This window comes from Marmota monax, unplaced genomic scaffold, assembly GCF_021218885.2.
Source record: "Marmota monax isolate L192 unplaced genomic scaffold, Marmota_monax_Labrador192_F-V1.1 WCK01_AAM20220418_F8-fsc00029, whole genome shotgun sequence".
Lineage (NCBI taxonomy): Eukaryota > Metazoa > Chordata > Mammalia > Rodentia > Sciuridae > Marmota > Marmota monax.
The window spans coordinates 11,199,798-11,340,127 of record NW_026693024.1 but is presented as its reverse complement, the minus strand read 5'-3'; the positions used below and the strand labels follow the sequence as shown (position 1 = coordinate 11,340,127).

General features: G+C 42.2%; 1 protein-coding gene, 1 long non-coding RNA gene and 2 pseudogenes across 4 annotated transcripts in view; all 4 read right to left on the bottom strand.

The window, feature by feature from the left end:
• Positions 1–29,666: 29,666 nt before the first annotated feature.
• LOC124098564 (N-acetyllactosaminide beta-1,6-N-acetylglucosaminyl-transferase) lies at positions 29,667–114,739 on the bottom strand. 3 transcript variants are annotated; one of them, XM_046453417.2, is made up of 3 exons: positions 113,350–114,739; positions 36,665–36,757; positions 29,667–31,969 (listed from the first exon to the last, which is right to left on the bottom strand). In XM_046453417.2, the coding sequence occupies exons 1-3, from the start codon at positions 114,269–114,271 to the stop codon at positions 31,779–31,781; spliced, it is 1,206 nt and encodes a 401-aa protein (XP_046309373.1). In that variant the 5' UTR covers positions 114,272–114,739; the 3' UTR covers positions 29,667–31,778. The 3 variants fall into 3 exon arrangements, with proteins under 3 accessions (XP_046309373.1, XP_046309375.1, XP_046309374.1); XM_046453419.2 differs by lacking the exon at positions 113,350–114,739 and adding an exon at positions 90,340–94,235; XM_046453418.2 differs by lacking the exon at positions 113,350–114,739 and adding an exon at positions 64,232–67,589.
• A 6,878-nt stretch (positions 114,740–121,617) lies between these two features.
• LOC124098638 (14-3-3 protein theta-like) lies at positions 121,618–122,339 on the bottom strand (annotated as a pseudogene).
• Positions 122,340–127,013: 4,674 nt separating this feature from the next.
• Positions 127,014–127,679, bottom strand: LOC124098541 (N-acetyllactosaminide beta-1,6-N-acetylglucosaminyl-transferase-like; annotated as a pseudogene).
• An 11,380-nt stretch (positions 127,680–139,059) lies between these two features.
• LOC124098505 (uncharacterized) overlaps positions 139,060–140,330 on the bottom strand; it is a 16,442-nt gene continuing 15,171 nt past the window's right edge. Inside the window, exon 3 of the long non-coding RNA XR_006853587.2 lies at positions 139,060–139,236. This is a non-coding gene — a long non-coding RNA (uncharacterized LOC124098505). The remainder of the gene's footprint in view (positions 139,237–140,330) is intronic.

The window sequence follows — 140,330 nt, the reverse complement described above, 5'->3', positions numbered from 1 at the left end:
CTGAATCCAGAATGGAAGGCCTGCTGGTCTGCGCCTGGGCTGAAGGCACTCCCTCTCCCCGGGGCAGGGCTTCTCAACCTCAGTCCTGTTGCCACTTTGTCCTGGACACTTCTCTGCTAGGGGGACTGCCTTGTGCATTGTCCTGCCCTCTACCACTAGATGCCTGCAGCACCCTTGCACCCCACTTGGGACAACACAGATGTCTCTGGATATTGTCAAATGTCTCCAGAAACAAAATTGCCCTGATTTAGAACCACTAGGAAAGGGCAATGTTTTTCCAATTGTGAGGTCTGTCAGAGTCACCTGTAAGGCTTTTTTAGATTCAAATTCTTGTATACTATCCCCAGTCTGCTTCAGTAGGTCTAGGGTGGAACTCTGTGTTAGTTAGCTTCTCATTGCTGCGACAAACACCTGAACAAAATGGAGGAGGAAAAGTGTTCTTGGCTCATGGTTTCAGTCTATTGTTGGCTGGCTCCATTGTTCTGGGCTAGAGGACATCAAGGCAGAAGAAAGCTCAGCTCAGAGAGGTAGGAGAGGGAGGGGCTGGGGACAAAGTATACCCTTCCAGGGTACAGCCCCAGTGACCTACTTCCTCCAACTAGGTCCTACCTCCAACATCTACCACTTCAAAATAATTATCCAAGTTATTGATCCACCAAATGGATTAATCCACTGATGAGGTTAGAGTCTCAGGATCCAATCAATCATTTCCTAAAAGCCCTGGCTCTGAACATTGCTATACTGGGGACCAAGCCTTCAACACGAGTCTTTAGGGATACTTCAAACCATATCAGTCCTGAAAATTTTGAATTCTCTAAGAAGTTGCTAGGTAAAACTTCTGGTGGTGGTACAGATACCACCTCTAAAAGCTACCAGCTCAGGAACTTTCCTAACCACTTCAGTTTAGTTCTGCCTGGAACCAAGGGTAAAGAATTCCTCTCACTCCCCTCCCAGCACAAGGGCCCTGATTTGTTTAGGCACCCACTCCCCCTCTCCAGCTGTGTGTTTTAGGGACCAGCACCAGGTCCATCTCCAGGCAGTGGCTCTTGCAAAGTCTGAGCCATGGGTAGTGATCCTGTTCCTCTTATAAGACCTTTGTTTAGGTGGAAACAGGATAAAACCTGCCATGAGCTCTGAGGACAAATTTTCCTCATTTTTAAAAAGGAAAAACAAGAGGCAGCTTCTATCTCTTTCTGAGCATCAGATTTAGATGTGATAACTGGCCCAGCTGCAGCCATCTTATAACCATTAGGGTACAACCTGAAGGTAGTGCTGGTATACTTAGGACGGTGATGACATCTATGTTCATAATAATGGCCTTGTGCTGTTGATTAGCCAACCCTAGTGTCTCTCTGCTTGGAACTTGTTGTGTATAATTTACAGATATTCCTTGACTTCCAGTGGAGATTGTGCCACCACAAATCCTGTCCATTAAAAAAGAAAAACTAAGTCAGAAATGTATTTAACACAATGACCCTATTGAACATCATAGCTTAGCCTATCCTACCTTAGACATTCTCAGAACACTTGGCTTATAGCAGGGTAAAATTGTCTATCACAAAGCCCATTTTATAATAGTCCAATAGTTGTGTATACACACAGATGGACATTTTGAAGATATGATGGGAAGCTGTGTTAGCTTTTCATTGCTCTGACTGATTTCATCTGACCAGAGCAACTTAAAAGAGGAAATGTTTATTTTGGGCTCATGGTTTCAGAGGTTCAGTGCATGGTTGGCCAGCTCCATTGCTGTGGGCCTGAGTAAGGCAGAGCATCATGGCAGAAGGGCATGGGGAGGAAAGTTGCTCAGCCCATGGCAGCTGGGAAGCCAGATGTGCAGGATCCAAGGGCAAGATCTAATCCCTGAGGGCACACCCCAGTGACTTGCTCCCACCTGTCTACAGTAACCTCCTGGAAATCCATTCAAATTACTAGTCCATCTAAAGAAAATATGGCATATATACACAATGAAGTGTTATTCAGTCATAAAGAATGGAATTATGTCATCTGCAGGAAAATGGATGGAACTTGAGAGCATTATGTTAAGTGAAATAAGTCAAACAGAAGGTTAAGGGCCATGTTTTCTTTTATATATAAAACAGAGGGAAAAAAGGAAAAGAAAGGTGAAGGGAGTAGCTCATGAAAATCTAAGGCAGATCAGTTTTAGAGTAAAGAAAAGGGACAGGGGAGTGAGGGAGTAGGGAAAGGGAGGTACCGGGGAACCAATATTGATCAAATTATATGGTTATATTATGTGCATATATAAATATGTAACAATGAATTGCACTACTATGTATAATTTAGATACACCAATAAAAATATGAGAAAAATGATTAACCCATCAAATGGATTAATCCTCTGATGATATTATAGCTCACACAATTACATCACTTCACCTTGGAACATTCCTGAATTCCTTAACACAGGAACTTTTTAGAGAAAAATCTCATATCCAAACCATAACAGAGGCTAAAACACAACATCCAAAAAATGCTGGCAACATAGTTCGCTTTAAAATATCGGTGTTTACCTTCACGATTACGTGGCTGGCTGGGAGCTGTTGCTTGATGCCACTGCCCAGCATCACAAGAGAGGATCGTACCGAATTCCAAGTCCAGTTCTACTGAATGGGTATTGCTTTCACGCCACTGTAAAAGTCCAGTTAACTTGAACTGTTGTAAGTTGGGGCTGTCTGTATCTTCTCTTTAAGACACTCTGAATTTTTGTTATTTGTAGCAAAAGTATCCTAATGGATACAGATAAAATGTGTAAAGAATTTGATGTCCTTAAGTCCAAAAGACCTTCATCAGTATGGACAGAGCGTGTTGTCTAACATGGCAGCTACTAACCACGTGGGCTGTTGTTGAAACTTTTTAAGTTTAAAATGAAAAATCTAACGTATGATATGTCAAGGTCATTGTACTGTCATGTGTAACTAATTAAAACAAAAATAAAATGAGAAATCTGCTCCCTCATTTACACTTGCCACATTTCAGTATTTTAATAGCCATATATTTGACCAAATTAGGCAGCACAGATTGTAGAATATTTCTTTCACAGGCCAGTGTCATACAATAAAAACTGTGCCCTTAGGAGGAGAACAGTTAGGTTCATTTCTCAACCTTTATTTAGACTTTTCCCCTAATTATCCCCTCCCTCCACGAAATGTTCATTGCATAGATACATCTACTCTATGTCCTTTATACATTAGAATGAGCCAGAATTTTTTTTTATCTCATCCCCTCTAGAGCCATTTGTCACCTCCATGGGGTGCTATTGTCACCTGTTGAGAATGCATGGGTCAGCATCATGGCCATAAATAAGTTCAAACAAGGCTTTTAGGTCACCATGAAGAATATGGATCTTACTAACACTATCTGGTCTTTGTATCTTTATTTAGTTATTTAGTTAGTTAGTTATAGGTGGACACAATGTCTTTATTTTACTTTATGTGGTGCTGAGGATCAAACCCAGTGCCTCATGCATGCTAGGCGAGCGCTCTACCTCTGAGCCACAACCCCAGCCCTATACCTTTATTTTTATTTTTATTTATTTACTTATTTTTCTTGAGACAGGGTCACACTGTGTTGCCCAGTCTGGTCTCAAACTCCCAGGCTCAAGCAATCCTCCTACCTCAGCCTCCCATGGAACTGGAATTATGCACTGTATCTAGCCTAGACCTTTGTTCTTGAAGTTCAAAGTTCCGAAACAATGAGGATGTATTTTTATTAATATTAAAGAAAAAATCACACACACACACACACAAAAAAAAAAAAACACGGATATACCAAGAACTAGGTAATGGTTTATGCTTGTTCTGTTCCCCTAAGTATTAATTAATTAATTAATTAATGGTGCTGAGAATTGAACCCCAGAGTACTCTATCAATGAGCTACCTCCCCAGTCCTTTTATTTTTTATTTGAGACAGGGTCTTGCTAAATTGTCAAAAGACTGGCCTTGAACTTGTGATGCTCCTGCCTCAGCATCCCAACTTGCTGAAATCCCAGGTGTGTGCACTGTGCCTGGTCTAATTAGGTTTTGATAACATCTAATGGGAGACCTAAACTCTCTTGCTGAAATTCTCTTTGGCCTACCCAAAAAAGAAAAGTGTTCTTATTATAGATTGTTACGTTAGTGACCCCAAATGAATCACTTCTAAGTGGCTATGCCACTGTCACATTAATGCCGGGCTTGACAAGGAGGTTTGTTTTAACCAATGGGCCATCAGCAAATGTGACACAAGCAGAGGGTTGATAAACTCTTTCACACTGGAGTTTGCTCTTTTGCAATACTTTGCCATCACATAAGGAAGCCCCCTTGCCGCAGTCCGGCTGCAGCAAACTAGCCGGTGGGGGGGGGGGGGGGTGACGAACCACTTGTGTACATTGATACAGCAGGAGAGGGAGCCATTTATTGTAGGACAACAGAGGTATTTATACATTCCACACAGTTTATCTAATTAACATAAACTAGATACAGCAGTCAACCAATAAGGAATCTCCACACTTAATGGCATTAACATAAACTAGATACAGCAGTCAACCAATAAGGAATCTCCACACTTAATGGCTCACTGGAGTTACTTCACAAACCACTCCCTCTGGCAAAATGCCAGGCACCATCCAGACTTGTTTACAGACCTTAACATTAACCACTCCCTCTGGCAAAATGCCAGGCGCCATCCAGACTTGTTTACAGACTCTAACACCCCCTTAAAGCTGAAGTAGGAGAGGCCAGATAGAGGAGAACTGAGGTGACAGCCACCATCACTTATAGTCATGTGAATGAGGAACTCAGCAACTGCGGGGGACCAGAAAATACCCCAAAGATGCCTTTTTGGCCAAAGGGTTATTTTGAGATGATTATTTTGTGAAACAGCAGATACAGAAGCAGTTCTAAAAACAGAGGATACCTGTTATTCTCTGTCTTCTGTCGACTGAGAATAAGATCAACCTAGTTGACAACAAAGAAAATTGCATTTCTCCAGGGCTAATTGGTTTGTTATTGGGAAAACACTGATTTGAGCAGTATTAAAAATGTGCTTCATTCTAAAAAATGACCATCTATCTCCCAAATGAAGAAGTAAGTGAATTACGACTCCAACAGAGAACTCGTAGAATGTAGCCTTTGAATCACCTCTTTAAATGCCCACTGTTCCTGCCGATGTGCAGAATCACAGCCTCTGGGACAGGAGTCCCTTGTGTTTCTCCCTTGCTAGCAAAGCATAGACCTTCTTTTTTCCTTTATATCAAAAAGAAAAAAAAAAAGAGGGAAAAGAGAAAATGTGCTTCAAGGTTGTACAAAATGTGACCGCATTTATAGGTTTAAACTGCACAGGGATGGGGGTGGGGTGGTAATTATATCATTTGTTAATGAAGAATCATGATTAGTGCTGGCAGAAGTTAAGCTGTCTTGTAGAGAAGGGATTGGGTAGGGTCTCCGTCTCTGAGTAGTTTGGGAGAAGGGATCCATGGTCGAACAGGTTAGCAGAAGTTAACAACCTCTCAAAGGTCAACTCATCCAGGCATGTCTGCAGCCCAGTATATAGCTGTAGATATATCTGAGATCTGACTAATAATGGCCTCTGAACTCCATTTTATTTATTTATTTATTTATTGGGGTGGGGGTTGCTGGGGATTGAACTCAGGGGCACTCAACCACTGAGCCACATCCCCAACTGTATTTTGTATTTTATTTAGAGACAGGGTCTCACTGAGTTGCCTAGCGCCTTGCTTTTGCTGAGACTGGCTTTGAACTTGCAAGCTGCTGGGATGACAGGTATGTGCCACCGCACCCAGCTTGATTTATTTTATTTTTTTAACATGGTACAACTATAAAGAAAACCTACATGTATAAGGGTGTCTTCATTTCTGAACCAGAAATAGAAGGATAGAAAGAGTCTCTCTTTCCAGTGGAGAAGGCACCTCAATCTGCACGATGAACCTTAACTGTGTTGGCTGTTCCTCTGGTTACCTCCCCATAACCTGTTATCCTCTCACCCTTCTTCCTTTGAAGTAAAGATGATATTGAAGACTGAATTCTGAGCCCTTGAGACGTATTCATTTTTCTCTAGGTATCGCCTATGCATGTATACACAAGGCATACATGTTTTCTCTTGTTAATCTATTATTCCAGGGAGGACCACCTACGAACTACGAAGGATAGAGGAAAAAAGTTATCTTTGCTGCTTTTCATAACTGTCAAATGACTCTAGCCTAGAGTGATCCCAGGGGACCAAGGGTGGAGGTGCCTGGGGAAGCCCAGCTCTCGTTGCTGATCTTATTTAACAAATCTTCAAAAAGTTTCCACTATGATTTGGCAATGAAACGAAAAGGATCCCCAAACTAATCAGTGGGGCAAAAATTTGAATTTAATGAAGCAAATCTTTGTTGTTAGAGAAATGACCATTTTTCTTGCATAAATGCTAAAAGAAACAACCCATTTACACACATTTACATCAATATTGTGTGTAAGTAAAAAAAAAAAAGGTGATTTTTTAAAAATATATCTAAGGCTGGGGTTGTGGCTCAGTGGTAGAGCGCTTGCTTAGATTGTTTAATTAGTTTATTAATTTGCAAAGCTTTGTATTAGTGATTCAAAAAATTATGGGTCTTAGTGGCATTTTGAATTCCATAAAATACAGTGTCCGGATCTTTAAGAAATATTTTATCACCTAATGTGGCTTAATGAGAATGAATAGTGAGAAGTTGACAAGTAATGGGCTTGCGTCTAAAGATTTAGGCAAATTTGTAATTTAATCTTGGTTTGTCAGGACAACATGTCACATGACATGCAGAACTTGGTGACACTTGATTATATATATAAAATTTTAACTGATACATAAAAACAAAAACTATACATATTTATGGGGTACCATGTGGTGTTTTGACGCAAGTACATGTTGTATAATGTTAATGTTGTATAAGGTTAAACATATCTACCTCCTCAAACATCTGTCATTTTTTTATGATCAAAATGTTCAAGATCCTTCTAGCATTCTGAGATATACAGCACACAGTTGTTATCTGCAGTCACCCTTCCATGCAATCCCATGCCAGAGCTTCTTACTCCTATGGAACTGTAGTTTAACCCCCTTTGATCAAGATGATCTGGATTTAGAAAAAGATAAGGCATTTACTCAGTGAAGAATAAGTGAAAGCATCATCATAATTCATATGTTTATTTATTAATTCACTTATTTTTGGCACTGGGGAGATTGAACCCAGGGGTACTTTACCCACTGAGCTACATCCCAGTCTTTTTTATATTTTTTTAATTTTGAGACAGGGCCTTGCTAAGTTGCTGAGGCTAGCCTTGAACTTGGAATCCTCCTGCTTCAATCTCCCAAGTTGTTGCGATTACAGGTGTGTGCCACCATGCCTGGCTCTAAACTCATAAGTTAAAGGGTTCCTGTTCTGTTTCTGGAGAAGTTCACATCACTTCTGATAACCTTCTGTTTCTATTGCTCCTATGAAGTGATAAACATCCAGCTTAAGCATGAAGTTATTCTTTCTTCCCTCCTTTACCAAGTGGGATCAGAGTAATTTAGGAGATAGGGATCAGAGATAACTTAGAGATGCTGGATTGTGAGGCCAAGAAAGCTCTAATGGCTTGATATGTCCAGTTGCTGACGAGCCATGTTTTGTTTTGTTTTTTTTTTAAGAATTTTCTGCATTAGCAATGATGAGGACAAAATATCTAATGTGAACAGAGAGGCTCCCTTTCAAGACAGCAACCAGACGGTTGTAAACTGAGTATAAGAAGCAAGATTACAGCCCACTGAAACAAATTTCAGCTGTAAAAAGGGCCAGGTGCCCCATGATTCTTGAAAACAGAGATGTTAACAAAAGCACAGATGCTCACAGGATGTTAACATTGTTACAACTATCAGGGCTTAGAGCAGATAATGAGAGGAGAGATCTCTGACCAACCACAATATTATCAGCTACTGATTGTTATGGCCCTACCAGGAGCCACCTCTTAAGTCCTTCTGCTGAAAATTAACAGAGAATCACCTAATTGATGGTGATAAACTCCCATTTGGCCTGTTTTGTGGAGCAGGGTGGGTTATAGGTTATCAACTATGGATGCTATTGTTCTGTTCACGGATCTCTCCTCCATGTGGATGATGATCCAGGACCAACAGATGTTTCTGTGTATGAGCAGAGAGATAAGGAAATAAAAGTCAACCTTAGATTCAACATGATCAATAACCTCTGCCTGGAAAAAGTGTTGATTTCTGGTGCTGATGTTTTGCTATATTAAGAAAGAGAAAATCATTGAACCAATAGAATAGGGTCCCCAGGCTCTGATGAAGTAGGATTGTGTGGAACAGTCATCAACAAACCCTTGCTTCTGGTTGGATAACCTTTGGGGAGATGGAGATGAGCAAGATTAAGTTCTTATTTGTAATGAAAGAAGAATGGGGGTATGCTGAGGACTGACCACCCCCATTCTCCCCCTCCCCTGGTGGGAATTCTGTTTGTTTTATGATGATTTGAGACCTAATGATATGCCTCAGTTTCCCCTGAATGAACTACAATTTGAGTGTCACCAGCAGATGCCCAAAGCCAGCAGGAATCCTATCATTATCAAGATGGGATCTGTTTTAAAGACAAAGACAGGCACCTAGAGAGAGAGTGGCTAGAGTATCTATTTCCTTGGCTCACTGTACTTCCAATGGTAGGTTTCTGCCTCAAGTATCTACATATTGCAGAGTGGACACTTGATTTTATCTGCTTGGGCTTCTTATTGCTTTTCTAGGAAATGATTTTTTTTCACACAAATCTGGTGATTCTGGAGGCCATCTTGACTGACCCTTCCTCTCTGGTCATAGTTGATAATGGGTCTAGGTAGGTGGTATGCTCCAATCCAGCTTAAGCCAACCACATCGGCTCCTAGATTGATAGGTATCAGTCTGTTTGGGCTGCAGTAACAAACATACGCTAAAGTGGGTGGCTTATAAACATCAGAAATGTTTTACTCTCAGTTCTGAAGGCTGGGGAGTCCAAGATCAACCCACCAGAAGATTCAGTGTTGGTTGAGTGCCCACTTCATCATAGATGGAGCCTTCTCATTGAGTCCTCATATAGTGGTAAGGGCTCGAATCCCATTCACAAAGACTCTACATGATTGACATAATCACTTCCCAAAGATTCATGCTCTGAATATTACCTATGGAGTTAGGGTTTCAATTTATGAATTTTTGAACACAAATATTCAGATGATAGTAGTGGGGTGATCATGGGACCTAAACTGAACCGATCGGTTCATCCTTGGAAGCTTTTGAAGTGGAATTGAAGAGATCAGCTCTTCTCTGGTGGTGAAGCTGGGGAAGATGAGTCCATTGTTGCTGTTACCACATAAAATTGACTTTCAGAGAGAAGCAGATAGCAATGCTAGCATGTGGGAATCATGTGGTTTGTTCTTTAGCTTTTCATTTTCTGCACCTCCATTCTTTGGGAAATCATGAATCTGCAATATAGTTTCTTTGTTGGTTCAACTTCCCTCCCTGAAACACAAAGTATCCTGATTAAAACGAATCCTGAATTTGGCCATTCCAAGTGGGAGGTTAGAAACACTTGGTAGGGCTGGGGTTGTGGCTCAGTGTTAGAGCGCTTGCCTAGTATGTGTGAGGCACTGGGTTCAATTCTCAGCACTGCATGTAAACAAATAAATGAAATAAAGGTCAATCAACAACTAATTAAAAAAAAGAAAGAAACACTTGGTGATATTTCCTCCATCTTTGCTCCTTTAGTTAACTCAGTGCAATGCCACACACTCATCTGTCTGGATGATTCCATCCATGCCCACTCCGGTCTAGTCTGCATTCTATTGGAGGAGTTCACATTTATTTTTGCAGCATAGACTTTTCTTTTGAGCTCTACACTAAGTTCATTTTACTACGGACATGAAAAGTCAACTTGGGTGCCCATAGATATTCCAATATTTGCATGTTGTAGTGGATTGCTCCTAAGTTTACCTATGTCAACAAATGTCATATCCTGTCCAGCAAACTGTAAGTGCTTGGAGACTCCAAGACCCTTAACAGGGAGGGGTTTGCAACTGGAAGAGAAGAGATAGGCAACTTTAAGAATTTATTGCTTTTTACTGTAGGGTAAACTTTGAGATTTGACTATGGGGAGAGGTAGAGATAGGCACTGTAGGGCAAAGTACCTGCCCATGTAATGAAGGTTGGGTTCAGGCAGGGTAATGGAGGCTGTGGCTACTCAGTTGTAAGTCCTGGAGCAGAACATTTTGCATTAGTTATGTTATTTATTTACTTATTTTTGGTACTGGGGATTGAACTCAGGGGCACCTGACCACTGAGTCACATCCACTTGACCACTGAGTCACATCTCAAGCCCATTTTTGTATTTTATTTAGATTCAGGGTCTCCCTGAGTTGCTTAGCACCTCACCATTGCTGAGGCTGGCTTTGAACTTGTGATCCTCCTGTCTCACCCTACCAAGCTGCTGGAATTATAGGTATACACCACCATGCCCAGCTTGTTATTTAAATTTTTTATGATGGTAAGAGCCATGTAATAAAAAATTAACCATTTAATCATTTTTAAATATTCATTTCAGTGGTATGAAGTACTCTCATGTGTTCTATAGTCATCATCTCCATCCAGCTCCAGAACTCTTCATCTTCCCAGTTGGAAACTCTGTATCCATTAAATACTAAGTTCTCATTCCCCCACTCCTCCCAGGCCCTAGCAGCCACCATTTTCTTTCTTTCTCCATGGATTTTGCTATTCTGGACATGTCATGCAAATAAAATCATACAGTATGTGACCTTTTATATCTGACATATTTTATTTCACATAACATGATGTTTTCGAGGTTTATCCATGTTGTAAGCATGTGTCCATTTGGCTTATCTAGTTGTCTGCTGGACACTTAGGTTGCTTCCAACTTTGGGTGATTACGAATAATGCTGCCAAGAATACAGCAGTTTTAAAAACAAAACAGCCTCTGAGTGTTGCAGTCCATTTGCAGGGACTCTTTTATAAGCAGCCCTGAGCCCTAAGCAACAGAGCTCTTAGGCATCAGTTCTCAAGTCACAAAGACACCACAGTGCCAACTGGTCACCCGGGAGGGGAGGACACATGCCATCTTGGAAACCAGTTCCACCGACTCATTTCTTTCTGATGGCCAATTCTTCTACTAATGAGTTAGACTGATTTTCACACAGCTTTCAAAATTCAGAGGGTTTGGTTAAACCTCTCTTGCAGATTAATAAGGCTTTTGGCTCTATCCTGCATGAATGTTCATTCAATGATTCTTGGTACAACCCATAGTCTATGTATAAAGTCATACAGAAAAGAAATGATTCATTTATAGTAACACATATAAATTTCAGAATCTACTTTTCCCACATTCTGTTCAAGAATTTGGTAATAATCAGAGAAGGGGACCCAGTCTAATCATATTTTTTTTAAAAGCAGAAGAAAAACCCAGTATAGCCAAAGCAATTCTAAGCCAAAAACCAACACTGGAAGACATCACAATGCCTAATTCCTGATTATACGACTGAGCAATAGTACACAAACTGGCATAAAAACAGACACATAGACCAATGGAACAGACATTGTTCAGAATACAGAATACAGAAACAAACCCACACAGATATAGTCATCTGATCCCTGCAAAGGGCACCAGAACCATATGTTGGGGGGAAAGACAGGCTTTTTAACAATTAGTGCTGGGAAAATTGGTTATTCATATGTAGAAGAATAAAACTAAATGCATATATCTCACACCTGGCACAAAGATCAACTCTAAATGGATCAAAGACTTAGAAATTATACCAGAAACTTTGTAACGGGTGGAGGAAATCACAGGGTCAACCCTCCAACATACAGTCAGAGGAAACACCTTCTTCAATAGAACTAGAATTCTGGAAATAATACCAATAATTAATAAATGGCATGGCATGAAATTAAAAACTTCTGCACAGCAAAGGAAACATTTAAGACTGTGAAGAGAGAATCTCCACAATAGGAGAAAATCTTTGCTAACTACTCTTCTAACAGAAAACTAATATTCAGAATATATAAAGAACTAAAAAAAAAAAAAAACAAAAAAACTTAACACTCCCCCAAAACTAATAACCCAGATAATAAATGGACAAATGAACTAAACAAACATTACTCAAAGAAGAAATATGGGTGACCAACAAACATGAAAAAAATTTCAACATAGTTAGCAGTTAGAAGAATGCAAATAAAAACCACCCTGAGATTTTATCCAGTTAGAATGGCAGCCATTAAGAATACAAATAAGAGTAAATGCTGGAGAGGGTGGAGAGAAAAGGAAAACTTTTACGTTCTTGGTGACATTGTAAATTAGAACAAATGCTATGGAAATCAATATGGAGGTCCCTCAAAAGACTAGGAATAGAACCAAGGTATGACCTAGCTATACCATGCCTCATCTTCTAAAGAATTAAAGTCAGCACACTCTGGCAGTATTGTGTACCCATGTTTATAGTGCACAGTTCACAATAGCCAAGTTATGGAACCAATGAGGTATCCATTAATGAATGAATGAAAAAGAAAATGTGATACACACACACACACACACACACACAATGGTGTCAGCCACAAAGAAAAATAAAATCATGCCTTTTGCTGGTAAATAGAATCAACTGGAGAACATCATGCTAAGTGAAATAAGCCAGACTCAGAAAGTCAAGAGTTGCATCTTTTCTCTTATATGCAGAAGGTAGAAAAAGGGGGGGAGGATGGGGGAGGTGGGGGAGGGGAATCTCATGAAAATTGAAGGGAGACAGTGAAGTGGAGAGAAGGGACCATAGGGATGGAGGTGGGGAGGGAGAGGGGAGACACTGGGGAATAAAGTTGACCAAGTTAACACTGTTATATTGTGTGCTTGTACAAATATATAACAGCAGGTCCCATTTTTGTATATGATTATAAGGCACCAATAAAAAAAAATACAGAAAAACAACAACCAAGTATGCAGCAGACTCCAGAAAGCTAGAAATGACAAGGACACTGATACTTCCTAGATCCTCTAATTAGAAACACAGTCCTGCCAATGCCTTGACTGTAGCCCAGTGAGACCCAGGTCAGACTTCTGACCTCTACAATTGTAAAATGATAAATTTGTGTTGAGTGATTTTATTACAATAGCCACATGAAATTAATACACACCCTGGAATATGAGAACATTTTAGTATGCTTTGTTCAGTCTTCACGTAGGGTGGCTTCGTGGACTGAGGGGTGGGGATCTGTCTTTATGGTTGAGGTGCAGATGGTCCCTAACTGAATCTCCACATTCTGATGAGCAGAACATGCTTCTTTCAGGCAGAAGGATCTTGTAACCTGTCCTTGAAGCCTTGATATAGGTTGTGACGCTGTAGTTGTTGCCACCAAAGTTGTTAACTGGATGCTGTTGCTGAAACTCAAGGCCACATTGAGGGCCCCAGAACTTAATACTGCCATTTGCTACCACCCACAGAGGGGAAAACCCATTTAAGGGTTGGAAAGTTCTAAAAGATAAAAATGTGGTCTATATAGGGTTGAAACATGCCTAGAGCTGACCATTGCTGTGGTCCCTGCATCATGGCTTGGAGAGTTCCTTTCCAGATGGTAAGATCCTAGGACCTCAAATGTGAATGACACAGAAGATCTATCAAAGATATTTAGAAAATCATTATCAAGAGTTGAAGAAAAATTGAATCTTTTAATTGAAAGTGCCCACTGAATGCCAAGCAGAATAATTTTTTTTTAAACTCATACATTGGATACTTTGTGAAATTTCATGTCTTCAAAGTCAAAGAGAAAATTGCAAGTTTCCAAAGATAAGAACAGATTGCCTAGAAAGTAGAAAAAGCTCAGTGGTAACGAATTTCTTATCAGTGACACTTGGTACTAAAAGTGATCAAAGCAAAGTTCCAAGGGAAATTATCCTCCCACCCCCTGTACTGATGATTGAACCCAGGGATGCTTAAGCACTGAGCCACATCCCTACCCCTTTTTATGGTTTTATATTTTATTTTGAGACAGGGTCTTGCTAAATTGCTTAGGGCCTCACTAAGTTGCTGAGGCTGGCTTTGACTTGAGAATCTCCTGCCTCAGCCTCCCCAGTTGCTGGGATGACAGGCATGTGCCACTCAAGGGAAACTGTCTTTTCTTTTTTTTAAAATATTTTCTAGTTGTTGACGTACCTTTATTTTTCATTTATTTATATGTGATGCTGAGGATTGAACCCGGTGCCTCACACATGCTAGGCAAGTGCTCTGCCACTGAGTCACAACCCCAGCCCCCAGGGAAACTATCTTAATTTCCGATTTATCTACCCAGCTAATCTGTCACTGAAGAATGAAAATGAATGGAAGAATATAAATAGTTTGCACTGCTTTCAGAACATTTATTAAATAATCATTCGAGGACATGCCCCAAGCATATAAAAATATTAATCTAAGAAAGAGATAAATTAAATATAGAAGAAAATAACAAGCAGAGAAATAAGGAAAACTCATAGTTAAGTCTAAGTAGTTATTGGAGGATTGCTTTGGAGCTTATGGCAATTATGAAGAAAATTCCCCTAAAAGTGGAGACAAAGATTGACACAAAGATTGGATAAGTATGGCCTATCTTTTCCTCGTGCCTTAATTTCTACACATGACAGAAAAGATCTTTCTGATTCCTATGGCTTCTTTTTCCTCTATGGAACTGGCTACAATTTATTTTTAATGTTGAGTCTAAGATAATGGGCATCCTTATTATTGACTTTAAAATGCTTCTGAAGCTGAGTGTGGTGGCGCACACCTATGATCTGAGCAGCCCGGGAGGCTGAGACAGGAGGATTGTGAGTTCAAAGCCAGCCTCAGCAAAAGTGAGGCGCTAAGCAACTCAGTGAGACCCTGTCTCTAAATAAAATACAAAATAGGGCTGGGGATGTGGCTCAGTGGTTGAGTGCCCCTGAGTTCAATGCCTGGTACCTGCTGAGAGCCATAGCCAAGTAGGAAGGACGCATGGCATTTTTGATTGAAAGGTGACCCTGCTCAGGGATTAGGGTGGCTCTAGGTTTAGGGTGGATCCTGCTGGGAATAGGGCGTATCCTGCTGCCTCAGGCGCCCGCTCCTTGAGTTCCCATTGAGTTCTCGTGGGGTTCTGAGAGTATTGGTACGCAGAGCCCTTTGGAGGGAGTGTATATTTTCCCAGAACGTGCGTGTAGAGTGCCGGTGAGAGTTCCGGAATAAAGAGTTGCTGTTGGAATCTACAAGTTTTTGTGGTGGCTCGATTATTTTGTGCCCAGACAGACTGCGGCAGGTACCCACCCCACCCCCCAAAAAAAAAACCTTCAGAAATTTCACTCTTAAGAAAAATTTTTTACCATAGATTTTTAGTGAGGAGTTATAAATTTGGCTTATCCATACCAAGTGGCTGGGGATCCTTTTGCTCGATATGTATAATAATCACAAATAGGCAGAGTGTGTCTCCCTTAATGCTAGCAGCTCTGAGCTTTGAAGGCCCGTGGCTCCCAGCTCCTAGTGTTAGGGGCTCTCCCCTTGTTCTTCTGGCAGCCAGAGCCAGCAGCTCCCAGAAGCTCTCTGGAACCCTTTCAGCAGCAGAGCCAGCAGCTAGGGACAGCTCTCCATTGCTCTTCATCTGCCACTCTGTGACTGATAGCCACCCTCAGTGTTACCAGCCCTGGCTGCTGGCTGCTTTCAGTGCCTGCAACCTTTAGTGTTGCCAGCTCTTACTGCAACCAGTTCAGCTTGCTTTAGTGGAGTTTGAAGCCATGAACAGGCCAAGCAATACCATCCCAAAGACGTTTTATTAGGACTTTTTCTGCACCATAAAGGGAAGAAATACACGGACTGAACCAATGAGGATAAGAGGAAGTCTGTTTATATAGGGTACCTGCAGACCCTCTGTTTAGTCACGGGGAGGCAGGGGCTCCTTGTGTACTCAAGTGGGACACTTGAAGCAGCATCAGAGGGATGAAGTCATTGGGGTGCATCCATGACTGAAGCCACTGCAGCCATGAGTGGCTACGAGGCATTCGGGCAGCCATGGCTGTCAAAGAGGGAAGAGAGAACATGAAAAAGTACCTTTTGGGGAGAATCAGGCCCTTTTCTTCTGTCTCAGATTCAAACCAGGTCCATGGACATTCTTAGGGCCAGCCAGGCACCCAGATCTCATCCATGTCAAAAATGGGGGAACTTGTTATGCGTCTGGGAATGTTGCCTCACCTTGGAGAAATCTACTTGCCTAACTCTTTCTGATATTTATAGAAATAATATCCAGATCCTGTTTCTTCCCACAGGCACCATGGTTTGGTCTTTGCTGCTTTGGAAGCCTTTTTGCATACTTTGTGGTTTAAAGGTTCAATGCCTTCTTGTTTCATCCAAGTTAGAGTTTCTAGTTCTCATTCTCCTGGTGGTTCTTGGATGCTCTCCATGAAAGAAGATTGTTAGCTTTTCTCAATGATCCTAGTATCAATTTGCAAGTGTAAGAACAAAGAATATCCAAGGATATTTTGAGCATAATAACTGAAATGATATTGCTTTGAGAGAGTTTTCTCTCATGTGATGTACACGGCGTGAGTGATAAAAATCACTAGTTCGTTTTCCCTCTTGGTTAATCTGTACTTTGTTCACAGGATTCTGTCCCAGCCATGAGTTCGTAAGTGTTGACAATAGAAATTGTATTTTCTCCCCTTCACAGGCTTGATAAGGAAAATGAAATCAGGAAGAGATGGATGTCACAAGAAAAATCCCAGGGAGCTAAAAATGTGTAAAACAAGAGCAGTCAGGCAAGCTGCAGGAAGAGAAGTGGTTGGGTTGAATTGTTTGTTGTTCTCTTGGGGCGACGGGCAGATTTGGCAGATGATTGTAAGAGTTTCCTTCAGCATGATACATCCTTACTTTAGAAATGTCAAGTTATCTTCAAAATGGAAAATTTTACTGTGCCATCATGAGATGGGGCCAAAAATAACTGCTGCAAGTCAGATAACCTGCTTGGAGTGTTCACTCCACTATGTGTTAGATGGTGACAGGGTCTGCATCTCTCAGAGGAAAAATCACAATAGGCTTCAGGTCATGGAACTGTTGTGATAAATGGAGATGATCCATATAAAACACCTGGCCCATTCTGAGAACTGAATCAGTGTGAATACTGAGGTTTTTATAGGGATCCAAGCAATCATCTCAGGTCCCTTTAATCTAGCAACGGTCCCCTGAAACAACTCTTTTGTATACATCCAGCTGATGCTAAGTAACTGATTGCTCTCTGAACATGAACGTGAATTCTGGGGGAGTCATGTGGCCCTTGCTGTCACCACAAACATGACTCGAAGGCCTAGTGAGCATTATCACTTGACTCTGAAGTATGGATTGTAAAATTTTTTTCTTATAAATAAGATTACTAGCAAAAAACTAAATTTAATATGTTAAAATATTTAAATGTAACTTAATACACTAATAAAGAAGTTCTGGGAAAAATGCTACTTATTAGTAGTATTATTTAAATATTTACTGTGGCCTTCAATGGAATAAGTTCATTCAGGAATAAATATTAATGTAACCATGTATAAAGAATTTAGGGCACTGAATGAGACTTAGTGTCTTCAGCCCAGGAAAGTCAGAGAAATGAACCTCTGTCTTTCGACAATTCTTTTTATTTTAAGCCTATTCAAATAGCTCCCAAGTGGAACCTTCTCTGGCTAGGGAAGTGTGGTGTGAATAGAGGGAAAGGTTCTAATTCAAGATTTACTCCCAGATTAGAAACTAATGGGAAGGTGGGAGTCAATGGAGAAGAAGAATTGAAGGATGCTTCAAAAGTTCTGCTAGAACAAAGACGAGGAGGCACAGGAAGTCGAGTAGTCTGGGAGTGAGTGGGTGGATTCTCTCAGGGGTGTTTCAACAGGCAGTTAAAAGAAGTGTCCTCTGTCTGTTAGGTCACTATGTATTGATCATAACATACCTAAAAGTGAGACAGCCAGTCTTCCTGTGCACCTTCATGGTGCATTATGATCCCCTGTACCATGAAGCCCTCAGCACCTCCCAGAAAGTCCCCTGCCCTCCAGGCTAACTGAACCCTAACCGGATCAAGCTTTTTCATCACATTTCACGTCTGCAGGAAACGATAGAGAAACAAATTAAAAACCAAACAAGAAAGTAAATCAGTCAAATCTGAAATGTGGGATGGTCTACAAGATAAAAGATCTGTTCCAGAAGACCAGAAGTCTCGAGGAGATTTAAGAAATATTTATGAACAAATATGAAACATGTTCCGATCCTTATTTTGACAAACCAATTGTTCTTTTAGACAATTAGAGAAATTTGAATTGAGTATTCATTTATATTAAAAGAATATTAATTTCATCCAGGTGACAATGACATTATGTCTGATAAGAAATGTCCTATTTTTTTTTCTTTTGAGGTGTACAGTGGAGTGTTACAGGGGTGAAATAAAACAATAGATGGCACTTTCTGTGAAGTATTCCAGTTAAAAATATAGTGGAGGGAGGTAAGTGTAACAAGGATAGCACTTTATAGATGATTGTGAGATTGACTGATAGAATTATGGGAATTCATTATTCTTTACTATTACAGTATTAAAATGCTATAATCTGGAGTATAGTTACCAACAAATAAGGTAAAGAAATTAACCTCATACTTGGAAATTAGACTAATTTACCATTTCTTTGCACATTATAGAATTGAATAGATAGAATATGCAAAAGACTCTACTAAAAAGCTGTTAAATAGATAAGAACTTAGTAATTTGGCTAAGTTGAAAAATGATATTAAAAATTAACAAATTTTATCATTTTTGTTCATTTCAAAAGTATACATTTTATAATTTTTATTTATAATTTTATATGTAAAATAATCAGAAGAACATCATGGAAGGTATTTTCCTATTTACAATAACTTCAAAAATGAAAAAAGTTTCAAAATCTCTTTATTATAGAAAATTTCAGGGGCTGGGGTCGTGGCTCAATGGTAGAGCACTTGCCTCACATGTGTGAGGCACTGGGTTCAATTCTCAGCACCACATACAAATAAATAAAATAAAGGTCCATCAACAACTAAAAATATTTTTTAAAAAAATAAAATTTCAGACATAAAAATTAGAACAATAATTCACCCTCAAATACTCGTCAAACTGGTGGTGCACACATCTGTAATCTCAGTGGTTCAGGAGGCGGAGGCAAGAGGATCATGAGTTCAAAGCCAACTTCAGCAACTTAGCAAGGCCTTCCTTACCTAAGTAAATCAGCTAAACACTGTCTCCAAATAAAATATTTAAGAAAGGGTTGGGGATGTGACTCAGGGGTAAAGTACCCTTGGGTTTCAATCCCTGGTACAAAAAAAAACAAAACAAAACACAAAAAACTATCAACCAGTAAAAACAATGATAAAGAGAGAACTAATAATGATTCACCTCCCTAGCCACCTTCAGATTATTTTGAAGCAAATGTGTGACATCACAATATTTTAATTCTTAAATATCTCTATATGTATTTTATTTATACATTATTATTATTATTTTAGAGTTTTAACCCAGGGGTAGGGTTTTAACTCTACCTCTGAGCTACATCTGCAACCCTGTTTTTTATTTTAAGACAATATCTTGCTAAGCTGCCCAGGCTGACCTTGAACTTGCAGTCTTCTTACCTCAGCTTCCTGAGCCACTGGGCGCCTCTGAGCCTGTCTCTCCATGTATTTTTAAAAAATAGAAAACAGTGGGTTGGAGAACCAGGAGAGGACATCTACATTTTGCCGCAGTCTGGCTGGGCACAAATCAGAGCCACTCAGGCAGGAACAAACTTTATTTCTGAACTCCACCAGCACACTCCCCGGGAACTCTCCGGAACGCCACCCACGCGGCTCCTCCAGGAACACACCACCCACCAACCAGAACTCCCACCACCGGAACTTCACCAACCAACGCGAACTCTTCAGGAATCCCCGCAAGAGCTCAACCGGAACTCAACGGGAACTCCGCCAGAACTCAAAAGTCATCATCTTAATGGCTCCTGGCGTCACCTCTCAACCACTACTTCTGGCAAAAATGCCATGCGTCATCCCGACTCGGCTGTGGCCCTCAACAACATTTTGTGGCTAGGAGGGTATATTTTGGCAGAGAATATGAAGAGGAGACTCTATTTCTTAATGAGAGAACTTTGCTTTTCTCTGATATGTTGAAGAGCTGGTAAACTGTCTTAAGTGATACTCCTTCCCTTCAATATGCCTTTCTTAGCTTTATATATGTTGAAAGAAATAATATCATTTGAGGAACACGTGTCAAGCAGGAACCTTGGCATAGGTTTGGTTTCAATGGTTTTAAGGCTTAATTAATGAAATGCCTTGATCAGCCTTCCAAACATTTTTATATATGAATACAACAGACTAAGGAGCTGGGTCTCCTGGTATACTCACATGCCTGGTACTTATCAAACAAAGCTATCATCAATGACTTGGGAAAGATGGAAAGAGGTAATATAAAATCTTCATGTGATTAGCCAGGGGTCTGACACGTGCTAACAAGAAAGGGTTGGGGCTGTGGCTCAGTGGTAAAGTATCCTTGGGTTTCAATCCCTGGTAAAAAAAAAAAAAAAAAAAAAAAAAACAACTATCAACCAGTGAAAACAATGATAAAGAGAGAACTAATAATGATTCACCTCCCTGGTTTTTCAGCACCTTAAGCACCAATAAATTTCAGTCAACAATAAAGTGAGTGTTCCAACTTAAAAAAAAAAATAGAAAATAGTGGGGCCTAGTGATCCAGGTGCTTGGAAGTCTAAGGCAAGGGGATTGCGAGTTCCAGACTAGAGAGACTCTGTCACAGAATAAAATAAAAAGAGTTAGGGATGTAGCTCAGTGGAAGAGAACTTCCCTAGCATGCTTGTGCCCTGGGTTCAACCCCCAGTCCTGAAAAAGAAAGACAAATAATAAATAGACGAAAGGTGGATTTTAAAAGAGAGATTCTGTTGATCCTGTGGGATATTATAAATGTTAACGATTAATTTAAAACTGTGGTATTAATAGGAGGGAAGTTTGTGGGTTGTGGGTACAGGATTAAAAACCTAATTCTTAACAGGACATTACTGCTTATTTATTATTTGAGAAAGGGTCTCACTGTGCTTCCCAGGCTGGCCTCAAATTCCTGGGCTCCAACAATCCTCCTTCCTCAGCCTCCTTAGCAGCTGGCATTTACAGGAGTGTTCCACTGTGCCCAACTAGGATGTTGCTTTTTCACATTCAAATTTCATATACGAAAAGAGGCAGAATGAACATATTGCTCAGATGGAATTCATCAATGGGAGAAACAGCTAAAATACAATAGGGCCTTTGTTGACTGACACTACATGTGGAGAGAGCAAGGTTAGTGGTAAAGTACCCTTGGGTTTCAATCCCTGGTACCAAAAAAAAGTTCTTTATTCTTTACTCTAAGAACTCTTCTAATAATACTTGATTTCAAAATCATCATTACATATCACCTTGATTTAAAAATAAAAATTAACAAGCAAAAAGGGAATGAAAAAGGAAATCACCCTTGCCTGGAATCTTCTTAAGTGTAATCCCTAAGTGTTCATCTGGACTGTAGGTATCTTGGGACCACTGGAGTAACTCATGGCTATCTTATTAAAAAGAGCTAAATGGACACATTTCCTGGTAGGGACAACCAAAGTCCATCTTGAGTTGATACAGTGGCAGGCTCTTCTTTCTAGGTTTCTTTAGGATACAAGAAGTATGTTCTGGTTCTATGAGCATTTTTTTTTATCCTTTTTCCAGATTTACGAACAGACACTGGATGAGGATTGATGTTTTTTCCATTCAATGTTTTCAAATTCCAAACTGTCTCCCTGTGGGTTTTCAGGAAGCATCCTGACTAGGAGTGTTAATGACAAACCTCCGCTGAACGCCTGACTCTAGAAGATCTCTCATGATGTCCGGGTCTTCCTGGATTTCGGATGTGCCCCCACGAGTCATAGACTCAGATTCCAAGGATGTAAAGGCATTTGAGAAGCAGTTCACTAATTCCCTCAGAGCAGTTTCAAGTGTGGCCACCGTCTTTGTGCCTAGAGTAGATATTTTGAGGAATGTCAATACCTTGGAAGAGCTGTTTGAACCCACTAAAATCTTCACTGATGGGTATTACATGTGTCAAAGATTGCCCCTCCTGACAAAGAAGTAGTGATGCCCAATAGGAAAAGCAAGGATCTATCCCAAACATTGTGGCTAAAGCACTTGACAACATTTGTACTGCCTTCCCGTCTACAGCTATCACACGGGCTTGTCGTAGGGAAACATCTTCCTTTCCATGCCTACACCGGCCTTTGGACTGCCTGATGTTTGGTTGCTATATTGGCAGAAGAGACATTTTGCACAGGGACCTACAATCTACAATATTTGTACAATATTGTGACTATGATTATAATTTGAGCCATAACGATACAAAGGTGACCATCTCTACAACTTCATTTTTGATACCTTGGGATGGGGATAGAGTGATGTCATCCTTTGTTGGGAGTTTTGTTTTGTTTTTTTAAGTTTCTAAAACACTTCACCTCTCTGGAAGTCTCTAGACTGGGCCACTCTATCCGCTGCACTCACTTAACCAGATTCAGTTTGCCTATTTCTCTCCTGCATTTTGGTTGCAGGCCACTGCTGATGGAACGGTGTTTTGTGATACTTCCAACTTGATGGCTACGTTCTGATCTCATTTGGGGTTACTGTTACCAAGGTCACGCAGGGCCACACGCTCCCCTTTCTGTCTCATCTGACTCTAACTGGGGAAAGGATGAGGCTCATTTTCTGTTCCTATATGTCATAGCTGTGTCTGGTTACGCATACCCCTCCTGTTTGGCTAGGTCTCCCTGAGTCTGCCTCTCTGGCTACACTCCAGCGATTTCCCATCAGACTTGTCATTTTCAGCCCTTTATGTGGGACGCTCCTTCCAGAAATCTGTCCTTTCAGGTGGGAGTACTCTATTAGGTGGGGCTTGGTCTTAGTGGTTTTTATCTAAAGTGCTCAGCCCGGTCCTGACACATCTAGGCACTCTGCAGGTTCTTCTAGTGATTAATTGAATAGGGTGACTCATTCCCCTCATTTATTTACTTTTGAAGGATCCCTGGCAAACTCGGGTGGCAACATCTCCCCACAACCACCTGGGGTTTTTTTAAAGACAGAATCTCCCTGTAAACTTGCAGATTATAGAGAATTGAGGACTAAATTGTAAAACGTGTTCTATTACTCATATGTATTAATGATTTTGATTATCAATACTTTTGAAACTTTGCCTTCACAGGTAGATGTGTATATCCTCATATAAATTTTCTAGATGGTCAAAATGCATGTCTTTACAAACCAACTCTCTTTTTTAAATTGTTGGCAGTTTTTCTAAAAAGTAGTATGTTTTCTCTGCCTTCTCCAATAAGCTATACACTAAAGATAAAAATGCTTTTTGATGACCCTCTGAATCACATAAGGAATTATATTATTTTACCATAATTTTTTAGAAATTTGGCTCACACTATTCATCCTTCCATCTATAGCCACTTTTATTTTCCTGTCTCTTGATCCTTCCATAATATCGATGACAACAACAAAAATTGTGAGTTATTTCTAGGAGCCAGGCCCTGTGTCCTATACCAAGTGCATGCACACACACACACACACACCTGTGAGCATGCACAGATGGAATTTCTTGACTCTGGCACGTGTGGCCCAAAATATTCTGTAAATGGACTTTGGATGGGGGAGCTATTGCTACACGTGAGTACTGCCTTTTACAAGTTTCAACCTGAGTTTAAACACCAAGTCTTGACCCCCAGAAATCTTGATCCCTCAGAGGTGTCGTTTTAAATCTTCTCTCTGGCAGATTTCCTAATAGCGCCTTGAGGAGACTCCACAATTGCCAAGACATCATCTTTGCATCCCCTATAAAGCTCTAGTCTCGTGCCAATGTAATGCCTCCTTCTCCTGCCACTGACCGGGACCCTGGATGGGGGGAAGGGCTGGGTGGCGGGATGCAGGCTCGAATGGTTCCTTCTTTCAGCTCAGCCTCCCTCACTCTGAGCACCCCTGCCTTCTCTCCTCCCGTGGCAGCTGCTGGCGGTCTGCATGTCTTCACCTGGCTCACACTCTTCCACATGTGTGGGTAGTTCTCTGGCCAGGCTGCAAGCCCTCTTGGGCAAAATTAGGGCAGGATCAATCAAGTTCTGTTTCCTTCTGTTGTGTTCCTCGGAGCCAGAGGCGATCTCACGTGTCATTGTCACACCAAACAGCGGCTGATTCTCTTCCTCCACTTTGCCACCTCTCTCTGCCTGCTCACCTGGATGAGGTGCTCAGCCATAAATTCACTCCTTGAGCAAAGATCTAACCATAGGAGCAGATGCCAGTCCTTGTGCAAATGCTTTCAACTTTTCAAGATACCCTTGGCCCTCTCACTTGGCTGGGGGTGGTGAGTGGGTGAAAGTGACAGCCATCACTGTCTCATAGTTGCTAAATCACATCTATGATGAGGCTTTCCACCCTGTGCAGGCTTCGACTTATATTAGGGACGAAGAAACATATAGAACAGGGACCTACAGTCTCCAGCCATAGGTGATGGATAAAGTTTTGTTAGAACACAGCCATACTGAGCATAGTGGCCTGTAATCCCAGCTACTTGGGAGGCTGAGGTAGGACAATTGCAAGTTCAAGGTCAGCCTGGGCAATTTAGTGAGACCTTGTCTCAATAAAAAAATAAAAAGAGCCAGGGACCTATATACAGATTGAACTCAGTAGGTTCAATGCACGGTACCGCAAAATAAAACCCCAAAACAGCAGCCATGTTTACTCTCTGTCTTTGGTTCTAAAAGGAGGGATGAGTAATTGTAACAGAAATCATGTGACCCACAAAGCCTTCAATATTTACCCTCTGGCCATACACAGAAAAATTTTGCTGACCCTTGGGTTAGAGAATCATGGTTGATTTAATTAGGCTAATTTTGTGTTATATATTTGGTCTGTTGGCATCTAGAGCAGCAGCTTGGTTCAAGTCAATGTCCTCTTAAAATTTTTATTTAACAATGTGTCTATCTATGCATGTGTGTGTCCATATATATGTTTATGTGTGTACACATACACATATATTTGCCCATGGATTCTTATTTTGGTCATTGGATTGCAATCTGTTGCTGTATGTATGTATGTATGTATGTATTTATTTATTTATTTTTAACAGGGATTGACCCTGGGGCACTCAACCACTGAGTCACATCCCCAGCCCTATTTTGTATTTTATTTGGAGACAAAGTCTCACTGAGTTGCTTAGTGCCTCACCATTGCTGAATCTGGCTTTTGAACTCGTTATCCTCCTGTCTCAGCCTCCCGAGCCACTGGGATTACAGGTGTGTGCCACCACGCCTGGCCTCATTATTTATTTTGGTGCTCAAAGTGTCCTAGGTTGAGCCACTAGGAGCCCCTTATGGTGATTCCTGATCCTTTAAATTCAAAGGAATGTATCACTTGTCAATTAGCATCACTTTTTTAGCACTTCCCTCTTTCCTGTGCAACAGGATGTTCCAGGCCCATCTCATGCCTGCCCTGCCCAAGCTTCCCAACCAGTTTTTTTCTCCAAGGAGCCCTTGACAGGCTGAATTTTTATCAAGGTCAAAAAGCACATTGGTGAAGGCAAGTCCTGATGCCCAGCCACAGTCTATGTGATCATTTGCAGATGACAAAACTGCAATCTCAATGTCTCACCTGCAGACCCGCCTTCCCGGACAGCCTCGTCTGAAGCCCTAACCCGCTGCGTCTATTCTCCTGTGTCGCCACACGCTGCTTTCTTTTCTCCACAGCATTTAAACACTGTCTAAAATTATCTTCATTGGAATATTTTGTAATTTTTTTTCTCACTCCAACTAGAATATAAAGAACCTGCCAATCTTTTTTTTTTCTTTCTTTTTTAAGTTAATGGTGACTAGGAGACATCACATTTGACTTGCTTCAGATATAGAACCAGATGTGGAACCAGTCATAATCTTTCACATTCTTTTGTTAGAAAATAAAATACAAAATGTTCTTGAAAATTTACAAAGACACATTTTTAATAAGTTCTATGAAGACAAGTCTGCTGATTTTCAACAATTACCTCAATGCCCGGCAGGTAGAAAGTGCTTACATAATTGTGTTTATGGGGCAGGCTATATGGGCAATGACCAAACAGACTCCATTTTGCCCTGAGACTCCACGTCATGTAAGAAATGCTTCTCCCATGGAAAGCCCTGCCTCTGTACCCATCAGCAATTTCTTAGCAGAGCATGTTTTGGCAACACAAAATGGTAATTCTTATATAGTGTAAAAGTGTTCTCTCTTTGGCTCCCATTTTTCTTGGACTATGTACCCTGTCAGAGATTTATTGTCCTTAGTAACCATTATCTAACTTGTACTCAACTAAGGACATTTTGGCCCAATCCCTTTTCTCTTGTGATTTTTGATCTCATGACATTTGTTTATGGTATTGAATCATAGCAACAGCCACTTATGCTTTAATATGGGTTTGGACTATAAAAGGTGTACTCAAACCCTGGGAGGAGGTTGAAGGGTGTAGACTTGCAACCTGTCCCTTGGCCCACCAGCTGGTGGATCCAGACTGCCAACTGGTGAATAAAGATTCCATCTCCTGCTTTAAGTTCGACTCAGTGATTTATTGCAATCTCACCCTAACACAAGTAATCAAAAATAAACACAGAGATTAATACAGGTGGGAGTCAAATATTCCTAAGAAAGCTTTCAGTCATAAAATAATGCTGAGAAAAACCTGACCCCTTTGTCACGTGCATAATGAGTATCCACTGTTACCATGGGAGGGACTCCAGTCAGCCTTAATACCTACTATAAACCTAGAACTTGACCCTGGCACAGTTAAATATGTAAAAGATGGAATGAAATCTTCCTGTTCAAAAATCCTTTGCAAACACAGCAGTGTGTCTTTATTCTTATTTTTATTTGTAGAAGTTTTAAAAAGACATTTCCTCATTTTCACCATCCTTTAAAAAAGCTTCTCTATCACATATCAGGGTAGGGAAATTTCCATGCATGGCAATCACTGTAATATCAGTGTTTTAGTTAATTTCCTACATTTCAAATATTTCTCTATTGCGTATTTAAGTCATTCTGTTGCTTTCTGTAGCTGTTACCCCTAAAGAATCTTGTGTTGTTACTCTGGTTATTCTTTAAACTATTCCTCTTCTGTTGGGTTATCTTTGATAAACAACACTGGCAAGTCTAATTTAAATGCTTTCTGCAGGGTTATCTGTAAAGCCATGGTGTGAATGCTAATCATGGCCTTACCTCACCTCACCTGCTCAGAGGTATGTCATGAAAGGCGTTTGAGCACCAGAGTTTAAGTGTGTAGAAGTGGCGGTAATCCGTGCTTTTCCTCCTCCCTTGCAGTGAACCATTACATCTACTCAATAAGAAATGAATCTGAATCCAGGGTTTATAACCACTGATCTATGAGACCACAGGTCACATTTTAACCTCTGAATACCTGCTATTTTCTTCTTCACCACTTTCTCGTGAGCTTGCTTGGAGGTTCTAGCAGGGGACCACAGCTATTCATTCACGCTTGACAGAAGAACATTCATTTTTATGGTGAGCCCAGATTCAGGAGGCATGCACACAGAGCCATTAGGGAGGAAGGGGACACCTACCTATCCAGCCAAATCAGCCAAAATCAACACTGGTGATCCCTGGGGTGACAGATGTCACAGCCAGACAGCCCTCACATCTCTCACCGCTCTCAGTGATGTGACTATGGAAGCTCTTCTCTTTTATTCTTCTCAATCATTTCCAGAGTCTGAAATAGAGATGTATAGAATTTCCCTTTTTGAAAGTCAGTCTGTTTGGGCTGCTGTAACAAAAATACCCAAAACTTGGGTGGCTTCTAAATATCAGAAATTTATCTCTCATGGTTCTAGAGGCAGGGAAGATGTCAGCCAGCTTGACATCTGGTGAGACCACTTCATGGTTCATAGATGGCACCCTCTTGCTCTCATGGTGAAGGGGTGAGGGACTTGCTCATAAGGGCACCAGTCTCTATCACGTCTTAATGGTCCCACCTGCCAATACCATCACATTGATGACTAAGTTTCGACTCATGAATTTGGGGAGTACTCTCAAAATTGTCAAGGTCATCAAGAACAAGGAAAGTTTAAGAAACAGTCACAGCCAAGAGGAGCCTGTTGGAGAAGGATGACTAAATCTAGTGTGTTATCCTGGGTGGGATCTGGGATAGGAGAAGAGCATGAAATAAAAAGTAAGGGAATCTGAAGTATAAAGTTGAATGGTGTTGTATCGACATTGGCTCATTCACTTCGACAAGTGTACCACACTAATGTAAGATGTTAATAATGGGGGGACAGAATATGGAGTACCTGGGAACTCTGTACTTTCATTTTCTAAATTTATTCTAAGCTAAATAGTTTATTTTTAAAAGGTCTAAACTAGTAGGTCGGGAAAGGATATAATTTCTATTATGTACCCATATAATCAACTTATTTTGAAAAAAGTATGTGTGTTTTTCCATTTTCTGTAAACACATTCACATAAGTGCTGTCTACCTTCAGGAATGTGCTGTGTAATGCAGAAGCCATGAATCACATGTGTCTGTTTAAATCAAGTAAAGCTAAATAAGGTTAAAAATAACATTTCTCTGCCATATGGAGAAATACTAACACACTTCAAGTGCTCAGTAGCTCCTGTGCATGCTGGCTACCCTACTGGAAAGCACAGATATAAAGAATTTTTGTCACCATAGACATTCTTACTGACAGCACTGTTGGAGATGCATGCATATTTAGTGTGTATGTCACTGCAGTTTGCAAAAGCTGTACCTAACATACATCAGAGTGATTACCCCTAGGGAGGATAGTTCACTTTTTATTTATATTATCCCATATTATTTCACTTATATTCTATATTTTGTATTAGTTTCAATTTATGAGCATCTATTCTCATTACTTTGTGGTCTGAGATGTTTTTCATTTTAGCTTTAAGATATTTTTCATTTAAACAATGGTATGTAAGATGCCTTCACGAGGTTACTTTCCATGTGTCCATCAGAAGTGATATTTATTTAGCAAACTTACAGCTGAAGTGCTGCTCAAAAACTTTAGCATTTGATAAGTAAATCGGATAATATCAGCACAAAATTTTTTCCTAAATTATGTCTTGAGTTTCAAAAAATGAATTCACAGCGCAAGCAAATGATAACTTATTCTTGCCTCAAATTTTTAAATAATTGTGCCTAATTGAAATAAAGTTGATCTTCCATTTTGCTTTCTCCTCTATCATTTCCAATTACTCTCCCAACACCCTGCAAAGGGAAAGTTTAATTATCTGGCCAGTGGACTCTCTCTCTCTCAGCTTCCTGATCACCAGGTGAGCTGCTTCCCTTTGCTGAACTCTCCCGCCATGATGTTCAGCCTTACCTCCAGTCTTGAGGAATGGAGCCAGCCTTCTATGGACGAAGACCTCTAAAACCATGAGCCCTCAAATAAACCTTCCTGCTTTCCAGTTGTTCTGGTTGGGTCCTTTAGTCACAGCAGCGAGAAAGCTGACTAAAGCAATGTTCTTATCGGATTTCAAGCAACCACCAAATAAACATACACAATATCCCCAAAGGTGTAAAACAATATATTAATTTATTTCCAAGAAAAAAACCAGAACATTATCAAAAACAAACATGGCTACAGTAGTTTCAGGGCTTCTCGATGGGCTAGCAGAAATCTACTAGCTCGAACACTCCACTCCACTCTTCCAAGATTATTGAAGCTATAGGAGAGATGACCAGCAAGGGACGTGTAAACATCTTCTATTCCAGAAAAACATCTCATTCTATATGAGTAAGATCCAGTGTAAAACAGTTCTTCTTCTCAGGTGTTTCACTTAACTAACAAGTTGAAAAGAGACCATTTTTAGACTTCACTCTCGACCCTGGATGTGTTTCCTACCCTTCGACCCTTTACTGCCCAATACAGTTCCTTTTTTTTTTTTCAGTAACAGGAAAAATAAAGTTTTATCATAGTCATTCCCTTTAAATATGATTAACATTCAATAGGAACAATTATAGAAAAAAAATAAAATTGTGTTAATTAAATCTATCATCTGTTGTAGTCATTGTTTTCATTAGAATAAATAAATATTTAGGAATTCAGTGGATTAGAGGAATACTAGAGTAGACTTCACATCTTTCTGAGGTGCCAGAACTTTTTCTCAATATTAACACTGAGATCATGCTTAAAATCTACCTTCTCTGGTATAGTAAATATGGCTTCATTTCATTTTATTTCATCTTCTCTCAATATGCCAGCTCAGGAAATGAAGACCGGTAAGAGAATCCCAATTTTCAGACAAAGAATGTGCTTACTAATGCTGATTAACCCAAGCCTCAGTTACTTCATCTGCAAAATGGGGGTGGCTCAGGCTGCCCTCATGAGACTCCCATGAGGGTAGATGAAAGGAGACATATTGAGGAGCCAGCAGAATGCTTAGAACTCTACTCGCTTCAGATTCTGTATCCTCCTCCTCTCTTTCAAATGATCTCTAATTTAACCCTCATTTTGTGATTACTGATTTCCTTGGCCTGATTCCACAATAGTTAACTGCGCCTAGGGATGTGTTCAATACAACACTTTGTAAGCTTCTCCAGACCAGGCTTTTCATTATTAACGTTATTCCCAAGGTTTTAAGAACCTTCCATCTTCATTTTCTTCTTGTCTCAGCATGGGTCTAAAGTATCATAAATGCTCAAGAACTATTCCTTGAATGCAGGCTGAATGAATGGGTGAGGAATAAATGACACTCAGTCACCCACAATTAAAAGCCTTTAAAAATCAAGGCACTCCCGTCAACACCAAGCAGTGTACAGCCACTCAGAGAATAGCACAGTGTAGTTAAAAGCCTTGCAGAATTTGGTGTCTGTTTTGCAAGTAGGATAATTTGGGGGGAAGGGAGCCACAGAAGAAGTAATTCATTCTGAGGTATTTCCAACTTGAGACAAGACTCATGTAACAGCACCTCTAGGAATGCCTTCATTCTTGTGAGGACTTTTCAGTGTTCTCAGTGAAAAACATGCAAGAAAGATCAAAGAATGTTCTGGCATAAGATGGAGAAACATTATGTGCCCGCAAGGTCCTTTCCCTGAAGCAGAGGACGGTGACTCCTATCTTAAAGCACATCCTCTGTCTCGTTAATGGCTTTACACCATATACAGAACTTCAGACATGGGTAAACTGAAAATGTTAGTGTGGAAACTCATGAACAAGATCTATTTTTGTTTAGAACAAATTGTTGTGTTACCCAGAAAGCTGTCTCTGGGCCCATGTGTGGTTATGCACAGAGTAAAGACCATTAAGATGTTATAGAGGATTCCTTTTTTTTAAAAGAAACTGAATTCTTTTTTTTGTCCTAAATAGGATTATCTACCATCCTACTTTCTATTAGAATATATTTATATTATGAGTATCTGGTGCAAAGATCTGATGGTATTTAAATTTGTCATTGATTGTAGGAATAGTCCAACCCAGAGGTGAGCAACAAGAAGCTGCCAAACCAGCCAAAGGGCTGGGATCGCTCTGCCCAGCCATCCTGTCGTGTGTTTCACAGTGTCCAGTGGATATTTTAAGCATAATTATGTGGCCAGGTCCTGAAGCCATGACTGTGGTCCTGAAACCATCTCTTGCAAAGAAGGGCTCTTCTGTCCAACTGCAATTCCCCTGCAGACGTGAGCTGCTGATCAAAAATACCAGCTGGGCTGTATGGCGGTTTCACTCTGATTGAGGGTTCTTTCTCGAAGCTTCAGTTCTAGGCATTCCACGGTAAGGGGATACTTATGGAGCTCAAACTTGTTAGCAAACAGGCTTTGCGAATTCATCAGCCACTTTAAGTCTCCGTTGCCATAGATACAAATGCCATGTACGTAGTGGCCTGCAAAGGACAGAACAGAAAACACAGTCAAAACATGCTTGTTCTCAAAAGTCAAGGGCAGAAAGGTAGAATGGACTGCCAAGGAGGTAACACTGCCCCAAGTGTTAGGAGGTACAAAGAAGTGTGACTGGATAGTCCCAGCCTAGGAGGGGCTTAAACTCCCCTTAGGAGGTCAAGAGCTACAATTATGCATTTGACAAAGATGAGAATTAAATAGCACAAGGAAATGGCATAGTAAGTGTCCCGAGGTATGCGATATGTTGGAGAATGAGAGTTGTGGGTGAGAAGTTCTGGAAGGGTACAGATGGCAGAGGCCGTTAGGGGTTATGTTGGCTAAATCTCTTCCCTGGGACTGAGGCTCTGGTCTAGCTTTTCCAAGTGCCGACTTTCACACTTCTCCTTAGATGGGTAATAAGCCTCAGAATGAAATGTCAGCACTGAACTTCTTTTTCTGTTTTTTTAAGGTACTGGCGATGACACCCAGGGCTTCGTGCATGCTAGGAAAGTGCTCTCCCACTGAGCCACAGCCCCATCCTTTTTTGTTGTTGTTAAGTTTTGAGACCGCTTCTCACAAGCTGCCATTCTGGCCTTGAATTTGCAATCCTCCTGCCTCAGCCTCCCGAGTTGCTGGGATTATAGGCGTGTACCACTGTGTTATCTAGTGCTGAACTTCTTAATCTCCTCTCTACTAACCTCCTCTTTAAGTCTTCCCCTTCGGAGTCCACAGTAATTCAGAATCCCAGGGAGGGGTGAGAGTGGGGTTCTTCCCCTCTCTCTCATGTCCCACACCCCATCTATCAGCAATTATACACACTCAACCTTAAAAATATTAGTAGAATTTGACCACTCCTCACCACCTCCGTGGCCAGCACCCTGGGACTCCACCATCTTCCTATCTGACTCATACCATTGCCCTGTTAGTACAGTCTCATCCCAACAGCCAGTGAGGTTGTTTTAAAATACAAGTGGAACTCGTCTCCTCTACTCAAGACCCTGACAATGGCATTTCAGACTCAGACTCTGGCCACACTTGGCCTTGTTGACTCAAATCTCCCCACTCCGACCTCTGCCTATTCACTTCGGCCACACTGGCTTCCTTGCCAGTCCCAAGCACACAGGTGAGCTCTCTGAGAATCTCCACTTTCTCTTCCTCCCATCCACCCTTCACCAGATATCCTTAGAGCTCTCTCCAGGACACCCTCAGGACCCTGCTTCAAAGCCACCTTCTCAATGAGGTCTCCCTAGACCGCCATTCCTTCTTCCCTGATGTTATGGTTTGGATGTGAGGTGTCCCCTAAAAGCTCACGTGTGAGGCAATGCAAGAAGCTTTAGAGACTAAATGATTGGGTTATGACAGCCTTAACCCAATGAGTGAATTGATCACCTGATGGAATTAACTGAGTGGTAAGAAGGCAGGTGAGATGTGGCTGGAGGAGGTAGGTATTGGAGGCATGGCTTTGGGGTATGTAGTTTTATCGGCAAGTAGAGCTGTCTCTCTCTCTCTGCTTTCTGATCATCTGTGAGCTGCTTCCCTCCGCCACACTCTTCCACCATGATGTCCTGCCTCACCTTGAACCCCAAGATATGGAGCCTATTGTCTATGGACTGAGATCTCTGAAGCTGTGAGCCCCCAAATAAATTTTCCTCCTCTACAATTGTGCTGGTCAGGTCTTTTAGCCACAGTGGCAAAAAAGCTGACTAAAACACCTGATTTGTTTTCTTTGGCATTTGTCACCAACTGATACATATGTATCAGTGCCAAGAAGGAAAATGATATTTTGCTTATTGACTTGCATCCCAGACTACACTGTAACCTCCGGAAGAGCCCGGACTTCATAGCAGTAAGCTCACTTCTACATCCTCTGCATCTGGAAGAGTGCCTGGCAAATCTTAGGCATTAAATTAGTAGTTGTGGAATGAAAGCATGGAGAAGGGTGGATGGGGAGAACTGGGCAGCATCGAGGGTAGAGGGTAGCTTGGGGCAGACTGGAGGAAAGGCCTCTGGAAAAATTGTAGAGGTGGGAGTTTTCTGCTAGAACATGAAATTTTGCTAGGAATGGGTTAGAGACAAGAATGGTTGGAAGTTGGAGCTATTTCCAGAGGCTCTGCTTGGCACATAATGGAACATGTGTTGGCCCAATGATGAAGAAGAAAGGGTTTGCCTTCTTATCCCATAAGCATGAATAATCCTTGAAGATTTTTGAACAGAAGAAACACATGATAAAACTGATTATACAAGATGAAATCTGCAGCATTTTGCAGGATACATTAGAAACCAAGTTAACATAAATTAGATGGACAAGGAGAAAAGGATTATAATACTGAGTCACTACATTACATGCAATGTTCTACCTCCTTTGGATTCTGCCCTTTTTTTCTTCTATATATAGTGGTTTGGAGGACAATTATTATGCCTGTAACCATAAAAGGTTTCCGACGTTCATTGGCATAATGGGTACCAAAAGAAGAAGAATCAAAGATTTGTCTGAGAGGGAACTGTGCTACCCAGACTTGCACATTGAGGTAGGTTCCTGGCTAGAGCCATGTTTTAGTCGGTTTTGCATTGCTATGACCAAAATACCCGACAAGAACAACTTGGAGGAGGGAAAGTTTATTGGGGGCTCCTGGTTTCAGAGGTCTAGTCCATAACCACAGACTCCACTGCTCTGCACCCAAGGTGAGGCAGTACATCATGGGGGAAGGGCCTGGGATAGGGAAGCTGCTCATCTCCTGTTAGCAAGAAAGCAGGGGTCGGGGAAAGGCTGTGGGGAAGGACAACCTTTCCAGAGCATGTCCCCAGTGACCCGCCTCTTCTAGCCACAACTCATCTGCCTACATCTCCCTCTGTTGGCCTTGTTAAGACAGACTGGTTAGGTTACAGCTCTCACAACCATTTCACCTCAAAAAATTCCTGCATCGATACAGGAGCTTTTGGGGAACACCTCATATCCAAACCATAACAGGCCAACTCTGAAGGTCCCCTCTGTCATGTGATCTGTAAGAATCCCTACAAAAATGTAAGCCCAACTAGGTTACACCTTCTGTACTATGATAGGCCCTGGACATCAGTAATGGCAAGGAGACTCCAGGTGACTCTGCTTATGGCTTGGGAGCTTGTGTGTGGGCAGGAAAGGCTAGAGCTGGAAGGTGATGATGCCTTCTACATCATCTGGTGTGGACGGTGAAGTCCTCTTGTGTAACAGCTGGGGAAACAGACAGAGGATGCCTGCAGGGGTCCAGGAGGGAGGGAGAGAGACAGTGGTTAATGGAAAGATCTGGAGAAGATTACATGTTGCAAATATTGGGAACCTGACTGGGGCTTGGGGTCCGTTTTCTAAAGAAAACTCAGGAGATCAAAGAGCAAAATGACCTTCTCCCCATCTTCCTCCTTCCAACGGGGAGAACAGGCCATGATAATGCAGGCAGGTGGAGTCTTCTACCCTCTGGGGAACACATGGGCTGATGAAGGGAAAGATGTGAATATGCCTTTGAATAGATGGAAATGCCTATATAAGGACACGAGAAGCCTGCTGTTCAAAGCAGAGGGGGACTGTCGAGAAAGAGGTTGGGTGTAATGTAGAAGAGATGCAATAACTGAAGGCTTTCACCTGTAACAGGTGTAGCTAAGATGGACTGATGAAGGGAGCCCAGACTAAATGGAAGAGTGGACGCAAAGCCTGGTCACCCCAGGGAGAAAAGGCTGACCTCCATGTTCTCATTCATTCCCTTGATCACTCACTTGCCAAAGAAAGATTTATTGCACGGTGTGAAAGGGCTGAATCTGTGCTCTTCCCAATTCTTGTGTTGAACCCTGTCGCCCAGCACCTCAGAGTGGAAACAGGATCTTTCAAGAGGCAATTAAGTTAGAATAAGGTCATGAGGGTAGGGCCTTATCTAATCTGATGGGGTCCTTTTAAGACATTAGGACCCAGGCGCACACACAGTGAAAAGAACACGTGAGCACATAAGAAGATGCTCATTTACACGGCAAAGGCAGAGCCTCTGAAAGGACCAACCCTGCTGATGCCTCACTGTTGGATTTCCAGCCTCCAGAACTTTGAGAAAATTAACATCTGCTGCTTCCACCTCCCACTCTGTGCTCCTTAGGCATGACAGCTGCAGCAGACACCTGCCCACCAGGTGTCAGGCACTATCCCGAATGGAATGAACCCCAGGGTGGATAAAAATCCTTCTCCATAAGATTCTATAGACAACATAGGGTTTCTAGTCCTTTTCCATTTGAAGGGGAACCCTCTCTCTTTAGTGTCACCTGCCACTGTGAGCTCTCCAAACCAGGTGGGAGACAGGCTGATTGAGGGATGGGGGTGCAGCTCGCCTTTGATGAGAACATGACCTCACTTCTCCTAAAAATCTGCACTCCCAAAGGAACAGCAAGAGGAGCAAGCAGTAAGGGGCTGGAACTTGCTCACTTTCTAAAGAAGCCAGCATTGCTATCATTTGGAAACTACATCTCCATCTCCGCAGGTGTTTGGGAGCTGGGGAATGTCTGCGAGATATTTCAACTGATTTTCAAGAGACTGTGACTCAAAGCCCCTGGCTTCTCTGTAGGAACTTGCAGGTTGGTCTAAACGTACGGGCAGCTAGCTCTCTCTGCACGAGAACTCTTGTGCTCACAGCCGCCTCATGCCAACAGCAACAAGCACTGTGGCCCAAAGCAGGGGACAGATGCCTCACCGTGGCAGCCTCCGTGTTTATCTTCCATGTCAATCCACTTCACAGCTCTGAGGTTACCGGTCCACGAGGCGTTAGGCATAGAACCAGGAACCCCTGCAGTGTGGATAGAGAAGAACAGAGATGAGAAGCAGGAGACCAGGGCATCGATTTCATCCACTAAGCATCCAGACAGTGCTTATTCTCTTTCAGTGTATTATCTTTCACGTTTCCCATGGATTGAGGTGCACCGATCCACTTGCCTTGTTAACTTCTAGTTGATCTTTTGATCAAACTTAGTTGCTGACCCCTTGTCTAATTAGTATTATATCTAATTCCATTGATGAGCAACTCCAATTCTAATCAACATACCAATATCAACTCACTCATTAGATATTAGATATTAGCCTAATAACTAAGTCTTTGAAATGTGAAGAGCTTCAAAAACTAAAAGAGGTGGAGGTGAAGTGTCTCAGGTTTCCATCTTTCTGAGCCAGGGTCGCTCCACCTCTGTACCATGGACACTTTGGGCTAAATCATCCTTTGTGGGGTAGGGCTATTCTATGCATGTAAGGCACTTGGCAGCATCCCATAATACTCTCCTCGCAATTGTGACAATAAAAAAAAATGTCTGCAGACATTGTCACTTGCCCTGTGGGGGAGCAGGATTTCCCAATTTGAGAAATACAAGGTTAAGCCATCTTGAATACTCTTCTTCATATCCATAAATTTTGGATAGGTTACAGATTAAAGGGTTCATTATACCATATAGAGAATTTATGCCCAAAGATAATAATACAAAAGTAATTACTGGAAAAGGAGAACTGTATCTAGAAATCAATATGAATGCAATCCAGAGAGGAACACCCTGCCTCATAAGAGCAGCAACATTTTCCACCTGAGAGTGATATGATCAGAACATAATTTTTTTTTTTTTGTACTGGGGATTGAACCCAAGGGCACTTAACTGCGGAGCCACCTCCTGCCTCAGCTTCCCGAGATGCTGTGATTACAGATGTGTGCCACTACGCCCATCTCAGAACATAATTTTGATGTAATGGTACTATTCGAATATCAGTCCCCAAATCGCAACAATTCCTCTCTTAGAAGATGCTTCTTAAATATCAATAAGACATTCTAGGGTAGGCAGAATAATGTCCCCATTCCCCCCAAACTCAGACATACAGACAAAAATGTCCACATCTGAACCCCTGGAACCTTGAGAATATGTTCTGTTGCATGGCAAAGGGGAAGGAGGATTGCTAAGGAGCTGATCTTGTCCCTGGGGGACCGTCCTGAATTTTCTGAGTGGGTCTGATGTCCTGGAAAGGGTTGGCAGCACTGGTAGAGGCAGAAGAGTTGGTGAGAATGGTGCCCTGTGGGTGGGCGGGACTAGTGTGTGGATTGAGGGTGGGGAAGGGGCCACCAGGAGTGTGGGCTGCTTCTAGGAACTGGACAAGCAAGGAAGCAGATGGTACCCACACCCAACCGAGAGGAATGTGACCCAGCCCACGCCGTGACTCAGTCCACAGAGATCAGACTACTGACCTCAGAACTCTATATTGTTGAAACTGCCAAGTTGGTGGTAAATTGTTGTTGGAGTAGAAAGCTAGTTCACATGCTAATGAGAAAAAAAATTTACTGAAGACAATGCTTATTATTTAATAAGAAAATTAATTGGACAAGAAAATACTCCAAAAGAGATTTAATGGGGTTGGGCATTTCGAATAACTTTTCCTCTTTAAAAACATTAATAAAAACACGTGCATTTTCAGAGGAAAAACAGCTCTGTTCTTTTGCCCTGTGGTCACATGATAATCATAGGATGACCTAAATCTAGAATTGTACCCAAGACTCCTAACTAGAATCAAATTTTGCCGGAGTCTTCCCTGTAAACAGCATGAATCCTTAACCGTAATTCTCTATATAACAAGGTTTTTTTTTTTTGGTTTTGGTTTACTTGTTGTTGCCCCAACTTGAAAGTATTTAAGAAAAGCATTGAAGTATTCAATAAAAACACTTTATTAGGTAACATTCCTTCCGATTGCTTTAACTTGCATTTTAATACTTCAAATATTATTTTAGTGCTTGCCTATCCAAAGAGAAGCTTCCTTGTTTTTTAATTACACTAAAAAATTTTTAGATTAAAATTTGCCTTGGTTGAGTTGGAGGTTAAGGACAGGAGTCTGATAAGCAAAGAAAGAATTTGGTTTATTTTACTAACGTCAACAAGACTAGGACGTGGGCAATGTTTACAAGTCTATTTAGTTTGAATAACAACATCAGAAATGTGTGAATAAAACATTCCCAAGACAAAATGTCTCTTAACCTTTGGCTACATTTTTGAAAAGGCATTTTTCCTTCCTCTTTCATTCTCATTAATATTGATCCTCCCAAAAGGGATCGCCCTGAAACACATGCCATTATTCAAGAGATAAGATTGTGACATGTATAATTAATGATCCACTGCCTTTCAAACAAACATACACACCTATTAACTTCCTGTTAATGAAATCCCAAGCTTCAATTGCTCAGAAATGTCTATGTTTAAATATTAGCCACGTTTGTGTATAAAAATATTGCATTTATTAAAGTGAAAGGGGAGGGAGGGGCGGGGATGGCGGGAAGTGCAGAGCCCTTGTTCGAGTGTGATGTTTAGACTGGGGAGCACAGGTGTCACCTAAGGCTGATGCAGAATCTTGGGCGCCAGAACCAGCATCTTTACAAGATCCCCAGAGGATTCTGGGCATGACCTAGCATAAGAAACCACAAGTGACAGTAAAGAGGACACTGTGTGACTTGAGGAACGACAGCACACTTGACTTATTTTCTCTTCTTGAAATCCTTTCTTCGGCTCTCAAGTTTCTAAGTTGGTCTCTTACCTGCTTTCCTATCTCACCCAAAATCTGCTCTTATGATCCGATCTGCTACCTTTATAACCTTTGGTTAATTTAACTAACGTGGACTGAATTCTGGGAATATATACATTTTTACAAAATGTTTTTGCAGTGCTGGGGATGGGGCGGAGGCCTTGCCCGTGCTAGGCAAGTGCTCTCCCACTGAGCTACACCCTATTCCCTACTCTTAATAGACCTTTAAAGTCACTTTCTGGAAGACGTCTATTATGTCCATCTATTATGGAGAAAAGCTGTGTGGTCCGAGGAAAGCCAGTCCTCCTCGGGCCTTTGATGTCACAGAGCACTTGGCCACCAGGAACGAAGGAGTGCCCACTCCCAATTCAAGGGCTGCCTCAATCAACCCAGAGGTGAGAACAACTTAGCTTGTGTGTGGCTCCAGCAAGCCCGGTTTCTGCCTGGGTTTCCCCAAAGGCCACAGTAACTTGGGGTATGGTCAAGTTCTACTTCTTAAGGTTGGTAAAGTACTTCTTCTACCTTCCCAGCAAGGGACAACTCATTTCAGTCTGCCCCAAAGCAGTTGCCTAGGAGGCCATTCATCATCCACTCTCCACATCTGTCCTGCTAGCCCAGTGGTAAAGCACTCTCCTGGCATGCACCTGGCCTTGGGTTTGATCCCCAGCAGCACAGGATGGAAATAAACAAATAAGTAAATGAAGATTTCTGGTGACAGCTCAATTTGAATATTTTATAGACATCATTTGGTTATTACTTTGAGGCGATAATGGCAAGTCAAACACTGAATAGCCCAAATAATGGCAAGTCAAACATTGAATGCCCACTCTTTGGTTAAGCAATTTAATTTGGTGTGGGTTAAAAGATACATGGAGACCCCCCAAAGCTCCAATTCTATCCTTTGTGCCAACATCTAGTTACTCCCTCTACTCCCTAATAGGCTCTGCTAAACCCAACTAGGCTTTCTTTTTTTTTCCCTCCAAGATTGACAGGCCGAACCCCCTGATGACATAGACACTGGCCTCAAGATTAAGGAATTCTGTTCTCATCCTAGTTTACAATTAACTAGCTGAGGTATCGTGGGGCATCTTTTAGCATCCCTGAGAACCACCTCTCCAATGAAGCAGATAGGATTAGATCAGTGGGTTTTTTTTTTTTTTTCTGCAACCCACAGCAGGGAAAAATTACATCATCTGTCTCTCCTACACACACACACACACACACATAAAACAAACAGAAGTTTCACAAGAGAATACTTAGGATTATGACATGCAATGTGCTTATTTATTTTGCTGTCTAGTCTCCTTTCATTTTTTAAAATACTGGTTCACAAACTACCAAAGTAATTTCTGTCTATTGTAATGACAAAATTACTACTTGAAAAATTCTGGATCTGATTCTATTATTATTGTTAACCGTTACGATTACTACTACTCTTGTTTGTCAGGAGTCTAGGAGGGTCATTATGGGGTGCGTTGAGGGGTGTACCCTTGACTCAGAAGTACCCCAAAGAAAGGCCTATTTTTTTGTGTCATTTCTAGGATGGGGCAAAAAGAAGACACTCAATATTATCAGAGAAAATATTTCAAGCTACAAAATTCAATTCTCTCATTTGCTCTGCATAGGCATATGTAAACAGAACATTTGAGATAAAGTTTGTAGAGTAACTAGGAATGTTTTTCTTGAGGTTCAGCCTTTATTGGTCAAATAACTGTATTTGTTAAATAAATGAAAATGATTCTTTGAAATGCAAGCTTTATTTACATTGACCGGGCTCCTCAGTGTTCTCAGGTGGTGGGGAGATCTGTGTGTGGTGTCCAGTTCCAGCAAATGCTTATGATTTCCGGCCAGAGATGTACTTTTGCACTTATTAAATAAACAAGGAATTTTGTTATTAAATGCTGAATAGTCAGCGCTGAGGAGACTGTATCAAAAGGAGTTTCTCACCGTTTAATGGTGGTGCTGGAAATTGGGACAATCCTGGAAAATCAGTAACATATTAGCAACATATAGGAAAAGCCACTATAATTGCCATTCCCTTTGGTCCTTTATACTAACATCTTCAAAATAAAGGAAATAATTATTTTTTGGCAGTGGGGGTTACTGGGAATTGAACCCAGGGGCACTGAACCACTGAGCTACATCCTCAGCCTTTTTTGTTTTTTATTTTGAGACAGGGTTTCTCTAAGTTGCTGAAACTGGCTTTTGAACTCACAATCCTCCTGCCTCAGCCTCCCAAGCTGCTGGGATTACAGGTGTGCACCACCGCGCCCGGCAAGGAAATAATTTTTTCTTTTTCCTGTAGTGCTGGGGATTGAACCCAGGGCCTTATGCATGCAAGACAAGCACTCTACCAACTGAGCTATATCCCCAGCCCAAGGAAATAATTTTTGAAATGCAGAAATCTGTATATAAAGCTGTTAACTCTGACATTATTATACATAACTAACAGCACTGGCCCTGAAGTCAGATAGACAGGATTCCTAATCTGTCTTTGCTCTTAGCAGTTGTATAACTTTGAACAACTACTGAACTCCTTGAAGACATGGTGTAATCATTTTTAATTATCCCTTGTATTCTTGGGTGGTCAGCTCCAGGACCCTCATCTTTCATCTCTTTGGTACCAAAATCTAAGGCTGCTCAAGTCCCTTATATAAAATGGTGGAGAATTTGCATATAAACTTTGAGCTCTGTCAGGATCCTTTAAATCATCTTCAGATGATTTATAATATCTAATGGAACGTAAATGCTGTGTCAGTAGCTGTCGTGTGCTGTTTAGGGAATAATGACAAGAAAAAAAGTGTTCAGTGCAGATGCATTATTTTTTCCCAATATTTTTGATCTGCATTTGGCTGAATTTGCAGGTACAGAACCAATAGATATGGAGAACTGACTCTATTAAACAAGATAATACATGTGTTATGCTTAGCAATGAACTGCTCAGTAAATGGTTGAAAACAATCTCCCTATTAGAATCATGGAAGACCATGTCTCTGTGGAGAAACTGTGTTTGTGTCTAAAGCAGATTTCTCAGCCTTGGCAATATTGACAGTTAGGACAAGTAATTCTTTGTTGTGGGGGGATGTCCTGTATGGTCTAGGATATTTAGCAGCATCCCTGGCCTCTAACTAGCAGAAGACCTTTAACCCCAGTGTGTCAATCAAAAATCTCTGCACATGTTGCCAAACATACCCTGAGGGGCAAGGTAACTTCTAGTTAAGAATAAGTGATCTAAAGTTAAAAAAAATATATTAAATTGTACACTATCAAGACACCACACACAAATACTTGCATATGAAATGCAAGCGTAGGAAATGCCAATTTTTCCCTATATTTATAGAACTTTCTTGAACACTGTATTGCTTTTATGTTTTCATAAAAAAAATTTTTTTGACAAACATCTGAGCCATATTTGTTTCATTGACTTAATAAATGTGTTTGTGAATGTGCCAAAGGCTGATTCAACAAAAGAAAAAACATACTAAATGTTCATGACTGATTATCTTCATCAATAAAAAACTTGAGCATTAATAACAGGAAAATGTAGTGTAAAATAACTTATAGCCGGTTTTTCTCATTACTAATTAGGATTATTTTTAGAAATAAAAAGATGCATATTTTTCATCTACTACCATTTCATGAATCACTTAGGATTTTTAACCCTTGAGGTCCTGTCCTGTTTAATGTGATGTTTTCTTGAGTCTTGTAGTTTCCAGATGGAGGCCTAGCGTCCTTAATATGACGTCTCTGCCTGTATCTCTGATAACTACCAACAAATTGACATTCCCTTAGTTGGAAAAGGAAAAGATGAAGTTGAAAAAGGAAGGAAACCCCAGGATTTTAGAATTGGAGCAATTTTAGTAAATTTCTAATGTGTTCCCCTTTGTACATGTACACTAGAGCCTAGAGAATATATGCAAATTGCTCAGGAGCATGGAGGTGGTTAATAACTTGTTGATTTTTTTTTCCGGTGCTGGGGATGTGACCTAGGGATTGCAGGAAGGAGGTGGTCTACTGCTTGAGCTACATCCCTAGTCTAACTTGTTGATTTCATTTCAAGACAACTTTCTTATCCAAATGCTTTTTTGCCTGCTTCCTATAGGTAAAACCATGCATGATATTTTCCTGGAGTTTGCAACTTAGGATATCTAAAAGGGGAAAATTATGCTAGGCAAGTGCTCTACCATGGAGCTGTTTGCATTTATCAATATTTTTAGTAGCAGCCCAAACACCCTCTCTCAAGACTTTCTTGGTCAGTCTTCTGGTTTGAAACTCAAAAGGTTAGTGGAACCTGTGGAAACATGGGCACTCCTTGGCACAGAGCAGTTCGGATTTCATTATCTGACCTAAGTGCTGACCTTGACCTTGGCCCTCTGCCTGCTTATCACCTTTAGCATTTGTCAAATGCTCCTTCAATTAGGAAAAAATTTTTCCAGGTGGCAAAGGCTTTTGGTTTACCCAATCTCAGACTTATAGCCTGACAAGTTAGCCTTCTTTCCTCTGCTAAACCAAAGCATCTTTCCAAATCTTTCATTCTCATGATTACCCCAGATTTACTAATTAATCCCTTCTAGCTATGACTGTTGAAATTTTGTGCATTACAGGTGCCCTGCTGTTCCTGGCACAGGTACTTGACAACTCTCACCATGGCGATTTTAATTGCCTGTACGCCGGTCTCTGCCTACAGTCTACCCACATTGTTGACAGTATCGCCAGCTGGCTCTTTCTGTAGCCAGGGTTGATCCTGTCATTCTCCTATTTTGGGGTGTGGGTTGCTTTGCATGGTCTGCCCTGCATCTGATTCATCAAGCAAGCTTGGGATGCCTACCAACCTCTCACTCTCCCACAAATGAAAGCAAGATCTTGCCATGGTCCTAGACCTCTCCTACAGGTGCCCAAACCACCTCTCAATAGAATTTCCACTCCTCATCCCATTACTCATTTAACAATTCTGGTTTTGCTTCCCTGGCACCCAGCTTAACACTTTTCTCCTCCCTCCAAATGTTGCCACAGAGCTGTCTGATAGTCACTAATCCAGCTAACCCCTTCCAGCTCTGCAGACCTGCAGCCTGGGCTGGGTGCATAACTTTGATGCTATGGATTAATTCAGTCCAGGAAGATACCAACAGGCTGACCATGGTATGCAAGGGCTTTACAGTCTTGCAGGCTGGCAGCTCCTAATCAAAGCTGGTTGGTGGGTCTCTTTGGTTTGACCCCTACAGTTGAGGGAGGGGGGTGTGTGTCAAATTGAGTCAATGCTAAAAAAAGATTTCCCATGAAAGTCTAGAATCCCAGAGTCCCTTGATGACAATTACTGGAGTTATGGGCAGTCAGAAACTTTCCCGCCTCCCTGGTCCACATCTCATGTTTCATTCAGTCGCACTGTCTGCCTGGCCCTGTAGGCATGAGGTTTGCAACCCTGGGTTCCAGGCCTCGTCTTCCAACATTGCCCACCTCATCTTTCATCACTGTCCACACACACCCAGCTCTCCTGCCACTCATCTGGGAATTCCTGAATGGGTCTCCATCTTCCTGAAGCTCTTTGTACCTTGGCTTATGCAAATGTCCAATATCAGAAAACAAGGTCTGAAGTTACTAATGTCAAAACCCAAAGATAACCACTTCTCTTTTTATAGTGTGTACTGGTGCAATTTTGAGGAACAACATGACATTCTATATTAAAACTCCTTAAAATGTGCATCTCTTTGGACTCAGCAGTTTAAACTTTTGGAATTTGTCCTAAGAAAGTTATCTGTAAATTATTACTTAAGAGACAGTGTAATATGAATTTACGAAAAGAAATTCAGACATTAGCCTATCTGGATTCAAGCGCCTACTCTGTCAGTGACTAACTGCGAGACTGGTGTCAGGGTAAACTCTCCATTCCTCAGTTTTCCTACACGCAAATTAAGGTAAAACAGCACATGTACCCCATGGATTTGCTGTGAAATGTGTAATACACTTTATGGTGGTTGGTACATGGGAAGTGCCAAAGGAGTATTTCTCACCATTAATTATGCCTACCCCTCACCCAGTTTGTGTGTGACCCAAACTGATTCAGCTCTTCCTGGATTTTGTAACGTGGGGTGTGTGTGTGTGTGTGTTTGTGTGTATTGAGATATCTCAAGGATATACCCAAAGTCTAAATGTGAAATTCGTTTATGTCTAATATACATCTTATACACATAGCCAGAGGGTAGTTGTATGCAATATATTTCATGTATGCCTTTGTTTCTATTCTGACCTGTCGCAGGAGGTTGTGTGGAATTTTATACCTGTAGCATCATGTGAATCCTCCAAAAGTTTCTGATTTGGGAACATTTTGGATCTCAGATGTTCCCATTAGGGATGCTCGGTCTGTGAAACAATTGATCACCAATAAGAGCTCTAAGCTGCTCAGAAGTTAGGGCTTCGCTAAATACATGACAGGGCACACTGATGGTGGCATACTGCCATCAAAATGATGGTAAGGGGTTCTTAGTGCGTGGGGGAACCATAAGGCCATATGCTGCTAAGCAAGGACAGCTGATTATAAAACTAGTAAAAATGTGGAAAAATAGCTTTTATATGGAAAATAAGACTGTTTCTTCACGTCTTAAGTCTGGCCTGGGCCATGTGACTTGGTTTGACCAATGGGATATTAGTAAAATGACACAAGTAGAGACTCAAAAAAAAATGTGCTTTTTGCCTTCTCCTTGAGGCCACCAAGTGACTCAGCCCAGGTGAATCTACTGGAGAAGAACAGATGGCGCAGGGAGGTCAGGCCACACTGCTGAGACTCTGCATCCAGAACCACTTGGCCCCAATCAAGATGTCCTTGATTAGAAGAACTCAGAGAATCATGAAAACCTTTTTTCAAGCCATGAAACTCAAGAAGTCCTTTTGCTCCTACAAAAAAATCTTAGCTGAGGTTTTTTTTTTTTTTTTTTTTTGTGGAGGGGTACAGGGGATTAAACCTTGGAGGTGTTTAACCACTGAGCCACATCCCCAGCCCTTTTTTATTTTTAGTTTTTAGAGACTGAGTCTAAGTTGCTTAGGGTTGCTGAGGCTGGCTTTGAACTCCTGCTTCAGCATTCAGAACTGCTGGGATTATAGGCATGTGCCACCACGCCTGGCCTTAGCTGAGTTTTTCAACAGTAGGTATCAGCTGCAAGAGGTAGGAAACGAACAGGTCAAGTTAACAACTTCTATCCTTCAGTTTTCCTAACTCTGGTTTTCATCTCTATAGCAGTGGTGCAAGCCTGTAATTCTAGCAACTCAAGAGGCTGAGGCAGGAGGATCACAAATTCAAGGCCAGCCTCAGCAATTTAGTGATGTCCTAAGCAACTCAGAGAAACCCTATCTCAAAATAAAAAATAAAAGGGTTGAGGATGCACCTCAATGATAGAGTGCTGCTGGGTTCTGTCCCTAGTATTAAACGAACAAACCCCAAATTATGCCTATGGCTGTTTCTTTACTCTGGGTGCACATTAGAATCACTTATAGACTTTTCAAAATCATGAGAGCCTGAGCCCCTCTCCCAGGTATTCTGAGTGCCTGGGTCAGGCATGGGGCCTGGGCATTGTTATTTATTTATTTATTTATTCTATGCCCTACATGATGGTAATATTCTGAGAACATTGATCCTTCATAGAAATCTTTTACTAAACATCTCTTCACAGGACCAATACTTTGTCGTATTACCTATGCTACTCCTCTCAATCGCCATGTGTCATGCCTCAGTAAGAAGAGTTTATTTTTTCACCAAATAATAGCCACTTTCTCTATTTTTAAGTTTCAGAATTTTTAAAAGCAAAGTTCAAAGAAGCAGCTGTTTATTTTCCAACTCGCCCACAGTAGCTAGTATTACACTCTTAACTCACTTACCTTGTGACACTTTACTTTTTTCCTCTTAAAACTATTATTCTATTATTTGTGAAAAATAGGACCCTCTTTTTTTAAAAAATATTTTTAGTTGTAGGTGGACACAATACCTTTATTTTATTTATTTATTTTTATGTGGTGCTGAGGATTGAACCCAGTGCCTCACACATGCTAGGCAGGTGCTCTACCACTGAGCCACAACCCCAGCCCAAATAGGACCCTCTTATAAGAACGAATTCAAATAATACATAAAAGTACAAAAAGAAACATCAGAGTAAAATAATCTGCACACACTACAAAAATCTCACACCTGCAATTAACCACCATTAACATTAAGGAAATGCTGTGTTTTTTAAGTGTGTGACAAATGTCTTCCCCTCCCCACTCTGTGCATCCCAGCTGACACCAGGGCTCTGCCAGGTGGCCCTGCATGGAGCACTAGCTAGGCCTCTGAGCTCCAGGGGAACTGTGAATAACACTAAATTTTTCTTCCAATGGTAATAAAAAGGGAAAAAAGAAGACAGAAAGGAAAAGAAAACCTTTTATTTTAAAAAATATCTTTTTGCAAAAATAAATACTTCCATATCACTTTAAGACAGCAGCATAACTATTCAATAGCTGACTAACTACACTGAACATAGACTATAAATAACCTTTCACCACTGAGATAAGCATGTTCGGCTTCCTTAAATCAAATGAGTTCAGATATCACTTATATGCACAGTTACTGCTTTGATGGGTTTGCAAGTTCAAATACTAAGTGAAGTTAGCCAATCCTAAAAAACCAAATGCCGAATGTTTTCTCTGCTATAAGGAAGGCTGATTCATGGTGGGGTTGGGAGGGGGAGCATGGGAGGAATAGATGAACTCTAGATAGGGCAAAGGAGAGGGAGGGGAAGGGAGGGGACAAGAGGTGTAAAAAAGATGGTGGAATGAGATGGACATCATTACCCTAAGTACATGTAGAAGACACGAATGGTGTGAACATACTTTGTGTACAACCAGAAATATGAAAAAATGTGCTCTATATGTGTAATATGAATTGTAATACATTCTGCTGTCGTATATAACAAATTAGAATAAAACAATTTTTAAAAAAAACCTGTTTTCTTAGGACTTAAGTTTTACTGGATTCCACAAACTTCAGAGATTCTGTTATTTGTGACACTTAGACACCAAGTGGTAACTTTTTTTTCCTGCAATCTACTTATTTAGGTGAGTTTGTTGATAGCTTGAATTAGGTATTTCACATTTCAATGGCATTTCCCAGGTTTTACATGACTGTGTCAAATAAAAGCACAACAGTGCGGATCCCCCCTGGTGGCAGGTCCTTAAGATCACAGAACACAGTGTGCTGTGGTATTTGTTGGCTAGGAAATATTCCTTAATGACTTCATTAGACATCTTGCACAGTGCTGTCTTCACCTTTAGAACAAGGGACCAGGTTGCACCCGGCTGGCTGCAAATCAAGAATTCATTCTGTGCTTGTAAAATCTCCCCTCTGATTCCATGTAAAAGCAGCCAAATAAGAAATCATGCTCACTTAGGACTGGTGTCTAATTTTAAGCCCTACTTGCAAACCCTAGGCAGGCCAAAGGTTGCTCAAGGTCAGCGATAAATTCCACTTGTTGCAGACTGTCCTGGGGTATTATATAGGCTGCTAATTCTAGAAGTCAGTCCCTATCTTTCACAAGTCTAATTTTTAATACAGAACAGCAGAGCAGTTCTGTGTACAGTCTTCTGCAAATGGGGGAAACACCCAAATAAACTTAAAAAAAAAAACAACAGAAGACATGGGGAGAGTCCTGCCACATGCCTGAGATGTGTGGGTGCATCTCCCGACTCTCCCTGTGCCCATTTCCATGTAATGTGCAGAAATCTAGGAAATCTAGGTCTAGCACTTCTTCCTGAAACATCCAATTAACTTGAACCCTGGGATGAAAGGCACCGGGCCTCGGTTGGAAGTTGTACAGTGATATAAAAACAGACATCTCATTTCTGGGTCAGGAATAGTTATTACTCTGGGAAGTAACTTCAAGGGAACCTCAGGGATTCCAGGAGTCATGGGAACATGATTTCTGGTGCTGGCCATACAGACAACAAGCAGTTTGAAAATTCAGTGACGTGTTCAATTCTGACATGTATGGTTTTCTCTACGTAATTTATTCCAATCAAAGTTCAAGAATGTGCCAGGTATGATGATGCTGTAATCTCAGCGACTTGGGAGGTTGAGGCAGAAGGATCGCAAGTTCGAGGCCAGACTCAGCAACTTAACGAGACCATCCCTCAAAATAAAGAAATGAAGAGGACTGGAGATGTGGCTTGGTGGTAGAATGCCCCTGAGTTCAAGTCCCAGAGTGTGTGTGTTGGGGGCAGGGGGTCACAACGTGATAGGGTAGACAGGAATGCAACATTTTTATAAATTTGTAAAATAAAACACAGGACCAAACCAACCAACCAACCAACCAACAACAACAACAAAAAACCCCACAGGCCTTCAGTTGGCCCCTCGGTTCCTTACTTTTGTACCATTCTCTGTCAGGGGCCACTTTAGGCCACTTTGCTGTTGGGAGTATGTGGATTTTAGGTATTGAGGGTTTTATTTTTATGAATGTTGGTATTTTCATTTGTGCTGTGTTATTTCAATATTTTAGAAATTCTGAATTATGGACTTCTTCAGATCCACACCAATAACTAAGATATTCAACTGACAGGGGAGAAAAAACCCTTGAGCCACCTACAAATCTAGACAGAGAGCTCTTCTGTATGAATTTTGATAAGAAACCACAGTGGGGTGTTGTCATGTGCTCAGGACAGGACTCTGCCTTGATCTAATCCACTGAAAGGACCCGTGAGGGAAGTTCTGAGGGTCTGTCACATGTCTCTGGAATAAAAGTAGAACACAGCTTTGATGATTATCAAATTATGCAAAATAAAAAGTATGTGACATTTAACAAAGTCATAATTAAATGCTGCATTGAGCTTTAGTTTATTATGCCAAGTGAATGATATTACCAAAATAAACTTAGATTTTTTTGTGTGTGTGCTGTTGAGGATGAAACCCAGAACCCAGGGCCCCATGAATGCTAAGCAAGTGCTCTGCCACTGGGTTACAGCCCCAATCCTTTTTATAGGTCCAACTGATTCTATTATTTACTAAAACATAAATAACGTGGGGAGGGGGAGAGGGCCAAAAGGAACCAACATTGAACAGTTATTAAAGCTGCCAGAGGAGCTATAGGCAACCACCATATTCACCTTGGAACATACAGAATGGTTTTCTCATTTTCAAAAGACAGATTAAAAAGGTGCTTTGCCCGGCCAGGCGCAGGTGGCACACCACTATAACTCCAGTGACTTGGGAGGCTGAGGCAGGAGGATTGTAAATTTGAGGATAGCCTTGACAACTTAGCAAGACCCCAAATAAAGTCAAATTTTAAAATAAAATTTAAAAAGAACTGGGGATGTAGCTCAGTGGTAGAGCATCCCTGGGTTCAATCTTTAATTCTGCCAAAAAAAAAAAAAATAAGAAGAAGAAGAATAAAAATAAAAAAACTAACTAAACAAACAAAAAACAGACCAAAGAAACTGCTTTCAGACCCCAATGGCTCCATAGTCTATGATTCCCTTTTTATGACATTCTGGAAAAGGAAAAACTATAGGGATGGGAAGAGGTCGGGGTTGCCCAGGGTGAAGAAAAGGTCAGAGTAGGGAGTGGGGATAGGGGCTGCCTACGAGATGCAGCAGGGGGGATCCTTGGAACTGGTGGGACTGTCCTTGATTGTGGAGGTGGACGCAATTAGCAAAACACAGAAAGAGTGAACTGTATTTCAGAGAAACGTAAAAATGAAAAAGAAAACTGCTTCAAGTTCAATAGCTACGAAGGGTGAAAGGGATCCCCTTCATAGCAAGTGGACTGATTATACTTATCTACTTTAAATCTAGGTTATATTTATACCTTTAGAATTGTTCATTTTAGAAACATTAAGACCACCTTTTTAAAATGAGTTCTAGGGCTAGGGCTGTGGCTCAGTGGTAGAGGGCTTGCTTGCCTAGCATGTCTGAGGCACTCAGTTCGGCTCAGCACTGTATACATATAAATTTAAAAAATGAAGTTCACTGATAACTAAATGTTTTTTTTAAATGAGCTCTAAACATGTGTATGGAAGCCTGTCGTTTAAGCCTGTGTTTTAATATTAGGTAACACTACGCAGCTCTTCTTTCTGCCCTTTGCTCCACTGTCTGGGGCATCTCAGAGAGAAATTATGAAAAGTGTAATATAGAAGAAGTATTGTATTAAGATGTAGAAATCCTATCTTTTGACTCAATTCAGCTGCTAAATCATGTGACATAAAGTTTCTCAGAAGAAACTTGAGAACATTATGTTAAGAGAAATAAGCCAAACTGGGAAAGCCAAGGGTCATATGATTTCTCGGCTAAGGGGAAATCAGAGAGGAAGAGGGGAAAAGCAAGGTGTGGGGATTTCATGGAATTCAAAGAGAGATCAGTACACTACAGGAGAGGGACTGGGACGGGGAAGGACAGGAGAAGGATACTGGCCAAATGCCACTGTCATATTGTGTGCATGTACAAGTATGTAAAAATGCACCAATAAAAACTGTGGGAAAAAAATCATGCAACATGAAAAATCATTTCATCTCCCTGTGCTTATTTAGTTTCCTTTATCTTAAACCATGAGATCATCCCTTCCAACTTTAGCATAAATTCCCCACTCCCCAAAATGATTTTGTTACTCTGGGATGAACCACTCTGAGTTCCCACTCCTCCCATATCTTCTACTCAAATCCACTTAAATAAGAATCATTACCACAATCACACTGAATGGGCACTTCCTTAGTGTCGGGTGGTGGCACCTGGCTTTAGAGTTATAGAGTTACAAGTCATGCTTATGGAATTTTACAGAGTTGATCTATTTCTCACAATATGTGCTATTTCCCTCTGCCCCCTCCCACTCCTGCCACGAGGTGTGTGTGTGTGTGTGTGTGTGTGTGTGTGTGTAACCATTCCTTGGCTGAGAAAACTAAATTTCAGGAATTGAAGGGACTTGTTCAAGGTCATAACCTAGAAAAAATCCACGATTCAAGTCCCCACCCTTGGATGGAGGAGATCAGCCCTTTCCATTCCAAATTCTCAATTCCACATGGATCCCTGGTACTCTGAAGGTCCCTCAGACTGTGTCTAATTCATTTAACACACTCTTTCCTTTCCTGGCTCCTGTTGGGTGGAACTCATGCATGGAAGCTAATAGAGTGATGGGCGAGATGCCCCTGACCGTGGTGCCCTGTTTCAACCTGGTTCAGGCGCCTCTCACTCATTCTGGTGGAAAGAACACTGCAGTTTTTTGTTTGTTTGTTTGTTTGTTTTTGCTGGGGCAGAGAGGAGATTCAGGTTGTTTGGAAATTGTTGAAATCCCTTTCCCCAGCACCAAGACGTCACCCCTGACCTGGGACGGTTGCTGGTCTCTGTTTCCTAATACTGAGGCAATGACTGGATGCCCCTGCACATACTGTCTGTGGCACCCAGGATCCCACTCACCAACACCATATTCTCCTTTGTTCTGTGTTTCCCTGTGCAGGAGGAGACCCACTGGTACAGAGAGCCAAGGGAAGGAGGGGTTCAAAATGATTTAATCTGAGTTCTAGAAAATCTCCCAGACCCTCTGTAGTCATCTCAGAAGCCTCTGAGTTGGAGGGATTGCTTTTTCCAGCTCCTGTTGCCTCATCACATGTCCTTAATGGAGGCAACTGGGTGGAATGAAAACAGCTAATAGTTATGGATACATAAAGGCACCAAGCGCATCCTAAGCTCTTGAGGTGCATTAATCCGTATAATTTGCATGCAATGGTAGGAACTATTATCATTCCCAATTTACAAATAGAGACTGAGAGTCGGAGAGATTACATAATTTGCTGGGCTGCAGCCCCTCTCCCCACTAAATCACTACTCTAGTCTTGGTTCTGATTAGCACTCATGGGTGTGCAAGCACACACACACACACACACACACTCTCTCTCTCTCTCACACACACACTCACACACTCTACTCTGTCTCTCCCCTTCCCTCCAGAAATGAGAGGTATTGTGCTACATTAAAAACACAACAAGAGAAGTGGGGACATTGTATAAACACTCAGTAGCCAATTTCCTCACTTCATCAAGAGTTTAGAGCACAAAAAAATCTCTTCATGTTGCCTGTGGGCCAGCCTAAGTCACGGCAGTGGTGGTGGCTGACACCCAAAAAACGCACAGGAGAGAAATTCATTGCTCAGAAGCCATTATTCCATTAATCCTACTGGTGACAGTAGGAAAGTCGTGACATTTATGACCATGGGGTAGGGAGGAAGGGAGAGGGTAACAGAATGAACAGTGACTGAACTGGAAGCCAGACTCCCTTTGTCTTGTGACTCTGAGGACAATCTTATGAAATCAGTGTGTCCCCATTTTATAAATGAGTGGAAGATCTCACAGCAGGAGACTGTCTCTAGAACTTCTGCTTCCTCGGCTAGGAGCTCCAAAGATAAAACAAAACAATGTAGAAGAGACTGGGCTGGGGCTCAGGGGTAGAGCACTTGCCTAGCATGTGTGAGGCACTGGGTTCAATCCTCAGCACCACATATAAATAAATAAATAAATAAAATAAAAGTACATACATCTAAAATATATATAAAACAACATAGGCAACTCTTTTGAGATCACCTAGCCCAATTTCTTCATTTTATACAGGATACCAGGGCCCCGAGAGGTTAAGTGATATGTCCAAGGTCAAACCACTAGCAAAAGTCTGGGAATCAAAAAATAGTTTTATAACATGGGTACCTAAGTCAGTAGCCCTTCTTATACAATAAAGTGGCTGGAGTTTGAAGTATTTATGATAAAAGGAAAATAAAGCATTCACATGGCTTAATATTTGTTTAATATTCTATCCTTCTTAGTTGTGCACTATGAAGTATTTCAAAGGTCAAATTTGGACTGAGGGTGCAGATGAGTGGTAGAGCACTTGCCTACCATGTGCAGGGGCCTGGGTTCCATCCCCAGCACTGCAAAGTAATAATAATAATAATGATAAATAAAAATAAGAAGTGCACAAGCTAATTTTTTTTTCAAATTTTTTAGCACACCTTCCAAACTTTCTCTTGTGTCTTAAAATAGAAACTAACAATAGAGGTTTGTATTGGTTACTTAATGGGTTCATTGTCAATCAAGCTATTAGTGGGTAAGGCTGGAATTGAAAACAGACTTTTCCTACTCCAGAATCCATATTCTTTCCTCCAATTGCCCTGCAAGATCAGAAAAACCATTACTGAGTAATGGATTTTGATAACCAGTGCCTCTCAGATTAAATCACAAATATTAAAATATTCACAAGAAGATTGAATGCACCAGAGAGATGGATCTAGAACATTAAGATTTGGCTCAAGCCAGGCAAGTGCCCAGTTGCTATTATGGGATTTGTAGAAAGACTTAGTCTGCAATACTGGAATTTTCCATTTTCTTTGAAAAAGAGAAAGCTTCTTGTTTCTGAGAATTACACAGTCAAGTCCAAGATTTGGCATCAATTTTAAGTTTTTTTGAGTTTGTGCTACATGTCGATGTTCCCCAAATTAGGCTGATGGACAGGAGAGAATTGGTGCACTTTTCTCTGTACCGTTCGTTGTGCATTTATACCTTCTTACAATAGAGTTTTAAAATTATGGGGCTGGGGATGTGGCTCAAGTGGTAGCGCGCTCGCCTGGCATGCGTGCGCCGGGTTCGATCCTCAGCACCACATACAAACAAAGATGTTGTGTCCTCCGAAAACTGAAAAAATAAATATTGAAATTATCTCTCTCTCTCTCTCTTAAAATAAATAAATAAAATAAAATTATCCCTGTGTAAGCGGCTAGGACTTTAGTAAAATTAATTTTAACATTGAGGAAGTTGAACACCCAAACTGGGAAGGATGTGGCTGAGCTGGCAAAGACCTCCAGAGAATGATTGTGAGAAAAAAAAAAAAACTGTCTTGTTTCTTTCAAGTGTTGGCTCTGTTGATTTCCTTTTCAAAGAAATTATATTATGTTCTAAACAGACACGTTAAGTCCTTTCGGAAATATGGAAGGATTTAAGAAAATAAAGCAACCAGTTAAACCCAATTCCTGCTCCTTTCATGTGCAGCAATCTCAAAAATAGGTATGTGATGGTACCACTGATGTCTTTTGTGTCTTTAAGGAAACCCTCTTCTGCTAGATAAAGTGCACTTCGTAGTGCTATTTTAAGGGCTCAGTCAAGGTTTTTGAGGACTCAGTCAAGCTTCTTAGTAGTCTACAAAGATGACATCAATAACACTTAAGGAGAATCAGAATGATCCAGAATAGATATCCACCTGAACATGCTGAATTTCACATTTTCCTGCATTTCCTACTATCCCTCTTTGGCTAGTTTCACAGGGTAGGTGAGTCAGGACGTAGACATCCTTTGGCAGTGAAAAGCGATTTCAACTGATTTTATGCCACATCTGGCAGATCTCAGTAATGTAGGAAAACTAGGTCAGATTTAGGTTTTCTTATTAAATATTTGTATTAATTAGTGCATAAACTCTGAACCTCTCACTCTATACCTAGTTTTTTCATTTAGTTCTCAAAACAACCCAACTATGTAGCCATCATTATCGTGAATGTACAAGTGAGAGTCTGAAGTCTGGTTTACACAAGATCATGAGTTAACAGAGATAGAGCTAAAATTCATTGTCAGCTTTCACTCATTCCAAAGTCCTTGGCGTTTCCTTAGTTCTCCCTAGGTATCAATCATTTGACACCTTTTATATCCAGCCAGCCACCAGCAATCAACACCATAAAGATTTTTTTTTTTTTTTTAAACTGGTGGCTGCCTTTTTTCTCAAAGAAAATTTCTGGTTGGAAATGAAGAGAAACAACCTTTGCTGCAAACCTAAATGTGCTAGTGTCTGTGAAAGATGATGGGTCTATGTCATCAGTTCTCAAAGTATGGTCCTTAGACAAGAAGTGTCACCTGAGGATCTGTACAGAAATACAGATTCTGGACTGCTCCAGACCTGCTGGGTCAGAAGCTGTGAGGTGAGGCTGGCCCATCTGTGCTTAACAGACCCCGCAGGGGACTGCACATGCTCAGCTCCGGGGACCCCCCCACACTGAAAGCATTATCTTACTCCTACTCAGACTTCTCCGGGAACTAATGAGAAAACAGGATCAGCATAAACCAAGTCTGGAATCACCTAGTTCCTCCAAAATATTGGAAGAAAAGGCTTAAGCCATGTTTTTTTTTTTTTTACTCCAAAGCCCTCTTCATAATATCTTGTGAACTCAAAGAATGGAAGAAAATGTACAAAGAAGGTAGGAATCTTTATGTTACAGAGATAATGTAGTTATTCAGTATATATTTATCATTTGTTATGTGCATTGATCTATACATATACCAATTATATGTGGCTTTGACATACAATTAATATTTTGTTGTTTTAAAGAGTCATTGAAATGCAATTATATGTTTTTGTTTTTAAAAAAAGAGTGCGATTTTTAGAAAAGATTTGTCTAAACATAATTGGTAGGTATTTAAATATGGGCCAGTTGATTGAGTTGGAAAATGGTCTTGCCAGTTCTAAAATAGTATCTACATCAATCATCTTAGCTGAGATTAAATTCATGTTATATTCAGTTTAGTGGACATTTGCCCATCATGATTGTATTTATACTTAATTAAATATTCATATATACTTTAATCCAATTTTTTTTCTAGTAAAAAGTCCTTCTAGTGACTAGGAATTAAATGGTAATAAGGAGTAGTAAATAATTTCCTAATTATTTTCATCTGAAGGATTGGGGGAAATGATCTCAAATGGGGGAGCTGATCTCAAATGTTCCAATGGAGCCAATGGCTGGAACCATTGTAAATGAGTCTATAAATGGCTAAGCTATAGCACAATTTAGTTATGAAAATACCCTGTCATCTGTCTAAGGTCTCTCTACCAGGAGCTGGGTCTCTTATACTGTAGACTCATCAGCCTAGGTACTCCTGAGCCAAGACACACTGTAGCTATAAATCTTGCCCCATAATCCTACCTGAATCACCAGCCCTGAAAGAGCCTAGAGCCCTTTACCGAAGAGATCGAACAAGCCCAACAGGTTCACATCACTAATACAATATTTTGAAAAGGACGTTCACATTTATTACACACAGTATTATGTGGCTGTTTAAATATGATAGCATTAAAAAAAAAAAAAAAACAACTCTGTTCAATGGATAGAAATCCATTTGTGGAATTTCTCCTTCAACCAGAATTGATCTCCTACACTGACAAAACAGATGCCACTGTGGGTGGTCCTCTGGCCATGAAAAAATAATCACCATGGTAGACCTGAGTATTCTGATGACACTGATTAAGGCACAGTTCTATCTGTCCATCTGTGTTTGCGAATGCGTTGTTTGTGGTTCTAGAAACTGAATTCTAAATTTGGGCTGATGTACTGAGAACACAATGCATACTTTGAAAAAGATTGGGACTGATCCAGCCCCGCCCAGTGTAAAGCCCAGGTAACCTTTCTGTACAGAACACATACCTTCTAAATAGCTCAGTGTTTGCATTTGTGGAGAGCAACACCTGGAGGGATGTCTTCGGTTTCTTCCCATTATTGTTTTCCCTTAATCTTTCATATCCTATACTCTAGTTTTCTAAGTCTGCAAATACAGAACATCCTCCATTCCATCAAATAAGCTCAAAGTAGCTCACTCCATGAACCCTGGGTAACCCCTGATATGGTACTAACAGGATGGGTGAATGATGTCAAGTGGGAAAAACTCAAACCAGGTACAGGTAAGACAGAAATTCACTGGAGGTATTTACGTCTGCTGCCTGCCAGTGCGGTCTTGCTGTTAGATGCCAACTGCATGATAGGCTTAAGTTCACTACCTGGGAACCGGATTATTTAAGGAAGGCCTCTCTTCCAAGTCAATTACACCAGGTCTCCCCCTTATTGACTGATATCATTTGTTGGCCTGGCTATGGTGGAATTACATGTTTAAGCTATATTTTACCTACTGATAGTACTCTTCACTATTGAAATTATCACCCACCCAGGGTATAGGATACTCTTCCATGTTCCTCCCATCTTGTTGTTTTTGGTATCAGGAATTGAACTCAGGATGACTCTGAAAAACCAGCCTCTACCTCAGAGCAAAGCCTGTCCAAGGAAGGGACATGACCTTTGTCCTTGGAAAGACCCTCAGAGCACTCCTAGGCACATTCCCACCCTGCTAAGTTGTTTATCTACAAATAACAGGAGAGATCTGCTGCGCCAGGTGTCCCTGACTCAGTCAGGCTAGGTGGGGATCCATAGCAACCCCCTAGCAGCCACCAATCAGCATGAGACAGGGAAATACCTGGGATGTCAGATGACCCTCCCAGTAGTTTATGGTGTTGGGAAACCATGTAGTTCAGCACGAACACCCCTCTTGGCTTAAACCAATCAGTTCAAATGAATCCCCCTCTTGTAGTAACCAATCACCCCTACCCAACTTGTTCCTGCCAGTGAATGTGCTAATCATGTTCTAGAGTTGTTTTTTATTTTCCCGTGGTGTGTGATGATTTGCTAAGAGATGCTATGACGTATGTGAAGTCCCTGCCTTCCCCAAAGAGAGTATAAAACTGCTGCAAACCCTGGGCTCAGGGCCTCTCAGCATCACCAGTTGCTGTGTGTGTGCGCAGAGGACCAAGCTAGCTCGCAATAAACACCTCTTTGCTGCTTACATGGATCTTGGTCTCTGGTGGTCTTTTGGGGGTCCTGAATTAGAGCATAACAACTCGACCACTAAGTCACATCCCCAGCCCTATTTTGTATTTTATTTAGAGACAGTTGAGTTGTTTAGCGCCTTACTTTGCTGAGGCTGGTTTTGAACTCGTGATTCCCCCATCTCAGCCTCCTGAGCTGCTGGGATTACAAGCATGCACCACCATGTCTGGCTCCCATCTTCTTATACAACTATTGATTTAGCACATTCCTATCCCTCTCCAGACCCAATCCACAACCATCTAGCACTCTGCACATCCTCAAATCAGGAAGATGCCCAGCGATGCAAGTAGTGGGGAAAATTTAGGTGGATGTCACATTGGCTGCCTTTCAAGCACTCAGATACTGTAGGGCTAGGGAAGAGGAGATGCTTCCTTAACAGGTAATCTTGTTTCTGTGCCGTCAGCAGGGCTTTGGTATCAGACAACCAGCTGTCTGTGATGGAAGTCATCAGAGGTGGCTTCCGGGCGAGATGCCACCCAACACAGGTCATAAAGTACAAAGAGGGGTTGGATAGGGATGGTGGGAAGGGCATCCTTCATGAGAGGGCATCATTGAAAGCCACAAGAAAATTGCAAATTGTGCTGGTAAATGGATGGAACTGGAGAGGATCATGCTAAGTGAAATAAGCCATCCCAAAAAACCAACGGCCAAATGTTCTCTCTGATATGCAGATGCTGGTGAGGGGGTGGTGGATTGGGACAGGGGGGATTGGGGGAAGATGGGGGGGGTGGAATGGGAAAGATAATAGAGTGAATGGGGCATGACTTACCTATGTTCATACATGAACACAGGACCAGTATAGCTCCACATCAAGTACAACCACAAGAATGGGATCCTAATTAGAATAAGTTATACTCTGCGTATGTATAAGATGTCAAGATGCATTCTACTGTCATGTATATTTAAAAAGAACAAATAAAAAAAACCAGAATGACACTAGATATTTACTTGAAAACTCAATTTCACATTGTAATCTCCATGTTCATTTTATCAGACTCAATATTCTTCTCTGTTTCTTTCTCTCCCTCAATACTGCCCAGAAGGGATCAAAAAGGTGTCTCTTTCCTTAAATTCTCATTATGTGATGCCCAATATTGTGTCCCATGGAGGCAATGATTACAATGAATTTTGATGAGCTTTCAAGTGTGAATACATAGATAGTTCAATATCTTAAATGAAAGATGGTAAGAATTTCAAGTTTAATGTAAGAGCTATAAGAAGTTTAATTCATATTCAAAAATGGAAAAAAAAGGTTTTATGAGGGAGATGACCTTTGTGCTGATCTGTAAAATATGGTCAACATCCCTGCAAGAAGGATAAAAATCAAGGGTAAAATCAACGCGTTGGTGAAGACTTAATGCATGATGAAGGGCAGAAACCTGGGCTACAGCTAGAGAGGTCAGTGTATGTGAGGACAGGGAGAGATAGCTGAAGGTCAGGAAGGTCATGGGCTTTTCCATTGGGGAAAGGCCCAGGGAGGAGTGTTTAGTTCATTTACTAGACAAGGGAAGGGCAGTGGAGTGTGAAATAATCAGAGATAGGTTGGGAAGATTACTCTGCAGTGTAAAAGGTCACTTAGGATAGGAGAGATTGGAGAGCCTCGGTTTCCATGCAGACTCCCACTATGCATGAGAATATTCTCTTCTAGGAGTCCTGACAGTGAGAGGAAGCCAAATCTATAAAGACAGACACGTCCCTGGAACACTGCCCATCTCCAGAGGGCTCTTTCCCCCTTCCAAATCTCCACTTTCTATTGTGGCTTTTCCTTCCTACAATATTCACATGTCTCTGGTATAACTGGGACCTCATAACATACAACTGGATGAAAATGTGCCAGTAAACTATAGAAACAAGGGGAAAAAACGCAAATTGCAGACGTGTGCAGGGCCAAGTATTTACTGGAACATAAAGTGAGTCATCATCTGGAAGCCAGGAGAGCAAGAGATAACGCTGGGGCTCAGGTCTTGGAGGTCAGGCCACAGGGCGTGGTAATGACTCTTCAGATAATGAGAAGCTATCACAGAGCTTCAAGCAGGGATTCACAGAGGTGTCACCAGGCTGAGAGGACATTCATCATTTTTGGATACTGGAGAGTGAAGGTTTCCTGGAAACTGTGTCTTAGAAAATTCCTTGGACCTAGATTTTCAAATGCTTCACGATGTTTTTAAAAGTTGAGCTTTTGAGTTAAAAATAGCATCCTAAATGCCTACATATGATCCATTTAAATCAAGTACACATCTTGCAATCAGTATGATCCCTAAAAGAAGGACCATTTTTCTTTTCCTGAGTATTATTGCAGTGAACTTGTGAAAAATTCACTGATACGTGTTTTCTACAATGTTTTAATTATTGCTATTGTTCATAAATGTAACCTTTGATGGAGTGCCAATTGTAAGAATTTTGAAGTTTTTAATATCTCTACTATTTTATTTAGTTATTTATTTTGGGTGCTGGGATTGTTCCTGGGCCTTGTGCTAAGCATGTGATCCACCACCAACCTACATCCCCAGCCCCTCTGGGTTTTTTTTTTAATTTTGAATCTTTTTTTTTTTTTTAAGCCAACCTAGGGCTGGGGATGTAGCTCAGGGGTACAGTGCCTCTCTGGCCCATGCAAGGTATCCTAGGTTCCATCCCAGGTATGGAGAGAGGGAGGGAAAGGAGGAAGAGAGGAAGATGGGAGGGAGGAAGGAAAAGAAAAGAATTCGTGAGAGAATAGGACAATTTTGCTTTTGCTTCTTGATGAGGGATCTCACTTGATCACGAGAGTCTGGTGAGAAGACATGGCAGGCAATGGAGTCAGGCAGATACTAAGATGGCGGAGGACAGGAGAGAGGGGGAGAGGACAGAAGAACCTGTTTGGACACCTCATGTTCTTTGTTATAACATTGATGGGGTTCAGCATCTCAGCTGGCCGCTTCCCTCTCTCCAGCCTCTCTGAGAACATTAATTAAAGAACACTCACCATATCCACAGCTCAGAGAAGGAAGAGCCAGACCAAAGCCTGCTCTAGAGCAGGCAGAAAAGAAACTCATGAACGGAAGCCAGTAGGGGGTGGGGATGTCAATTCTGGAAAGGACACCTGTGACTCTGGTTAGCATAGTGGACCTGACAGGCCTCACACGCCCACTGTCTTCAACATGCACACACACGTACACACGTCACACACATGGACACACAGTCCCTGCTAGCCTTGTGTCAGCTCAAATGGCCATGCACAGCTTACTGCCACACCCTTCCTTATTTTTCCCAATCAACTTTTCTCCTCTCTGTGATTCTGCAGAGAATTTATTTAGGATATAAAGGAAAGAACAAAGGATTGTTCTTCTTTTCCTGCTGTAAGAAAACCAACTAGAATTTCAGGTCAATCAAATCCAGGATCTGAACCCAGCTTAGCCTTGGATGAACTATGTGAACAGCATAAGCAAAATATTTCTATTTGGCCAGGCGTGGTAGCGCATGCCTGTAATCCTAGTGGCTCAGGAGGCTGAGACAGGAGGATGGGGAGTTCAAAACCAGCCTTGGCAATTTTGCAAGGCACTAGGCAACTCTGGAGACCCTGTCTATAAAGAAAATCCAAAATAGGGCTGAGGATGAGTCTCAGTGGTTGAGTGTGGGTTCAATCCCTGGTACTTAAAAAAAAAAAAAATCCATCGAAGCCTCACTATCTGCAACTTCGAACAGCAATTAGAGGCAGAATATAACATCTGGCATGAACTATACCAACAAATACTGTATTGGATGCCATGTACAGGATGCATACATGTTTAAACTGGGTCTTTGTAAATACTGGTGTTAGAACTCACTGTGCTAGGATAAAGGGTCGGTCCCTCCCCCTCTACAAATCTTTGTGACCTGACAGGTTAGTATCTCTGAAAATAAACTCTCACAGGATAGCCTATCCCAACCTATATCCCAGTCACCTTGTCTGTCTACTTTGGGTCCCTTTCTGTGTCTATCTCTGTGGTTTAGGAATGTTGAGTTATCTCGGACCTAAAAGTGTCTTGCTGCTTTGAGTCTACTTTCAGATATGAAGGTAGCTACAAACACCATTCAGAGAGATAAAGCCAGCACACACTCCAGTTGTCATGAATGACAGGCAAAGGGTCACCCTCACACGGGACTGACGACTACAACCCTGCTGGCAAATATTTGGAACAAATTTACTGGGACATTCACAAAAAGAGGCACCGCAGGCCACAGGCTACCTGTGGGAAATGGGTTTTGAAAAGAAGCCCAGTTCTGAATCAAAGAGGGAGTCTGTATCTATCTTCTGCCTTCAGCTGCCCAGCATACCTTGGACCCCTTTTCTAAAAAAAAAAAAAAAAAAAAAAAATCCAAAAGGCTTCACGGTGTATAAAAGCATGAGGCTGCAAACTGGAATTCGTAATAGAAATCTGGGGTCTAAAAAAATGGAGAATGCTCCTTGGATCAACTCCAGTTCAGCATTAACCACTCCTCCAGGCCATAGAATATCAACTAAATTTGTTGAACAGAGATGACTCAAGACCTGGGTTCTTTTCAGAGACATTTAAGCCAGAGTGATAATTTATGAATATCTAAAGAGGTTTCCAAGATTCTAAAAACAGCCCTCACCCACAACAGTTCCAAGAACTTGTGCATCAATGAAATGGATAACTGTGTCAATGACAGGGCATACCATGCCTCTGACGGAAATGTCACCTATTTTTGGAATGGTTCTTTAAAAATCAGTCTCATTATGTTGTAGCTGTGCTTGCCATGAAAAGTATTCATTCAAAATACTGAGCTCAAAGTCGCAGCTATGTCATACACAACCAAAGGAAGTTTTGCCAGAGTTACTGTAGGGATTTCTTAGATCATTGTATATCACATATTTATAAGACCACAGAGCCAGCACAAAACTGTCACCAAAAGCAACCCAATGAATCATTTCCTAAGTATGTAAGGTTTTTTTTTTTTTACCCCCAAAGAATTTCAAATGAATCAGTTCTCTGAAGCAACCGAATGCTAGCAAACTCAGTCTATCCATAAAAAGACATGGGAATGGATATTGGCACCTACCTGGAATCCTATTGAGTGTCACCCAGTAATGTTCATCAGGGCTGTAAGTGTCTTTGGACCACTGGAGCAAATCAACAGCCCTGGGGTCATGGAGAACAAAGCTGACAAACTCCCTGGAAAGGGCCACATAGGCAGTGCCAAAGTAGATGGTCATTTGATGTGGAGGTGAGGTTTTCAAAATGTTAGTATTTTTTACAAAAGAACCTTTTTTGCTTATGTACTCTCGGTGGACATACTTGGTCCGACCCACAGCATGAGCTGGGGGCAGCACCCCTGGGGTAATGTTCTTCCCTTTAAATCCTTTCAGATACTGAATTATTTCCTTGTTGGTTTTCAGGGGGAAATCTTGCCCGCAGGTGTTGAGGACGTACTTCCAGGGGACCTCAGAGGCCTCCAGGTCTTTCAGGCAGTTGATATCCGCCAGGAGCCTGGAAATCCCACCATAGACCACGGGTTCCATCTTAGAAGCCAGAAAAGCGTTTGGGAAGCAGCTCAGTAACTGCCACACTGATTTTTTAAACTCATTTGAGGATTTTTCATCCACATGAATACAGTAGACATTTTGGGGCATATAGATGGCCCTGAAGAGCCTTTCGAAAGTATCAAAGTCCTTATGAATTACCATGACAAATGCCAAAGGGAACGCAGCTTCTTCTCCCGACAGGGGGCTTGTGATGTAGTGACTCTGGGTCACATAGTCGTTGCAAGGAAGTCTTCCCAAAGATGATGGCAGTGTCTTTTCCCGCAGAAAGGTGGCCTTCTTTTCTAAGGTGAGATTGCAGGCATCAATCCCAAAAGACCTTTTGCTGGAACCCTTTCGCCAATTTTGGGGTAGGCTTGCCTGGCTATTGTAAAATATCACCAAAGAAACCACACTGAGCCCGCTGATAGCCAAAAAGTAATGCCTCCAAAAGTTCATTATTTTCACTTCCCCAGGAAAGGAATCTCTCTTCAGAGATTGAGAAATTGATCCTCGTCCCCAAAACCACAAGTGTGACAGGCTGAAATGACTTCTCTTGCAATCTTGAATTTCGACAGCTTCCCCGGGAGGGCTGGCTTGCTTTCCTCCGGTCCTTTAATCCTCCTCTGTCGTTGGCTTCAGTGTCTCGTCCATCCTCTTTGGGGCTGGCTGAAGATTTGATGCCTTCCCAACCGGCTCTGGTCGGCAGGCAGCCCCGCGCAGTACCGAATCCCTGCTGCTCAGCCCAACCCAGCCCAGCCTCCGGGAAGCCTCCTCATTTGCATATGAAATGCAAGTGGTGGCTCTTAGCAAATTACATTCTGGAATGGAAAGACGGGTTTCTCTTGCATCACTCCCACTGCCTCCCCTACTTCTAGGCAGTCAATTCAGTTCTGATCTCCCTTCTAGAATAAGTGACTCTCTTCTTTTTTCTGGCGAGCCCCACAACCAGCTAGCAGCCCTTGGAAACCACGGCACTTAGCACATCTGCTCCTTGGGTTTTCTTTTTTTTTTTTTTCTCGTTTCTCTGCTACCTCTTTTCATTTCAGGGTTATCTCTGCCTCTGGGCACACAAAGATAAGAAAGATACCCTTGTGACAAGTCTAAGGAGATTATCTGCAATGGGGGGAGGGGGACGTGGACAGTGAGGTTTGCTGGATTAAATCAGACACATTCTGATGTGTGACACAGCAAACGTATGCATGTGCAGACTATCAGCTGCGGAACTAACAATGACACCCATGGGGGCAGGGATGAGAGTGACTTTTCACTTTACAGGGGGATGTTGATGGCATACAATGAACTAAACACACCTTAGTTTGTTTGGTGGAGGGAAATGTGATAGCCACTGTTCCCAGAGAGCACACGTTGGTTCCCATTTCACACAGAGCTTCAGATGACTTGAGCTGCTGATGTGATCTTGTATACAATGTGTGAGGGACTACCTCCTGGTTCTCTTTAAAACCCCCACGTCATCGGATCTGAAGTCACTTCATAGAACTCAAAGTCTCCGTCTCGGTTCCTACTCACCCTCCTCTCCCACTTCTCAGACTCTGAAGAAAGAGTAAATGCTTCCGGCTGCTGCAAAATTCCTGGAAGTATCAGTCACTGTCTTTCGGGGGAACCAGGAAGAGCAGGTCTGGTCACATTGCACAGGGCATCTCAAGGCTTACCTGTGCGAAGTGTTGGTTATAAGGGAGCCTAAAGCAAACCTGGAGTGCATCTGGGATTGAGGCTGGTGCTAAGGACACTTCTAGAGGGAAAGAGACGATGAGTCCAACTAAAAGATGAACTGAGGCAGCCACAGGAAATGTGTTAAAAATAGGTCCCGTTCCCAACTCCAGAAGTTACCCAGCTGTTCCACCTGAGTGGGCCCCCTGGGGCCACAAGAGCAGCTGCCCCTATTAGGAAAACACTGGGTGCATAATGCAGCAATATCCCTGTCCCTCCCTGCCCTTGAATATCCTCCAGTTAACCTTTACTAATCCATGACAACAGGGAACGCAGAGTAGATACTGATTTGGAGAACTGCTGAAGAGTTGGCAGGGAGCCTTGGGATCACCAAACACAAAGCCTTTACTATCCAGATGAGGAAACAGAGGCCAATTAAAAATAATATTCTTCCCAAAGTCATTCAGCTGGATGGAAAACGGAGTCTTTCCTCTACAGCTCCCTTGTTCTGATGTGGAAGTCAGTCGGGCTGGCTAAATCCCAGCTGGTTGCTGTGATCGGGGTAAAGTTACTTAACCTTTCTAGGCACTGGGTCCCCTGTCTGTGAAATGGTAAATAACTATGGCTCCTAGTTCACATGGTTGGTAGGAAGATTAAATGAGATAACTCTTGGTCATGGTTTAGCCAGAATTTGAGCCTTTGATGTATGTTCAATATGGCGTGGCTATGATTATTGCTGTTGCTTCTCTTTCGAAAAAATATTCAACAATTTGGATGCTGCTAACGAACTAGTATTTTGATTTCTGTTCTGAGTAATGGAAAAAGAGAAGCGCCCACCTTAAGGCTTTTAAGTGGGTTGATTTATTCCCAGAGGTTAAATACCGCTCTTTCCCTTCTCTATCATTGCGCTCCTAACACACAGGAAACGAAGCTGTAGGAGAGGGACAATAAAATAGCCCATTCTGATCCTTCACTCCCTTCATTTGCTCTACAGCCACATCCTTTTCTGCAAAATATATCCTTGACAGGACTGTGGAGAACAGGAGAGGGAAGCTTGGAGGTAGGAAAGGAGGCCAACCGCTTCTTCCTCTTTGCCCCAGCCCTGATCCTAAAACAGGGAGTGCCCTGGACACCATGCAAAGTGAACTCATGAGATCTTTCATCGCGAGTTAGTTAAAGCAGACTGCAAGTGGGTAATTGCAACAGGACTTACAGTTCAACATAGCAGTATTCAACACCCGCCCCCAACGCCCAAAATGAAAAAGAACCCCCCCAGGAAACATGTATATAGCCCGCCCTGGCTTATTTACGCTAGTTGAGATGAGCACATAATGTCTGTTTATCGGCTGGCACGAGCAGGTTTGTTTTGCCTGGTCTCTCTGGTAACAGAACAGGCATCTTCTTCCAGTAAATAACTGGGAACTTCCAAACCTGGACCTGTTTTCTGGTTCACTCTAGTTGGCATGTAACACATTGAAAACTGTCATCAAGTGGGCATTTTGTACCCAGCCTCTCTGTGCCCCAAGATAACCTTTATGGTCATAAGCAAAGAATAGCCCCAAGGACTACAGCTAACAGCACATAATTGGCCCAGCCCAAACAGTAAAACAAAAAGCTGGGTAAAACAAAAGTTCTTATTAACCTTACCTGAGCTTTTTCATTCCCCCTAGCTGGGTGAACAGAGGAGGGGGCTTGGGATTGAACCCTGGGTGATGACTGGCTGTTGAATCAAAGCAGTTATTTATTTAAATTGACAGGTAATGTTAGGAATCCTCAAATTCTTCTCCCCTAGTTATTCTGAAAAGCATAACTAATTGTTTAAGACTAAGGAGGCCCTACTGTGTAATATGACACCTTAACTACTGCCTTCCTCTAGCTAGGCAAGTAAAGAAAAATAATTTGTATTGTCACTCATTTGTGGAAGTTCAGAAAGGCATATATATATATATATATATATATATATATATATATATACTGGCGATTGAACCCAGGGATGCTCAACCACTGAGCCACATCCCCAGCCCCTTTTATGTTTTAATTTGGAGATATGGTCTCCCTAAGTCTCTTAGGGCCTCGCTAAGTTACTGAGGCCAACCTGGAACTTGTGATCCTCCTGCCTCAGCCTCCAGAGTCACTGGAATGACAGGTGTGTGGAGTTAATGCTTTTTGATGAGTGCTCACTCCAACCAGACTGCACCATCCTGCCAGGGTAGGCTTTGGCTGTGTCAGTCTGGCAACCTAAAACCTTCAGGCCATGAGCAAGACACAGAAAGTAAAGAAGCAAACAAACAAACAAGTGTCCAAGCAACCCAAATAATGATTGCACATTGCTGGCCGGATATATATTCTCCCATGCGCTCGGGTGGGGAAGATACAGTGAAAGCAGAACTGGTGGAGGGTGGAGAAGCAGGGCTTGAGGACTGACAGATGAAGCAGCTAACGCCTGGCCAAGGTGTGGCCGTGAGGAGGGAGGGACTGTGAGGAACAGCCTGCGCTCCAATGCCCCCGAGCATGTGACTTCCTCTCCACACCAGCAACTGATGCCCCACTGCATCAGGCACCCGGTGCTGATAGATCTTCAGATGTTTTAAGAGAAGTGAATAAAAAAATAAAACCAATTAATTTTTTTTAAAAGAGAGAGAAGTGAAAAAGTTTGAATTTTATCAGAAAAACTCCCAAACTTCTAAAATGTTATCAGTAATTAGCAAATGTTAAAATCATGGGTATTTATGTGTGCGCATGCGCACACACAAGGATTGCATTACCATCCTTTGTTGAAGCATCAAAGCTCGATGCTGGTGGTTTCCGTCCCTCTTGAGGCCTAACCTATTAGCTCTCAGTCTAGACACAATCATAACAAATGTTCTCACTGCTAAACAGACGAGAAGTCACCAATCAGAAGAGGGATGGGGAGGTGGCAGGTCAGGATACAGTTGTCAGCAACAGGTGATGGTCTGACAACGAAACAGGTTTAAGGCCAAAAGTACAGCTGCGTGAGGACACTGGCACTCGCGATGACCAGCACTGAGAGAGCTCAGGCCCATTTTTTTCACATTACAAGATCAATAGCTCAAGTATTTATAAAGATCATATTTGTTGAGAGCCACAGTTTAGTCGGAATGACGCCTGGCATTTTGCTAGAGGGAATGGTTGAAAGGTGACCCTGCTCCGGGATTAGGGCGGATCCTCCAGGAATAGGGAGGCTCTGGGATTAGGGCGGATCCTGCTGCCTCTGGCGCCCGCTACTTTGGAGTTCCCATTGAGTTTTCCTGGGGTTCCGGGGAGAATTGGCGTGGAGCCCGGTGGAGGGAGTGTATTCCCGGGGAAGTGTGTGTAGAGTGCCGGTGAGAGTTCGGGAATAAAGAGTTGCTGTTTGAACCAACAAGGCTTTGTGGCGGCTCGGTTATTTTGTGCCCAGACAGACTGCGGCACATATTAATGTCTGCCAAAGGACCTCAAGACTATGAAAATTGATACAAACAAAAGACTAGATCAACCCTTAGACTTTCTTTGAAAATAACCAGAGAACAAAAAGTGAACTAGAAGCCAGGCATGGTGGTGCACACCTGTAATCCCAGCGGCTCAGGAGGCCGAGGCAGGAAGATTGCAAGTTCAAAGCCAGCTTCAGCAACTTAGGCGAGACCCTGTCTCAAAATTAAAAAAAATAAAAAGGCTGGGGATGTGGCTCAGTGGTTAAGCACCCCCTGGGCTCAATCCCCAGGTCCCCCCCCCCAAAAAAAGATGAAATTAAAAATATAAACATACTAATAGCTACATATTTATTCTACATATTCTAATTGAAAAAGGTATTTCTGAAATGTGTTTATTCAGAAAACTCCCTTTGCGGTGCTGGGAAATTGAACCTAGGGCCTCATGCTAGGCAAGCACTCTACCGCTGAGCCATATCCCCAGATCTCCCCATTTTTAAAAAATTAATCATTTTGTGCACAAAAGGGTAGGTTTTCTTATCTAGAAAACTCACATTTATGACAAAACCTTTTGCTCAAAAAATTCCAGGCATATCTGTTCGTCACTTGCTTCTGAATCAAATGTCAGGACTTTTCCCCGGAAAGAGCCAGGTAATAAATGATTTCAGGGTGCGGCCCAGCTGCTCAACTTGACTAGAGTAGCATGGATGTGGCCCTAACAATCTATGCCTGTGTCCTAATTAAACTTCATTTTATGGATGCTGAAGTTTGAATTTAATATACCCCTTCTGGTCATGAAGTGGGTTTATTTTTATGTTGTTTTTGACCACATGAAAACATTAATAAAATCACTGTTAGCTCAAGGGCAGATTTAGCCTAGAGGCCTTAGTTAGGTCCTCTTAGATTTCAATCATACTCCTCCAGGCCTAAATTTTGCAACTTCAGGGTTGGTGCAATCACTTTTTAATTTCTGTGTCTTTCCTGATGAGGAAATTGAGACGGTGGCAAATAATAGTGTCTAATAGTGTCGATCATCCCACGCCCCCATCATACCCTTTTACAAATGCAGCCTGGGTCACAAGGCAGAGTGCTGGGTATACAAAGAGCTTGGACAAGTAATGGACACCCTGAGCCTCAGCACAAGAGCAGTGTGTGAGGGGGTCATTCTGCCACTTAAAAGATCCCTAAGCACAGGCAGAAGCCCTCAAAATCTCAAGACTTCAAGACTCTGCCTTATCAAGGGCAGAGTTTTTTCTGCGCTCTGTCCTGACCCCAACACAGGGAAACTTCCCTTCATTCCTAATTGTAGTCTCTTGAGCCTGGTTTTTCAAAGTACATCCAAAGCACATGACTACTTTTTTAGAGAGCTGAAGGTGGAGACAAATACGTGGTGGCCAAGACCTCCAAGCGGGTTGTGGTGGTGTACACCTGTAATCCCCGCATCTTGGGAGGCTGAGGCAGGATTGCAAGTTGGAGGCCAGCCTGGACAATTTATCTTGAGACTCTTGTCTCAAGATAAAATATGAAGAGTGTTGAGGATGTAGCTCAGTGCAAGAGCACCCCTGGGTTCAATCCTCAGCACCATGAAAACATCACAAATCCATAACCTAAAATCTTATGCTCAATGACAAGGAACAGCATGGGTGACTATGTTTTTCATAGCAGCTTTTCTCTGACTGCAAATGTCTCCTCCAAGAAAATGGACTGCAAATTCATGATGAAATTATCTGTCCAAATCTGGATATTATTCTGTTTTTTCTTTTTCATACCAACTACCTCTAAATGCCCCAGCTTTATAAGCTTTTTTGTTTCTTTTGTCTTTTTTGTGATGCTGGGGGTCAAACCCATGCTAAACATGGGCCTTACCCCTGAGCTACACTCCCAGCTCCAGAGACAGTACTTTATTTGACTTTACTTATTTACAGTGCTAGAGGTTGAACCCAGGGCCCGGTGCGTGCTAGGCAAGAACAGTATTTTACAACATCGCTGCTGCCTGGCAGAGATCTATATCTAGAAGATCTCATGGTCCTCAGCTTTTGGACGTTCTCAAATAAATGGAAACAAAACAATCCTAAAATAGAGATAGGCAGTGTTTTCCTCCAACTTCTACTTTTAATAGCCCTATTAAATTCTTGACTCATTTTCAGTTTATCCAATCCTCTCTGCAAGCCAGCTGCGTTCCCACAGAGCCTGTCCTTTGCTAGAGTTTAGATAGTTTGTTAGGGCAGAGCACTTGGAGAAATCCCAAAAAGTCAGGCGTTTCTTCTACTTTCCTAGAAATTAACACTGGGACATAACTTCCTGCAAGATACATCCTGTGTTCATACCTCACAGAAGATAATATTTGTATTTGATTCTCCCACTAGTTGAAGTGGTTTTTAGATTCAAATTTTATATTTACCTGCCCTGGCATTTAAAAAAAATGGACAGGTGAAGATAAAATTTATAAATTCTATACTCTGACCACAAAAGCAATTGGAAAATTATTACACACGGAGCAGGCCCGGTTTGGGTCTACTTTGCTTGGACCCTCGTGGCTGGTATTGTGTTGGTCACTTCTTTTGCGTGTGTTGAATCCCATGCAACGAAGGGGTTTCCAGTAACATGTTTTCCAGTAACCCATCAGAGTTGTCCCAGGGACCATAAATATCTAGGGCACTAATTCTGGATTGTGACTTGCCTGGAGTAGGAAGGTGAGCAGGAATGGGGTGGGTAAGGCTTGCAGTGAACAAGTACTGTGGTCTGCTCAGGACTACGAGATTTCTGAGAACACATGGTTTTCAGTGCTGACTTGTTAAGTCCTAGGCAAACCAGGAAGAACTGGTCACCTCAGATACCACTGATCCCACTCACTCCCAGATTGACAGTCCTTACTGAAAGGAGTCACTGAATATAAAATAGTCAGTAATTGATCTGTGAAAAAAGAAAGATACGCTCAAACCATTGTGTGCAAGATGGGAATCATCACTAGGTCTGTGTGTGTGTGTGTTTAAAACCCTACATGATCCTTCTTCATATTTCAGCAAACCACTAAGGCCTGGGTACAAAGTGATTAACCCGTCATGCGATGGCGTCATAGTGAACCCAAATGAATGCACTTAAGTCTTACTAACTACACGAATGTCCCCCAGTAGATATTACAGGATTTTAGTAACAACCTAAATATTAATGTAAGAATTTGGAGAAAATAATTACTACAGTGTTACTGGTATCCAAATTCTCCTCCCTTCTACACCCCCTATGTTGTGGGTGATCTTTCTGTATAATGTGTAATAAACAAGTAATTGGACTACAAATTCATTTTATGGAACAGGACAATCAATTAGACATTTGACCACTCTGACTTGCAATTTCTAAATTTGTATAATTTTAGGATTGGGATGGGATGATCTCCATGTTCCCTTTTGACTATAAATTCTGTGGTTATTCCAGATTCAGCATAAAGAGGGGACTGTTTTATGGGAAAGTTATAATTGGGAAGCTTGGTTTAGGTTGAGTGATTGCCAGGGAAAGTCCAAAAAGTGGTAGGATAACAAACCAGAGAAAAATCAAGAAGCCTGGGTGATGGAGTGGAGGATGGAGAGGAGACACCAGACAGGGAGGTGTTCCTTCTCTCCGGGAGATGACCCAACACCTAGACGGCAGGGTCTCCCGGAAGGCACTGTTCCCATGGAGCACCCGAGATGGGGAGTCCAAGGCAGAATGCCTTCCTTCCTAGATCCCCAGAGAGTTCAGACTGTGACCCAGGACAGAATGACAGGATCTCAATGAAGGGGAAGAGAGGTGAGGATTGGGGCTCAGGAAGGAGCTAGCTAAAGAGAGGAAACAGGAAATGGCCAGAAGAGGGGACTGACCCATCAGGGCACGAAGCTGAATTCTCAGGATGACCCAAGGGTCTCCAGCTTACTCAGGAGAGATCCAAGTTTTACTCTCCGGTATTTTCAGTTCAGTGTGTTCTTTTCAATCTGCTAAGGAGAAAGATGATAGGCCATGACTCTGAGAGAAGTCTGGAGTTCCAGGGCAAGAGCTTCCATCCATTTCCTGGAAACCTGGCCGTAAAGAGGACACAAGGTAAGTGGGGAAATCTGTCATCTTGACTTTGTCCAAAAGCATTAAGAAATGACTGCCAGCCACATGCTGTGCAGGCCTGTGGTGAAAGAAAGACCAGTGATAGATTTGGCTTAGAGAAACCACCTGAAGAAAGGGTTTGTTAGGAAAGCAATGAACACAATTTTGCTTTGAATATAACTTTTTTTTTTTTTTTTAAATGAGGAGCTGGGGATGCTAGGCAAGTGCTTTACCACTAAGCCACATCCCCCCACCCTTTGGGTTTAACTTTCTAAGGCCAACAATTGTTCACTATAAATCTCAGGAAACAACAACAATACCCCAAATCATAGCAAGATTATAGCCTTTGTTAAATGATGGATTAATTCCATCAAAAGAAGCAGCCTTCTGAAAACCCAGAAGTGGTCTTTGAAGCAGCAGCCTCTGCAATTGGACTCATTTTTTGCCTCTTTGCTATAGAATAAGGCACCAATTGGTAAGCACCAAGTTGGTGGGCCTCAGGTTGAAACAGTTGGGCTTGGGCAGGTGCTGCCCCAAGCTAGGCTCGGCGATAAGAAGCTTCTGAGATGAGTAGGCCAGGTATGGTACCAAATGCCTGCAATCCCAGCCACTCAAGAGGCTGAGGCAGGAGGATCCCAAATTTGAGGACAGCCTTAGCAACTTAGCAAGAACCTGTCTCAAAATAAAAAGGGCTGGGGATGTGACTCATTGTTTAAGCCTCCTAAATTAAACCCCCCATATCCAATTAAAAACAAACAAAAAAAGAAAAGAAAAGAAAATCAAGAAGATGTGCTGGGAGCCATTAGCCAAGTAAGTATGACAATTTCCTTGCCAGCGTACCCCATGTTGCAGTGACATTGAATGTACTTAACCTTGCTCAAGGACCAAGGCAGATTAGGGTGTTCCCGGTTTTAAGATAATCTTGTTTAGGGCGTTCCCAGTTTAGGTTCCAGGTTTAAGGTTTAAGATTATTCCTGCTGGGAATAGGGCGTATCCTGCTGCCTGAGTTCCCCTTGAGTTCTCACGGGATTCAGACAGTATATTTTGGAGATAGAAGCCCAGTGGAGGTGAATTTGGCAGAGAACGTGGATTTGGGAAGAGAACGTGGATTTCCCCAGAACGTGATTGTAGACGGCTGGTGTGAGTTCGGGAATAAAGAGTTGCTGTTTGAATCTACAAGCTGTGTGGTGGCTCGTGATTGTGTGCCTAGCCAGACTGCGGCATTTGTGCCCAGCCAGACTGTGGCATTTGGTGGCCCGTACGGGGAACTTCTGAAGCTTAGAGGTAAGTGAAATTTCTCACCCTTGAGGAAGAGAGATAGAATGGGTGAACATTTCAAAAAACAATGTGTTATTGTTTTGATTTATTTTGTTTTTATTTCAAGTTGCCTGTTCCTAGAACTTTCTCAGGCAAACTGGGGAAAATGGTTGACTCAAGGTCTGAAGTTGTTCGCCTCCGAGCAAGATAAATTGTTAGAGGAAGGAGGCGCCCCAGTGAGACCAAGAACAATTAGGGCATATGTTGATACAATACAAAAATGTAGCCCATGGCTTTTTAAAGACGAGTTATTAAGTATATCAATGGGACCATCATGGTATCCTGTAGAAGGATGTTTTCTTCAACAAGAAAGAGATAGCTAATTCTGTTTGCTACACTTGTCTAAGATCTTGGTTTCTACAAAGTTCTGATTAATTTACAAAGCTAAAATGTTGAAACAGCAACCACTCTTTACTTATTAAGTTACATAAGGTAATATATTTAAGCATGTGTGTTTTCATAAATTGGTGAATGGAAAAAAGGTTTAATATTGCTTTGGTCTGTGTCTTTGCTAAAACAAGGTTACTAAGAGTTAAGATTCTATCATGTGTAATTTATATACAAAGAGTATAAGAAGTTTCAGTTGGGTTTCAATTATAGTATTATAGTATCATAAAAAACATGAAAGTCTTTCATCTTATTAAAGTGGAGTAATTTGTCTAAATCAGAAATTTTATAAGAGTTGTTTCAGAATGTAAATTTATAAAAAGGGTTAACAGTTAAAAAAGAGATATAAAAAGATTCAAGATGTGGGAATATATTTTAATATATAAGGTTAAAGGAAAAAAATGTTTTTAGATGAGATAATCTCTGTGTGGTAAAGTAAAAAGTTGTAAAATGCCATTTAAAAAAATTTTGAGGAAACTAGACTTACTTTAAAAGCTTGAGAAAAGAAGAAATAAAAAAAAAGGTGTTTGTACATGGCAGATTGAGACAAAGTTTCTCAATGGAGTTAAAAAAAAAAAGCCTTTGGTTGAAGGGCAGCCATGTAAACTAACATTAAAGAGATTTAAACAGAATCTAAGCCTCGTTTAAAAGAGTGAAGTTGTAGGTGGTGAAAAAGTACATTTAAAAGTACAGTATAGATGATAATTAAAAGGCTTTAAAAGGTTAAATTGAAGGTGGTTAAAATGCCTTCATGATGGAGGAAAGCAGCTTAATCTTAAAGGCATTACTTTAAAAAAATGGGAAGATAATAGGATAAAAGATATTTAGATAAAGAAGATTAAAAATTTAAAGTGAAAAACTTTAAAGACAGAAGTATAGAAAGTTAAAAAGAAAAAAGATAAAGAGGATGTAGAAAGATAGAAAAGATGTAGGAAGACAAGAATTTTAAACCCACAAAATAGAAAAAAAAAAAAACTAGGAGGAAAATAAGCAACTAAGGGTAAAAATACAAACCTTAGGGAAAAAAAACTAGAAGATAGAAATAAGATAGAAAATGGTTGAAAATGTCAAGTAAGGTATTACACAGATAGAAAATGCAAAAAGCTAAGACAACTATTAGATACAGACATATACTTATTAAAGCAAAAAGAGGGAATTGGAAGGGGGTATATATCCCCCAAAGATAAACTTAAAATAACGCTTTTTACTCTAAACTTTTTAAATTTGGATTCATCAGGACTTAGTGCTGCGGAAAGGCATATGTATCCAAAAAATGTACATAAGCCTAAAGTACTTTGGAAAGATATTCTAACAGGACAATGGAAAGGTCCTGACCCAGTGATTGTCTGGAGTCGGGGGTCTGTTTGTGTTTTTCCACAGGGAGAACAGCAGCCCATTTGGATTCCAGAGAGATTAACTAAAACAGTTTCTACAGATCGAAAAGAAGATGATTTGACTCAAATCCATAACAGCTGATATCCAGAGCTCCAGCTTGGCCATTCTTACATCTGCGACAGTGATTAACCAGGATGCTTTTTTCAATAGCTATTTTATTATTGCATTTTTCCACATCATAAGGTTCTATTTTTATTTTTTGAGCTCATACAAACCTAGGTTAATGTTTTTCTGATCAGTTTTATTTTTTGACTGTGGAGTTTTTAAACATTGCAATGGAGATTTCACCTAGGTAAAGCTACAAGGCCTTTACTATTTTCTTATGTGTTGTACGTTTGTGTACACTCTTGTGTTTTGTGTTGTATGTCTGTATGTGCGTATGTCCATATTTCTTATATGAGGAGCGCTCATGAAAAAATGGATCCAAATTATTATTATTTTTTTTATTCACGTGATTTAAATGGTTTAATTTAAATTATGTAAACAGCTGTTAAGGATTGTTTTTAAAGGTGGTTAACAGATCTGTTTGTTTACTAATTTAAATTAGGTAAAAAGCTGTTAAGGATTGTTTTTAAAGTAGGTTAACAGATCTGTTTGTTTACTTTCACCTTTCCTTTTCATTATATTTAATAATTCTTTTCAGGATAATGTCTTTTTAGCATCATTGCCAGAATTCCTATCTCCATCCCAGTGCCGGTGAAGAACTCAACAAGTAATGCTCAATCAAAGAGTCAACTTACTTTGGGAGGAGACAGATTTTGGGGAGGAAATGGACATATTGATAGATTCCTCTGCTTTGAACTGCTTGCAGAACTTGCCTGGACTATGTAACTATCGTTTGGTGCAGCGAATTGTGGTAATGCTGGCATATCTTTGCTGATGGTGTCACCAGTGATGCAATTTTTCCCAAGGAGCCGTCAATTGGCTTGGTGTCGTGGCATTTCTGTATCCTCCTCCCTTCTGCTAGTGATGGTCTAAAATTTGGGGGCCAATGGCTTATGCTGGACCGGTAGTCAGTGACGGGTATGATCCAATTGCAGTGGTATCAACCTAAGACAGGAGGCTGACGCCTAAAGGTCAGTTTTCCGATGACGGGTAAGAACCATATGTTGAATTGGACAACCTACCAGGCACGGTCCATAAGCCACATTAACCTCACTCCCCCACTGGCACCAAGGCCAAATTTGGGGGCCAACAGAGGTGAGGCAAAGAACCTCACCCCCCCACTGGTGCATAGACCTATCCACAACTATGGCTGTATGCTGGACCGGTAGTCAGTGACGGGTATGATTCAATTGCAGTGGTATCAACCTAAGACAGGAGGCTGACGCCTAAAGGTCAGTTTTTCCCATGACGGGTAAGAACCATATGTTGAATTGGACAACCTACCAGGCACGGTCCTTAAGCCACATTGCTTGTTGTTTAATTAATCAGAAGGGGGGAGATGCTGGGAGCCATTAGCCAAGTAAGTATGACAATTTCCTTGCCAGCGTACCCCATGTTGCAGTGACATTGAATGTACTTAACCTTGCTCAAGGACCAAGGCAGATTAGGGTGTTCCCGGTTTTAAGATAATCTTGTTTAGGGCGTTCCCAGTTTAGGTTCCAGGTTTAAGGTTTAAGATTATTCCTGCTGGGAATAGGGCGTATCCTGCTGCCTGAGTTCCCCTTGAGTTCTCACGGGATTCAGACAGTATATTTTGGAGATAGAAGCCCAGTGGAGGTGAATTTGGCAGAGAACGTGGATTTGGGAAGAGAACGTGGATTTCCCCAGAACGTGATTGTAGACGGCTGGTGTGAGTTCGGGAATAAAGAGTTGCTGTTTGAATCTACAAGCTGTGTGGTGGCTCGTGATTGTGTGCCCAGCCAGACTGCGGCATTTGTGCCCAGCCAGACTGTGGCAAAGATGCTTTAGAAAAACTGAATGGGGGGGCTGGGGTTGTGGCTCAAGCGGTAGCGCGCTCGCCTGGCATGCGTGCGGCCTGGGTTCGATCCTCAGCACCACGTACAAAAACAAAGATGTTGTGTCTGCCGATACCTAAAAAATAAATATTAAAATTCTCTCTCTCTCTCTCTCCCCTCTCTCACTCTCTCTTTAAAAAAAAAAAAAAAAAAAACTGAATGGGAAAGATTTTCCCCATTGCTGTCCCAGAAGCAATGGAGGATCAGGAAATGCCTAATGTCCAGGAAAGATAGAGCACAGCTGGAAGATGCTGTTTGAAGTCTACTTCTTAGGATTTGGCCACATCAACTAGAGTCTGTATGTAGGTGGTAATGATGATTTGTGATTGATTGGGCAGCAATGCCAAGTGGCACTGGCATATTGAAAATTATTTCCTGGTGGGTTAGGGATGTAGCTCACATGTGTGAGGCCCTGGGTTCTCAGCACTACAAAAAATAAGTAAATAAATAAAAATAAAAGAATTGTTTCCTGGGGTTGCCATGGAGCTCAGTGACAGAGCACTCACCAACCAGGTACCGGGCCCAGGGTTCAATTCCCAGCACCATTAAAAAAAGAAAAAAAAAATTTTTTTTTCTTTTGACTCAGTTCAGTAAATATTAAATATTTACTGTCAGCTCATTGGACTTGTGAGCTGACAGTAAATATTTAATATTTACTGAACTGAGCTGCCAAAAAAAAAAAATACAAAAGATCATGAAGAGATTATAGGTCCAGTAATAAATATGACATCCACGTTCATAATTATAACGCAAAGGTTAGAGAATGGCATAAAAGAATGACAACAATGCTTGAAAAAGGTGTAAAACTGAGGAGAAAAAGCCAGCGCAAGTTTCCTAAGTGACAAGCCATTGAATGCAGACATATTGAGGCCACCAGTCTAAATGGAAATGGTGAAGAGCGGCGCAGAACCCGTCAAGAAGGCAAGTACCAAGGGCAGGAGTGAGGCAGCGAGGTTTTTCTGGAGTGTTCCTTCCAGGAAAGGCCACAGTGGGAATTGACAAGGAGGTGACCGAGGTGACCCCGAGGGGATCTCCATCAGGTAGGCTGCCATCCGACACACCATGCTGACATGCTTAAATGGAACAATTCAGTTACGGGTTCCTGTGGAATTGACAAATGTCATTCGCAGAGCTAAACTGTGATCGCATTGAGAATGTTTGGAGGCCGAGACTTGGGCCAGAGAGGCCGCTGGGATGAATCCAGGAACAATGGGCTTGAGAGATTACAGGGGCTGGAGGTAAAGAGGAGAGCAGGAAAGGTGGAGCTGGGGAGGTGCAGAATGTGCGGAATGCGCTGATTTGATTAGGCCTGGAGGCCGGGGAGTGGGCCAAGTGGTGGGGACTGGAGAGGTGGGCTCCTGGGGAGGAGGCAGAGGGAAGGCCTGCGCTGGTGTGTGTGGAGCTTGGGAAGACAGGTCCAGAGGCTACAGGAGTGAGTGAGGGGGCCTGGGAGAGGATGCAGGGCTCTGACTCATCAGTTCAGAAACGGTGGTGAGAAGGTGATGGCAGCAGCCCACGCCTATAATCCCAGTGGCTCGGCAGGCTGAGGCAGGCTAAGGCAGGAGGATCGTGAGTTTGAGGCCAGTCTTGGCAATTTAGTGAGGCTCCAAGCAATTTAGTGAGACCCTGTCTCAAAACCTGAGAGGGGCTGGAGACGACATAGCTTAGTGATAGAGCACCTCGGGTTCAATCCTCAGAACTAAAACAAAACAACAGAAACAAGAACCATCAAGAAAGAAGAAAGAAAAACAACTTTTAGAAAACAGTGATTCTATGTATTGCACTGTGGACAGAGGAGAGAACACTGCATCAGACGTAAGATGATAAGAATTTGTGCCCTGGCTTTGTTAATTACTAGCTGTTCCATAAATTCAGCAAATATTTAAGAGTTACTGCTCATCCTACATGGATTGCAAAGTTAATGCATTAGGGGAAAACAATGCTCAAAACTGCCCTCCGCCAGTTCTTCTGGAGGCTGAGATAGGAGGTCCTCAAGTTCAAGCCCAGCCTAGGAAACTTTTACAAACAAAAAAATAAAAACGGCTGGATGTGTAGCTCAGTGGTAGATGCTTGCCTAGTATGTACAGGGTCCTGGATTCAGTCCACAGTAACCACAAAAAAGAAAAAAAAAAATTCTCCTCTGGAAAAATCCCCTGGGAATGTGTCATGCTAACATTGACATGCAGTGACTCCATAATTCCAACATGGCGAATTTTCCCTTTCATCTGGATCCAGAAGGTTGTTTTTTCTAATGAACACCAGAGGAACAAGTTGGCCAGAGCTGAGGAGTTACGGGAATTGAGGGTCAGCATGAAGATAAGCAAAATCCTTGTCTCCCTCTGAACCCCAGACTCTTAGAATGGAAAGGAGTCCAGGCAGAGATGACTGACACCATTTGAACTTACATAAAAGTGTGTGTGTGTGTGTGTGTGTGTGTGTGTATGCATGCATGTACCATTGAGTTTGTATGGTTAAGTTCATATGAGCCTGGACTCCACATAATATTGAGCACTGCTTATGGGCCAGGGTTGTGCTATAGTTAAGGAGAGCAAAAATGAGCATGTGCCATTGCTGCCCTTGAAGCTTTGTGTAGAGGGTCACAAGAACTTGCATCACAAATAATAACAGCACAGTGTGGTACAGGAGCCTGGAGGGGGGAGGATTAGGAAAGGTTTTATAGAGAATGTGACTCTCAGCTGAATTTTAAAAGCAGATGCAGGACAAGGGGGGAAGAGCACCCCAGAGCATCTTGGCAAGGGACTGGCAAGCGTCACTGCAGTGAGGGTGGAAGGGGCAGTTGTCTGGGAGAAGTTGTCAGTTGTCTGGGAGAGTTGGAGTGTGGCAGGTGCTGGGGGACATAGCTAGAGAAGGCACTGGAAGGGCCCTGGGGCCAGATGCTACACTGTGGTGACTGACTCACAGAGTTTCCAAGAACAAGAGAGAAATGACCAGAGGTGCAATTTATACAGGTAGGTCTGTCTCTGTGGAGGATGGATCAAAGCAGGCTGGGAATGGAGTCAGGAAACTGGTTAGAAGAAATTATACTACTGCAGGAGAGAGAAGAGGAATGGATGACAGCATCAGGACAGGAAGATGGCCAATGACTGGATCCAGGTTACTGAGTTTGTATACCAGGTACTAAGCTAAGCACTCACACCCATTGTCCAGCTTCATCTGCCAATAACCCATAAGGATGGTGGCAGGTTTGTCATTCCAGTTCTTCTCCATTCATTCGATGCCCACCTTCCTCCTGACCAGCTCTTGACCTTGTTCACTTGGCCACAGCTCCACTGACTGATTTTCTGGTTCCTTGCTCACCCCAGGACCTTTGCAATCCCTATTCTCCACCTGCAGCCTCGTTCCCAAATGTGTGGCTGGCTCACTCTCATTTTGAGGATGCAGTTCATATACTGCCTCTGCCAAGAAGCCTTCTTTGACCCACCTCATCTAAAGAAGTTTCCTTCCTGTACCAATAGGTATAATTCCTTCATAGCACTTATCCTAATTCTAATGATCTTGCTTACCTGTCTGTCTCCCCCTTTCTAGAGTACATACTTCATGAGGTGGGACCCTTATTTGTCTTATTTGCTACAATACTACAGTACCTAGCACAGTACCTAGTACAAATATCTGTTGAATGAATATGCATTTCATAAATGAAAATGTACTACAGGTTGAGCATCCCTAATACAAAAATTTGAAATCCAAAATGCTCCAAAATCTGAAATTTTTTGAGGACTGATGCAGCACCACAAATGGAAAATTCCACACCACATGAAATATGTTTCATGCACAAAGTTTTTTAAAACATTAAATGAAATTACCTTTATGCTGTGTATATAAGGTGGACATGAAATATAAATGAGTTTTTGTGTTTAGACTTGGGTCCCAACCCTAAGATATCTCAAAGATATATGCAAATATTCCAAAAGCTTTTAAAAGTCCAAAATTTAAAACACTTCTGGTTCCAAGAGCGAGGGATGAGGATGAGGGATATTCAAACTGTACTACTGTTCCTACTAATAGTAACATAATAACATTCACATATGTTCCAGGTACGGGTATAATTGATTTAAGCCTCACAGATTTGGTAATTATTATTTTCTCCATTTTACAGATGAGGAAACTGGGACGCCAAATTTAGGTAATTTATGCAAAGTCACACTGCATGTATATGGCAGAGTCAGGGTCAAATTCATGTTGTCTCCAGGGTCCATGCTTTACTGTGCGTGTTGTATCCCACTTTTTTTGGGGGGTGGAGGGGGCGGTACCTGGGATTGAACTCAAGGGCACTCGACCACTGAGCCACATCCCCAGCCCTATTTTGTATTTTATTTAGATATCCACTGAGTTGCTAAGCGCCTTGCTTTACTGAGGCTGGCTGTGAACTCGTGATCCTCCTGCTTCAGCCTCCCAAGCCGCTGGGATTACAGGTAAGAGCCACCACTCAGGTCGCTGTATCTATCCCCTCTCTATCATTAAGCTTTGCAAATGTCAGGTCACAGGGATGATGATGTCTTGGCTGGGATTCCAACCTGGTTCCCTCTGACCCTGGAATCTGAGCCCCAAACACCAATACTGCAGGGAAAGCCATATGAGCAGGGAGGAGGGGTGACAGATGCCCAGGAGGAAACCAGCCTGCAAGTCTGAGCACACTGTGTTGAATTCCTGCGCACAGAGAGAGCGAGAGAGTTCAGCTGTGAACAGCGGAGTACCCGCTGCGCTGCGTTATGATTCCTGCTGTGGGCGCAGAGCACATCACTCAACCCCTCCAAGCCCTTCTCCACCTTTGCAGATGTCTACTTCAATACCCAGCAGGCAGGATTCTTGTGAAGATTCAACTGAGATAATCTAGCCCCATAGGTAGATATCCATAAACATCTCCCCTCCTCTATCCTGTATCTATGCTGATAAGAAGTAGCTAAAATTTCTGGGAAAATGAGCTATCAGGAAGAAAGGGAAAATTCTTGGGTGGGTCCAATTATATAATCAAAACACAAACTTCAGAAAACTTGCATTTGCTAAGTTTCATCTGTAGATTTGCAGTTATTGAAACAATTGAAAAAAAAATGAGCAAAATTAGGATCAATTTAAAGTAAGTATATAAATGTTATCTTTCCTCCCCTGGATTTTTCTGTTTATTCTGATTTCTTACTAAGTATATACAGTTTTTATCTCAGGGTGAGTTATGTATTGTAGTTTTAAATTTTCTGTTTTGTACAATGGAAACAACAGTCTCCCTTTTGTAAGTTTTCTTTTCTTTTTCTTTTTTATTTTTTTAAGGACTGGTCTGAATATAATGAAGTCACATTATTTCAAAGTGTTTTTGTACAAGAAAAGAGTGTGGATTTTGAGATCACCTGCCTTTCCCACAAAAGTAAATGTAATTGGTATTTTTCAAGTTAAAATTGCTCAAGTGGTTAAAGCCATGCCTATCTCATCTGTCCTAATGTCACGTGGAGATGTCACTAATGACACCCCCAGTACAGGGTAAGGAAGCATTCTGCAGTAGGCTTTTGTCTGCAGAGAGAGTCATGGTCCACCAGACCTCGCCCCTAGCCTTGAGCTCCAGGTGGACAAGTGACCCAAGAAAGACAGGTCAGCATTCATCAGCCCCTGGGGTTAGCTGCAGGATAAGAATCTGGACCAAGCAGGACCAATCTAAGGTTTCCTCTTAGCTGGTGCTAGAAATATCAGGAAAAGTCTTCCTTTTCCCCAGGAATGCCAGATGTCAAAACCAACCAAAGCTGGAGCTACTTCTGTCAATCTCTGATACCACATGGGGATCAATCTGCCAAAGGAGGTCAACCCAGAAAGAGGCAGAGAAATAGGGAGACCAACTAACTCATCCTGTTTGCCTGGGACTTTGCCGGTTCTTTCCATGCAAGTTCCACACCCAGAATGCCCAGCTCAGATTAGGGCAAATTGGGATAGTGGTCCGTTCCATAGAGAGATGACTTGGTAAGAAAGAGTCCTAAGCCAAGCATGGTGGCACATGCCTATAGTACCAGTGACTCAGGAAGCTGAGGCAGGAGGATCACTGGAGTCCAGGAATTCTAGATCAGCCTGGGCAACATGGTGAGACCCCATCCCAAAAAGAAAAAACAGCAACTGGGGGTGTAGCTCCATGCTGCAGCGTTTGCCTAACATGCACCAGACCCTGAGTGCACTTTCCAGCACCCCAAGAAGGAAAAAGAAAAGGAAGGAGAAGAAAAAGAGTCCTGGATGCAGCTGCACTGGAGGCCCTGTGGGCATCTCAACTAGGTGATCCTCTGAGTTCTGGTGTTTGTTTAAGCTCCTTTGACTTTCTGACACATGCAACCTAAAAAGTCGTAACCTTCACTCAAAGAATGTGCACATATAAATACGAGTCACAGCTAAAAAAAAGCAAAATAAATCAAAGTAAGAAACACACTATTTTTAGAATTTAAAAATGAGGAAATGTGGTCATGTGATCCCCTTGTGAGGTTGAGAGGATCTTTTGACAAAGGGGCTTTGGAAAAAAAAAAAAAAAAAAAAAATATATATATATATATATATATATACACACAAAGTGGAAAAAGGAAGAGAGACAAATGAAAACATTCCTATGGAAGAAAAACATCCAGGCATGAGAAAAGTTGGAGTCATCCATGAGCAAAGATTCAAAAGACCAGACAACGCAGTTGAAGGAAGAAAAGGAGTCGAAACCAAAGCAGGTTAGCAGCCTTGCCTCCTAGGGCCTGCCCTGCCCAGAAGTGGGAGGAAAAGATAACTATGGGACTGGATTGCAAAAAAACTAGACCAGCCAGGGCTGGGATTGGGGCTCAGCAGTAGAGCACTCGCCTGGCAAGTGCAAGGCCCTGGGTTTGATCCTCAACACCACATAAAAATAAATAAATAAAATAAAGATATTGTGTCCAACTACAACTAAAAATAAATAAATATTAAAAAAAAAAACTAGACCAGCTCACAGATGCTGAACAATTTCATAAGATTCAAAGCAAACACTCCAAGGAGACTTGGAGTGCAGCTCAGCGGTCAGCACTTGCCCAGCACGCACAAGGCCCTGGGTTCCGCCCCACGTGCTGCAAAACCAAACCAAACAGAAACTACAAGCCCTCTGGAGCTCTACCTTGGGGCAGGTAGGCAAGTGAAAAATGCCAGAAGAATAACCAGATTAGATAGAGAAAATGGACTCTTCTTAAGGAAATACGTAACAATAATTACAAAGATCTGAGAGAACATACAGGTGCCGCAGAAGTGAGCATGAGCTACTGCCATCTGAGCCGGATGCTCTGCAGTGTTGGAGAGATTTGGGATCCTGTTGGTCTTCCTTGGACCATGTGGCCAGATGGGAGAGGATCCCTTCCCAACATGAGCCCACAGAACAGATCAGGCAAGTATGCTCATCAGATCCCCTGAAGAGGTGCTTGAGGCTGGGACCCCCAAGGGCCTCCTTTGGCCTGGTCTGGTACCATTTCTTATCTTATTCTTTTTTTTTTTCCTTCCTCCTCACCCGTCCCATGGTGGGGATGGAATCCAGGCTTCCCACTTGCTAGACCAGCACTCAACCACTGAGCTATATCCTCAGCCCCTGGCACCATTTCTAATGAAGTATGGAAAGTCAGGAAATAAGTTATTCTCTCCCTAGAAAGACAACCTGCCAGAAAGTCAAGAGAGAAAACCAGCTGACGCTATGTGGGCAGCGAGCACCCTTTTTACCCAGTCTCTCCAGTTTTGTTTTGTTTTGTTTTATGGCAAAGTTGTGTTTATTTTTGACAAAATGATGTTTGAAGCCATAGTATCAAATTCATGAATCTCTTTAACATACTATAATGATACAACGAATAGCATTTCTACACAAATTTGGTAATTTTTATGATATTTTGTAAATTTTCTAGGTATACAAGCTAAATGCACTAACATTCTCCATCAATGCACAGGTATTTTGAATCATAGTTCAGGTATTTTGAAACTTCCCTCTAGTTTTAAACCATTTCCACTTTGTCTTCTGACGCCATCTGATTCTAGGGTACTACTCATCTTCTTGGAATATTTTGGGAAACTTGATGTGCCCGGGCAGGGTCTTTCCATCATATACAATTTAATTGAGGGTGTTTAGGAGACAGAAGTAACATAATTTTGAGGGAAGAAACCAACAGCTCTATTTGTATTTGCACATTTGCAAAACTAACATGCCGATACTGTATTTGCAGAACTTTTCCTCTTAAAACATGACACTGAAAATAGAAGAGCTAATGTGATTAAAGGCAGTCTGGGAATAAGGAACTAGATGCACACCCCAAATCTTACACCACATCCAATGCTGAAGTTACCTGAGTACCTGAATAGGTTTTACCTCGCTTTTGAAGATGGAGAAAGCATTTGGTGATCTGTTCCCTTCAATTCACTTGTAATTTTTTTTTTTTTTTGGTACCAGGGATTGAACTCAGGGGCACTTGGCCACTGAGCCACATCCCTAGCCCTAGTCCTGCTAAATTGCTCAGGATCTCACTAAACTACTTAAACTGCTTAGGCTGGCTTTGAACTTGCTGGGACGTGGCCACCATTCACAGACGTGGCCACCATTCACAGGTAATTTGGGAAGGCCCACCTGCAAGCAGTATGTCCTTTTGCCCTGAAGCGAGATGTTGCCAAGAATCGAAGAAAGGAAGGAGGCAAAAGCTCCAGGAAATGTCACATCATCCTGAAATGTATCTCTTACAGATAAATCAGAGTGGACAGGTCACTGGCAGGGGCCGAGCTCGGCTTCCTCTCTGGAGAGATGCTCTCTAGAAACACCCTCTCCTCCGACTCCTGCAAGGGAAACAGGATGCCACAGCCAAGTTCACGGTCAGTGTGGACCCCAGGATCACTGATGTTGACGCTCTTTCTACAGATTCCCTGCACTGTACATGCTGTCTTCATGGGGTTCTGAGCATTGTGTCTTTTGCAAAGAAAGGTGCAAATGAAGACAAGATTTTCCTATGTGAACCCCTTAGTTTGAAGCTGGGGATTTGAGGTTCTGTTGAGTGCCAGTGATTTACATGGTGTCACGCTATTGCTGTGAAAGGGCAAAAGCCAGTGCCCCATACTACATCCTATAGCCGAAAGCATTTTTCTCCTCAACCAAATTATTTTTATTTTTATTTTTTTTTAGATGGGATCTTGCCAAGTGTGATAGCTCATGCCTGTAACCCTAATGCACAGGAGGCTGGCGCAGGAGGATTATGAGTTCAAAGCCAGCCTCAGTCTCTTAGCGAGGCTCTAAGCAACTAGCAAGATCCTGTCTCTAAATAAAATATAAAGAAGGGCTGGGGATGTGGCTCAGTGGTTAAGGACCCCTGGGTTCAATTTCTAGTACCAAAAATAAACAAATGAATGAATGAATAAGTAAATAAAGCTTCTACCTTCTTTTTTCCCCACGCCCTAAAGAAAAAAAAAAGAGAGAGAGAGAGAGATGGGAATCTTGGTATTTTGCTCAGGCTGTTCCCAAACTCCTAAGCACAGTGATGCTCCTGTCTCAGCCTCCAAACACCTGGAACTACAGGTGGCTCCACCACACCACACTTCAATTCTCACAGGGAGACCTCTTGTCCTTGATTTGCTTACACAGATTTGACATGGATAAAATCAACTCAGGCAAAGTAATCACAGACATTTACCACGAACCAAAATTCATATTTTTTTCTTAAAAAAAGATGACAAGGCATTATGTTTCTCCTTTTGCTGAGTAACATAATGCCTTTATCTCAGTACAGTACCTAAGGCAGCCTGTGGCTAGGACCAAAACCTACCTTATGAATTTTAATGGAATAGTAGAAGTAGAAAGAGAATAAATATTTAAATATGAAAATGGGCCTGTAAGTACCTAATGTTCCCAAATCATCTGACATTAATGGAAACAACCACTCAGGGGTGAAAAGATGTAGCCAGAGGGGAAGGAAAGTCAGGGGAAAAGACACAGGAGCTAGATGGTTCACCAGACTAGTCACCCTGGGATTCAGAGACCAAACATGCGGTATTTTCCACAGAATGTGGGCGTGTTTATCACCCAACAGGCCCTGCCCTGCAGCCCGAGAGTACTTACCAGCATTTCCAACTTGGCAGCCCCCCAACAACCTGAACAATGATTGCTTTTCTCTTGCTATAATAATGCTGTCTAGTTCATTAGAGATCCATTTGGTATTTTTCATTGAGTCCAAGAGTTTCTTTCCAAAGGAATTCTATGGGGTTTTATATGTTTAAAAAAATAATCCATTGGGTAAACAAGTAAAGGTAGAAATGCTTTGATAAGAAAGAAAGGAGTTTTTCCTGGGGCTCTCATTATTTATCTGAATTTAAATGTCTTTTTTATTAAATAAACAAACACATAAATGTAATATGGTACACGGGTCCAGATATTTCTTTGCTCAATGAGTTTAACAGATCTCAGCTGTGGTGTAGTAGTAAAGCCTCACACTTGACATTCATTCATTCATTCATTCACACACTTGCTCATTGATTCATTCATCTAATATATATTTATTGAGCATTTACTAAGTGTTCTGAGCATTGAGATTATAGAATTTAACAAAAGAAAAAATGATCTAGACTTCATGGAACTCATGCAGAAGAGGCCAACACCAAATCCATTCAAAAAAGTAAATTGTTATAGATGGTGACAGATTCTTTGGAGGGAAAATGGTGTCCGAGTGCTCTGAGCTGCTGTCCTCTGAGAGCTGAGATCTGGCAGGTGAGAAGAAGGCTGTAGACCTCTAAGGATAGGCAGGGGGATGGCCAAGGCAAAGATCTGGAGCTAAAAGCAAATCTGACACCTTTGGAGTGAAGAAAGAGCACAGGTGGACTGAGTACAGAAATACCTATTGTGGTAAAGATTTAACAAGTGTTGTGTGCAAAAGAACAATGATAAACTGCAAAGTGACACCACAGAAGGGTATTATTTGGTTGTGCAAGAATCCTTGAATGTGCTCATAAAGAATATCATTCTGCATTTAGAAAGGACAAAGGCAAGAACTGTATATTTCACTTTTTTTCATTTTGTGTTTCCTAATAAAACATGGAAGACTCTTCAAAAGCCCTCTCAAATACAGTCAGACCTCAGTAGCCTGGGGGATGGGCTCCAGAATCCTCTTCAATGCTCAAGTGCCTTCTACAAAATGGCGGAGTATTTGCATGTAAGCTATGCACATCCTCCCATGTAATCTAAATCATCTCTACATGACTTAAATACCTATACAATGTAAATGCCATGCAAAGTGTTATTATACCATATAGTTTAGGGAATTGTAAGAAAAAGTCTGTACATGTTCAGTAGAGACACATTTTTTTTTTCTGATTATTTTCCTTCCAACATTGGTTGAATCCAGAGATGTGAACCTGTGGATAAAGAGGACGGCCTGTACATCTCCTCTATGTGAAATACAGAATCGCACATACCTGGGATCCTATTGAGCGTCACCCAGTAATGTTCATCAGGACTGAAAGTGTCTTTGGACCACTGGAGCAAATCAACAGCCCTTGGGTCATGGAGCACAAAGTTGGCAAATTCTCTTGATAGAGCAACATAGGCAGAGCCAAAGTAAATGGTGAGATTGTGGGGAGGGGGTGGTTTCAGCGCTGTGGTTCTAATAACGTAGGAAAGCTCTTTGCCCAGATGTTCTCGGTGGACGTACTTGGTCCGACCAATAGCATGAGCGGGGGGCAGCACCCCTGGGGTAATGTTCTTCCCTTTAAATCCTTTCAGATACTGAACTATTTCCTTGTTGGTTTTCAGGGGGAAATCTTGCCCGCAGGTGTTGAGGACGTACTTCCAGGGGACTTGGGAGGTTGACAGATCTTTGATACAGTTCACATCCGCCTGGAGTCTGGAAATCCCACCATAGACCACTGGCTCCATCTTAGAAGCCAGAAAAGCATTTGGGAAGCAGCTCAGTAACTGTTCCACCGCATCTTTAAATTCAACTGTTGCCTTTTCATCCACATGAACGCAGTAGATGTTTTGGGGCATGAAGAGAGACCTGAAGAGCCTTGCGAAGGTGTCAAAATTGTGATGGATGACCATTATATACGCCAGAGGAAATTCAACTTCTTCCTGAGATAAAGGGGTCGTGATGTAGTGACTCTGGGTCAGATACTCCTTGCAAGAAGACTTCTCGTAGATGGTCAGTTTGTTTCTCCACAGGAAAGGAGTTTTCCCATTAATAAAGGACGTGCAAACTTGAGTCAGCATCAAAGAGTCTGAGCTATTCAGCTTCTGGTAGTTTTGCTCTCCCCCAAAACTGAACACATAGAACACGATAAAAATGACCACGGTAGAGACAGAAACGATAAAGAGGTACCGCAGGGATGGAGGCATACCTCAAAGAGGGGGGAGAGATGTCACCGTCCAGCCAGAATCTGTGACTCCTTTCCCAGACTTACTTGTCCCCCCGAGTTCTTATGGTGGCACATAGTCCATCATTCCTGCCGGGAAGGACACGCTGAGGATTAACTCCGTTGCATCCAGGTGCTGGGTCTCTCTCTCTCTCTCTCCGGGAGCTGATATTAGAAACCGATCCCGCCTCTTTCAAACCTCCTTTGTCTCAACCCCAGTAGCAGGTTGCCCAAGCCCAGCCTTTTTCTCCTCCCTCTGCCTCGCTGTTGGCGTCTGCTGCCGGTTCTGCGGAGACTCTGGCCACTCTCCCCGCCACCCCCGGGATGGAGTTTCTCGGATCTCTTTTCTTGCATGGCCCGAGTTTCTCCCCGCGACCCCCCCCCCCTCTCGTCCTTACCGGCTCGCGGGTATGAGCACTCAGTGGCGACGAGCTCGGGCAGGCGACAGCCTCCTGCAGTTCATCCCGCGGGCTGCCGGGCTCGCCCCCTCTTGCTCAGGGCCGAGACGCCCCGCCCGGTCCTCTCGGCGGGTCCTGCGCAGCCCGCGGGGCTCCACGGAGCCTCCGCTCCCCAGGACGCTCTTTTACCAAACACGACTCAAGTGTCAAAACCCGAAATAAAAGGGAACCTCCTCCAACCCGCGCTCCACCGTCGGCCCCGCCCCGCTCTTTTCCAAAACCAGAGCTTCCCGGGGGCGGGGGGGAGAGCCTGTCCCGGGGCAGCTGCGCCCGCGACCGGGAGGCAGCCCCTCTCCTCTGGCTTCTAGCATCCGCCCCCGGTGTTTGCTGTGCAACTCGGGGTCAGATGAACAAATCCTGAGCTACATCCCCTGATGTGGATGAGACCGGAAGGCTTCGCAGACAGGAACTTGACTCCTGGCCACCAATGTCGTTCACATGGGGGATCACAGGGCAGTCAGGTTTTAAGCACCCAGGATGCGCAGAGAAGCGCCTAGTCTAGAGTGTTTTTCACTGAAAGTAGGAAATGCCTGTCTTTTCCCATATGTCAGTTGTGTTTTGGCTAAGGAGTAAGGGATCTTGGGGGTTTCACACTTTCCCATGACTTCTGTTGTAATGAAAGTTAGATTAATGCATCTTATTTAATATCCTCTTTAAATGATTTTTAAAACACCAGATTACTGACCGCTTTTCCCATGTTCCTTACTAGTCTGAACTTAACTCAGAACCTTTAAGCCCACAGCATTAACTCATTGGAAACTGGGTCCTCTATCCCATCCCCCCAAAGAATGTCCTTGAATGTACATCTGCTTCTTCCATTTGAATAGTCTCCAGCCCGCTGTTGATGACATTGGTAGGACCACCTACTGATTTCCTGCTTTCACTCCTGGGGGTAAGAAAACCATTGCTACTTCCAAGGCACCCAGACTCAAGCTGAATGATATACTATATCCTGAACTCACTGCAGTTTTCTTTTCTTTCTATGCAGTATTCACCTGCATACCCATGTCCATTGCAGCAATATTCACAATAGTCAAGTTATGGAATCAGCCTAGATGCCTATCACTCTAGTTTTCATTCTTTGTTCATTGAATGTGTTTTATATTTTCCAGTCTATACATTTTTTTCTCCTTACATCCACCACAAATAAACGATTTATAACCCACCTCTGGATTTTTAGGCCAGTTAGAAAAAGAAAATATAGCCATTATGTGGGAAAAAGTAGATCAATTTAATTTTTAATGTCTTGTAGAGTAGAGCAAAAAAAAAAAAAATACCTAACGTTCCTGATAAAGGAAAATTCAATCTCAAACTTCTCCTTTTCCAAATAATGCTTTTAAATATTAGGTTATTACATCTGCTATTTCTAAGCAAGAGTGAGTAATTTCATTATCTTGTTTGGCAAAGCCTGTGGCTTAGAATAAATATTAAAACTTACAGCTTGACAAAACATTCAGCGTAGAGATACTACATAACTTAATTACATAACTTTGTTTATATTACTATTTCCAACTAATCGGTAACATAGGGGTTCAGATTTATACAGGCTTTGAGGGTAGACAATTAATAAGGTCACTATACATATAAAAAAAAGTACAGACCCTGGCCAAAACAGGAACTTCCATAATACTTCTGGATTCAATCCAGTACTTCAAATGGCATTCTTTAAGAATGAAAAAATATAGCCAGCCGTTTTCTCCCCTCAGCAATCCTGCCTGTCCTTGGGCCAAATTCCCCCACCCTTAGGTGGTTATGTTGTGGCTGGCAGTGGCTGGTGTCACAGGAACCAGGGTAGTGTGACACCATGAGCCGTCAAAGGGGCCCTGGGATGTGGCACTACACAGTACTAAAAACCCCTATAGGAGAATTTTTTAAAAACTACTTGTGTATTAAAGAATGTCTGCTACCTGTTCACTTTCCTTCCTGATAGGCTGCACAACCTTCTTATCCAGAAAGGACACTCAGAGCTTTTGTGCTATTGAGACTGGATGGCGCAGCTTTCCCTACCTGCCTTTTTGCAGCCAAGGACAAAGTTGGTGCTTGCAGGCCTAGCAACCAAGCCTGTTCTTCACTTTGGAAGCAATTATGCCTGAACCAGCCAATTAATCAGGCTAGACACATTTACCCTGCCCTGGGGCCATCAGAAAGCTTTTTTTTTTTTTAACATTCAGAAGTTTTTATATTCTGTTCGTTATTTAAGACTTTTTCAAGTTATGAAAATATGTAGAACACAACTTCAACATAAACAGGGTATCCATTATTTGAAATGAGGGAGGACTTGGAATCTCAGTGAATAAGAAAAATAATCAAAGGAGGAAGGAAGGGTAGGATTGCCCGTGTGCTCCAGGCCTCTTGGCTTTCCCGCAGGAAGGAGCAGGAGGTAGCCCTGTGAGACCTAGAGAAACCAAGTCGCACGCACACAACCTAAGAGTTGCTGCTTGCCACTAAGCTAATTAGCTAAGAGGCAAAAAAGACTTTGTTGTTAGGTTAAAAAATAAAAATAAACAAACAACAATCTTGTACTTGTTGCTAGAGAATCACACAAAGACAACTGTTGAAAGATTTATGGACACACTTCCTTCTGCACCAGTCTCTGCTTAATACCAACACACACTTCATTATGTTACTATAATTGTCCTGGGGCTTCTTTTTCCATTCCCAGTCTACCACTGTTCTTTACTTAGGAAAGAACTTGAGAGGACCCAGGTTTGAGCAAAAACACTAGATCAGTAAAGTTAAATTTATAGCAAATAGGGCACAGCAAAAAGGTTTGGCTTGGATAAAATTTGTCGAGGGGCTGAGTTCAATTGGCAACAAAGGCTAGCTAGCTACATGAGATGAGGGAGGTCTTGTTGATTCTTGGGAGTGTTGATGGCTTTTCCGTGGAAGGGCTTTTGGTTTACTTGTTATTGAAGCAGATCAAATGACTCAGGGATTTTAATTATAACACACAGGTACCTCTGTCTTTTCCTTTGAACTAAGTCAGAGGTGGGAAAGTCAAGGATATTGGTGGTGGTCCCATTCACTTTGGACAGCCAATTAAGAAACTTCATTCCAGGTAGACAAATGGTTGGTAAATACTGCTTTTATTTTATTATTTTTTTAAATGGTAATGATTATGGTTCTAAAGAGAAGAAGAAAGAAGTAATTTCCAAAGCACCTCTTTAATTAAACAACAAGTCTCCCATAACTGAGATGTTCTCCAAGAGGGTTCACTGGGGAAAATCCTCCTCCTGGGGCCCAATCATTTTACTTTCTATATCTTTCATCTAATTAGCAACAGAAGAAGTTGTTATCTAGATTGCAGAACCCTAAGCATTGCTTTAAATTATCTCACGGGGGGAGGGGGATGCTTAACATGCTGTATTTCATTTTGTTTTATTATCTTATTTATTTATTTGCAGTACTAGGGATTGAACTCTGGGTGCTTTACCACCAAGCAACATCCCCCAAAAAGGCTTTTTTATTTTGGCACAGGGTCTTATTAAGTTGCTGAGGCTGGCCTTGAACTTTCAATCCTGCTGCCTCATGTCCTGAGTTACTGGGATTACAGGCCACTGTGCCCAGGCTGGTCAACATGCAGTATTTTAAAAACCCGAGTGGCAAGTCCAGTGGCTCACCATAGACCATGTCATTACACTATGAGCTGGAATGATCTGCACCAGCTTTAGATGCAGCCAAGATACTGTGGAAACCTGGATACTGAATGAGTTTAAGCAAACACTTGCAAAACACAGAACACGAAGTATTCAAATAGGCAAATGTTAAAAGCACACACAGGCAAGCAGCAGGCTTCTGCTAGCATGCATTTAACAACTAGAAATAAAAAGATCCTGACTTTTAGGGGTTTAGAAAATAAAAAATAAGTTACCAAAAATAAGTCACGATCAGATCAAATCACATCTTAAGATGAAACTTCCCACTGAACTCATTTGTGGAAATTAACTGTTTAACCTTGAGAGGGTAAATGACTCATTCATTGTGTTTCCAAAACATTTGTTTCTATACGAATTCTGTCTAATTGGGCATGTCTGTAGCTTGGGGTGAGGATAATCCACATCAGTAGTTTCAAACTTTAGCTTAATATCTCCTGTCTGGAGGGGATGTTAAAATAAAAACTGCAAAGTCTCACCCCAAGAATTCAGTAGGTTTCCGGTCAGCTTGCTGATTGACATTTTGGTCCTAGATAATGCTGATTCTGTGGATCCCTGGAGTAAAGCTTGGGAATCAGTGGACCAGAGACCAAGAGTCCTTGATTCCCCCTCTACCATGGTCCCAATTGATCTACTTTTGTACAACTAAGCAAAATACCAAAGGGGAAAAAAATAAAATTTAAAAAACAATGTGTTGGGGAAAACAGCACAGTACAATTTGCAAGTAATTAAAAACATGAACTCAAATTCCTAGAACACAATTTGCTATGGAAAACAAATATGTGGTAGAATTGTCCTTCAGTAGTCACAGGGATTGGTTCCAGGTACCACCCCTGACCTACCAGGATACTAAATTCCCGGATGCTCCAGTCCTTTCTACAAAATGCTGTAGCATATGTGTATAACCTATGCACATCTTCCGGTGTGCTTTAAATCATCTCTAGATGACTTATGATAGTTGATACAGTATAAATGCTATGCAAATATCTGTTATACTGTATTATTTAGGGAATAGTGAGAAGAACAAAGTCTGTACATTATAGTACATATTTGAGGGGAGAGGTACTTTCGATCTAAGGTTGGTTGAATCGATGGATTCAGACCATGAACGTGTCGGCCCAACTACATTGGGAAGAATGGGATCAAATGGGTATAGAGAAAAGCGCTGGTGCTGTTATTTAAATGAGAGGAATCCTAGTTTATTCCTCCCCAAATGCCCATCTCTAGTGACTGTACACAGCAGCCACACCTGTGCATAATCCATCTTTCACAAACTATAGGACAGGATAACTTAACGACAATACTGCTGAATTGACTAGCTAGTCTTTCATAAGCCTGGGCTATAGAAACATGTAGGCGTAGGACTGAGAAAGAGGGAGAGACAGAGAACACTAAGCATCGATGAAGATGCCGAGCAACCAGCTCAGACACGGCTGGGGAAGTAGGAATTGGTACAACTTTGAAAAACTGACATGATTTAGCCAAATTGAGTGTATCTATAATTATGGCTCAGCAAGTCCATCCCCAGGCATTAGCTTAACAGAAATGGATATATATATATCTCAAAGGAAATGTATTTCCATAGTCACTGCAGAAATATTCATTTTTGGCCCAAATGTCCATTAACAGTTAATTATCTATCAGGTTTGTTTACCCTTGTTTGAGCAAGGCATGGTGGTGTGCTCCTGTTCAAAGCTAGTCTCAGCAACTTAGTGAGGCCCTAAGCAACTTAGTGAGACCCTGTCTCAAAATAAAAAATAAAAGGAGCTGAGGGTGTGATTCAGTGGAAAAGCACCCCTGGGTTAAATCCCCAGAACTTAAAAAAAAAAAAAGCCTTGCTGTGAGGGCCTATCCTATGCATTAATGCATTGAAGGAAATTTGGGGCATCCCCAGCCTCTACCCACAAAAGGCCAGTAGCACCCTCTGCTTCCTCCCCAAACCAGCTGTGACAACCAAAAATATCTCCAGATATCAGACTTCCTCTCTACACAGTAATAAGAATGAATAAATGAGATACAACAGAAAAAGATAAATCTCATAAACTTAATATTAACCAAAAAGTCAGAAAAAAAAAGAGTACATGCTGTGTATTTCCACTCTATAAAAAGGACAAAAACAGGTACAAGTAACTTACGCTGTTAAAGATCAGAGTGTTAACGGGATGCCGTTACATGGATGTGCTGAACACCTATTGTGCATGCACCTTTCTGTGTTATACAATATTTTACCAAAAAATGATGGATGAGTGAATGCATCAACTCTTCTCCCAGAAAAACTACTCCAAGAGGGTTTTCTTCCTTCCTTCCTTCCTTCCTTTCTTCCTTTCTTTCTTTCTTTCTTTTTGTAGGGGGCGAGTACCAGGGATTGAACTCAGGGGCACTCAACCACTGAACCACATCCCCAGCCCTATTTTGTATTTTATTTAGAGATAGGATCCCACTGAGTTGCTTAGCACCTTGCTATTGCTGAGGCTGGTCTAGATTGAACTCCTGATCCTCCTGCCTCAGCCTCCTGAGCTGCTGGGATTACAGGCGTGCACCACTGTGACTGGCTCCAAGAGGGTTTCCAAGGTGAGTGGGGATCAGGAGCCCCTTTTGCATAACTAACATTTATCGATGTCACTTATGGCCCCCCCCCCCCCCCCCCCCCGCACTCTGCAGTGCCACATCCCAGGGCCCCTTTGACTGCTCATGGTGTCCTACTACCCTGGTTCCTCTGAAACCAGCCATTGTAAACCACAGCATAACTATCTCTCCTTCCTACCAGTGAGCAGTGTCTAGCAGAAACAGGGCCACTGAAAACAGGAAGCTGAAACTTAATTCAAAAAGCTGGCTCTGAGTATAAACGTAGAATTAGGTGCTGGCCCTTTAAGGCACTTGGACTCTATAGGGGGAGGGGGCTGCACTGAGGAGCAGAATGGGTGGCAGAACAGGGAACCAGGAAGCATTAGTGGCAACAGCTGGCATCCTGGGCTGTGACAACTCCCCACTTTCTAAAGAGGAAACTCAGTCTTTGGTCTTTGCCTGGCTCACACAGCTAGGAAGGGCCTGACTTGGACTTGAACGTGAGCAGCTTTGCTCTAGCTCTGGCTCTGTCCCGTCCCTCCACCATTCTGTACCCCTTCGGGGAGGCCCGGGAATGCCTTGCTTCCAATAAGGCACAGGCACTCCCTTTCCAGCTCGCCCCTCCCTTCTCTCACGGTGCATCCATCAGGACCATCATGGACCCTGCACCTAACAGAAACTCTCCAGGCTTTCCTTTCCTTTCCCTCCAAGAAGACACACCCTCTTTATTGCTGACGCTCCCTAGTCCCCAATGACACGCCCCCTCTGCCTGTCAAGGCAGCCCAGCTGTTTCTGCCAGGCTCTCCTTTCTTGTTAGTCATATCCAGATAGCTGCATCCTTCCACCAAAGACTGAAAGTCACAGTTCCCCAGGGGTTCTGTCCACAGTATGGTTTCCGCCCCATCCCTACTTTCAAACCTGGTGGCAGTTTCACTATGACTGCCCTGGGTATTGCAAGATCCCTTATGATTTTTCTCTACTCTGCCCACACCTTCAAAAACAGTTTCTTTATTAAGCACCCCTGCCTCCGCTGCGTTTGTTTTTTTTGTCTTACTGAGGACCAAACCCAGGGCCTCATGTATACTAGGCAAATGCTTTACCACTGAGTTACACACCCCAGCCCTAAGTGGCCCCTGCCTTGTGTGTGTGTGTGTGTGTAGTGATAGGGATTGAACCCAGGATCTTAGGCACACTAGGCAAGTACTGTACCACTGAGCTACATCCCCGATTTTTTATTTTTATTTTTCCCCTTTTCTTTTCGAGACAGGACCTGGATAAATTGCTAAGGCTGGCCTTGAACTTGAGATCTGCCTGCCTTAGCCTCCCCAGGAAATGGGATTACAGGAGTGTGCCACCACAGCACACTATGTTCTAAGTCCTTCTTAATTAGCCTAATTTGACTGTGATGGTTGTTTCTCTGTATTGTATTGTATTATATTATATTATATTATATTATATTATATTATATTTATTATATTATATTCCCTGACCAATTCAATAACAAAAGATAACATTGAGAGATACTTATAATGTGCTAGGTGTTTGGTCAATATTTCATGTAGATTATCATTCAATGCTCACAACAACCCTTTGAAGTAGCACAATTACCACCCCATTCTACAGATGAGCTGGTGAGGCTTAGGGAGTTCCAACATATTGCCTGTGGCGGTGAAGTCAGGCAGCATTAAGAGCCACGCTGAATTCACACAGTCAGGCCTGAACGTCTCAGCTTAACTGCCTCCCAACACTATTAGATTTATCACACTATCACAAATTGTTCAGAGCTCCTTCCCAGAGGCCCTGGCTGCAGTTGGTGGGAGGTGGGATCAGCATGAGCCGGGGTGGATGCTTCTGGATCCTAGAGGGAGACTGGTTACCCAGAGTGGGACTGAGAGAATAAATGGATATACAGAGCTTCATGGGACCCATGCTTCTCATTGCTGGAGAAGCGGAAAGAATAAACTTCCTGCTGTCGTATTAGAACTGGAGATGTCAGTGTGTTCTTGTGGGTTTAAATATATACTTCAAAAATTAAAACCCAGACATGTTTGTGCATGTGCATGGGTGGACATGAGAAAACTCAAGATGGAGTGTTTGAGAATGCGTGCTGGTATGTACACAGCATGGTGTCATGCATGTATACCAACATTCTGGGGACACACGCATAGACCATTGGCCTTCTGGAGTTCCACAGCCATGGACTCCACCAACCTTGGATGGGAAATATACAGAAAAAAAAATTCCATGTGGACTAAATGTGCACAGACTTTTCTTTTTTGTCATTATTCCCTAAGCGATACCATAGTAACAACTATTTAATAGCATTTACATTGAATTAAGTGTTATAAGTCATCTGAAGATGATTTAACATATACAAAAGGAGTCAATATCTCCCCACCCCATTTCTGCTGAAGCCTGAGGGGTTTGGTCTGAAGTTCCCTTATGTGACAAAAGGAACTTCTTCCCTAAGGACTGCAGTTAACACAAGTCTTCTCTATAATGTCATCAAACAGGGAAGATTAATTTACAGGAAAGATAACTAGAGTTGGTGGCACCCATATGAACTTTGTCCCAACTGTTATCTGACCTTTAAGTCCATTCATCATTCTTAAATTTATTTATTCTTCCTCTGAAATATTCTATGTCTCTCACTTCCCTGTCCCCTATGAAGAGAGTATATCAATGTGTAAGAGTTTCGGGATTACTGGGTACTCACTTTTCATTCTTGTGATATTCCTGTGCAAGTAACAAATTTGTGGGTTTTTTTCTCTCTTTTTTAACATACAAGATATATACAGGTTATATGCAAATATTAAGCCATTTTATATAACACACTTGAGCAGCCACAGATTTTGGTAACCGAGGCAGGTCTTGGAATCCATTCCCCAAGTAAATTGAGGGATGACTATATATTTTCTCTAGTTCTGGCCCTTGAAGGGGCACCAAAGTAATACCCATGCAGCAATAAGCATGTCTCATTAAGATTCTTGTAAGTTTACTTCTTTTGAAATAGTTTGAAATGAAAAATTGAAAACACAAGATCTTCAAATATTTTCCAAGTATTCAAAGAGTAGTATTAATGAGCTGATTGAGCTACAGGAACTTCTGAAAGGCCATATGTAGGGTTAGAATGAGCAGGCATTAAGGTTTAAACAAACCCAAAGTAAGAAATTTTACCTCCTGAAATTACAGTTCCTCATCTGCAAGTGGAAAGAATAATAACAATCTCCCTCAGAAGTGTTCTATGGAGGTCAAATGATTTAATTAAATAAAGCTTCGATGTTAGTTTTTCTGTTCTTTTCTTGAAAAAAAAATGTTTTTGTTGTTCTAGCAGGTGCAAGTGCCATATGCATTTTATCCCAGTGACTCGGGGGGCTAAGGCAGGAAGATTTCAAGTTTGAGGCCAGCCTCAGCAACTTATATCAAAATTTGAGACCTTATATCAAAATTTTAAAAATAAATAAATAAAAGGACTGGGGGTGTAGTTCAGAGACTGAGTGCCCCTGAAGTTAATTCCCAGTATCAGAAAAAAAAAAAATCATGGTATCAACAGAACAATGTTACTGTTAGAGCTTTTCAGATGTAGAAATTGCTCTGTTTTGTGAAAATAACATGGAACACTTATTTATTTTAACATTTATTTTTAGTTGTAGGTGGACCCAATACCTTTATTTTATTTATATGTGGTGCTAAGGATCGAACCCAGTGACTCACACATGCCAGGCAAGCGCTCTACCATTGAGCCACAAACCCAGCCCAGGACACTTCTTAAAATATGATTTAATGTAAAGATCTATGCTCTGTTATAGATTCAGTTCTTCCTTCTTTTTATGAGCCAGTGGAAACTTTGCCTCTCTGAGATTTTTAAATCTAGTTTTTACTTTTTTGTGGGGGGTGGTTTGGGGGGGGGTTACTGTGGATTGAACCCAGAGGCACTCAAACACTGAGCCACATCCCCAACCCTATTTTGTATTTTTAGTTAGAGACAGGGCCTCACTGTGTTGCTTCGTGCTTTGCTAAATTGCTGAGGCTGGCTTTGAACTCACAAGTCTCTTGTCTCAGCCTCCCGAGCCGCTGGGATTACAGGCATGCACCACGGAGCCCAGCTTGAGATCTAGTTTTTAATATGGGGTGGATTATTAAGGAAGAACCTTTTAATGATTTTCAGACGGTGACACATACTGAAAACAATTACTTGTCTAGTACCTGTTTAAAAATAACAACAACAAATGAAAAGGACAGTGCTGCCCTCACCCAGAAGTGTCTGGTCAAGGGGCTCACACTGCCTGGGGCTTTGCCCACCTTCTGTGCTGCTGGGGTCCGTGTGTGGCTGATCTGTAACTCGTGCCCAGCACATCAGCCTGCAGAACATGGGCTGGGAAGCTCAGCAATAGAACATGAAGTTGAGCAAGGAAAGACGCTTCCATTCTGGAAAGAGGTGAGGAAGAAGCTAAAAATATTCCATGCACACCGGAAAGACACAGCAATGTACAGCTGCCCCTGCCTCAGGCCATGCTGGGCCCTACAACCTGCAAATACTTTAGGTTTCTGTCTTCAGATCCCCACTCTTGCATGCAAGGTAAGTGCTCCACCATTGAGCTACACTCCAGCTCCTGAGTAGGATTTAAACAGCAGAAATCAAGAGAGAAGCCTGACCTATCATTGCAATTGGAGTTTCATTCCTAACTCTGCCTTTTCCTTGATTTCCTTTGATCTTCTGTCTTAACCTTCCTTTGGTTACTCTGAAAGCCAGGGGAAACTTGTGCCTGAGCCACCACCCACCCGGCTTTTGTCTGATTCCAGACACTGAAGATGCTGGAGTCTCACAGAATGGGACTAAGCTCCCTGGAATCACAAGAGCAGCTAAAAACAGCTCCGCCCGGCTCAGTATTTGAATGGAAAATTCTACAAGGGTGAAATAAGAATGGTTATGACTTTTTTTTTTTTCCCACCAAGGCTGAAAGGAAGTTAGAATTGCAATGTTTACAGGAATTTGAAGTTGACTTCATTCCTAATAAGGAGAAAACTAGGAAGAGACACATTTATGAACATCTGAGGTAAAAACAAATGGCTGTGGAATCCTGTCGGACACTGTCCTAAATTTGACAAGCTCAGTAACACAAGAATACAGTTTTCTTTTTTCCTTTCTTTTTCTTTTTCTTTTTTTGATGTGTGTGGTCCTGGGGGAATGGAACTAGGCCTCATGCATGCAAGACAAGTGCTCCACCATTGAGCTCCACCCCAGCTCATGAGTAGGATTTGAACAGCAGAAATCAAGAGAGACGCCTGAAGGTGGATTTAAACCGCCCCTTCTTCAGTTTCTAGGTGGTCTCATGTAGACAGCATTGACGGAGGAGCGCATTCTAAAATGAAGACTCCAGCCAAGGGGCAAACCTTGGGAAACAAAAGGAACCAAGAAGCAAAGTCCACAAAAATCACAATCTAGGACTCTAGGACATTCCATCAGCTCACCGCTAATGAGCTGGAAGGAAAAGAGAGCCAGCTGCAGTTAGGAAGAGAGAGGCAGGGCCACTGGATTCCCGTGCAACTTCAGAAAGGACTCTGATCACAGTAACTACACAGGATAGAATCAAACAGGCGGTTTTCTTTATTTTTATGAAATGAATCTTAGCTCCTGGTTAAAGGATCCAGGGGGTAGCAACTTGAATTCAGCTTGTGCCCATGCAGTGTGTCCTCAATCTTTAATTCAGCGTTGGACCATCTCATCTCTCTCCCTCTTCTGACCTGGGGTCTAGCTCTGTTGTCTGCTCTGGCCTGGAACTCACAAGCCTCCTGCCTCAGTCTCCTGAATAGCCCAGATTACAGACATGTGCCATGCCGGCTGGCTTGACGATTTCACCTCTTAGTGGATCCCATCTTCACCACAAAGGCAATCATTCTGACATGAATAAACGATTGGCTTGGGGCAAGTAATACAAACTCTCCCTGCCTCGGTTTCCTCATCTGTGAAATAGGGATTGCAACAGTACCTAGGCTCAAGAAATGTCCAAAAGGCACTGACATTCTCTTCTCAGATACACCAAAGGCCAATATGCACATGGAAAGGTGTTCAGCGTTGCTATTCCTTAGGGGCGTGCAAATGGAAACTACTAGAAGGTACTGTTTCACACCCACTAGAATGGCTAAAATGGAAAAGCTGAAAGCAAGCGTTGATAAGACGCAGAGGAACAGAAACTCCCACAAACTGCTGCTTGTGAAACATTGTGATCTCTCAGAAATCAGTCTGTCAGTTCCTCAAAATGGTGAGCAGAGGCTTTTTTTTTTTTATTCTTAGTTGTGGATGGACCTTTATTTATTTATTAATTTATATGTGGTGCTGAGAATCGAACCCAGTGCCTCACACATGCTAGGCAAGCGCTCTATCACTGAGTCACAGCCTCAGCCCAAGCACAGACTTTTCATTTGGACCAGCAATTTTACCTCGGGTCTCTAACCAAGGAGAAATGAAGACGTGTGCCTCCACAGAGAGTCATTCAGCGCACCTAGTAGCACTGTTCATCATGGCCCCAGAGTAGAAACAACCCAAATGTCCATCAGCAAATGAATGAGTAAGCAAGTGTGGTGTAGCCGTAGGTTGGAACGGGATTCATCCGCATGGAGATGTGAGGAACTGTTCATACAGCAAGAGGGATGGACCTCAAAAATCCTGATGGTAACTGAAAGGGACTAGGCACCACAGATCACTATTGTATGACTCTATTTATACAAAGATTTCCAGAAATGCTGGAGGCAGTGGTGGGCACCTGTAATCCTAGCTACTTGGGAGGCTGAGGCAAGAGGATGGCTATTTTGAGGCTAGCCTCAATAACTTAGAAGACCCTGTCTCAAAATTAAAAATACAAAAAGGGCTCGGGTTATAGCTCAGGGGTAGAAAGCTTGCCTCGCATGTGAGAGGCCATGGGTTCAACCCCCGAGTACTGGAAATAAAAGGAAAAAAGAAGAAAAGAATGAAATGTCCAGAAAAAGCAAATCCATACAGCCAGAAAGGTAGGGCTGGGTATGGAATGGGAAATAGAAAACAGGTGTGAATTTTTGTTTGTTTGTTTTTGTGGTGACAAAAATGCTCTAAATTAGATTGAGGTCATGGTTACAAGATTCTAAATCTACTAAAAAAATCACGGATCTGTACACTTGTAAAATGAGTGACTTTATGATATGTAAACGATACCTCAATAAACTTTGTGGAATGTAAATTCTACCTCAATAAAGCTGTTAACTTGAGTGGGGGCTGAATGCCCTTAGCGCCTGTCACTGAAAAGATTTGTGATGTGGTGATGGCCACTTCCATGCCTTCTAGAAAGCCTTTATAGTAAAACAGAGGCTCAAAAACCACTCTGTCTGTCTAAGTTTTTGTTGTTTGGTGGTGCTGGGTATCAAACCCAGGGCCTCACGAAGGCCAGACAAGCACACTACCCCTGATCTGCACCCTCAGCCCTATTTATTATGAGTTCTCAGTGACTCGGTAGCAGAAAACCAGATATATGGAAGCAACACTGTGTTTATTTTAGCAACGCCAGGGGAATGAAAATCAGTCGGGCGCTGTGTCCACGGAGGTTCATAAATGTATGAAGCTCCCTCTCCTTCGTGGCTCTGCAGATGCTTAAACCACAAGCTTTATGGAGAAGTGACCAGAAGCTACAGGTAAAGTGAAAAGAAGAAGTACCTGGTGCAGGCAGGGAGCCAGACATGCACTGCCTGGGGCTAGCCGGATGACAGGGGTTCCTAGGCACAGGGCAACTCAGCTGGGCTGGGCTCACAAAGGAACCAGGGGGCTGGGGTGTAGCTCAGCAGTAGGACTCCATGCTTAGCATGTGCCAGGCCCTTCCATTCCCAGCACCAAAAAAAAAAAAAAAAAAAGATAACTGTAATTTTCCAGGCAAAGAAGGGCCTAGAAGAAAAGCTGGCATAAAGGCAAAAAGGTCTATTTGGGGAACAGCAGTTGTACAGGAATTCAAGTCAGAGCCAGATAAACAATTTTAACTACATTTTTTGGACATTTTAAATAAAAGCCTCTCAAGGTCAAAATGGCTCTGACAAATTCCCTTAATGCCTGATTTCACTTTTCTAGACTTGAACTAAAACATACACTTCAGTCCTTAAGATGCATCAAGAGGGTAATTTACGCTGCCCTCAGCAGCCCCAGGTCTAATAACTCCCACAGCCCAACCATGCTCCCCCAGGGCGCTTTCCAGTGGGTTTGGGCCTAAGTGGCAAAGGGTGTCTGCCCTTTGGAATAGACAGCGTGGGGTGGGGACACGGGAAGATTAGAATTCCTGGCCTGGGAACTGCTTAAAAACTGAGCCAGAGTTAAAAATTCATAAAATAAACTTTCTGCAAAACAGGAGAATTTTCTATTCGTAGAAAACATTTTCTGAGACAAGCCCAATAGTACAGTTATCCCTTGGATGATTGGTTCCAGAACCTCCCATGGAGACGGAAGTCTGCAGATGCATAGTGTTCACATGGGCCCTGTGCAATCCTCCTGTATACTTTAAAGCATCTCTAGATGACTTATAATACCTGGTACAGTATAAACAACAAGGGAAAAAAGTCTGCAAAGGTTCTGTTACAGATGATTTTTTTTTTTTTGGTACCAGGATTGAATTCAGGGGCACTTGACTACTGAGCCACATCCCCAGCCCTATTTTATATTTTGTTTAGAGACAGGGTCTCACTGAGTTGCTTAGAACCTCGCTGTTGCTGAGGCTGGCTTTGAACAGGAGATCCTCCCATCTCAGCCTCTGGAGCCGCTGAGATTACAGGCACACGGGGCTGTCATCGGATGATATTTTTTTTTCCAGAATATTTTCTATCTGAGCTTGGTTGAATCATTGGGAGCAGAACCTGTGGCTACAGAAGGATGACCATACTCTTCTCCCTCTTATTCATTTGTTCTTGGCTCCAATGACGTTTGAACCCCACTGAATGAGAACATTAGGCCAAAGTCTAGGTTCTGGCTCCAACAGTTCATTTCACATTTTCACATCTGTTGGGAAGCAGGACTAGGCACAAGGAGTAGAGGGTCCAGAGAGGCACCCAGAGTTAGATACAAGAAGGGACATTAACACCTGCAGCCACATACCCAACTTCTTCTCTTCCTTCTTTCTTCCTATCCTTTCCCTCCCCTCCCCCCTCATTTCCTTCCTTCTTCTTCTCCTTCTCCTTCTCCTTCTTCATGGTGGTGATACTACTAGGGATTGAACCCAGGGATGCTCTATCACTGAGCCACATCCCCAGCCCTTTTTTATCTTCTATTTTGAGACAGGGTCTCATTAAGTTGTTGATACTGACCTCAAACTTGCCATCCTCCTCCTTCAGCCTCCCAAGTCCCTGGGATTACAGGCATGTACCATCACACCCGGGCCACATACTCGATTTCTAAAACAAAAATTATACCTGCTATATATTAAAGCTTTAGAATAGTAATGCTAAAATAAAACCTCAAGAATCAACATCCAAGAAGTTAATCTGTTGTTCCCACTTTCTTTTAGTATGGGATGCATTCCTACAAGGTGCCAGGTACAATTCTCTAATCCTTCCATCAGTCCTACAAAGAGACATTTTATCCCTGAGATCTAGAAGAGGCATCAGGCTCAGTCAGAGACATTTGGCATCTTGTCCAAAGCTAAACAGACTCTGATAGTGGATCCAGGCTCCTAGCTCAGGTCTATTGGTTTCCAAATCCCACCAGTAAGCTCCTCTGTGACTCCACAGAAGGAGCTGACCTGGAGATATTTGTCTAGCACACTCGAGAGTCCACTCAAATCTAAGATGCATTCCACCCAATGACAATGCATTCCACCCAATGGTTCTAATTCAGTTGGACCCAAATCTTTCGTTTTTCTCTTTAATACACTTTTAGCTTCATCAGTATAAAATTGAGACAGATCATAAGAAGAAATTCTGCTTGGGGTTTTCTAAAAAAGAATTGCTGCTCAGAGGGACAGTGGGATATTGAAACAGGTTCCTGTCTCTGGCTGTCCTAGAAGATGGTATAATTTACAAATTAACAAAGCAAAGTGTTTACAGATACCATTACTATTACTCAACCCATTTTTCATGCTAATATATATGGATGTGTAAAGTGCATATAAATCAACTATGAGTGAAATATCTGATTTGAGGAAACAGACTGAATTGTTTTCTTTGTTTCTTTTTTTTTTTTTGGTGCAGGGGATTGAACCGAGGGTCTCCAACCACTGAACCACACACCCAGCCCTTTTGTACATTTCATTTTGAGACAGGGCTCACTGAGTTGCTTAGGGACTCACTAAGTTGCTGCTGGCTTTGAACTTGTGATCCTCTTGCCTCAGTCTCCCGAGCTGGGATTACAGGCACATAGCACTGCGCTGCATGTACCACTGTTTCTGTGTCCCAAGTCCTGTCAGGATTTACCTTCAAGGTAACAGAAGTACAAAGTGTCCTCTTGAGAGAAAAGAACCAGAAATGGTGTAACTTTGCTAGGGAAGGAGAAAAAGTAAATAAGGATAGGAAATGAGTCACAGAAGATCCAAGAAGAAGCCCAGTGACCACTGAAGGAGAGGAGACAAAGACAGCAAAGATCACTCCCGGGTCGACCCCCTTCCCAGACTTCTTCTAAAGAAACTATAAAACCAATGCCACTGTTTCCTTGATAACCTATAATAAAAGGCAGAGTCTCCGGGGCCATTTATCACCTTCCTAAGAGACTGGCTCCTTAAGCACTCACTGGTGTCTAACTCACTGAGCTCTATCCCAAGGGATATAAAATCGAGATGGTTCAAACCAAGCCAATGGTAAAACTTATCTCTCCAACTTTTCTCCCTTCCAAGTCAGTCTAGAAACCCAGTGATCTCAAAAGCCCTATAAGCCTGATTGGTTTGGGAAATGCCAGTTCCCTCTGGACCCAAGAGCCCGGGCACACCACGGGACCTTGAGTGGCATTCCAGAGACCTCCTTGGTTTGCATCCACTTTTCCTGGCTCCCACAGTCACATCTCTCAGATCGCAGCTCCCTGAACCTCAGCGTTCCATGCCCCATTCATAGGGAGGGGCTAAAGGGATATGCCAATCTGAAGGAGTGACAAAGAATCAGGCCACTGTGAAGCCTACCACAGTCGGAAAAGCCACCAACCTCCCACATCAAGGGCCAGAGTCGGGGGATGCCTGCCACTGCAGGGCTGGTGCACAAAAGCAGATGGAAGCCCAGGCTCTGTTGTCCAGACTTGTCGTCTCCAACTTTGCTCCTTCCTCTATTCCTTCCCTTTCAAGCACCTTGACATTTCTTCTTCCTCCCGTTTCTAACCAAACCTTATCTTAAGAAAGGCTCTTTTTCATTCATTTGCATTTTTAAATGAATTTGAAATAAACTCCCATGGGGTCCTACTTAAAATACTCGTTCAATCATTGAAATCCTCCAATCTGAGGAGACCAACGAAGCACATCTTATTCCCATCACAGGCTGAACTCTCCAACTCAGCTGATGGATAGCTAGGAAGGAAGGCAGGAGGTGGCTGAACCTGAACCTCGGGCCTACAGGTGGTTCCTCCTCCTGATTGTACATCATCCACGACGGAGTCAGAAAATACACTAAAAGAAAAACATCATCTTGCAGAGAGAGGGGGAGGAATGGGGTGGGCATGAGCAGGGATAAGATAGATGGCAGGAGGGCTGGGGAGAAGGGACGGCAGGAGCTGGTGAAGTTCCCTGGCAACATCTTTAGAGCCTGAGTAGGCCACACACAGAGTCTTATCTTCTGGGAATCCACCAGCGGACCAGCCACCTCTTAAGGGACATATTATGTGCAAGCGATCGTATTTAATTTTTATTAAACCCCATGACCTTTCCACACCAGCCACCGTTAACCGAACAACTTGGGGATTATGTGAAGGGCAGCTGTCCACAGAGAGGCTGACATCAGACTCTGAGGTGGTGTCAAATGACAGTGGGATCTTGCCGCAGCACAGTGACTCTGTGACCCAAAGCAAGACTCCCTGGGAATGTCTGAGTAAGGCTGCTGACAATGGGGCAGCATAGAATCAAGCAGATACAAGGGGAGGAGGAGCAGGTAGGAGCCACAGGGGAGGGGACCCCATTAGCCAGCAGAAGCTCTGCAGCCGAGGCAAGTGTTGCAAATAACAATTCACAATAGCAAGACTGTGGAACCAACCTAGATGCCCTTCAATAGACGAATGGATAAAAAAAATGTGGCATTTATACACAATGGAGTATTACTCTGCATTAAAAAATGACAAAATCATAGAATTTGCAGGGAAATGGATGGCATTAGAGCAGATTATGCTAAGTGAAGCTAGCCAATCCCTAAAAAACAAATGCCAAATGTCTTCTTTGATATAAGGAGAGTAACTAAGATCAGAGTAGGGACGAAGAGCAGGAGAAGAAGATTAACATTTAACAGGGATGAGAGGTGGGAGGGAAAGGGAGAGAGAAGGGAAATTGCATGGTAATGGAAGGAGACCCTCAGGGTTATACAGTGGAGGGGGTAGAGAGAGAGGAGGGGAGGGGAGGGGAGAGGTGGGGAGGGGGGAGGGTGGAGGATGGGAAAGCACAACAGACACTAGTATGGCAATTTGTAAATCAATGGATGTGTAACTGATGTGATTCTGCAATCTGTGTATGGGGTGAAGGTGGGAGTTCATAACCCACTTGAATCAAAGTGTGGAATATGATATGTCAAGAAATTTGTAATGTTTTGAACAACCCACAATAAAAAATTAAAAAAAAAAAAAACAAGGGCCTAGAGGTGGAGCACTTGCCCAGTGTGTGCAAGGTCTGGGGTATCCCCAGCACCTCATCAAGAAAGAAAGAAATGGCTGTGGCTGTGGCTCGGTGGTAGAGCACTTGCCTGGTATGTGTGAGGCACTGGGTTCCTTTCTTAGCACTGCATATAAATACATAAAATAAAGGTCTTTCAAATATATACGAAAGTTTTTGGAATGCATGAGTCAGTGGATTTGTTTTCAATTGTTTTGCTGGTGTTGCTGCTTACCAGAAATGTGAAAATCTAGTTGCAATCCATACATCATGCTGAGAAGCCAGGTGAACTTTTGTCTCCATCAATGATCACAATTGTGGACTTTCAGGGAGGGAAGGGACTAAGGGGACTTCTTTTCAGCACTTGGGGCTCCCTTGGCAGCAGCTCCCTGACCTCTGCATCCTTGGTTTTTGCTCACTGACCTTGAAGCTCCTTGGGTTCTCCTGTCTCTCACCCAGTAACCCTAGATTCATCTTCCAAAATGACAGACTTGGTCCTACTTTTCTTTCATGAGATATCTTTTGTTAAGACACTTTAAGCCAGGCCTGGTGGTGCCAACTTGTAATCCCAGGGGCTTGGGAGGCCAAGGCAGAAGGATCACAAATGCAAGACCAGCCTGGGCAACATAGCAAGACCATCTCCAAATAAAAAATAAAAATAAAAGACTGGGGATGTAGTTCAGTGGTAGAGTACCCCTAGGGCATTGAATCCCCAATCCTACAAAACAAATAAATGTCTCTTAGGTCTTTTTCTTTAGATTGAATATCTTTTTTATTTGTCTGGATCCTTTCCCCCCAAAATGGGGTTTGGCCTTTTAACCTTCTTGGAAGACTGCTTTGTCAGCAGCTCCCCTATGGTCTGGTGACAGGCCTGGATGGTCTACATCATGGGTTAAGTCATACATAAGAGAGAAGTATGGCTTTCACCTTCCGTATTTTGCATTCTACAGTTCTTCCTGCACAGCTGTAGGGGCCTGTCTCTGACTGCCTGAGCTTCTCTTTTTCATTACATGACTCCTTCCTGCTCTAGAAGAGCAGATTTTCAAAGCCTTCTAAGTCTAGGAAGTTGTGTGCTAACATCTCAAACATGCCTCCGCAGAGGCTGGAACCTGAGAATCACCTGGAAGCTACACTAGATCCTCTGGGAAGTGGACCTGGCCTTCGATGTGTCTAAAAGCTTTAATACAGCCAATTATTATAAGCAACCACCAATGAAAAGAAACCATAAACTTGATCCTCACATTGATTCCACTGACTTTTCTCCTTGAGCCTGAGAATTTTTATTTATTTATTTATTTATTTATTTATTTATTTTGAGCTGGACTAGTTCAACTGAGAGGTTCACTGCAAACAACTTAATGTTATCAAATAACTTGGAGATTAGACCAAGGAAAAGGTGGAATTGACTTAGCAACAACAGAGACCCAATTGAAAGTCACCCTTATTTTGTTTATTTAATTTTGCTATCAGGGATTGAATCCAGGGTTTCTTGATCACTGAGCCACATCCTCAACCCTTTTTAGCTTTTATTTTGAGACAGAGTCTCACTAAGTTGCTTAGGGCCTCTTTAAGTTGCTGAGGCTGGCTTTGAACTTGCAATCTTCCTACCTCGGCCTCCCAAAGCCACTGGGATTACAGGTGTGTGCCACTGAGCCCAGAGAAAGTCAGCTGGCATATAATAGATGCTTTTGGTGTTTATTATATTTGAGTATATGGTCCAACCACACTGAAATCCTTTTTCTTGTAAAATGAAGGTGTTGGTCCAGAAATCCTTAAGGTGCTCTAATTTTCTGATTCAGTTCCAGGAAAGAACTTGCAAATAAAAAATTTAAAAGTTGTATGTCTTGCTCCCTGTATGTAGGCTAAGTGCGTAGGTGAGCCTATGGGTCTCTGGGCCCAGTGAGGCAGCTTGGGTATATCAGCAGAATCTAATCAGACAGTCAAGTTTTTCAACTTGGCTTTGCTAATCTATGCTTCTGTTTCTCAGCTGCCAAATAGAGTTGAGGTGTGGAATCTAAAAATGTTGAACTCACTGATAGCAGTTAGAATGGAGTACAGGAGAGAATGGAGAGTCGTCGATCAAAGCTATGAAATTTCAGATAGACAAGAGGAATATTTTGAGAAATATTGCACATCAGGGTGATTATAGTCAATGATAATGTACTATATATTTCAAATAACTAAGATACCAAATCTCAAACATGGCACCATAAAATATGATAGGTAAAGCAGGTGATGGATATGTTAATAGTCTTGATTCAATCATTCCACACTGTATACACTTATCAAAATATCACAGACCCCATCAATGCATATAATTATAATTTATGAATAAAAACTAGAATTAATTTTAAAATAACATTGACAAATAAATATTCCCCATTTTTAAAATTAACATTTGAAACTGTGAAGAAGTGTGAATGTCAATTCTTTTACCATCTCTTAAGCAGCTTATTCAGTACTGACATATTTATTTTTTAAAAAAAGGAATTATGTGTGGTGGCATGTGTCTGTAATCCCAGCTACCCAGGAAGCTGAGATGGGAGGATCATCAGGAATTCAAGTCTAACCTGGGCAACAGAAGAAGACCCTGTCTCTTAAACCACAACCAAAAAACATACATACCAGGAATCCTATTGAGAGTCACCCAGAAATGTTCATCAGGACTGTAGGTGTCCCTGGACCAGGAGAGCAAGTCCAGTGCTTGCTGGTCTTGGAGAACAAAGTTAGCAAATTCCCTTGTGAGGGCCACATAGGCAGTGCCAAAGTAGATGGTCATATTGTGAGGAGGAGGAGATTTTAATTTCCCTGTTTTGTGCACGTAGGAGTTTTTGCTGTTCAATAATTCTTGGTGGACATACTTAGTCCGTCCAATTGCGTGAGCTGGCGGCAGCACCCCCGGGGTAAGGTTCTTCCCTATAAATCCTTTCAGATACTGAATTATTTCCTTGTTGGTTTTCAGGGGAAAATCTTGCCCACAGGTGTTGAGGACATACTTCCAGGGCACGGCAGAGGCCACCAGGTCCTTCATGCAGTTGATATCCGCCTGGAGCCTGGAAATCCCACCATAGACCACAGGTTCTATCTTAGAAGCCAGAAAAGCATTTGGGAAGCAGCTCAGTAATTGTTTCACCGCATCCTTAAATGCAACTGTTGCCTTCTGGTCCACGTGCACACAGTAGACGTTTTGGGGCATGTAAATGGCCCTGAAGAGCCTCTCAAAAGTGTCAAAGTCTTTGTGGATGGTCAGGGTGAACGCCAGAGGGAAGTCAGCTTCTTCCTGAGAGAGTGTTTCTGTTATATAATGACTCTGAACTCTGTACTCGTAGCAGGTAGATTCACGGAAGGTAGTTTTCAATACAGTCTCTACTGGGTAGAACACCTCCTCCTTCAACATCTGGAGACAGACTTCAGCCAGCATGGAGTTGTTGATGGGGGCAGCCTTCAGAAAGTGCGTGTTCTCCCATAACTTATTGTTGTAAACACATACAAAAACCAGGGCAGTGATAAGAGACACACTAAAAAGACAGTACTTCCAAGAGCCCATCGTTCAGAAGCAGGAAATGAGCAAAACGTCTTTGGAAAATGAGATCAGAGCCTCGATCCAGTTAACTCACGTCTCCTGCGGGCTCCAACCTCATCCTCCTGGTAGACACACTTCTCATCAGCAGCCAACAGTTCTTTTTCTTTTCTTTCTTGCTTTCTTCTTCTTCTTTTTCCCTCTTCCTTCTCTCTTCATTTACAGCTCTGTCGCGTTTTCACTTTTCTTTGACACATTTCTGAAGTAGCTGTTTTGCATCTGCCTTGCCTGCTGGTCCCTTCCTCTGCAAAACCCTCCTCCCAAACCTCCGCCCACTGGGAGCTGCTGTGGCCAGTTGAGAGTACCTGTTCCCACAGTGAGATCACTCATGGGTGAGGTGGCTGTTCTGCAAGTCATCGCTCTAGGACTTCAGACCCGCTTCTTGTCCTAGCCCAAGGCTGGTAACTGTGTCAGCTCCCCAGCTTCCTGTTAATCATTGCATTCAACTGACTGGGTTTGTTTGCTTAAACAGCACTGCCAAGTTAAAAGCCACAGTTGGGAGCATGTGAACACCGCCTGGAGAGAGATTCTGTCAATAAAAAACAACGTGCTTGAAAATAAATTGCTTAACCCCTTCTTTTTTCCACGCAGGCCCCCACCCACCCACCGACCTGGCTGGGTAGTCTGTAAAGCATAGCATATGACAGGCTGTGGAGGCAAATTCTTTCCAGGGTTTAATTTTCTCTGCGACTAGGAAAGGTCCTTAAAAAGACATATTAATTTGCAAGCCGACCTCACATCTCGCTTACCACCCAAAGTGACTGGGGGCATTCTGTTGAATAAAGGCTAATTTGTCTCAAACATAAAAATTCCAAAAGTACTAGCAAAATTGCACAGAGGTTAAAGTTAGGCAAATGGGAAGTTCAATTCACCCTTGCCTCAGTAGGATGCAGAACAAGCCTGATGATTGGAGAAGTAGGAGAGAGGTAGAGTCCTATACTTTCCAGAACTTAAGGAGAGAAGCTCTCAGGTTTAGATTTATAAGCCCTTGATTTTTTTTGGTACTGGGGATTAAACCCAAGAGGCTTTTACCACTGAGTTACACTTATAGCTCTTTATTTTTTTTTTAATTTTGAGACAAGGCCTCACTAAGTTGCTGAAATTGACCTTGAACTTGTGATTCTCGCTGTCTCAGCCTTCTGAGTCACTAGAATTTCAGGGCTGTGTCACCACATCCGACTCAGATTTATAAACACTTTAAAAAGCATTTCCTTACATATAAAAGATAAGGATATTTTTACCACTCTAGATCAATCATGAGAATAGACACAGATAACATATAAAAAGAGTTCCTCACAGTGCTGGAAAACAGGTGAGGCTGGGAAAGAGGCAAAATAGTATAAGAGCTGACAAGAAACCCATTTACACACAGTCATGCGACACACGCACGCACACACACACACACAGCCTGCTCCACACTTCTACTTCAAGAAAATGACACAATGACTGCTTCTGCCTTTGAAATCATCTTGCCCCTCCCTTGCGCCTTTCTCTGTGAGCCCATGACATTTAGGATCCACTGATGAGTTCTGTGTTAGTTGGTAGCCAGCTGTGAATAAGGGCATTCCTCATCTGTTCCTAGCTCCTAGCGTCGTCTACAGAGTAAACCATCAAATATTTATCGATTTTTATCCTTAAGCTTTCATTTATCCATTTCCTTGATCACATTAGGGTGAGACTCCTGATAATAATTTCTAAGAGATGAGTCACCATGTACCTATTTTTTTTCCTAATACATCTTCTTAATTTTAAAGATAATATAAAATTATAGTTTGCAAATGTCTTCACATCCTGTACTTTCATTTACCCCTTGCCCATAGACAACACATTTTGATTTTATTAAGAACACAGCGGGGACTGGGGATAGAGCTCAGTTGGTAGAGTGCTTGCCTCGCATGCACAAAGCCCTGGGTTCAATTCCCAGCACCACAGAACATAGGGGCCAGGCATAGTGGTGCAAGCCTGGAATCCCAGTGACTCAAGAGGTTGAGGCAGGATGATGACAAGTCCAAGGCCAGCTTGGGCAACTTAACGAAACCCTGTCTCAAAAAAAAAAGGGAGCTTGGGATATAGGTCAGTGCTGAAGTGCCCCTGCGTTCAATCACCAACAGTAGAAAGAGAGAGAGAAAAAAAAAATGGAAGAAGAATAGCGCACAGGGGTGGGGTGGGGGGTGGGTAGAGCACATGCTTAGCATGTGCAAGGCCCTGGGTTTAATTCCAAGTGTGCACATGTGCACATACACCCACAACATAGAGGAAGATGCAAATTTATAAGCTGCTTTTAAAATTTGAGATTATAGCCTAACATTGTCCCTAGACCTGTTGGGCCTTCATTAGACATTGTCTCCACAATGAATACTTTTGAACCTAAGAGTTGAATGATTGTTTTTTATTTCTTCACTCCCAGATGAAAGCTAACGCATTAATGAGACAGTTGCCAAGTGTAGTTCACATGCATCAGGAGCGCAGGAAACGATGCCAAGAAAGGATGCAGGGAGAATTCTCCAGAACTCAGTCTTCAGCTGTTTTGGGAGTCACATTCTACAGCATGATTCAGCGGTTCACAATCTTGTCTACACAGTCCAAACAGGATTCAATCAACCTGAATTTCTCTCCTTCAGTCTAAAATCCTTTAGAATGAATCACTTCTTCCACACAAAAGCAATCTTTTTGGAAATGGCTAAAATCATCTAATTTGTATTTAATTTTTAATATCCCTGTAGGTAGGCACTGTCCACATCAAATGCATTTGGCTGTCGGGATGCTTAAATGAAGATGTCAGTGCCTAATTATGCCTGTCTGAAAGAGTCAAGTCATTTTTAGTCTTTCTCCTAATTTATCCAGACAATGACATCAGCTCTCCCTTTGTTTATTTTGGCTGTCATCTTGTTCTTGGCCCAGTTCTAGCTCTCCAGATACCGCAGGCATAAATGCATCTTGAATCTTTTGCCTGCTTCTTGAATTTAGACCCATGGATGCTTGGATTTCATGCTTTGCTGAAGTAGATTCTTGTACCTCCCCTGAAAAACTGCAAGGGTCCTCTGACTTCCAGCTTTGGAAACATTTACATTTATTTAAAATAGCATCTTTGACAATGCTAGACCTTTTCAAAAGCACACGTATGAACCTGTTTTCTTTTTTGTCAGTTTGGTGCTCTCTGATGTTCTTTCTCTTGCCGGTCACATGGGAGAGGCTGGTTCTCCTGAACCTCCTTCTTTCCTGATGCCCTTTTGTAATCTACCACTACTATCCTTCTAAATTCTGGACTCTATGTTCTTGCATTTGGGTAAAATGACAGGAGGGGATGGCAGTGAAGGACCAAAAAGAAGAGAGATGGCTCATCTTGGTTTGAATATTAGATCAAAATTAATTCCCTAAATTCCATGTTGGAGGCAGTGATAAGATAAGATGTAGAGTTTTAAGAAAATGGGAACCAGGATCAACCTGCAGAGTATGCATTTATATCCCAGAGGTAAGTCTGCAATTGGTTATATCTCCAAGAAGGCATACTCATAAGTTCTTATTCTAGAATGTAAACCAATTTTTCTTGCACTAAGATAATGTCAATCGATGTTTTTAGAAGAGCTTCATTGCACCCTACTTCTTATACTTATTCATGAGCCAAAAGATGCCCAAAGTAGTTTTCACATGTTCATTTTATCACGACACCATCTTTGTGCCCAAGTTAGAAGCCAAAGAAGCTAATGGAAACTTTCTCAGTGACTGGGAAGATCTGGTGACATCCCAAACAGAGGACGGCTTGGATTAAATTGCTTTTTTAAATCTCAAGAGTGTTGATATTTTGATTTTTTTCATGACCCCAGTTGTTTTCCTACTCTTCCCTCTCTCTCTGTCTCTCTCTCCTCTTTTTCTACTTATATATGGATGGATGGATGTTACATTCAGTACCCTGATTTACCCTCATGGATGTTTCTTTTCAACCACAGAACATGGCCTGAGGGTACAGGGTTTAAAATAGCCAGGTAGCATGGATAAAAAGATCTCTGGGGAGGCTGAGGCTGAAATTTGAGAATTCAGAGCCAGGCCTCAGCAACTTAGCAAGGCCCTGAGCAACTCAGTGAGACCCTGACTCTAAGTAAAATATATAAAGGGCTGGGGATGTGGCTTAGTTGGTTAAGCACCCCTGGGCTCAATCCCAGTTTTAAAAAAAAAAAAAATCCCTGGGTTATGTGTCAGAAAGTCTCTGGGAGAACCAAGAGAATTCTTGAGAGACTTGGAGCCTTTGAAGACCCCTCTGATCCATACCTCTTGGTTTCCTTTTGGCTGCATTTAAGGAAACCATCCCCATGGGTCTCACAGACAGGTGAGGACTCTACAGTTAATTGAAAACCTCCAGCACCCAACTTTGGCCTCCTCGGTAGCTGGTCATCCATACCTTTGCATCTGAGGGTTTTTTTTTTTTCCCTCCTTTAGAAAGCCAGGGCCTTGTTCATGCCAGGCAAGTGCTCTACCGAGCTATATCTGCAACCCCAGAGTCTTAGTTTTGCAACTCTGAAGTCAAGACAAAAATCAGTCTCCTGGAGGTGTTGAGAAGATTCTGGAGGTAATAAACGTACAACACTAAGCTCAGTGATGTCACAGCTAATTTCAGACCCTGAGAGAACGCCATGGGGAAGGAAAAGGTGTGAAGTTTGCAATAGCTTAACTGAAAACAGCCCAGAAGCCGGTTAGTAAGGAAGTGGATGAGAAAGCTGGTCTTTTCAAGCTCAATTAAATATCTCTGAGGCAACCTGAGGTTGAGGTCAGAAGCTAAAAGACTAAGGGAACTGCAGGGCTAGTTAGAGTCCCATAGCTGTGTTTGCACATAAAAAGGTACCTGGAAACCAAGGCTTTTAATACCAAGTGCAAAGGGAAGTGTCTAAGCCAAAGAAACACAGTGTAGATTTTTCTCTGCAGAAAGTCATCCTCAAGTTTGATTTGAGTATATTTTACAGGTTGGGTATTATGGGGAGAACAAGGGCCCAACCCCAGTGCAAAGTTGATTCCCTCCCTTTATAATAGATTTCTGTTCTTTCCTTCTTTCTCTTTTCTTTCTTTATTTGTCTTCCTTCCTCCCTCCTTTTTTCCCCTTTCTTTCTGTATGGGGGATTGAACCCAGGGATTCTTAGCCACTGAGCTATTTCCCCAGCCCTTTTTATTTTTTTATTTTATTTTGAGACCAGATTTTGCTTAAGGGTTTGCTAAATTGCTGAGACTGACCTCAAACTTGTGATACTCCTGCCTCAACCTCCTAAGTTGCTGGGTTTACAGGTATTCACCACCATGTTCCGGCTTCCTTCCTTCCTTTTATATCCCAGAAAGTCCTTAATGTGATTGTGAAGTTACAGGAGTGAGAGAGCACAGAGACAGGTAGCTTTCTCCTCCAGGAAAGATGGTGAGCTTCTGACCATTAGCAATATCATTAAGAAAGAGTGCAGCCCCCCTTCTTCCAATCACAGTACATGGTTCCATCAGTACTGAGTGCAAAAACACGAATCCTCCTGCTGTAGAGTCCCCAGGCCCTAGGATTGCAGTCTCCCCATTTCTTCCTCAAGGCCACAGTCTACAAGGAACTGACTATTGTCTGCAATCTGGCCCATGAGTCAGCAGGTGGGGAGAGATCTTCCTTATAAGTGATAACTGTCCAAAGGCCCCAGGCAAATAATAAGGAAAGAAAAAAAAAAAAAAGCTTAATTCTGACAAAACCTGAATTTACATAGTGGATCTGTCTTTAATATCAGAAGAATGGATTTCCATAGACTTGCAATACTACTCAACTACTTTTCTACATGGTCCAAGGCTTCATTTTAGGTTTTTTCCTATTACCAAATGAAGTTCATACCTCATTCACTGGAATAGTTTGGTGACTAATTAAGTAAAGTACATTTTAAAGTCCAAATAGTACCAACATCTTTTAGATTCTAGAAACATTTCCCTTTGCCTGAAGAGAACCAAGAAATATAACATAACCCAGTAAGTTAGAGATGAGCATAACTAAGATAAATATGGGGACTAATGACTTAACAAAATAGATGAAAAAATCACAGCGCCTTGTAGGCACATCACATCATAAAGCAACATATACACATGCTCTTCTCTCTCTCTTTTTTTTTAATAAAATGTAATTTTATTTTATGTTACTCTGCTGTTACATAGGGCATAACATTTTCACAAGGCTATTTTGGGACTACAGTCAATGATTAGCAACACATAATAGTGGTCCAACTCTCTAAAGAACAATCACTAGACAAACTGGACACCCTCTCACATGTGCACAAGTCTGCATGGAAAAGTACTATAGTTTTAGACTTGGACTTGTGTACTTTTATTTCCCCTTTCTAGTGTACTAAGAAATGACATGCACTTTTAATTTGCCAAAATCAATGCTTGTATTCTGGCAGCAACATGCTACTTCTATTACATAGTAAAGTGAATACCAGAACTACAAAGGCAGGAGGTGTAAGTGAATTTTTTTGGGAAGGGAAGTTGTCAACTTTAAACTGCAACAAATGATGAGTGAATAAGAAAACTCCTTGTGATCACAGATGGACATGTGTCGCGACCCCTCGCCGGCAAGGGAAAACACGACACAGGATTCTTCTTTCAGCAGTTTATTCAGGCCTTGATTCAAGTATCATCTTCTAGTGACCCCCCGCAGAGCGCCCAAGCACAGCCTAATAAAGCCTCCCTCGTACCAATCCCAAGCTGCCACGTGGACCTTTCTCATAGGGTGGGAAGGGATTGCGTGCCAATTCTCCATATTAGGAGTTGTTTATCACAGGCCACAGTGGAAGCCGGCGCCATCTTCTAATGGCGGCCACGGTCTAATTAGAACGGCTCACCACAGACATGACCTCCACAACATGGGATATAGGAGGCATTTCAATTTGTGACCCCTCCCCCCCCCCAAGCCAGGAAATATCAAGTGCTCTCCCATTCCATCCAATACTTCTGGATTCCCACTAAAAAGGAATACAGTAAGAGTATAGAAAGGTTGCTTACTGAAAGGAAACCCTCAAAGAAGAATAAAGAAGGGAATGTAGAAAGTAAGAAGTCATGTAGAACACTCTTTAAATTGCAATTAACTACATTTTCTTATCTTCACAGTAATACAAAACACAGTCACTGGTAGAACTGGTTCAGATTACTTAAACACCAGATACATTTTTAGTCCTCTACTAAGTGTTTGGAATTTCTTATGTTTCTATGAAATGAAGCTATTAATACTTTTCTACAGCAGTAACTGCACACCAGGAAGGCCAAGACAAACACAAATCAAGGAATGGAGTTTTCCCAAAGCTGCAGTGTGAAAAGACTATAAACAGTTGATTCCATACGCATGAATGGGTTTCTTTGCAGTAGGAAATCCAAGTGGAATAGGGAATGGAGATGTGTAAAAAGGTTTCTTGAGGGAAGAAGGATGACATCTTGTTTGCATTTAGTTTTCAGCCCCTTCTGCTGCATCACATTCTTTTCCTCACTGTCTGATGTCCATAATGTTAAGTTGTCTCTAAGCAATGCATGATGAGGGTGCTGTCCTTGTATGCCTCTTCATTCAGTGCATCAAGTTCTGCAATGGCCTCATCAAAAGCCGTTTTAGCCAGTGTGCAGGCAAGCTCTGGGTTATTAAGGATCTCATAGTAAAATATAGAAAAGTTAAGAGCCAGCCCCAGGCGGATTGGATGTGTGGGTTGCATCTCTTTCTTGCTTATATCAAATGCCTCTTGGTAAGCTCCTTACGTGCAACTTCAGCAAGGTACCAGAAGTAACCTCCTTTCATTTTCAGATAGAAGACCTTACTCTCTGGATTAGTTGCATTGCCTATTAAATACTTATCCAACAATTCCAGGACCGTGGTGCAGATGGACCTCAGCTCGACTCCACTTTCTCCCGATAGTCCTTAATCAGCTGCAACTTCTTGTCGGACATGTCCGTCTTCTGCTCGATGCTTGAGATGACCCTCCAGGCAGACCTGCAGCCCCCCGACCACGTTCTTGTAGGCCACCAAGAGCAGGTTGAGCTCCTTGTTGGACATGGAGTCCCACCACTTTGATCTGCTTTGGCTTTTACACATGCTCTTCTTTAAGAACTTTTAGAAACAGAATGCCCCTTTCGCAACCAAGTGATTCATTTATTCTTTCAAATTTTTTTTTTTTTTGAGTACTCTGTTCGTGCCAGGCACTGTGCTAGGTTTGGGGAATATGAAACTTAAGTGTAGCCAATTGGATCTTAACAGGATTAAACCCAGGTGACCCCAGGAAGACTCCATTTCCTCCCTCTAAGTAGCTTTCCAGTAAGTTAGTCTCCGCAGAGCTCTCCGGTTCCCAGGAGGATAAAATTGCCCGGAAGCATTTCACAGGAACAATCTAGGCCTCTTTAAGGTGAAGTCTGTTTAAACGCAATGTTTATAAGTAGAACAATACAAGCTGGAATGTGGAAGGGCAAAGGTCTTTTTGCCTTCAAAGATCTGTCCTGAGTCCAAAACAGTCTCTGTCCTGGGGAACAGATTCCTCCAACACCCTAGAGAACCTTCCCTACAGAATCCTGGAGGGCTTTGAGGGCAGCTTCAGACAAGGGACAGGAAGAAACTGCTCGGGGAGGTTATTGGCCTGGAAGTGCCTGTAGCTCCATTGGGGCCCTCCAAAATAGGGCTCAGGAGAATTATTCTCTTTTCTTGGGACTACCTTTCAATTTACCTACTCAGAGGATGTCTTTTCCAGACAGGGAATCCAAAAGTTCTGCTTTATAGATCCCTCATACTTACGGTTCTGCCCATAAATTTAGTTCCTGGCAGGAAATCCTATTGCATCTGGATTGAGATCCAGAGTGACTCATTAGTGTGTTTCACTCAAATGCTTCCGCCCTGGGGAAGGGAAAAATCCCAAGGTGGCAGCAGAATTGAGTAGAAAATGCCCTGGGCTAGGAGTAGGGAGGCAGGTTTTCATGTCAGTACTGCAAATTATATACCTTGAGCAAGTTGCTTCCTCTTTCTAAACCTTGGTTTCTCCCTAAGCAAGGCAAACAGGCTTTTTTACCTGCCCTTCTAGGGATGAAACCGTTCCTGAATTTAGGGAACAAAGCTATATGCAATTGTGAATTGATCCATGTCACTCTCTTTCCCCAGAAAGGCTGGAGTTTGAAGCAGCTAATGAAATTCAATGGGATAAAGTATTTTTGCAGACAGTCAAGGGCCAATATAAACCAAAGGTATAGCAAAATCATCAGTTCTCTCTCTCTCTCATCCCTCTACCCCCTCTCCTATCTATTATGGACTGAACCCAGCGCCTTGCACATGCTAGACAAGCACTCTTATCACTATATTCTCAGACCTTATTAAATTATATTTTTTGGGAAACAGTATCACTCAATTGCTTAGGCTGATCTTGAACTTGCAATCCTCTTCCTCAGCCTCCTGAGTAGCTGGGATATCAGGTGTGCGCCAATGTTTTCAGCTGCAAATCACCAATTCACTTGAAATATCGAAAGAAACTCAATTGTCTTAACAGAGGAATGTTGAGATTATGATAAATTATTTTCTTCTGTAATTCTTTTTTAAATTTTCCATATTTTCTAAAATAGTCACAAATTATTTTTCTTAAACAACCATAGTAGTGTAATAGAAATAAAAAAAAAACTTGCTTATTCTTAGCCATCTATCAAAAACAAAAGAGGAGTTGGTTTTTAGATAAACCTGTTGCAAGGAATTGCACTCTGTATTAGCCAGGGTCTTCCAGAAGAACAGAACCAACACCACATATATGAAGGTATGATTAGAAACAGGGGATTAATTAGATTGGCTCAGACATCCAGAAGCTGGATAGTCCCCAGTGGCTGTCTACAGGCTGCAGAGTTGGAGGTACAAGTAGCTGCTCAGTGCAAGATGCTTGAGCCTCAGAACAGGAGGGACCAAGGACGCAACCCCAGTTCAGGACCAAAGGCCTGGAAACTCCCAGCAGAGTCTCCTGTCTGCTTTGGGACAGTGAAGGAGCTGGAGTCTGAAGTCCCTGGGAGGTCACAGCAGCAATCCCAGCACCCGCTCAAGAAGAGCTGAGTTTGCTTCTGTGGCTGCTTCTTCCTTCCACCTCCTTGTTCCATCCAGGACCCCAACCTATTGGACTGTGCTGCCCACATTTAGGGTGGGTGTCCCCCTTCGTTTGTTGTCCCACAAGTGAATCATTTCTAGAAACACCCTCATAGACATGCCCAGAAGCCACTCAATCTTAGGCATCACTTAATCAAATCAAGTTGACAATACACACACACGCACACACACACACACAGAGAGAGAGAGAGAGAGAGAGAGAGAGAGAAGAAAAGAGAAAAAGAAAACAATAAAAGAAGAAAGAAAAACAATCTTTATACTGCACTGCATGTGTTGAGTGTAGACAATTCAACTTCCCCATTAGCAAGCCTCGAAATTTCTTTATGGCTCTGCATTCTGTGCCTTTCACAAAAGTATGAAAAATAGACCGTACTCTAGGAATTTTGTTGGAGAGGTAAATAAAAAGCTTCATATGATTCTAGACCTCTTACCAACTAAGCAATAAAATCATCTAATATCCATGGTTGTATATATCAGCGTTTCACAAACCCAGAGTTTGGAACTGGAGCTGGAGAGGGGAGGGAAGCCATTGAGAAGATTCAGGGTTGAGCTCATGCAAACAGCCAGTTAAATCAGCCAAGCAGAAGCTGGTTTTCCCTTGGCAATTACCTAATTATTTCACAATTTTGTCACACTCACTCAAATGACCTCACTTCTTCCCAGCTTTTCGTATTCTTTTCTAGACCATTCTTTTCTCTCCATACCCCGGTGCTGTCTTCCATTAGCTGACCGGACTGCTCTGCTCTATCAGTCAAAATAGAACATTTCAATCCCATGCCCACCATGCAGGAATCTGGCAATCTGCAAAAACAAAAAAAAAAAAAAAAAGAAAAAAATAGCAAAAATGGGCTAATATGCACTTAAAAGTATTCGCCTTCAATAAATTATACACAAAAACATGAGTGTAGCTATTTCTCTGTTTAGTTCAAGCAGCTCTTAAGAAGAATACCTGATGCTAGCATTTGGTATGCTGGTGGACTATGGAAAATTAGAACATATTTTAGAAAGCAGTTTGGTCCTATGTATAAAGAACTTAAAATGTTTGTATCATTCCATCCGGTAGGTTTTGATTCAAAGGAAATAACATGAAAGTGTAGGAAACCTTTATGTGAAAAGATGTTTATTTTGGATGCTATTTAGCCTTGACTACAATAGCATTTTAGCCAGTGCAGACCCAGGAAGGAATCTTCAATCGCTGGTCAGCAAATGCTGATACATCCATACCAAGAACAAGAATGCAGTCATTTTGTATTTTTCAGTCATGAAGGGAACTTATTATGATACCTTGCTCAGTGAAAGTAACAGGACATAAAATTACCTCATCTACAGTGTAACCAAACTACATCAGGCAATGAAAGAGGATGTTAAATAATGCAAACACGTTAACAGCCATCCCTTCTCAGTTTGCATAATGTGCAGGTTTTACTTTATTGTTTAGGTCTTTCTCTCTTTCTACATTTCCTGCAACAAGATTGAATTTTATACTAAGAAAAACTAACTTAAAAATTTCTGTCCACCTATAATTCCTACAGGGTTTTCAAATTTTACATGAAGGCCTTAAATATTTACACCAGGCCTTAAATATTCTTGTCAGCTTGGACTCAGAGGGTTTCCATTTACCAAGCAAAGTGAGGTGACCATGTGGCCATAGCCCACCTAGCAGACCATTCACCTGGCTGACAGTTTGGAAGCTTTGGACAATTTTTTTTTTTTTTTTTTTTTTGTGGAAGGACCCAGGGCCTTCTACCAGGCAAGTACTGTCACTGACCTACTTCTCCAGCCCTGAATTCTTGAAATTCTTTTTTTGGGGGGTGGGGGGGAGTATCAAGGATTGAACTCAGGGGCACTCAACCACTGAGCCATGTCCCCAGCCTTATTTTGTATTTTATTTAGAGATGGGGTTTCACTGAGTTGCTTAGCGCCTCTGTTTTGCTAAGGCTGGCTTTGAACTCTCTATCCTCTTGCCTCAGCCTCCTGTGCTGCTGGGATTACAGGTGTGCACCACTGCTCCTGGCTTGAATTCTTGATGGCATTTAATTTTTTTTTTTTAATTTAGAGAGTTTTGCCTTATTTCCATTATTCTTTTAAATTTTTGTGGACATTTTTAGATCTCAAATTTTTCAAATAATTTCGAATAACTCAAATTCCCACAAAATGAGACCATAATAAATACTCCACACCAAAGATGCTGATCTCCTAAACAACACACTATCATTGCTTCTGGGGCTGTGACGCAATGGTGGAAGTACTTGCCTAGCATGCATGAGGTCCTGGGTTTGATCCCCAGGCTTCCCTGATCCTCCCCATCCCCCCCAAAAGAGAAAAAACTTTGGGGCGTCATATCAAAGATATGGGACATACAATATTAGGAGAAATTTAATCAGCATGTTCTCTAAGCAAACAGCATATTTAGGGATATGTGAAAAGTAGAATTTATTTTATATTACTTCATTGAAATCTCCAGGGTGTGCATAAAATCTGGAATTACAGTGCATACACATAATGTTGTCAAAGGTATTTTCAGTGTGTAAAACACACACACGCCTGCAGCCCCTCCACCCCACCCTGCCAAAAGATGCTAAATTTATCAAGAAGAAAATTCAAATTTCACATACTTGGAATCCGGTTTAGTGTCACCCAGAAATGTTCATCCGGAGAATAGGTGTCCCTTGACCACTCAAGTAAATCAATGGGCCTCTGGTCTTTAAGAACAAAATGAGCAAATTCCCTTGTAAGGGCCACATAGGTGGTGCCAAAGAAAACGGTCACGTCACATGGGAGAGGGGTTTTTCTCCTCCAAGTTCACAGCATGAAGGAAAACAAAGGGTACCACTGCTCCAGGTTCTTCTGATGATACGGGGAGGAGGCAGCACCCTGGGGTAATGCTCTTCCTTTTAAACCTTTCAGATACTGAACTATTTCCTTTGTTGGTTTTCAGAGGGAAATCTGGCCGCAGGTGTTGAGGACAGACTTCCAGGGGACCTTGGAGGCCACCAGGTCCTTCATGCAGCTGAGATCCGCCTGGAGCCTGGAAATCCCATCATAAACCACAGAAGCCACAAAGGCATTTGGGAACAGCTCAGTAGCTTTCCCAAGGCCTCTTTCAAGAAAGCTGGGGACTTCTCATCCATGAGGACCCAGAAGACATTTTGAGGAGCAGAAATCACCCCGAAGAGTCTTTTCAAATGTGGCAAAGTCTTTGTGAACCACCATGGCAGGCACCAAAAGGAACTGGGCCTTGTCTTTGGATGGGGGTTCCATTGGGTAGTAGGTTTGGGATCAAATAGTGCTGGCAACTGGTATTTCTCAATGGTGTCACTGGTATATTTTCACCCAAGAATAAAATTTTTTTTCCTGTTTCCAAATTCAGCGAGGACTGAAGCACTTGAGATTTCCCTTACTTGCAGTCTATTTTTGTGGGACGAAATTACTGGTTGAGAGGAATAAAAAATTACCGACAGAGCCATAATAAACCCCGTGACAAACCCAAAAGCCTTCCAAGTCCTGTTCCTTGTTCTGTCACTCATCCAACTGTTGCTGAGGTTGGTCTGCAGGTCACTGCCCAGGCTGTGAGGAATTCGCTCTGACTTCTTATTTTCAGCAGGAAGAGAAATGTGACTGCTCATTTAGGAGGAGGGGATCAACTCTAAGCCTGTAGCTTTTCCCTGAATTTGAAGGAAATGGGTAAATCTGAGAACATGGGCCACTGGGACCAACTGACTAACCGAACGACAACTGAGCACCTTTGGGCTCTTGCAGTCTAGGTCGCCTTCACATCAGAGAGGGCCACCGCTGCAACCAAGGTGGGCTTGCCACGGGGACTTAGGGTGGAATGTGTGCCCACCCTGCTGTCCTTTTCCCGTGGAGAGGGCCACCATCCCAGTCACTGAGGTCATTCTTCAGTTTCAGGCAGTCACAGTTGTCCTGAGGCAGGTGACCATTGCCATAGCAGAGCTCCCTAGCAGGGATCAAGAATCGATCGGTAGCATGTCCAGGCTGGAGGGAACCTGCAGATTCTTCACACTGACTCATTCCCTTCCCAAACCAGGAAGCCTGGAAATGAACTGTTAGAGTCTATAAACAAGTCAGGATGGCGCCTGGCATTTTGCCAGAGAAATGTTGGAGTCTGTAAATAAGTCAGGATGGCGCCTGGCATTTTGCCAGAGAAATGTTGGAGTCTGTAAACAAGTCTGGATGGCGCCTGGCATTTTGCCAGAGAAATGTTGGAGTCTGTAAACAAGTCTGGATGGCGCCTGGCATTTTGCCAGAGAAATGTTGGAGTCTGTAAACAAGTCTGGATGGCGCCTGGCAAAATGCCAGAGGGAGTGGTTTGTGAAGTAACGCCAGCGAGCCAGTAAGTGTGGAGATTCCTTATTGGTTGACTGCTGTATCTAGTTTATGCTAATTAGATAAGCTGTGTGGAATGTATAAATACTGCTCCTGTCCTGCAATAAACGGCTCCCACTCCTGCTGTATCAACATATACAAGTTGTTCGTCACCCCCCGGTTATTTTGCTGCAGCCGGACTGTGGCAATGAACTACAGCTAATATGCTATCACACCTCCTCCGTATTCTGATTGACGGCCTTTTAGATCAGGAGCGACTTTATACTCACTTTGCATGCAAGGAAATTGAAGCTCAAAGATACGCCAACTTGCCTGAGATGTGCTGATGACTCAAGTTTAACCTCTCTGATCTCACAGAACTTCTACCTGGAATATTCCCTCCCTCTCCCTTTCCTTGATGAGGTCTTTTTTTTTTTTTTTTAATCTTTCACGACCTGGTGTGAAGTGGCTTCCCTGGTGACCCTCCCAAGTCTGGGTTGGGAGCCCTTCGACCTTTCCATAATGACAGATCTGTTAGTTCTTCCATTAACACAAGGAGCCCTCTTGCTCTCCACCAATCATGGTATTTTTAGCATCTCACTTATGGTAGGCACTCGTCATTCTTCTTTTCCTCTGTACCATAGTTCAGCAAAACTACAGCTGGGGATGGGGGCAGGGATGTCCAGTCGGGCTCCCCATGTGTCTTTATGTAGCCTGCAAGTGAAAAATGACTTTGCATTGTCTGGTGGCTGGCAAAAAAATCCCAAGAATAAAAATATTTTATGTGAAAAGAATACAAAATTCGCATTTCAGGGTGCGTAACTATTTTATTAGAACCAGGCCATGCTCACTAGTTAGCTCACGGTCTGTGGCTGCTTCCACATGACAGTGGCCGAGCTGAGTTCTTGCAACAGAGACCTGCAGCTTAAGAGATCAGGAGACCAGCAAAGCCTAAAATATTCATCATCTGACCTTTACCAGAAAAGGCTCGCTGAGCCTGCCTCTGTTTCCTGATGTCCTGTGGATCCCATGTTTTCATGACATGGAGATGTCGGTTGGAGGCTTGGTACTGTTTGACTCCTTGCTTTGTTTTCCAGATTTCCCTGGGAATGATAGAATGGTGCTGCATTTGATAGAGCATAGAGCATGGGCTTCAAGGAGAGGCGTGTGTGGGGCTGGGTTGTGGCACGGTGGTAGAGCACTTCCCTACCATGAGGTCCTTGGGCAATTACTGTACCTTTCCGTGTTTTATAAAATAAAGATAAAACTAGCAGAATCATTTGAAGATCCAGGAGTTATTAAGTGGAACATACTTGCAGCGCACCTGGATACATGGTAAAAGCTCTCAAATGCTAGCTCTTCCTGTTACCCACGCAGGGTCACTTTTAGGGTCTAGGTGTATGGCTGGAGAATTGGCCATCCTGTGCTCTGCCATCTGCCTGACTGCAAGCTTTGAGAAGGTGTGGTGCTGTCACCTAGTGGCCCCGTAGGGGGAAGCTTGGCATGGCCTTCCTTTCCTTTAAGGGGCTGAAGCCCTGGATAAGAAGGGAGAATTTTTTTATGCATCACAGTACTTCATTCCTCATCAGACTGTGAGCAGCTTGAAGAAAAGAATGTATCTTCAAAAACATAAGGAGGATTGGTGCAACGTGACTCTTTTTTTTTTTTTTTTGGTACCAGGGGTTGAGAGGTGCTTCAACCCCAGCCCTTTTTATAGTTTGAGTCAAAGTCTTGCTAAGTTGCTTAGAGCCTCGCTAAATTGCTGAGGCTGGCTTTGCAGTTGTGATCCTCCTGCCTCAGCCTCCTGAACAGCAGATATTACAGGCATGCACCACGGGGAACGGCTTAATGTGACTTTTGAGGGGCACTAAAAGACCTGCCTGCCCCAGGCTGTTAGCTCCCCAGCCAGCCAAGGTATGCACAATGACACTTAAGAGGTTTCAAAGAAGTGATGGCTTCTATACTCTTCATTAAGCTGTTATCATCTGATGACACTTAACAGAGGCTCTAAAAAGTTGAGGTGAGGTTAACAGGCGGGGGTGTGGGGGCTGGTGGGGGCCTACCAGATGGGCTCAGGTTATTTTTAGAATTAGAGACAAGCCTTAAACATCAAAGGTCCCCCAATGTCCTGGGCATGATCAAATAAAACATGAAATAGTTTCATTTTAATGACCTTCATGTAATTTCACTAAAGCCAAATTTTAAATTATCACTGTTTTTTTTTAGGACCTTGAGAAAAGGAAAGTAACTCCTGAGAGTGGCCAGTGGTCGCTGTTGGTCCGATGCAATAAGCTACTTCTTAAAATGTTTCCTTCCTTCTGTCCTGTGGAAAAAAACTTCTGAGAACACAACGTCTGGGTCCAACTCAATATTCAATTGAAGGACAAATTAAACCATGGGTTAATTAACTTCGGGCGATTTGTTCTTATATGTAGTTTCAACCCTCAGATACCAATCTGAGCTCAAGGTATTATTTGTACTTTTCAAAGAGGCTGCGAAATATTTGCACTTTGAGACACAGAGTGATAATACTCCATGCGGGCCAACCTTATCAGGAAAAAGGCAAATATCTCCAAAGTTAAACAAAAAAGATTTTGAAAACTTTGTGAGCAAAGTCAACAAGTATACACAAACCTCCTTTGAAGGGCACCGAGTTCCAATAACATTTACATTTATGAGTGACCTCTAACTCTTTATTTATCTTCTGTAAATAAATTGTTATAAAACCCAGAGTTAGCCCAAGACACTGGCCTGTTTCCAAGCACTGACTTGGTGTCTCTAGCCTGGATTTGCTTTGCGGATTTCCACTCCTCTTCCCTCCCTTATCACCCCAACTCCAGCCTCCAATGTTGTCAAACATATTCTTGCATTTCAGTCAAATTAGCGTGTTGGGTAGGAGTTCAGGGACACCAAGATGGCAGAGGCTGAGTACAAGAAAAAATGTCCTTGGAGGACAAGACAGGGGGCTGAGTCATCCTTTCCCTGTTTAAGAAGTCCCATTATCAAAACAACTCCATCTACTGAAGACTTAATTGTCCAAGATAACCCCCGCCATAGGTTTGGTATTCTAAAATAACCACTGGGAACAAATGAGATAAGGTCTTCAATCAGGTCCATATAGGGAGGAGAATGTCTTCCAGCTCAGCATGTAAGACAGGAATTTCCAGACATGGGACCTTGAGCCTCTCGCTTGGCTCAGTCCAATCTATTTTAAGACAACTTTCACATTCACCTTCAATAAACCTGTACTTTGTTACTTCTGCATGTCTTGCTCAATTCTTTGTTTGGGACACAAAGGAGCTCGACTCTAACTGGACACCCAACCGTAACAGCTACAATGTAAGAGTAGCTTTTGATCAGGTCCCCTGGCTGCCCCTGGAAAATCTGACAAGGAATCCTTTTCTAACCCCTAATACTGGGGTTAGGAAGATGGGAACTTCAGATTCTACTCCTAGTCACTCATGTTGAAGACTTTTTTTTAAAAAAACATTGTGTTGAAAAACATACAACCTAAAATTCACCATTGTGGCCACATTTCATTGTACAGTAGTATATAGTGTATAACTGTATGTATAGTGTGCAACAGATTTCTAGAACTTTCTCATTGTTGCATAACTGAAATTCTATACCCATCAAAGAACAATTCCCATTTCCCCACCCTAGTCAACTTCTAAATCATCTTCTACTTTTTTGTTTCTATGCGTTTGATTGATTTAGATATCTCACGTCAGTGAAATCATGCACTATTTGTGTTTTTGTGAGGGGCTCATTTGCTTAGCAGAACGTTTGCTAAACAATCTTCCACAGGTGCTGATCCATCCAGTGAACCTGAGATGAGGGTCTGGTACTGGCTAACTTTGCCAGGAATGGTTGTCACACTAGAAACGTCTACTTGCAAAATGGTAAATGTTGCAGTTTGGATCTGTACAGAATTTTCATAGAGATGACATCATTATCAATGAAAGCAGCCTTGGCACTATCGGCACTTTAGACCAGATAATTCTTTGTGGGTGGTTTGTAACATCCTTGGTCTCTGCCCATGAGATGCCAGTAGCACCTTCTCCCCATAAGTGTTTTCTTTCCTTCCTTCCTTCCTTCCTTCCTTCCTTCCTTCCTTCCTTCCTTCCTTTCTTTTTCTTTTTCTTGGTGTGGTGCAGGGCCCTGTGCATGCAGGCAAACACTGTACCAACTGAGCTTCATTTTCTGCCCCTCCCCATATGTGTTGACATAGCCCCAGGTTTTGTCAAATGTCCCCTGGGGCAACCTAGATCCATATGCTAGCTTCTAAAAGCAGTGAAATAAAACCAGCAAAATGTAGTCTATAAGATTTGTATAATGACTGGTAAACAATGTTGCCTAGCACTTAGCAGGCATTTTATTATTTAACACTAATAACATATAAAAGACATGTGATTAAAAAATGTTTTTAGTTGTAGTTGGACACAATATATTTATTTATTTTTATGAGATGCTGAGGATCAAACCCAGTGCCTCATACATGCAAGGCAGGTGCTCTACCACTGAGCTGCAGCTCCAACCCAAAAGACATGAGATTAATGATGACTCATTGATGTGACGTTGGACAGTGCGCTTCAGTTCACTGGAGAGGAACTGTAATATTTTTATTGTAAGTCTGGCTCCACCTCTAAAGAGCTGTGTGATGTCAGCCAAATTACCAAATCTCTCTGGTTCTCAGTTTCACCAACTGTGAAGGAGAACTACATAAACTTGCTCTGTGTACTTTTTAAGGTTATAATGAGATAGAGCTTACTTAGCAAAAGGAGAGTACTCTGAAAATATGAAATCATTGCAAATACAAGCCATAGTTATTCTGAAAATTTTTGTAACAACCTAATTGAGATTTAACTCATATACCATATGATTCACTCATCTGAAATGTACAATCAGTGCCTTTTAGTACATTCACAAGGTCGTACAATCATGGCCACTATCTAATTCCATAATATTTTATTATTCCCCAAAGAAACCATTTAGTCATCAGCAGTCCCTGTCCTCAAACTCCTGGTCCCAGGTAACCATTAATCTATCTTATGATTCTATAGACTTGCCCATTCTGGACATTTCAATAAATGGACTGTGGTATACATTTTAATGTGTATAATTTGTGTGTGTGTGTGTGTGTGTGTGTGGTACTGGGGATTGAACCCAGGCCCTTACCAAGGGTAGGCAAGTGCTCTACCACTAAGCTATATCCCAGACTCTTTTTCGTTTTCTTTTTATACAGGGTCTTGCTAAGTTTCTGAGGCTGGCCTTGAACTTGTGATCCTCCTTCCTCAGCCTCCACAGCAGATGAGACCATAGACATGTGCCACTACACCTGACAATGGTCCACAGTTTGGTAACAGTCTGAGTCATCTCACCCTTTTTGGAAGGGGTGAGGTATTTTTAGTTTCAGTTTTTATTTTGTAATAAATAAAATGTTTTGTAATCAATAAAGTAAGCAGCAGTGTTCCTTTTACCAAGAATATTTTAACAACGTTTGAAGCATAGAAATCGCTCAGGAATGCAGTATGTGTTCTGAAAGTCTGCCATGTTGCTCAACACAAGTTTGTCAAACTACCTTTGAAGCAGATGTCAAGGTAGAAAAGACCTGTGAAACAGTTATCATCTGAAGCAACCCCTACCACCAGTAAGGGCTCTTTCTTTGTTTTAGGTTTTCCTTCTTGCTCTTATCCTATGACCCCTAGATGGCCCATTTATCCTCAGCTAGTTTGGGAAAGAAAGAAAGCCTTCTGAAATTCTTGATGAAAAGTTCAGGCCAACTGAACTTTCAGCATTAGTTCATTACTGGATGGACACTGGGCAACTCAGATGGAGTAAATTGGACTCTGATCTCCTATAATAATTTTGAAAGTCTTCAAAGAAGACTAACCTAGACTAATGCTTAGTTAAGAATAGACCTATAGTATCCAGGTGCAGTGGCACACATCTGTAATCCCAGCGACTTGGGAGGCTGAGTCAGGAGGATCACAAGTTTGAGGCCAGACTCTGTAACTTAGCAAGTCCCTCAGCAGTTTAGTGAAACTCTGTCTCAGAAAAAAAATAATAATAATAAAATAAAAAGGACTAGGGATTTAGCTCAGTAGTAAAATGCTCCCCGGTGTTCAACCTCCTCCCCCAAATAGACCTATAGTGACCCAATATTTGAATATTTATTCATGTAAGAATATTTAGTTTTACTTATTAATATTTTCCCCATACCAGGTACTGAGCTAGAAATGTGTTAAGTGCTTGAGATACAGGGCAGAGAGAGATGTGTCTACACACACACACACACACACACACACACACACAGAGGTACACATCAGAAGGCTAACAGTGGTATCTCTGAGTTGTGGCACTAGGAATTCTTTTTGTTATTTTCATTCTATCCCTGAGCATGCTTACCTTTATAAATGGGGAAGATGTTTGGCTCAGTCTCATTTTTAAGGCCAAAACACCAAAACCCAGAAATGTCAAAAATGCTCCAAGGATATCACAGGATGCTAAATTCAGGCATCCTGAGAAAGAGCCATGTTTCTAAATGATGGTAGGAGATCAGAAATCTCTTGAGAAACAACATTAATGAAAACAAAAAGAGTATTTGATATGTTTATTAAGTTATTTTCTTTGTCCAGGAAAATTTGATTCGGTTTAACGAAATTAAAAGATTAGTCAGGAAGATATTAAAACCCTGCCTTTCTTGGGTACAGCATATCCTTCTAGAATTCCGGAAGCCTGGTCATGGGGCAGAGACAACTATATCCATCCAGTCCCTCCCTCTGCCCTGTCCTTAATTCCCACCTCCTGCAGAGACTGCCACCACTTTTTTTGAACCACGGTTTCATAACCACTGAGCCACAGTCCTGCCTCTCAGCCTCCTGAGGAGTCAGCATTTAAAAAAAAAATGTTAGAGGCCAGCCTCTCCTCTCATGCCAGAGCACGATCACAGTAGAGGCCAGTCAGGGGCAAAAACACACAAGTGCACGTAGGTGTGTCCAGGCTTGCACATGCGCTCTATGCACCCAGCTACACTTGTGTTCTATGCACACACACACACGACCCTCCTTTCCATTCACAGGAACCAAAAAATACACTTTTTAAAAAGTCAGGCATTCCAGCTAGACCAAGGAGCCACCCATTAATTTTGTTAAAAGGTTAAACTTTAATGTATACGCTTTGTATCCTTTGAATTTGTTATGATGAGAAGTTGTCTTTGAAATATCAAGAAGGTTTTTGACAGAGAGAAGATGCTCTTAAAACACAGCTGTGTGAATACAAGTGCAAAGCAGTCAATGGGGTCTAGGTGGGGAGACACGGAAACAAACCAGGCAACAATGAGCCCTGTCAAATTTGGGTCTCAGGGACAAGCTTCTACAGTAATTAGAAAATGGAGATACAGGCTGGCTGTGGTGGTGCACGCCTGTAATCCCAGTGGCTTGGGAGGCTGAGGCAGGAGGATTGTGAGTTCAAAGCCAGCCTCAGCAACTTAGCAAGACTCTGGGCAACGTAGTGAGACTCTGTCTCAAAATAAAATATAAAAAGGACGGGGGGGGGGATGGGGTTAAGCACCCCTGGGTTCAATCACTGGTATAAATAGATAGATAGATAGATGCCCTAAGAGTAATAAAAAGAGTCTGGTAATGGTGCATTTGGGCCTCAGAAGAGAGGATGGGAGGAGAGCCCGATGCAGTAGTGAGTAAAGCAGCAAGAGGATTCACCTATGCAGGGTACTTTATGAGCAAGAGCAAGGCCAAGGATAAAGGATTCCTGGGGTTCGAGCCAGCTCCCAGCTCCATTGGGAGGGTGTTAGGAGTCACATATTCATTCCCAAGTGGGATGGGTCACACCATCCAGGGAAATAGCTCAAGAAGTATAGCTGGGTTCATGGACCGCCATTCTCTCTCCCTGTCTCCCTGGGCTCCCTCTCAGCAGGACAGACTGACCGTCCTCTCCGCTCACTCACACCTGGTCTCCTGACTGCCCCAGACCATCGGCACCCCCAGCAAACCTACACAGCTCCAGCTCAGCGTCCCCAGCCAACCAGCTAAAGCACAAAGAGAACACTGACTTAAAGAGGAACTCACAAGAATGTTCCACATCAGCCTGATGTGGGTCAGACCCTCTTCTCAAGCCCCAACAGCTGTGACTAGGATGCTAGAAGGCTGTGGGAGGGCAGAAGGTACAGTTTTAGGTCATGTGGCGTGAGAAGTGTGGAAAGAACCCGTTCTCTGTAAAAAGTGGTCTAGGTAAGAGAGCAAAGGATGGTCTTTGGTTAGAAGAGAAAGATCTCTGCTCTATCAAATTCAACTACAATGCAGAAGAAGCGATATGGGGCCCAAATGTTAAAGAATTTTACTTTCTAGAGGAGAGATTGATTTAGAGTTAGTAGTTGGTCCAGATCTGGAAGGTGAAGAAAGTAATCAGAAGTGGCTGAACTCAAATAATTCGGGTAAGTAGAAAGGCCACTGTCCTTGAAGGAGATTCTAAGTCATTTATAGAATCTCCTGGAGGAAACATCTGCAGCTCCGGATCTGCTCTGATAACAGCTCCCACATTCTTTGGAGAGAAATTGTCCCCCACAGCATGGAGTTCTACAGAGGTGACAATTCTTGGTATCCTATCCTAGTCTGTTTTCTGTAGCTAATAGCACAATACCACTGACTGGGTCAGTTATAAAGAAAGTGGGTTTGGCCAGGTGTGGTGGCACATGCTTGTAATCCCAGAGGCTTGGGAGGCAGAGACAGGAGTATGTTGAGTTCAAAGCCAGCCTCAGCAAAAGTGAGGTGCTAAGCAACTCAGTGAGACCCTGTCTCTAAATCAAATGCAAAAATAGGGCTGGGGATGTGGCTCAGTGGTCTAGTGCCCCTGAGTTCAGCCCCTCTCCAGCAAAAAAAGAGAAAAAGAAAAAGAAAGCATGTTTGTTTTGGTTCATGGTCCTGGTTCAAGGTCAAGGAGCTCCACATAGAGATATCCTTTTTGTTGTCAGAGTTCCAAGGCAGCACAGAGTATGTTGTGGTGAGAGACAGGGTGTGGGCAAGAGACCCAGCCAAACTGAAGTTTATAGCCATTCCACACTCAAGATAACCCACTAACCCATTAAATCATTACCTGTATGAATGGATTAATAATTAATCCATTCTAAGGGCAGAGCCCTAATTATCTCTGAAAGGTCCCACTTGGTTCCATCTCTTAATATCATCTCACAATGGAGAATTAAATTTCAATGTTTGTTTTGAAAGGGACAGATTGCGGGGCACAGTGGTGCACAATCGTGATCCTCACAGCTCAGGAGGCTGAGGCCGGAGGATCACCAGTTCAAAACTAGCCTCAGCAACTTAGCAAGTCCCTAAGCAACTCAGTGAGATCCTGTCTCAAAGTAAAATATAAAAAGGGTTGGGGATGTGGCTCAGTGGTTGAGCACCCCTGGGCTCAATCCCTGGTACCCCTCACCCCCCAACAAAGGGGACAAATTATGCTGAAACTACAGTAGTATCCTTCTCCTTTCACATCACTGGAATGTTTAGATTCAGAATTAAGGAACATCGTAGTGTTAATTATCACTGAGAATCCAAACAATTTATTAAACAAAAACAACAGCTCAATTAGATAGCAATTCAGTAGCTAGGACATGCTTACACTTCAAAGTTACTATTTCCAAGGTTTCAAACCCAGGACATCACAGGGCCCAAGACATCCCCAAAGAGAAGTGAATGACATGAACTCTCCACCTGCCCTGTACTTACTGGGTGGCGAGTCCTCGTCTCAGGGTGGCGAGGATGCCCAGGTAGAGGTGGCTGGCTGCCAAGTGGAGCAGGCAGATCTGGAAATGGGAGGAGGTCAAGACCCCTGTGGTTCCCAGTACAGACACCAGAGAGTAGGAGCGCTGAACACAGCTAAGGACACTCCTTCTTGTCCTTAGCTGAGTTCTGATCAGGAAATAGGGGTAGGAGAACGACCCCATGCCTGGGAAAGAAGACGTGAGGGATCAGAGAGAAGAATCCCAAAGCTCAGATAAGACATGCAATCGCTGTGTTCTACCAGTCAGCAGAAAAGCACAGCAGGCCGGGTCCTCGGAAGGAGACCTGTCACTAACACAGCAAAGTCAAAACTGGACCGATGGAAGGCCAGAGAAGACTTGACATATTTGACCTTGAAAGAACATGTTTCCCAATCATGTCAGAATATACACTCTTTGCACATGCACAGTGTTTTACTGTGGTTGTAGTTTCACTATTAATAGAAACATAATGATATTCTTTTTAAAAATATTTATTTATTTATTTATTTAGTTAGTTAGTTAGTTAGTTTTAGGTGGACACGATATCTTTACATTTATGTGGTGCTGAGGATTGAACCCAATGCCTCATGCATACTGGGCGAGCACTCTACCACTGAGCCACAACCCCAGCCCTGAAACATAATAATATTCTAAAACTCATATATTGTATACTTAAGTGCAGTTTATTACGTCTCGTATCTTGATAATGCCAGGGAGTAGGATCTGAAAGAAAGAAAAAATATCAAATCGGTGTTAATCTCTACATGTTTTGAACTCTATAAAATGGTTAAATACTAAACTACTCAACGGGTTCCTAGTCTATTGAATTCTAGTGCATGGAAAGATTGAATTTTAATCTATTGAATTATGTAAGACGGTTAAATATTAAATCAATGTGTACTTCATTGCCTAAAACACGATTGTGTTGAAGGATAAAGAATATTTGCAAACACTTGTAACATACTGTGTTCCAGGCACTGTCTGTGCCCTTTACATACCACAAATTATATTCATAGCAACCTCATGAGAGGGATGCTGTTATTAGCCCCATTTACCTAAGAAAAGGCTGAGGTACTGAGAGGTGAAGTAACTTGCCTAGGTCACACAGCTTTGGAGCATGAGAAGCAGATCTTAAAAGCAGGCAGTTTGGTGCCAGGATCCATGCTCTTGGTAGCTATGTGTCATCATTTTCTTCTTGAACAAAGACAGTTAACATTTATTGAGTACCTACTGTATACCAAACATTGCATGTAGCACTTCTGCATTCATATGCAACTTACTTCTCATGGTTACTTAAGAGGAAGCTTTTACTATTCCAACTTTTTAAATAAAACAGCTTAAAGCCACACTAGTCCCACTGTGCTTTTATGCCCAGGCCGGGTTTGAATCTCATTTTGCCAGCCTCCCCTGTCTGGTCCCCTAGTTTGTTTCCTGTTTCTCTCTGTCCTGCATCCCCATTGCCTAGCACACCATTTAATTCCTAAGTCAGAGGGAAAAAGATTGACAAGTCACGCAGAGGAAGGGCAAGTGACCAACAGGGTAAAGTAGAGAGCAGGACAACTCCTAACACTTCTATGCTGGGCGAAGAGTCTAATCCCCTTTTTCCTGAGGGCAGGTTGACTTGGTAACTCACTTTCAAATAATGGAGCAAAGAAAGAGAAAAAATGTAACCGCATTGGTGGAGAAACTTAGCAAACATGAACTTGACCCCGGGACTGTGCTCGGATCTCAGGGACCTCCTGTGGACATCCCCACACCCAGATTCAGTGTGACGGGAAGGCGTCTCGCCTCTGTGGCCTCGTTTCTCCAAAACTCAT

Excerpts from the sequence above, each read along its gene's own strand:
- LOC124098564 (XM_046453417.2), bottom strand. The coding sequence starts at position 114,271 with ATGGGCTCTTGGAAGTACTGTCTTTTTAGTGTGTCTCTTATCACTGCC. Across the intron at positions 36,758-113,349 it reads GACTCTCAATAGGATTCCTG|GGGTTCCTGGTTCTATGCCT; the intron begins GTATGTATGTTT and ends TCCACACTGCAG. Across the intron at positions 31,970-36,664 it reads TAAACACGGAGGCTGCCACG|GCCACTACGTACATGGCATT; the intron begins GTGAGGCATCTG and ends TGTCCTTTGCAG.